Source organism: Bubalus bubalis, chromosome 1 (assembly GCF_019923935.1).
Source record: "Bubalus bubalis isolate 160015118507 breed Murrah chromosome 1, NDDB_SH_1, whole genome shotgun sequence".
In the NCBI taxonomy this organism is placed as follows: domain Eukaryota; kingdom Metazoa; phylum Chordata; class Mammalia; order Artiodactyla; family Bovidae; genus Bubalus; species Bubalus bubalis.
Window position 1 is genome coordinate 12364697 of NC_059157.1, and position 114313 is coordinate 12479009.

The 114313-nt window shown below is 51.3% G+C and overlaps 3 protein-coding genes and 1 non-coding gene across 6 annotated transcripts; 3 read left to right on the forward strand and 1 right to left on the reverse strand.

Annotated features, from left to right (window-relative positions):
- Nucleotides 1-23169: 23169 nt before the first annotated feature.
- Nucleotides 23170-58116, forward strand: RAB11FIP1 (RAB11 family interacting protein 1). 3 transcript variants are annotated; one of them, XM_006050958.4, is made up of 6 exons: nucleotides 23170-23639; nucleotides 40953-41392; nucleotides 42655-43444; nucleotides 44679-46406; nucleotides 46993-47101; nucleotides 54772-58116. In XM_006050958.4, the coding sequence occupies exons 1-6, from the start codon at nucleotides 23263-23265 to the stop codon at nucleotides 54988-54990; spliced, it is 3663 nt and encodes a 1220-aa protein (XP_006051020.4). In that variant the 5' UTR covers nucleotides 23170-23262; the 3' UTR covers nucleotides 54991-58116. The 3 variants fall into 3 exon arrangements, with proteins under 3 accessions (XP_006051020.4, XP_025134467.3, XP_006051021.3); XM_025278682.3 differs by having other exon boundaries at nucleotides 44766-46406; XM_006050959.4 differs by lacking the exon at nucleotides 44679-46406 and having other exon boundaries at nucleotides 23173-23639.
- On the forward strand, nucleotides 53269-53341 carry TRNAE-UUC. Its single transcript has one exon. It is a non-coding gene; the product is annotated as a tRNA-Glu (tRNA).
- Nucleotides 58117-63635: 5519 nt separating the features above from the next.
- Nucleotides 63636-68150, forward strand: BRF2 (BRF2 RNA polymerase III transcription initiation factor subunit). Its single transcript, XM_006050957.4, has 4 exons — nucleotides 63636-63875; nucleotides 64596-64655; nucleotides 65577-65898; nucleotides 66703-68150. The coding sequence occupies exons 1-4, from the start codon at nucleotides 63722-63724 to the stop codon at nucleotides 67430-67432; spliced, it is 1266 nt and encodes a 421-aa protein (XP_006051019.3). The 5' UTR covers nucleotides 63636-63721; the 3' UTR covers nucleotides 67433-68150.
- ADGRA2 (adhesion G protein-coupled receptor A2) lies at nucleotides 67934-105476 on the reverse strand. The gene is made up of 19 exons (XM_025278699.3): nucleotides 104785-105476; nucleotides 92459-92530; nucleotides 80590-80661; nucleotides 80268-80339; nucleotides 80040-80111; nucleotides 79651-79814; nucleotides 79096-79309; nucleotides 78138-78302; nucleotides 77331-77529; nucleotides 76701-76850; nucleotides 76419-76580; nucleotides 75234-75458; nucleotides 74832-75048; nucleotides 74035-74243; nucleotides 72787-72914; nucleotides 72394-72517; nucleotides 71819-71964; nucleotides 71055-71144; nucleotides 67934-70866 (listed from the first exon to the last, which is right to left on the reverse strand). The coding sequence occupies exons 1-19, from the start codon at nucleotides 105048-105050 to the stop codon at nucleotides 69606-69608; spliced, it is 4008 nt and encodes a 1335-aa protein (XP_025134484.3). The 5' UTR covers nucleotides 105051-105476; the 3' UTR covers nucleotides 67934-69605.
- Nucleotides 105477-114313: the final 8837 nt, after the last annotated feature.

A 114313-nucleotide genomic window follows, 5' to 3' on the forward strand; every position in this document is an offset into this window, starting at 1 on the left:
CCCACCAGCCTTTCCCGTCCCTGGGATTCTCCAGGCAAGAACACTGGAGTGGGTTGCCATTTCCTTCTCCAATGCATGAAAGTGAAAAGTGAAAGTGAAGTCGTTCAGTCGTTTCCGACTCTGCAGCCCACCAGGCTCCTCCGTCCATGGGATTTTCCAGGCAAGAGTACTGGAGTGGGGTGCCATTGCCTTCTCCGTGAGATAGGGCAGTTCTGCAGAAACCTGTGCGGTCTGCAGCAGCTCCAATCTACTGGGGTATTGGGTTGGTACCTAAGTGTGGTCTTCATTTCCTGAATCCTCCCTTAGGGACAAAGTCAGCTACCTCTGAGGGGCAGGATTCCTGGGCCCATAGCATCAATTTAAAAAAAAAATGTGGGGACTTCCCTGGTGGTCCAGTGGCTAGTACACTGCCAAAGCGGGGGGCCTGGTTCAATCTCTAATCACAGAACTAGATCCCATGTGCAGCAGCAAAGACCCGGGGCAGCCAAATAAATGAATAAACAATATTTTAAAAATCTGAAGATCATATTTTTTTTTCAGAATCAAGAGGAACTTGAGCTATGAGACAGGGAATAGAGGTTAGACCTAGAAGGAGAATGATATTAAAAATGATACCAGGGTAGAGATGTAAAAGAGTTCTGGAGTCTGGTTGCACAAGAATGTGAATGTCCTTAACACTACTGGACTTGCTTGCTGGTGCTCAGTTGTGCCTGCTTCTTTGTGATCTCATGGACTGTAGCTCGCCAGGTTCTTCTGTCCGTGGAATTTTCCAGGGAAGAATACTGGAATGGGCTGCCATTTCCTCCTCCAGGGAATCTTCCTGATTCAGGGATTGAACTGGAGTCTCCTGCATTGGCAGAAGGATCCTTTACCACTACTCCACTCGGGAAGCCCCTAGGACTCCTGGACCGTACAACTTAAAACATGGGAATTTTATACTGTATATAGCACAGGGAACTCTTCTCCATACTCTGTAATGGCCTATATGGGAAAAGAATCTAAAAACTAGTGGATATATATAGATGTATAGCTGATTCATCTTTCTGTACAGCAGAAACTAACACAGCATTGTAAATCAACTATACTCCAATAAAATTTTTTTTAAAATGTAAATTTAGTATTATGAGTGTTTTACCACTACCGAAAAAAAAAAAAAAAGTTACAGGGCAACAACACATCTTCCATGAGAACTTTTAGGTGGTCTACCCTACGAGTCCCTTCGCTGCTAACCGCCCCTTCCTACCAGGAAGTGCAGAAGTTCAATGACAGAATTTGGGTTTAGGACCTGTCTTATCAACAGTATATCGGGTATCGCTGATGTGGTTGGTGTGGGGATGGGGTGAGCATTCAGTTCAGTTCAGTTCAGTCACTCAGTTGTGTCCAACTCTTTGTGACCCCACAGACTGCAGCATGCCAGGCTTCCCTGTCCATTGCCAACTCCCGGAGTTTACTCAAACTCATGTCCATTGAGTCGATGATGCCATCCAACCATCTCATCCTCTGTCATCCCCTTCTCCTCCTGCCTTCAATCTTTCCCAGCATCAGGGTCTTTTCAGATGAGTCAGCTCTTCACATCAGGTGGCTAAAACTTGGAGTTTCAGCTTCAGCATCAGTCCTTCCAATGAATATTCAGAACTGATCTCCTTTAGGATGGACTGATTGGATCTCCTTGCAGTCCAAGGGATTCTCAAGAGTCTTCTCCAACAGTATAGTTGAAGTGAGCATCAAGCCTTGGGAAATGAGTGGGTTTTGATGGAGGAGGGGTTGGAGTGGAGTAGGCAGGGGACACAGAGCTATCTCCATGGCCTGTCCGGTTGTCCTGCTCAATCTTAGCTTCTCCCAAGAGACTCATGGGTGCAGTGGGAGGGAAACTCATTCCTCTCTAAACGGGACTCTTCCAGGCTCACACACATCGGCTCTCTCCCATTTCCTGACTTTTGAGACAGTAGGTGGTGCTGTTTAGCAAACTTAGGAACCGGGAAGAAGAACCCTGAATTCTCAACTTGAGAAGTGGGGGAGCTCTAGCCTCTCTCCTTCCACCGGCCAGGCAGAGGAGGGTGGGGGAGACAGGAACCTCCTTCCTCCTCAACCTCTAAACAACTCCTTAGCTGGCTCCAGGGAGGGGGAGCACTGGATCTGCTCTCGGGTGTCCATCCCACGTGTGTTGGCATCCCTGATGTCTTTGGAATGCAGTTCAGGTGAAGTCCTGGGTGGTGGCCACCTGCAGCTTGTCTAGGAGGGGTCAGGAAATTGGGAGGTGTTTTCACACTGCCCTCCACCTGCCAGACTGACTCATTCTCCATCCAGCTTGGAGGTGGCCTCAATGATGTTGCCTGCTTCCCCTGGTGTTAGGAGTCTCCCTTTTCACCGAAAGCTCAAACTGCTCTGAGGCATCTTCGATGCCACAGTAAAACACCTGAAAGCCCTCTCCTTAAGCTTATTTTTAAAAATTATTTGTTTGTGTTTGGCTGCACTGGGTCTTTGTTGCTGCATGCAGGCTTTCTCTGTTGCATTGAGCGGGGGCTACTCTTTATTGAGGTGCGTGGTCTTCGCATTGCGATGGCTTCTCTTGTTGCAGAGCACAGGCTCTACGGTGCTGGGACACTCTGTAGTTGCGGCTCAGCAGCTTAGTTGTCCCCTCTGTTGGCAGGCAGATTCTTAACCAGTGGACCACCAGGGAAGTCCCTCTGTAAACGTATTTTTAATTTTTAGGCTTTGGTCCAGTGATTGCAGGTTCCGGAAAGCCTGTGCAGGGACTGGTCGGTGAACTTGGCTGTGCTCTCCCCATGGGTTAGGGCACCGGGTTAGGTAGGAGGTCTGCTTCTGTCCTGGGAATCCGGATTTGATTGTTTCACTGGGCTTTGTCCCCAACAATGACAGGATTCTGGGGAATGAAAACAACACTGGTTTGACAGCTTCAGCAAGTTTTTAAGAGCCCAGAGCCCAGCGTGACTTTGGGACTCCATGGGCTGTCGCTCACTCTTAGCACAGTTTCACGATCCTACTCGTGTTTTCCCTCTGCTTCGCCTTTCTCTAGTACTGATCTAATTTATGTGCTTTAACTTCGTTATGTAGTTTTGTAAGCAGCCTTAAGTCCTTTTTGAAACAGGACAGGATAAATAAATAGACAGAAAAACAGGGCTCTGAAAGGTTAGATGCTCTGATATCAGCTGAACTTTGTGCTAATATAAGAAAATGACTCCATTCCTCAGCAACCATAACATCCAGAATCTTCCATGGCTGATGACAGAGAGAGGATCTGCTCATGGGAAAAGGTGACAGAACAGCACAGCCTTGACTTTGACCTCCACCCTGGCACTTCTGGGGCTTCCCCCAGCATCTTTCTAAGCTTGCTGCTGTTACCACCAAACCTTAGGGTGGGGTGGGGGCCAGGGATGCTGTGTCCCTTTAACTGTTTTGCTGTGGTGGATTGGTGACCTTTCCTTTAAAACTCCCTGCAGAGCTTCTCAAGCTCTAAACCCAGAAGGTCAGAACATGTGAAATGACTTCTAAAGAGATAAGCAAAATGGAGGCAAAACAGGGAACTAGGTCATCCAAGTGACAGTTTAGGAATTTTTATTTCATTTTCCATTAGAGGGGTCCCTCTTCCCTAGTCTTTAGCCTACCTTAAGACAGTGCTACCGTCTTAGGATATAGGCACACATCTCTTCCAAATCTAGAGAGCTGGCAAGCAAGGCCTATACAGAAAGAGGGAACGTCCTTATCTGCCAATCCTTTCCTGGTTTCATTTTCTATCTGTGCACCTGCCTCTCTTTACACTTGGAATGACGCCTTTCAGGGCTTTTCCTGTCAAAACAATGCACTGCACGATGACTTCAACTTTCACACAAAAGTCGATCAGGGCAGTGGTCATTTTCTTAATACTAGTTACAAACAATAACCTCAGATATACAGATGACCCCACCCTTACGGCAGAAAGCGAAGAAGAACTAAAGAGCCTCTTGATGAAAGTGAAAGAGGAGAGTGAAAAAGTTGGCTTAAAACTCAACATTCAGAAAACTAAGATTATGGCATCTGGTCCCATTACTTCATGTCAAATAGATGGGGAACCAATGGAAACTGAGAAACTTTATATTTTTGGGCTCCAAAATCACTGCAGATGGTGACTGCAGCCGTGAAATTAAAAGGCGTTTGCTCTTTGGAAGAACAGCTATGACCAACCTGGACAGCATATTAAAAAGCAGAGATATTCAGTTCAGTTCAGTCGTGTCCAACTCTTTGTGACCCATGAACTGCAGCACGCCAGGCCTCCCTGTCCATCACCAACTCCTGGAGTTTACTCAAACTCATGTCCATTGAGTTGGTGATGCCATCCAACCATCTCATCCTCTGTCATCCCCTTCTCCTCCTGCCTTGAATCTTTCCCAGAGTCAGGGTCTTTTCCAATGAGTCAGTTCTTCGCATCAGGTGGACAAAGTATTGGAGTTTCAGCTTTAGCATCAGTCCTTCCAATGAATATTCAGGACTGATTTCCTTTGGGATTGACTAGTTGGCTTTCCTTGCAGTCCAAGGGACTCTCAAGAGTCTTTTCCAACACCACAGTTCAAAAGCATCAATTCTTCGGTGCTCAGCTTTCTTTATAGTCCAATTTTCACATCCTTACATGACTACTGGAAAAACCATAGCTTTGACTAGATGGACCTTTGTTGGCAAAGTAATGTCTCTGCTTTTTAATGTGCTGTCTAAGTTGGTTATAACTTTTCTTCCAAGGAGCAAGCGCCTTTAAATTTCATGGTTGCAGTCACCATCTGCAGTGATTTTGGAGCCCAAGAAAATAGTCTGTCACTGTTTCCACTATTTCCTCATCTATTTGCCATGAAGTGATGGGACCAGATGCCATAATCTTAGTTTTCTGAATTGTGAGTTTTAAGCCAACTTTTTCACTTTCCTCTTTCACTTTCATCAAGAGGCTCTTTAGTTCTTCTTCACTTTTTGCCATAAGGGTGGTGTCATCTGCATATCTGAGGTTACTGATATTTCTCCCAGCAATCTTGATTCCAGCTTGTGCTTCATCCAGCCCAGCATTTCGCATGATGTACTCTACATATAAGTTAAATAAGCAGGGCGACAATATATAGCCTTGACGTACTCCTTTTCCTATTTGGAACCAGTCTGTTCCATGTCCAGTTCTAACTGTTGCTTCCTGACCTGCATACAGATTTCTCAAGAGGCAAGTCAGGTGGTCTGGTATTCCCATCTTTTTAAAAATTTTCCAGTTTGTTGTGACCCACACAGTCAAAGGCTTTGGCATAGTCAATAAAGCAGAAATAGATGTTTTCTCTGAAACACTCTTGCTTTTTCTATAATTCAGTGGATGTTGGCAATTTGATCTCTGGTTCCTCTGCCTTTTGTAAATTCAGCTTGAACATCAGGAAGTTCACGGTTCACATATTGCTGAAGCCTGGCTTGGAGAATTTTGAACATTCCTTTACTAGCGTGTGAGATGAGTGCAATTGTGCGGTAGTTTGAGCATTCTTTGGCATTGCCTTTCTTTGGGATTGGAATGAAAAGTGACTTTTCCAGTCCTGTGGCCACTGCTGAGTTTTCCAAATTTGCTGGCATATTGAGTGCAGCACTTTCACAGCATCATCTTTCAGGATTTGGAATAGCTCAACTGGAATTCTATCACCTCCACTAACTTTGTTCATCGTGATGCTTCCTAAGGTCCACTTGAATTCCCATTCCAGGATGTCTGGCTCTAGGTCAGTGATCACACCATCATGATTATCTGGGTCATGAAGATGTTTTTTGTATAGTTCTTTTGTGTATTCTTGCCATCTCTTCTTAATATTTTCTGCTTCTGTTAGGTCCCTACCATTTCTGTCTTTTATTGAGTCCATCTTTGCATGAAATGTTCCTTTGGTATCTCTGATTTTCTTGAAGAGATCTCTGCTGCTGCTAAGTCACTTCAGTTGTGTCTGGCTCTGTGCGACCCCAGAGATGGCAGCCCACCAGGTTCCCTCGTCCCTGGGATTCTCCAGGCAAGAATACTGGAGTGGGTTGCCATAGAGATCTCTAGTCATTCCCATTCTATTATTTTCCTCTATTTCCTTGCACTGATCACGAAGAAGTCTTTCTTATCTCTCCTTGCTATTCTTTGGTACTCTTTGGCATCCAAATGGGTATATTTTTCCTTTTCTCCTTTGCTTTTCTCTTCTCTTCTTTTCTCAGCTATTTTTAAGGCCTCCTCAGACAGCCGTTTTGCTTTTTTGCATTTCTTTTTCTTGGGGTTGGTCTTGATCCCTGTCTCTTGTACAATGCCATGAACCTCTGTCTATAGTTCATCAGGCACTCTGTCTATCAGATCTTGTCCCTTAAATCTATTTCTCACTTCCACTGTATAATCATAAGGGATTTGATTTAGGTCATACCTGAATGGTCTAGTGGTTTTCCTTACTTTCCTCAATTTAAGTCTGAATTTGGCAATAAGGAGTTCATGGTCTGAGCCACAGTCAGCTCCCAGCTGACTGTTTGTTTTTGTTTTTGCTGACTGTATAGAGCTTCTCCATCTTTGGAGAAGACTGAATATAATAAATATATATCAGATTGAATATAATCAATCTGATTTCAGTATTGACCATCTGGTGATGTCCATGTGTAGAGTCTTCTCTTGTGTTGTTGGAAGAGGCTGTTTGCTATGACCAGTGTGTTCTCTTGGCAAAACTCTATTAGCCTTTGCCCTGCTTCATTCTGTACTCCAAGGCCAAATTTGTCTGTTACTCCAGGTGTTTCTTGACTTCCTACTTTTGCATTCCAGTCCCCTATAATGAAAAGGACATCTTTTTTGGGGTGTTATTTCTAGAAGGTCTTGTAGTCTTCATGGAACTGTTCAACTTCAGCTTCTTCAGCATTACTGGTCGGGGCATAGACTTGGATTACTGTGGTATTGAATGATTTGCCTTGGAAACGAACAGAGATCATTTTGTCATTTCTGAGATTGCATCCAAATACTGCATTTTGGACTCCTTTGTTGACTATGATGGCTACTCCATTTCTAAGTGATTCTTGCCCACAGTATTAGATATAATGGTCATCTGAGTTAAATTCACCCATTCCAGTCCATTTTAGTTCGCTGATTCCTAGAATGTCAACGTTCACTCTTGCCATCTCCTGTTTGACCACTTCCAATTTTCCTTGATTCATGGACCTAACATTCCAGGTTCCTATGCAATATTGTTCTTTACAGCATTGGACTTTGCTTCTATCACCAGTCACATCCACAACTGGGTGTTGTTTTTGCTTTGGCTCCATCTCTTCATTCTTTCTGGAGTTATTTCTTCACTGATCTCCAGTAGCGTATTGGGCACCTACTGGCCTGGGGAATTCATCTTTCAGTGTTCTATCTTTTTGCCTTTTCATACTGTTCATGGAAAGAAAGCTGAGCACTGAAGAATTGATGCTTTTGAACTGTGGTGTTGGAAAAGACTCTTGAGAGTCCCTTGGACTGCAAGGAGATCCAACAAGTCCATCCTAAAGGAAATCATTTCTGAATATTCATTGGAAGGCCTGATGTTGAAGCTGAAACTCCAATACTTTGGCCAACTGTTGTGAAGAACTGACTCATTGGGAAAGACCTTGATGCTGGGAAAGATTGAAGGCAGGAGGAGAAGGGGACAGCAGAGGATGAGATGGTTGCATCATCGACTCAATGGACATGAGTTTGAGTAAACTCCAGGAGTTGGTGATGGACAGGGAGGTCTGGCATGCTGCAGTCCGTGGGGTCACAAAGAGTCAGACATGACTGAGCGACTGAACTGAACTGAACTGAACAAACCTGCTGCTGCTGCTAAGTCGCTTCAGTTGTGTCCTACTCTGTGTGACCCAGTGGACGGCAGCCCACGAGGCTCCCCTGTCCCTGGGATTCTCCAGGCAAGAATACTCGAGTGGGGTGCCATTTCCTTCTCCAAAGCATGAAAGTGAAGTCGCTCAGTCGTGTCCGACTCTTCAAGACCCCATGGACTGCAGCCTACCAGGCTCCTCTGTCCATGGGATTTTCCAGGCAAGAGTACTGGAGTGGGGTGCCATTGCCTTCTCCGGAACAAACCTGAGCTATTCTCAAACTGTAAGACCACCCATCCCCTTCCCCTACAGGTGGTCTTTCCTTTCCTAGAATCACTTTCAAACCAGATGATGCTTCACAGCCTCCAGCACCAGCCCTGGCTTTCAGTTTTAACTCACAATTTTCCCTTCCAGTCTTTTTTTTTATTCTTCACGAGAGATTTTTCTTCATTCATTCAAGCACCTTCTTTTACATGTGGTCCAAATGGTAGAGGTTACAATCTATTACTACTAGTACAAAACAGATTCAATCAACATTCTTACGATATTGAAAGACTAGGATCATTCCTAATACTACTTTGCTTTACTTCTGACTCCTAAATTTTAAGTCATCCATTCTTTCAATATGCAATATCTCAGCATTATTGAAACAATGTTTTATATCTAGAGATTTTCTATACTTTGTAGGGAACTAGATCTATAAACTGGTTCCAAATAGGAAAAGGAGTACGTCAAGATTGTATATTGTCACCCTGCTTATTTAATTTATATGCAGAGTACATCATGAGAAACACTGGACTGGAAGAAACACAAGCTGGAATCAAGATTGCTGGGAGAAATATCAATAACCTCAGATATGCAGATGACACCACCCTTATGGCAGAAAGTGAAGAGGAACTAAAAAGCCTCTTGATGAAAGTGAAAGTGGAGAGTGAAGAAGTTGGCTTAAAACTCAACATTCAGAAAACGAAGATCATGGCATCCGGTCCTATCACTTCATGGGAAATAGATGGGGAAATAGTGGAAACAGTGTCAGACTTTATTTTTTTGGGCTCCAAAATCACTGCAGATGGTTACTGCAGCCATGAAATTAAAAGACACTTACTCCTTGGAAGGAAAGTTATGACCAACCTAGATAGCATATTCAAAAGCAGAGACATTACTTTGCCAACAAAGGTCTGTCTAGTCAAGGCTATGGTTTTTCCAGTGGTCATGTATGGATGTGAGAGTTGGACTGTGAAGAAGGCTGAGCACCGAAGAACTGATGCTTTTGAACTGTGGTGTTGGAGAAGACTCTTGAGAGTCCCTTGGACTGTAAGGAGATCCAACCAGTCCATTCTGAAGGAGATCAGCCCTGGGATTTCTTTGGAAGGAATGATGCTAAAGCTGAAACTCCAGTACTTTGGCCACCTCATGTGAAGAGTTGACTCATTGGAAAAGACTCTGATGCTGGGAGGGATTGGGGGCAGGAGGAGAAAGGGACGACAAAGGATGAGAGAGCTGGATGGCATCACTGACTCGATGGACGTTGAGTCTGAGTGAACTCCGGGAGTTGGTGATGGACAGGGAGGCCTGGTGTGCTGTGATTCATGGGGTTGCAAAGAGTAGGACACGACTGAGTGACTGAACTGAACTGAACTGAACTGAGATCTATAAACTGGAAGATTTTTTTGTTGTTGTTTATTAATATGAAAAAATGATTATTTATGAGGTTTACAAGTTAATTATTGTCTTCAAAACTGAGTATTCTTCCTCTATACAAAGGTAACCAACTTAACTTCTCATTAGAAAAGAAAATAACCAAACAACAAACACAAAATAAGAAATTAGCCAGAAAGCTATGGCTTGTATCCCACTCAGAAAAAAATTTTAACTGGTAACAAATAAGGTACAATTTCCATAAGTGGATAATTTTTTTAAACTTGTAAGGTTTCCATTTCTAAAACAAGAGTTGAGACACTTTTCTAAGCAGCTTAATCTGTCAGAAGATTTCATATCAATCTTTACACCCTCAGTACTTTCTATTTTGCTTTTCCAGTCTTAAAAGATGAATGTAGCCATATCAAATACTTAGAAGTAATTCCCTGCCTTCAGTGAGGTACTTCAACCAAAGACCTGTGGTCAGAGACATCTCAATGTTGAAAAGTCATTTTTGCCATACAACTGGATTTCAAAGAATTTTTGAGACTAAGATCATAGAGGGGCTTCCCAGGTGGCTTTAGTGGTAAAGAACCTGCCTACCAATGCAGGAGACATAAGAGATGAGGGTTTGATCCCTGGGTCTGGGAAGATCCCCTGAGGGTGGGTATGGCAACCCACTCCAGTATTCTTGCCTGGAGAATCCCATGGACAGAGGAATCTGGCGGGCTGCAGTCTATAGGGTTGTAGGAGTCGGACATGACTGAGCGACTGAGGACACACACACTCAAGATCATAGAGATTTTTGGATACCATCGTTGCAGAATATTGAGGCTGGAAACAATTAAAGGACCTGCTGAAGTTTCCAGAGCTAAAGTGTCTACATTAAGATTGATGGCTGTTGATTCACAGGCCACTCCTTTTCTCACCTCACTGCCCATATTGGTTTCTTTAACATCTAAATAGAAGTGTAACTGCGCCTGGAATTTTCTTTACAGAAGTAGATGATATATATACACAAACACTTAATACATAACATATATATACACACATGCAAGATAATAGAATTAGGAATTAAAGTATTCAAGGAATAGCTCTGTGTTTCGTACACAATTTTAACTGCTTGTCTCAGGTGTCTTAAGATATGCACAGAAGCAAATCTGGACCACTAATAGATGGAATGAATGAATGTGTCTGAGGGAGAAGAAAACTAAATGCAGAATTAGGGAAAACAATGAAATTTAGATGTGGTCCTACCCTTTATTTATCTTTTCTTTAGCCATGCCCGAAGGCTTGTGGGATCTTTGTTCCCCATCCAGGGATCAAACCCTGGCCCCTGGCAGTGAGAGAGCAGCATCCTAACCATTGGACCATCAGAGAATCCTTGGTCCTATCTTTTATAAGTTCATGAAGGATAGACATGCTTAAATAATTCTAACATAAAGCAGATTTTGATGAACATTGTTACTGCTGACAAAGGGGTTCAGGACCCCTGGATGTGAAAGAACAATAGCAACACAAACAGGGAAAGTTATCAGTAAATACAAACAATGACATGTGTATAAGTATGTAGTGGCTGTGTCGTTACATGTGTAGAGATAAGTAGTAGCTGACCATTCATATATATTTAATTTTTTCACTGTATTCCAAGTATCCAGTAGGCAAGGATGGTGTCATCTGAGATGAATTCTTGTGTCACTTTCAGCTTTTATATATATTATATATATATATATATATGTATATACTGCAAACAAATGGAGTTTATTCCAGTGATGTAGGGCTTGATCAATATTTGAAAATTCATTGAAGATAATCTCATATTAACAGAGTAAAAAAAATCACATTGTATTAATTGTATCAATTGTTATGTATTTCAGGTAGAATTTCAAGGAGATATAGAGGGTTCATGACAGTGTTTGTGTGCGTGTGTGGGCGCTCAGTTGCTCAGTGGTGTCTCATTATTTGTGACCTCATGGACTGTAGTCTACCAGGCTCCTCTGTCCATGGAATTTTCCAGGGAAAATTACTGGAGGGGATTGCCATTTCCTCCTCCAGCCATTTCCTCCTTCAGGGGATCTTCCAGACCCAGGGATTGAACCCAAGTCTCCTGCAGCTTCTGCATTGCAGGCAGATTCTTTACTGCTGAGCCCCTGGAGAAACCCTATGACAGTGTTTACAGACAGCAAAGGGTTTGAAGAGTTATAAAGGGCCTGTGCTGTGCTTAGTTGCTCAGTTGTGTCTGACTCTGTGACCCCATGAACTGTAACCTGCCAGGCTCCTCTGTCCACGGGGATTCTCCAGGCCAGAATACTGGAGTGGGTAGCCTTTCCCTTCTCCAGGGAGTCTTCCCAACCCAGGGATCGAACCCAGATCTCCCACATTGCAGGTGGATTCTTCACCATCTGAGCCACTAGGGAAGCCCAGTATAAAGGGCTTGCTACTGCTGCTGCTGCTAAGTCGCTTCAGTCGTGTCCTACTCTGTGTGACCCCATAGACAGCAGCCCACCAGGCTCTGCCGTCCCTGGGATTCTCCAGGCAAGAACCCTGGAGTGGGTTGCCATTTCCTTCTCCAATGCGTGAAAGTGAAGTTACTCAGTCATGTCCGACTCTTCGCGACCCCAAGGACTGCAGCCTACCAGGCCCCTCCATCCATAGGATTTTCCAGGCAAGAGTACTGGAGAAGGGTGCCATTGCCTTCTCTGGTATAAAGGGCTTAGGGGAGAGAAAATCAATTATATGGTGCTGTCATGAAAATGTGGCTTCAGGGTAAAGATGAAGCCAATTTTCACCCTTTCTGCGAAAAAGCCAGGCTTATAAAAACTTTAAAGTCAGTTTTTCCACAGTAACCTCATAAGGAACATTTGGTTTTATTCTATTTACATCTGATGAAGGAAATGCATTTCCAGTCCAGACCTCTCCTCTCCACCAGTCTGTTTACCATCCTCTTGGATGTCTCAAAGGTACCCAAAACTCAACATGTCCAAAATGGAAACTGGTTCCTCTTCCTGTGTTCCCTAGCTTAGTAATGGCACCGTCGCCCACACAGTTATGCAAGCCAGCAGCCTGGAGCCAGATTATAACCTCCTGGAGGGTGGGGACCTGGGCCTGTCTTATTTTCTGCTGTATTTTCAAGACCTACAACAGTGCACGGAACAGAGTGGGTTTTAATTACTGCCTGCAGTCTCTAGATTGCATTCACTTCCCTCCCCCTCCACCATTGCTACTCAATCCACCTCCCATAACTTCTTACTGGACCTGTTGCAGTAGCCTCCTAACTCACCTCCCTTGACCTCTGTCTTCCACTCTAGCCAGTGATCTTTTCAAAACACAAATCTGATCCTAATACAAGTGTTCTTGCCATGGCCTGTGAGCACTCTTCCAGCTTCCTTGCAGGCTACGATTGCTCTTGTTCTTTAGATCCAGTCAATTAGCCCCTTTTTACAATGCCCCCCATCGCTGCTCTCTCCTGCCACAAGGCCTTTGCACATATTGCTTTCTCTTCTTGGACCATTCTTCATCCATTTAACTTCTATTCATCCTCTGGATGTTACTTTCAGAGAAGTTTACAGTATTAAGTACTATAGGTCCTGAGGAGACTATATTTTATGGAGAAGTGCTAGTCAAAACATCTTGAAAAATGCTGACAAGAGATATCTCATAGAACTTATTGTGGTTTCATTTTAACGTTTGTGTGTAAAATATTTTCTGCCTAAAGTTTTTTCAACTTGTAAATTTTTGTTTGTCTTCCTACATGAGACCAAAGATCTAATCAAGGACCACTGATGCTGTAACCATTTCTCCCTTTCTTTATGAAATTTTGGAAAGTATCATCAAATATGCTTCCCTCTGTTTTTTTTTTTTTTCTATTAGATATAAATTCTGAGAAGAATTTACTCTTACTCTGTTTTTGGATTAACCTTTATAAAGATCATTCCCCGTACAATATGAATGTTTAATGATGCTTAATTAAAGTATGTCAAGATGGTAGACTGTGAGGTCCTCCTTCCTTTTTGTTTATTTATTTATTTATTTTTGTCTGTGCTGGGTCTTCGTTGCTGCATGTGGGCTTTTCTCTGGTTGCAGAAAGTGGGGGCTACTCTTAGTTGCATGGGCTTAGTTGCTTCCTGGCATGTTGCTCCGTGGCATGTGGGATCATCCCGGACCAGGGATCGAACCTGTGTTCCCTGCATTGGCAGGTGGATTCTTTACCACCGAGCCACCAGAGAAGCCCTGTCCTCACTTTATAAATGCTCTATAGAATGGTTTAAGTATAGTTCAACCTGTTCATTATTTGGAAAATTCAATATTGTAAACATGTCAAATTTCCCCAAAATGAATCTATCAACTCAATGCAATTTCAATAAAAAATTTTTTCAAAGAATTGAAACATGGATTCCAAAATGTATATGAAAATGCAAAGGGCCAAGAATAACCAAGAAATCTAAACAAAGGAGGGACAAAGCTGGAGATTTTATGTGACTAGATACCTAGATATCTAGGTATCTATACATCTAGATGTATTAAAAAAAGCTATGATAATTAAGACAGTGTGGCATTGGTTCAAGAGTAGACTAATAATGCCCTCCAAGTCCATCCATGTTGCTGCAAATGGCATTATGCTAAGTGAAATAGGTCAGACAGAGAGAGACAAACACCATAAGGTATCATTTATATATGGAATCTAAAATTTTCAACAAATTAGTCAATAAAACAAAAAAGAAGCAGACTCAAAGAGAGTAAACTAGTAGTTACTATTTGGGAGAGGGAAGCACAGAGGGGCCATATAGAGGTAGTGCTTTTGTGCGCTTAGTCGCTCAGTCATGTCCGACTGTTGCGATCCCATAGACGGAAGCCTGCCAGGCTCCTCTGTCCATTGGATTCTCCAGGCAAGAATACCAGCGTGGCTTGCCACTTCCTTCTCCAGGGAATCTTCCCAACCCAGGGATCGAACCCAGGTCTCCTGCATTGCAGTCAGACTCTTTACCGACTGAGCTATGAGGTAGAGGGTTAAAAAAAGGGTTATCATGGGACTATATGAAATCATGTGTGTGAAACTTTAAAAAATTATAAAGCACTATAGAATTTAAATAATCTTTCATTCAATAAAATAAATATATAAAAATACCTCCCCCCACCAATAGACTAATAGACCAATGGAAGATTGACCTCTATCTGATACGATCTGGTAGGGAAAATTTTGTGCTTCAGGGAAAACTGCATTTTCTGTAACATCTTCTCTGGGTTATCTGATTTTGATTTTATGGTGGCTGTTTTAGAACTCTGAGGGAGTTCTTTGGTGATCTAGTGGTTAAGACTGGACAATTCCTCTGCAGGGGAACTGGCTTGATCCTTGGCTGGGGAACTAAGATCCTGCATGCTGTGTTGCTTGGCCAAGTAAAAACCCTCTTCAAACAAACAGAAACTCTGCAACTTGTAGATTACTGATAGAAATAAAAAACTCGTGAAAATGAATTCTGTCTGGTGGAGGGACACACCCTCAATCTTAAAAAAACTGGTTTTGCTTCAGTTTTGCACATTTATTAAAGTATTCCTGATGTGTGCACGTGTCTATTCTTGATTCACCTCGGAACATGTTGAAATACCTTGCCACTTTTCCTTCTTAATTCATTAAGTAAACCTTTAACATTTGTTCATTTTTATATCTGTACGAGTCATTTTTTATTTTGAAAAATTATGTTTACAATAAAGTTAATCTCAGATGGACTGCTAACTTAAAAGTGAAAGTAAAGCAATAAAGCTTCTAGAGGACTATAAAGGAGCTAATATTTCTGACTCTGAGGCAGCAAAGATTTCTTAAATAGGATACAAAAGCACCAACTATAAAAGATTGATAACTCAGATTTCATTAAATGTAAGAATCGCTTTTCACCAAAAACACCATTAAGAGAGTGAAAAGGGAAACCATTGAGTGGGAGGGAATATTTGCATTAGATTTTTTTTTTTTACAAAAGTATAATATACACATATATATTATATATATTCTACAAATCAATAAGACAGACAACTGAAAAGAAAAATGGACGAAAGAAATAAACAGGTAGGGCTTCCTTGGTGGCTCAGTAGTAAAAAATCCGCCTGCCAATGCAGGAGACATGGGTTTGATCCCTGATCTGGGAAGATCCCACATGCCACAGAGTAACCAAGCTCGTGTGCCACAACTATTGAGCCTCTGCTCTAGAGCCTGTGAGCCACAACTACTGAGCCCGCATTCCAGAGCCCCTGCCCTGCAACAAGAGAAGCCACTGCCACGAGAAGCCAGCACACCACATCGAGAGAGTAGCCCCGCTTGCTGCAACTAGAGAAAAGCCCAAGCAGCAACTAAGACTCAGCGCAGCCAAAAATCAATAAAATTAAAAAAATTTACATATATATATAAAGAAATGAACAGGCATATCACAAAAGACCATATCCAAATGGTCAATAAACAAGCTCACAACCCTCTTAGTTATCAGGAAAGTACAAATGAAAACCACTTCACACCCACCAGAATGACAAAGTAGGAAAGACTGACGGTACGAAGGTTGACAAAGAGGCAGGGAAACTGGGTCTCTCAGACATTGTGGCTGGGAGTATAAACTGGTATCACTACTTTGGAAAATGATTTGGCAATCTCTCTTAGTGCTAAACATACATCCACCCTGTGACCCAGCCATTTCATTCTTAGGTGTGTGGGTATGTTTACGCATATGTACCAAAAGACATACGAGAATGTCCAGCGAATTTATTCCTACTAGAGGAGGTGACGCAGTGGTAAAGAATCTACCTGACCATGCAGGAGCTGCAGGTTTGATGCCTGGGTTGGGAAGATCCCCTGGAGAAGGAAATGACAGCTTGCTCCAGTACTCTTGCCTGGAGAATCCCAGGGACAGAAGAGCCTGGCGGGCTATAGCACATGGGTTGCGTATAGTGCTGGACATGACTAACAACAGCAACAAAGCCTGTGTTAGTTTCCAGTGGCTGCACCCTTGGTGGCTTAAAGCGCTAGTAATTTATTCTCTGGCTGTCAGTTCTGGAAGCCAGACGTTCAACTGTGGAATGAAAAACTGTGCTATAGTCGCACCGTGGAATACTACAAAACGATAAAGAGGAACCCATGACAGCTATATGAACACCGTTGGCGAATCTCCTAAACATAGTACTGACTGAAAGAAGCCAGGCCCCAAATAAATACCTAATGTATGACTCATTTACGTCATGTTCAGAAAATAACAAGACTGATCTGTGGGACAGAAGTCTGGGTAATGCTTACATTTGGAAGGAGGACACCAAGTGACTGGGGGTGAGCCAAGAGGACATTCTGCAGGGGCTGACCCTGTTCTGCATCTTGAGCTGGATGGTGAAATTCACCAGGCTGGACACCTTTTTTGTATGTTTCTCCATATAACATTTACAGTACATTTCCCTCTTCACAGTACATTTCTCTCTTCTTTCCTTGATTATAGCTTGGTTGTAATGTTATAATAAAGTTTATTTTCAAAAATCTGTTCCTAGGACTTACCTGGCAGTTCAGTGGTTAAGAGTTTACTTCCAATGCAGGGGGCCCAGGTTCAATCCCTGGGTGAGGAATTAAGATCCCACATGCCATGAGGTGTGGCTAAAATAAAATAAATCTGTTCTTGCCTGGATGGGAGGAGAAGAATGCATTCAGGTATATGTATGGCTGAGTCTCTTTACTGTTCCCCTGAAATTATCACAACATTGTTTGTTAACTAGCTATACCCCAATACAAAATAAAAAGTTAAAAAAAAAATAGAAAACAAGCAAGCAAAAAAAAAAATCTGTTCTTATGTTATATAAGCATCTTTCTTTCATTTTCTGAATATTGTTGTTGAAAGTCGCTCAGTTGTGTCTGACTCTTTGCGACCCCATGGACCGGCCATGGAATTCTCCAGGCCAGAATACTGGAGTGGGTAGCTTTTCCTTTCTCCAGGGGAATCTTTCCAACTCAGGAATCGAACCAGGGTCTCCTGCAATGCAGGCAAATTCTTTACTGACTGAGTTATCAGGGAAGCCCTTCCTGAATATATTAGATTTCAATACATATGTGTATTAAAATTATGAATGATCATGACAATATTTTCATTCTCATTATGGGTTTAGGTGGTACCCTCTCTCAGGAATGTCTGTTTAAGGGACATGTGTATGTATTTCTGGTCCAAAAGGTTTTGAAGAAAACTTGAATTGGTGGACCTGATTGTGCCATGGAACAGACTCTTGTAATTTGTTTCCCCAACTGTTCTCTAAGAGTTTAGTGTCACTATGCTTCCTGGCTAAAGGCATTCCCAAACCTGGAGTGTGGATAGTTGGGATAGGAATGCTACTCCAGAGTGAATGATTCAGACTTAGGAGTGGTGTTACGCATTTTAGGATGGGTAAGGAATAGGATTTGCCAAAGAGGCTCAGAGCTTCGTAAGAGGTATGATGAAGGCCAGGAAGCAGGGGGCTTTTAAGGAGAGAAACTCATTGGAACCTGGTGCTGTACTCAGAGGGAAGCCTGGAAATAAGCTAGAGAGAATTCCCTGGTGATCCAGTAGTTAAGACTCCACACTTCCACTGCAGGGGGCATGGGTTCAATCCCTGGTTGGGAACCAAGATCCTGCGTGCCTTCGTGTGGCCAGAAAAGGCAGGAGGAAAAGCTTTGTGCAGAAAGGGGGAGGGGGAGGGCTGCACATTCCTTGTAGCCTTTCAGCGGTGGGGTTTAGGGGCCTTTTCAGAAGGGACCTGATGAGTTGGGAAGGCTATATGTTTGCTTTATCTGTGAGACAAGCTTTGTTAAACTAAGTACCACTGTTGTGGAGATTGGAGGGAAGTGGTACTTTGGCCATGGTTTCAACCTCCTCCCAGCCCCCTGGGCACAGCAAAAAGAGCCTGAGTGTGGTGCTCACTGACTCCAGGAAGCGTGCTTGCTTCTCTGAAGGAAACTCTGTCCACCGAGTGGGCAGGAGAAGCCAGAGGGCTGTTTGGGCTGCACCCAGTGCATGAGTCATGTGTGTGGACGGTTGTCGCCACACCCCAGAGACTGAGGCAAAGGAGAAAGACACACAGTCCTGCCAGCCCTTGTCTCATCCTCCATGGGGGGCAAGCACCTTGGCGCATCCAGGGTCCCCAGGACGACTTCTGAGGTCATGCTCCTGCTGCTGGGGGATGCCCAGGGGACAGGAGTTGGGGGTGAGGGGGAGGCCGAAGTTAACAGGGCAGTGATGACTGTGGTTCTCAGGCCCTGCCTCCCACCTGGCCTGGACCTGCACAATGTCTTACAAAGGGAGAGCTTTCCAGCCGAGCGGAAGAGCAGATCCGTGCTGGAGACCCATTGCAAAGCCTGGCGCTGCCCAGGGAGAGGCCCCAGGCCTCTCTGCTCTGCTGCTCTGGGAACACAGGCAGCTGACCCGGCCCGTCCAACCTGCCAGGCACCTACCTTGTCTGCTGAACCGCCTTCCTCTCCCCGTCAGAGCGCCCGGCAGGGCGGGGTGAGAGGGAAGAGCAGCCAACCCTTCTCTGCACCCGGGGCGGGCATGGGAGGTGTTTACAAACACTTGGGGAATCCAGTGAGCCGGCCAGGGGTCAGCGGGCCTGGGGATTGGGGGAGCACAGGCCTGACACTGGCCTTGCTCTTGTCACTGGGGCCCTCGCCTCCACACCTGGACTCTGGGTCTATAAAGCTGGAGGAGGACAGGCTCTTGGACTCCTGGCGGCCTTGATCGACAAATGTGCTCAGCCTGGAGGAGGGGAGTAAGTCACCCAGAGGCGTGTGGAGGGCAGGAAGCCAACTCCCAAGCACACCCTGGGCTGGACCTCTTGACATCTCTCCTCTGACAGGTTTCCAACTCCAGCCTCCCTTGAGGCCCCCTTCTCTGAGTTAACCCCTGCCCGTGTCCGGCGTCTAGAGAGAAGGATCTGGAGGGGAGTTTTAGGGGGTGGTGAGGCTGCCCTCTTCTCCCCCAGCCTCCCGCTTCTGTTTAACCACAGAGACTATTTGTGTCTGACAGAAACCCAAACACATGAGGTCACCAGGTTTCTCCTCCCCTCCCCCATCCCCCTCTCTCTGTCCTCGACTCTTTTCCCTGAAGGGAAGTGATGCTTCAGAGTCCTACTCAGCCTGTGGGGCTGTCCTGCTGGGTTTCATTCCGAATCTGTCTCCTGTGGGGGCGGCTGTAACCGCATGAGGGTGGAGGGGGAGGGGAGGCCAGAGATGAAAACCTTGACTCCCAGGGTCAGTTTTGATGTCAAATCTCTTTGTCCAGCTGCGGTGTAGGGGAGCAGGGGATAGGCAGGGCAACCAGAGGGGAGTGTGGTATGAGTTATTTAATCAGTACAACCGGCTTCCCAGGTAGCTCAGTGGTAAAGAATCCATCTGCCAATGCAGGAGACAGGGGTTCGATCCCTGAGTCGGCAAGAGCTCCCGGAGGAGGAAATGGCAGCCCACTCCAATAGTCTTGCCATGGAAAATCCCATGGACAGAGGAGCCTCGTGGGCTGCAGTCCATGGGGTTGCAGAGTAGACACGTCTCTGTGACTGAGCATGCGCCCACAACTTAGAATCGTCACCATGGATGAATCAGAGGTGGGGTGGAACAGAGCCAGAGGCAGGCAGTCCCCAGGTGAAACTGAAGGCAGGTATCTGGCTGTGACCTGCTCTGCTATTGGCTGCTGGGCTGCTTCTGCTCAAATAACTGCCTTACGGGCTGATCACGCCACTGCTCAAAGTCCCCTAGAGGCCAGCTCACCTGGTCCGGCACTCTGTGCACACTCCTTAGCCTGGTGTCCATGGTCTGCACGATCTGGGCTGGTCTACCAGGGCTGTCTTATCTCCCCCACCCACCCCCAGGGTGCTCCTAAAGTATCCCACAGTCCAGCCCCAGTGGGGTACCCTGGCCCCCACACTTTTGTTTTGACTGTGTGTTCTCTCCTGAAAAGCCCTCCTCCACGCTCCCTTCTCTGCCTGTCAAATCTGCCGTCTCCTTTAGGGCCCAGCTCAATGCCACTTCCTTCATAAAAATCCACTGACTATATACATGTTATCTATTATATCTAGAATGGATAAACAACAATGTCCTGCTGTGTAGCATGAGGAACTATGTTCAATATTCTATGATAAACCATAACAGAAAGAATATTTTAGAAAGAATGTGTGTATAACTGAATTACTTCCCAGTACAATAGAAATTAACACAACATTGTAAAAAACTATGATTTTTAAAAAATGCACTAGCTTAGAGAAATCATGATCTTCTCAAAATACCCTAAGCATTTTATGGATACAGGACTCCCTTTACAGCATTTCTCAGGGTGTGCCGAGGGACCAGGACTCATTCAAAGGACTGTGCGCTCTCAAGTCTGTAGCACCCAGTACATGTTGGGCGCCAAGTAAGTTCTCAATAAATCTTTAAAAGTAATGAATGGAGCCACGAGATTGAATGAGGTTAACAGATTGTCAAACAGGGGAAATGGCACTAAAACAACAGAGTTCTGCTACGTTTTCCTGCCTCTTAGATGGCTGGCACCTCCTTTCCTTTCCCCTTCCGATCACCGTTAAACATTTACAATGTACTAAATAGGCCTTTCCCACACTGTAGCACCTCTCAGGAGGAAACCTGAGGCAAAATGTCTGTCTTCTAATTTCTCTCTTTCTTTTTTTTTTTAAATTTTATTTATTTGGCTGCACCAGGTCTTAGTTGCAGCAAGCAGGATCTTTGATCTTTAGTTGTGGCATGCAGGATTTAGTTCCCTGACCGGGGATCAAACCCAGGCCACCAGCATTTGCAGCAAGAGCCTTAGCCCCTGGACCACCAGGGAAGTCCTCATCTTTTAATTTCTTACATGGTAAAAAGCAAGCACAACATGGTTGACTGGCATAACTTGCCAACTCTTCAATTCTGTAGCACTTCCTGAATACCTACTGTGTGTCCAGGTTTCTGCTGGAGGAGACAAGTCACCACCTGGTCCTGCCCTGAAGAGGACTGTTGGAAGCCAAAGCTTGGGGAAATCTGAGTGAAGCCTTGCAGTGGATAGGATGTAGGTTGGCCAGAGAGAGAGGCGGGCCAGGCAGCCGCGGGCCAGCCTAGCGATTAAATGGCTGAAGTGGGAAGTTTATCTGGGCTACAGTTTGTTTGTTCAAGAGATAGAGGAGAGGGAATCAGGGTGGGGCCCACATAGGAATGCCTTGGAATCTCTGTTAAGTCTCAGGTTAATGCAGTTGATGGGGAGGTAATGTTGCAGAATTCCCAGCAGGCAATACGCAGTGTGGCTCAAGAGGAAGGGAACCTACAGACCAGGTGGGAAACTAACAGCAATCCAAGATCCGGGTTCTGAGGATCTGGGAGAAGCAAGGGATGCAGCAGACACACTGGATGAGAGTCAGACACCCTGGGCTCTAGTCCTGGCTCTGTTGTAGGGCCTTGAACAAATCACTTCTCTGCTCCTCTGGGCCTTTCCTTAACTCTAAAATCTAAAAACCTTCCTCAACCTCTGCAATCTGATGCTCAATAGATACTTGAGTCCCCAGGATATTGGAAATGAAGGGAATCGCCAGTCTAAAGGAAACTGCGAACCAGGAAGTGCTTGATGGATGGCCCAGAGTTAAAGAGCGAGGAGAGACTGCAGAGGGTCCAGCGAGGAGAAATGGGGAACTGCGAGGGTGGGGGTAGGGGGAGGGCCTCTGCTCCCGAGGAGGTCCGTTTGGCAATCCCATTTCCAGTTCCTCCTTTAGTCCCCTTCCCTGACTTAGCCTCTCAGCCTCACCTTATTTGGTGAGGGTGGGGCAAAGCAGAACGCTCCCAAGCCACTACAGGTGCCCTCTGGTTGTACCTTCACCTTTTCTGGCCTTCAAAACATCCTCATCAATTGCCACCCACCTGGCACCTTCCCCGAACCGACTTTCCTCCGGAGTAACGGCCCCAGCGGCCAAAGTAGGAAGAGCAACGAATTTGGGATCGCCTTCGCAGTCACTCGCATTGTTTTTGTCCTTTAGTCGCAAAGTCGTGTCCGACTCTTTTGCGACCCCTTGGACTGTAGCCCACCAGTCTCCTCTGTCCATAGGATTTCCCAGGCAGGAATACCGAGTGGGTTGCCATTTCCTTCTCCAGGGGATCTTCCCCACCCAGGGATCGAACCTGCGTCTCCTGCATTGCACGCGGATACTTAACCACTCATCCTCATAGCTACCATTTATTGAGAACTCACCCTGTGCCAGGTAACATGACATTTTTTTTTTTAACAGCAGTCTCTGAGGTGGTTGCTCTCTCATTTTACAGATAAAGAAACTGAGACCCAAAGGTAACTAAGGAATCTGTACAAAGCCAAACACCTGCCAGAGGGCAAGACCAGACTGGAAATGAGGTCTGACTCCCCTAATCGCTGCTCCGGCCAGATCCGGTTGGGCTGGGCGACCTTTGGCCGTTGGGGACATCTTCCACCTCTTAGCATCACCTCTTGGCATCACCGACTGCATGGACATGAGTTGAGCAAGCTCCAGGAGTTGGTGATAGACAGGGAAGCCCGGGCTGCTGCAGTCCATGGGGTCGCAGAATCGGACACGACTGAGAGAGTGAATTGAACAGAACTGACCACCCCTTAGGGTAAAAGTCTCCAAGGTCCGCCCCCGCCGGCGCGGCCCAACCCGGGCCCTAAGGGGCGGAGTCGGACAGGTCCTGCAGGTGGGGGCGGTGGGCGGGGACTGTCTGGGGGCGGGGCACATAGGGGCGTGGCCGGAAGCATTAAAGAGGCTGCGGAGACTGGGGCGGCGGTAGAGGCCGCCGGTCGCGGCGATCACCTCTTAACTTTTCTGTTGGGTCGCAGAACCGCCACCATGTCCCTGGCAGCCTCGGCGGGCCGGGGCCCCGGGGCCGTGTGGTCCCCGACGCATGTGCAGGTGACGGTACTGCAGGCGCGGGGCTTGAGGGCCAAGGGTCCCGGGGGCACGAGCGACGCGTACGCGGTGATCCAGGTGGGCAAGGAGAAGTACGCCACTTCGGTGTCGGAGCGCAGCCTGGGCGCGCCCGTTTGGCGCGAAGAGGCCACCTTCGAGCTGCCGCCGCTGCTGTCGGCCGAGGCCGCGCCCGCCGCCGCCGTCACCCTGCAGCTCACCGTGCTGCACCGCGCCCTGCTCGGCCTCGACAAGTTCCTGGGCCGCGCCGAGGTGGACCTGCGGGGGCTGCACCAGAATCAGGGCCGCCGGAGGACCCAGTGAGTGTGCGGGCGGGTGGCGAGCGCGGGGAGACGGGCGGTGCGAGCATGAAGCCTGGCCGGAGCGCCAGAGAATGTGTCTCTCCAAGGGGACGGCCGGGGCCACGCCTTTGCGGAGGGGGACCCTCCCCCCCAATCCCCCCACCCGCTCGGCCGGTTCTAGGATTCTCGCCTAGCTTCTCCTTGGGCTGTCCCGCCCCGGCTCTCCCAGTAGGTGGGTTCCGGTACCTGGGGATTTTTTTTTTTTTTTTTGAATCTGCGGGACGGCGCTCAGCGCCTGGCATTTAGTAATCATTTCATGAGTTTTTGATGAATTGAAACTATGTGTGGGCTGACGAATTCCTCTTATTAGCTGAGTAGCTGTGTATATTTGATGTAGGGTTCAGCTTACGTGTAAAGCCTCCTGGGTATTTCATTGTACTGGACAACGAGCTGTGAATGGCTGGGGCGGAGCGCTGGGAAGACCAACTGGAGCAGTTAGATCCACCGACACCAAAGCCCTAGAGGCTCGCTCAGGGGCCGAGCTAGGGGCGTTACTGTGCGGGGTGGGTGTGGGTGTGGGGTGGGGAAAGGGGAACGCGGGCTGCTCAGCGAGGGCTATCCCCTATTCCCATCTCACCAACGCCTTAGGGGTCGATCGGGAGAATTTGCCCCTCCCTCCTTCCTTTCCTCCTCTAGGAATGCTGTAACAGTTTGGTCTTAACTTTCAGACCAAAATACCCTAACCATGTTTGCCCTCGGCCCCAAATTACTAAGGATTTCCCAGTGACGGCTGGAACCAGGGCCTGCGGTTGGCCAGGCTGAATTGAAAAGTAGGCCCTGTTTCGCTCTGGAGTTTGCGAAGTTCTCTCTGGTCCTACTGAGTGGGGGGTTGGGAGGGGCAGGATGGCTGCCCACCTGTAGCTCCCCTCCCTCCTTAAGATATTTCTCTTAGGGTAATACACTCCTGCAGGGAAAGCAAAGCAACCCCCTGTGCATTCTGAAGTGTTACCGGTTTGTTTTCTCTCAGTGTTTGGAATGGAACATTTGATTATGCTCATCTGTTATACCCAGAGCTAGCCTCCCTTAGGGCTTCCTCACTGGTTCAGCAGTAAAGAATTCACCTGCCAATGCAGGAGCTAGAGGATCCATCACTGGGTGGGGAAGATCCCTAGAGAAGGAAATGGTAACCCACTCCAGTATTCTTGCCCAGAAATCCCATGGACAGAGGAGCCTGGTGGGCTACAGTCTGTGGGGTTCCACAAGAGTTGGACATGACTGAACATGTACACACACACAGCCTCGCTTAGCTTAATTGGTTACTTTGCTGGACCTTAAATATGCTAGTCATGTTATCACCTAACTCCTGTGGTTTATGAAGCACTCTGATTAATGCTGTATGTTTTAGATATACATGGTATTTTAACTTTCCCTTGGAAAGGAAGCAGGAAGAGCCAGAGGATTTGATGTTACCAGACTCTCTTTTCTGTAGGTTCTTGCAAATGTTATAACTGCTTCCTTTATCCAGCCAAAGATGAACAGGCATTTCTGAGCTTGAATCAGATAAAAAGGGAGAGCCTAGAGGTGAGGATGGATGGGGTATCTTTGTGGTATCAGCTTACAAGCTGTAAGGTGAGCAGCAGCATCTTGGCTGACCAGGGGCTGGAGCAGTCCTAACTTTCTGCTTGATTAAATGGCATTTGGGGCCTTGGATGTACTGTCCTTTGCCTTGTCCCATCCAAGATGTGTGGATATCATGTCTGTCTCTACCATCTGTTTCTTCTTATTCCCTTGAAAAGTAGATTGGATCTCCCTGCTAGAGATAGGGATTCCAGATCTCTGGGTCTGGTGCCCACTCTGGCCCTGACTCATTGTTGGGCTTCAGGATGCTCCGTCTCTAAATACCCAAGTCTCCCCATGTACAGATGGAGCTTGTGGCCAGACTTAGCTGATATTTATAAGATGTTTCCGGGTTCCTGGATTAATGGAGCCCCATGTATTGATTCAAAAGGTCCTGTTACTGGTTTGGGAGGAACAAAAACCTCCTCAAGTTCCCCAATTTCAGGAAAGGTTCAGTCTCTGCACCTTCATTTTTCCCATCCTTTCTGATGTAATTCTAAACCTTGGTGATTACTCCTGTCCCTATTATATAAGCTTGTGACCACTTAGTTACAATATCAGCTTGTAGGAAAACCATGCTTAGTTGATTTTTTTAATAACTACAAAGGAAGCCTTCTTCACTCCTCCAGCAGTAGGCAAAATCTCAAGCTTTCCATCTGCCACTTCCTGGGACTTTCCAAGATGCTGGAGGAACTCAGTTGAACCAGGCCTGTCTGATGTCCTGGTACTTCACTTGGGTGCCCAAGATAGCTGCGATTTGCAGTATGAGATATACACTTTTAGGTGGAAGTTTAACAGAAAGAAACTGGTTGGGCTAGGAGGATCATTTGAACTGGTTATTAAGGGTTTGACTCCACCTTAGACATTAAAACCAAAATCAAAAGAAAAGCTCACATCTTGGCCTATAGTTTTATGTGTGTGTGTGTGTGCATGTGTGCATGTATGTTAATCTTTACAGAAAATAGTTGTGGTCCAGAAGTTAAAACTCAAAGTGTTAAGAGCTAACTTTGCTGATATTTTCATTTGTTCTCTTAATAAGACCCCACATATCACACATTTGGAATCAAGAAAATATGCTTTTTGTAATGACTCAGATTTTGCCGACCTCAGATTAGGGTGATGATCAGTTCAGTTCAGTTCAGTCTCTCAGTTGTGTCTGACTCTTTGCGACCCCATGGACTGCAGCACCCCAGGCCTCCCTGTCTACCATCAACTCCCGGAGTTTGCTCAGATGCATCTCCATTCAGTTGGTGATGCCATCCAACCATCTCATCCTCTGTCTCCCCCTTCTCCTCCCGCCTTCAATCTTTCCCAGCATCAGGGTCTTTTCCAATGAGTCAGCTCTTCACATCAGATGGCCAAAGTATTGGAGTTTCACCTTTAGCATCAATCCTTTCAATGAATATTCAGGGTTGATTTCCTTTAGGATTGACAAGTTTGATCTCCTTGCAGTTCAAAGGGACTCTCAAGAGTCTTCTCCAACACCAAAGTTTAAAAACATCAATTCTTTGGCGCTCAGCTTTTTTTATAGTCCAGCTCTCACATCCATACATGACTACTGGAAAAACCATAGCTTTGACTAGACGGATCTTTGTTGGCAAAGTGATATCTCTGCTTTTTAATATGCTGTCTAGGTTGGTCATAGCTTTTCTTCCAAGGAGCAAGTGTCTTTTAATTTCATGGCTGCAGTGTGATGATACATATCTTTAAAACACTAAACAGAGACGGACATATAGATAGGATCCATTTAATAGGGAAGAGTGTGTGGCCCCTTTAGGTAAGAAGAAATCGAAATGAACTGATTTTGCACTGATATTAATGCAGTTGTCCCTCATATCCAAGGGTGATTGGTTCTAGCTCCCCTCCCACCTCAATGCCACAATCTGCGGATGCTGAAGCCCCTTATGTAAAATGGCTTCATATTTGTGTATAACCTTTGCACATCCTTGGAGAAGGAAATGGCAACCCACTCCAGTATCCTTGCCTGGAAAATCTCATGGACAGAGGAGCCTGGTGGGCTGCAGTCCATGGGGTCGCAAAGAGTCAGGCACGACTGAGTGACTAACACTTTTTGTACATCCTCCTGTATACTTTAAATCATCTCTAGATTACTTATAATATCTAATATGATATACATGCCATGTTGTTGTTCAGTGGCTCAGTTGTGTCTAACTCTTTACGAACCCATGGACTGCAGCGTACCAGGCTTCTTGTAAGTAGTTGTAAATACCATGGAAATGCTATATAAATAATTGCCAGTGCATGAATCCAAGTTTTGCTTTTTGGAGTTTTCTGGAGGTTTTTGTTTTTTTTTTTCTTGAATATTTTTGAGATATTTATATTTTGGTTGAATCTGAGGACCTGTGGATACAGAGGGCAGACTCATCCATACTTCTCTGTGGTCTCAGCTGAGCTTTAGTTAAATGGAAATCAGTTAAGTCCCGTGATCATGAAATAGACGTGAATCTGAGAGGCAGAGTAAGGGGACCAACATGTGGGCTCCTCTGCTGTCTGATCTTGAGTAGCTAGGGGTCCTAAATTGGACCAAAAAACCCAAACTCAAAACCAAGCATCTTTTAAGAATACCAATAGCAATAAAAATGGCGGCAGTAATCGCTTAAAGACAGATTAAAATAAATATTCAGGCTGGTGACTGGAAGGCCATTGTGTAACCAGATAGGATGAAATTTGATACAATAGCCTTTCAGATATGGAGAGAGAGTGAATGATGGAGGGTCATTTTATCATCTTTCTTGAAGATTCAAGAGAGAATCTGGCTGCATAGAAAGGATTTGGATGCTGATAAAGGTTAGACATTTTGAAGAACTGTAAGTGTAGTAAGATGGTGTAATATGTTGCCAAAGGAAATTCAGGTGATTAAGAAGAAGGGTGAGACCATTGTTTTTCTGGGAGAGTGGGAGGCAGAGAAGTCACAGATGAGCACAGAGATCTCAACTTCACAAATCTGAGCCGTCAGCGTTTGCGCTTGTAGAACACCTCTGGGTTTCCTAAGCACTTTTCGGCTTTTTGTAACGGACTGGAAAATTTGAGCAATGCTGTTACTGGTTCAGTATTTGAGTTTTTTTGAGATTTCTCTTAAAGATGACATTGAGGCTTTACTGGAAACCCTCCCATCTCCAAACTGGCAGAGGCCCCCCCACCCAGTATAGGAAACTGATGGCTCAGTGTCCAGGATTGGTGCTATATGGGCTCTGGAAGAAGTAACCCCAGCCTGTTCACAGCGGAGGAATGGAGTGACTCAGAGGGGAGGGTGCATCAAAGTCATGGTTCCTGTGATGTGAAAGGTGTGCTTTTTGTGATATGATTTGATGGTGATTTCATTTACAAGGCATTCAGTTAGCAATGCGGAAAGTTCTCACTGCCTTTCCCCCCGCTTGTTTTTAAAGTTCATCCATACTTTTAGTAATTATTTTTTAACACCTACTATTTTTGAGGCACTGGGTAGACAGCATAAACAATGATCCCTGCTTTCAGGAAGCCCAGAGCCTTCTGGGGGGAGATAGACAGTAAACACCATGAATATTCATTGGAAGGACTGATGCTGAAGCTGAAGCTTTAATACTTTGGCCACCTGATGTGACAAGCTGACTCATTGGAAAAGACCCTGATGCTGGGAAAGATTGAGAGCAAGAAGGTAGGGGGTGACAGAGGATGAGATGGTTGGATGGCATCACCGACTCAATGGACATGAATCGGAGCAAACTCGGGGAGATAGTGAAAGACAGAGGAGTCTGGTGTGCTGCAGTCCACAGGGTCTCAAAGAGTTGGACACAACTTAGCGACTGAACACAGATGAACACAAAGATGAATAATCTTGTGCTGCGATGAGTGTGGTAGAGGAAGAGAACAGGGTATCATAAGAGAAAAGAGCAAAGATTGCAGATGGCCTCTCTGAGGCAGAGGCCTGGAAGATAAAGAGGAATTTTTCCAGTGAAAAGTAGAGGACGGGGAGCAGCCTGTGCAAGGCCCTGAGGCAGGAAGATCTGGGAAGCTGGAGAGGTTGCCTAGATTGAGGCTGAAGAGGAAGGCCGGGCTTCCTTCAAGAGCAATGGAAACTGCGGAGTGTTGAAAGCAGAGGGGTGACGTGATCCAGTTTGTGAAAGTCTGGCTGTCTGATGGAGAGCAGATTTGGAGCAGGTTTAGCCTGGAACCCGACAGGTGGGCTGGGAGGCTCTGGCAGGAGTAGGGTGACAGGCGTGGGCATGGACGGTGGTGGGTGGGTTTCAGAAATATTTCCGAGGTTCAGTTGGCCTTACTGGTGGTGGATTGGATGTGGGTGGGGGAGAGTGAGAGGAAGTGATAAGAACGAACAAATAAAATAAGGAGAACTTGCTGTTGAATGTGAACCAGGAAACGGTGATGGCTTGCTTTCCCCAGCAGTCACTGTGATACAAGAGTGAGGTCAACATGTCTTGGCAAAGACAACATGGGCCATGATGCCTGTGTGTCGAGTCTTCCGTTGAAGCAAATGAGTAGGAAACACCATCGAAACCAGGGCGTGTACATGTGCGTCCCCAGGTGTTTGCACTTTTAGCACAGGCCAAGTCTTTGTTCTGTAATAGCGTAACTGATGTGACCTCACCGGTTGCGCCAACACGGCAGGTGGAGTCACTGCCACAAGAAACACAGGACCAAGAAAAGGAAAAATGATACACAACACGAGGGGAAGTAAACCCGTCAGTGAAAAACACAACTCTGGAGGCAAGTAAGTCAACCATTCCAACCATGTAAAGGTTTTTCACATCAGGGGAAGGTGAACATACAAAAGAGCCTTGTTTGGCTCAACTTCCCTTTGGTTACAAAGACCTGTGTTGTATTTCTACAACCACCATCAGAGGAAGGTTTTTATAAATAGTATCTCTGTCATTTTAATTGTAGTTGTTAATTTAAAAATGTTATGATTACATTAAAAACAATACATGTGCTTATTAAACTGTCATCAGCTCCAACCGTATTTGCTGACATCATCCTTCCGTCCCCCTGGACAATAATCCTTGGTTTCCTTTTCGCTGCTCTGGTTTTTAATTGCTCTATGTCTGAGAAAGCTGCTTCTCACCCTGTACATTGGGAAGGATGCTGGCCGTGGCTTAGCTCTAGAGGGTTCGGATGTCCTCCGTGAACGGAGGGAGTGATTTGAAGGCATTTAAGGCCTTATTTCATCTCACAGCCAGGCCCTGGGTGGCCTTTGGTTCAGAGCCTACATGGATCTCTAAGCCTCAGGGCCTTTGAATTCCAACAGAATTAACAACCAGAACCTTGATCAGCCTTTGAAGAAAACCGGCATAGGTGTGGAAAGACTCGGTGAGCGGGTTGTGCTTCCTTGAAGGTGTCCTAGGTCGGACCTCGTGCTGCAGCTGGAGACCAGGCCAGCTGACCCTCTTTCCCCTTGTCCAGGGCCCACTTCTGTCTCTTCATTTGCTGTGTGACCTAGCCCAGGTGTTCTAACATCTCTGAATGGGCAAGTAAGTGGTTACAGTCCCTGGAGACATAGGGCAGGTGGTCATTTGCCAGTGGGACGTGGAGAAGTGTTTAATCTTTGTTAAACACTTCTACCCCACAGACTGGGGCCCCGCCAGGCTCCTCCGTCCATGGGATTCTCCAGGCAAGAATACTGGAGTGGGTTGCCATTCCCGTCTCCAGGGGATCTTCCCGACCCAGGGATTGAACCTGGGTCTCCCACATTGCAGGCAGAATCTTTACTGTCTGAGCCACCAGGGAAGACTCTGCTTCTTGGTGGGGAAGCAGAGCATCTGACTCATCTGGTTATCAAGGTGAGTCCCAAGGAAGAGGGAAAAAAAAAACCCATATACCGAGAGCATTTCAAAATTCTATTCTAACAACAAACTTCAGTAAGAATGAAGAGTTCTTTTCGTGTAAGAGGAAACCCCACAGCCTGATGCTGTGGGAGGTGGCACCCTTGAAGAAACAGCCTGTCCCTCACACAGAACACGGTACTCCGGATCACAAGAGGCCTTTTCAGACCAGGCCTTCTGGAGGCTGTGGTGGTTCTCCCTGGGGTAGCCACGTCTCTTTTCATAAACAAGAAGTTTAAAATTAGTGTTCTAATTTCAAAAATTTGTTTTTGTTGTTCAGTCGCTCAGTCGTGCCTGACTCGTTGCAACCCCATGGACTGCAGCACCCCAGGCCTCCCTGTCCATCGTCAACTCCCGGACTTTGCTCAGTTGCATGTCCATTCAGTTGGTGATGCCATCCAACCATCTCATCCTCTGTCTCCCCCTTCTCCTCCCGCCTTCAATCTTTCCCAGCATCAGGGTCTTTTCCAATGAGTCAGCTCTTCACATCAGATGGCCAAAGTATTGGAGTTTCACCTTTAGCATCAATCCTTTCAATGAATATTCAGGGTTGATTTCCTTTAGGATTGACAAGTTTGATCTCCTTGCAGTTCAAAGGGACTCTCAAGAGTCTTCTCCAACACCACAGTTTGAAAGCATCAATTCTTTGGCCCTCATCCTTCTTTATGGTCCAACTCTCACGTCCATCCATACATGACTACTGGAAAATCCATAGCTTTAGCTATTTGGACCTTTGTTGGCAAAGTGATATCTCTGCTTTGTAATATGCTGTCTGGGTTTCTCATAACTTTTCTTCCAGGGAGCAAGCGTCTTTTAATTTCATGGCTGCAGTCACCATCTGCAGTGATTCTGGAACCCAAGAAAATAAAATCTGTCACTGTTTCCACTTTTCCCCCTTCTGTTTTGCCATGAAGTGATGGAACTAGATGCCATGATCTTAGGTTTTTGAAAGTTGAGTTTTAAGCCATCTTACATTTAGCCGAGTGGATTAAAGATGAAGGGTGGCCTCGGTGTGAACTTGGGGTCTGGCTTGCCCATCAGCACCACTGCTCAGCACCGGAGAAGCAGGTCACCCGGGAGAAGCAGGTCACCTGCCGCTTGGGGGCTCGCTGTTGCCTTTGGCAAAGGAGCCGCTTTTAGGCACTAATGAGATGAGAAATTCCTTTCCTGCAGAGAGAGGCGTGTAGATAATCTGTTAGAGAGAAATCAAGGGCTTTCGTCTCCAGGGTGTCCCTGAGGGACACATTTAGGAATGTGCCCATGGGGAGAAAAAAGGCAGCTGGAATTAAGTGTCTTTTCCTGAACGCTGCCCTCCCTAGTGGAGCCAAAGGAAAACGTTTTATAAGAAATGCCAGAAAAACTTTATAGAGGTGTGACGGCTGCACGCTTCATTTGTAAACTTCTTGTTTATGAAAAGAGATGTGGCTAGCCCAGGGAGAGTCACCACAGCTTCCAGAAGGCCTGGCCTGAAAAGGCCTCTTGTGATCCGGAGTACCATGTCCTGTGTGAGGGACAGGCGGGCCCCAGGGCTGTTTCTTCAAGGGTGCCGCCTCCCACAGCACTGGGCTGTGGGGTCTCTTCTTATACCAAAGGAGCTCTTCATTCTTATTAAAGTTTGTTGTTAGAACAGGATTTTGAAATGCTCTCGGTATGTGTTTTTTTTTTCCCTCTTCCTTGGGACTCACCTTGATAACCAGATGAGTCAGATGCTCTGCTTCCCCACCAGGAAGCAGAATCTTCCCTGGTGGCTCAGACGGTAAAGATTCTGCCTGCAATGTGGGAGACCCAGGTTCAATCCCTGGGTCGGGAAGATCCCCTGGAGAAGGGAATGGCAACCCACTCCAGTATTCTTGCCTGGAGAATCCCGTGGACGGAGGGGCCTAGCAAGGCCCCAGTCCGTGGGATCACAAAGAGTGGTTGGACACAACTGAGTGACTAACACACACCCCCCACCAGGGGTTCCCAAAGAAAGAAGTGTGGGTCTGTCTGGGGGGCTGAGAGAGGACTGAAAGCGCTTTGATGTCTACCGGGCTAAAGTTTGTTTCCTTTGTCCTGGCCAGGAGGTGGTGAACCAGACCATCTCATTTCCTTTCTCCATCCTTAAGGTCTCTGTGCCTGAGTGACAAAGGACCCCACAGAGATCCTTCTTCGGCAGATCACATAAAATACATTACCTTGAGGCAAAAGGCAAGATACCGGATCTGGTGTTAGAATATTAATTTTTGTGGCTTTTTGAGATGGTCAAGTAAAACATTGGTAACTAGATGATAGGAAGAGTGGCAGACTTCCATGTTTATAAATGTGTTAATTTTTCTAATTTTTAGCAAATCTTAAAATACTGATGCTTGGTTATTTCCTGTAGTCTTTACCTACACAGAGTTGAGTATTGCTTTCAACTTAGAAAATATGCCTTGATCCTTACACTTCAGCCAGTTATGTCATCTTGGCGTGTGCCTGAAATCATTTGGGGACCCTCTGTTTCTTGTCTCTCCCACCTCCGTAGAAGTTCTGAAGAGTTCTGAGGGTCATTACATCTCATGATAAATTATAGAATTACATACTGATCACTTCACTTCACTTCACAAAGGACAGGGAAGCCTGGCATGCTGCAGAGTCCATGGGCTTGCAAAGAGTCGAACCCGACTGAGCGACTGAATAACATGATATTTTAAAATATCGTATCTGCTTTTTAATTTTGGAAATTGTATCATACAAACTAATTTTATAATTGAGTTTTTTCCCCACTCCCTTCAAATGCAAATCATTGTTATTTGTGTTTGATGGTGTCAGTTTGGATCCCTAGGAATACCGTCAGTCTGAACTGTTGGTATCTTAAATTCCCTTCTGAGAACGACATGCATGGCTGAACAATGGTATAAATGCACTCACCGAATATCATGCAGCCATTAAAAATAGTGGATATGGGGACTGTACGACAGCTATATTTAACACACTACAAATAGAATTGCCTGTGTTCTCTGGTTATTACCAAGTCATGATCATAGCTAACACCAAGTGTTTATTAAGTGCCAGGCACTGTTCTAAGCTCTTTACATGTATTAAGCCATTTAAGCTCAGGTGGTAAAGAATCCGCTTGCAATGTGGGAGACCTGGGTTCGATCCCTGGGTTGGGAAGATCCCCTGGAGGAGGGCATGGCAACCCACTCCAGTATTATTCCCTGGAGAATCCCCATGCCCCGAGGAGCCTGGTGGGCTACAATCCCTGCAGTTGCAAAGAGTCGGGCAGTTCTGAGCGACTAAGCATGCACAATCTTTGTAACATCCTTCGTAAGCTCCTTATCGTAGGTGCTTTTAACCTTGTTTCAGAGGAGGAGCCAGAGAAGTCAAATAACTTGTCTGAAGTCTCTCAGTTAAAACATGCAGGAAAAAGACTTCAAGAAAATACATCAAAAGGGAATGGTGGAATTAGCATTAGAGAGAGTCAGTTAAAACTTTTTTCCTATAACCTGCTTTAATTACTTTCTAAGGGACTTTCTATAGAGCAAATAGTATGGGAAGATCAAAAGCATTTTCAACCTGCTTTTTATACGATGTTTCCTTTCCCGTATCATTTTCTAACTTTTTAGGATTGAATTTGGTGGCTACAGACAGCCTTTCAGTGGTGCAGAATGGCTGTTTCAGGGATTAGGGTCAAAAAGGAACCATTTGCAACCTTCATAATTTACCACCAAGTAGCTGGTGATGGGCAGATGGGAAAGTCCACCTGGGGAGGAGAGTGGGGCGGCAAGAATGGCTGATCAGTGATTCTGTATTCAGAGTTAGGTAACGAGGACCAGTTACCTTGGTCAGTAACAAAACCTGTTAAACCACTTAGCTTCTGCCGGTTATACCCCACAAGCGTTTTATAGGTCTTAAACGTCTTTGTCCCTGTTTGCTATGCATTGCCTCTATGCTGCCAAGAGAAGAGTCTAGACACTTCACCCACGTGGAGTCACTCCTTCTCACAACCCCTTTTAGATATCCTCCTCTGCTTGACCCTGTGAGATTCTCAGCCTTATTTTTCTTCCCCAGGGAAGACAGTGAAGGAACTGATTTAAAAAATTTTTCCATCAAGTGCATCCTTCATCTCAAACACATGAAACTCAGGTGCTGTTCTGTTCTTCCTGCTTCTCCCCTCACCGGAGGCCACGATCCCCTGTGTCTTGAAGTTCAGTTACCATGGGGATAACTCACGCTATAAGTCGGGGTGGAGATTTTGCACGGGAAGGGAACTAGGCGGTCCGTCTTTGACCCTGGAGCCCATATAGACAGGATCCCTTGAAATGAACACTAACACATTAAAACAAGGAGCTAGTGGTCGTCTTTGCCTTTGTGTTTCCTGGAGCTTCCTGTGTCTGATGGGAGGGTAGAGCCTTAATTCATTTTGCTGGGTCCCCAAGTAGGTGGTTCTTATAGCCCCTTGGGATTTCACTTAGCTGAGAAACTTTTTTGTGTATAAGTAAGTGTAAGTGATAGTCGCCCAGCCATGCCCGACTCTTTGCGATCCCATGGACTGCAGCCCACCAGGCTCTTCTATCCATGAGATTTTCCAGGCAAGGATACTGGAGTGGATTACCATTTCCTTCTCTTTGTGTATGACAGTCCTTATTTGTGGGGTTCCCTGGTAGTTCAAAGGGTCAAGAGTCTGCCGGCAATGCAGGAGACCCGGGTTCAAACCCTGGGTCAGGAAGATTCCCTGGAGAAGGAAATGGCACCCCACTCCAGTATTCTTGCCTGGAAAATCCCATGGACAGAGGAGTCTGGCAGGCTACAGTCCATGGGGTCACAAAGAGTCAGACACAACTGAGTGACTTCACACATGTCCTTATCTGTGATGAAATTGTATACGCTAGCAGGAATTTCTTTTTGTGTTAAATTATTTTTTCACGCTTCATAATCAGAAAGAAAAAACAGCCGTTGATTCAGTGTAACAGACACTCCGTGACCGTCGGGTGAGCCGGTCCCCTCTCCCACTGTCTGGCCTCTTGGTTCTGTGTTTCCAGTGCCCGCTGTGCCAGAGCGGGCATGGACCACATCTTTGTAGCCATTATTTCCCTGTCTCCGCCTTGAATCTCTGAAGCTGTCATTTTTTTTTTTTTCTTCGTCTACCCTGTGGAATGTTTTAAAGGAAAAAACATGTCTGCTTCAGCTACAGACAGATTATTTTGGAGGCATACCGGCCTGTCCTTTACACAACCGTAAGCCCGCACGTCGGCTGGGATGCACTGCGAGACCTTTCATTTCCCCAGAGAAGGAACCACACTGCCCACATTCCGATGGAGGGCCCCTGGGATCAGCTTTCCTTGTCCTGAGAAACCTACATGCTGAGGGAAACCAGCCCTGAGAATTGCGCATGGTTGGGTTGTTTTAGCTGTTTCAAAACTTGAGTGTTTAAAAAAAAAAAAAAAAAAAAAACTTGAGTGTTTAAAAACCCAGGAGATTTGACAATGCGTATCTGGACTCTAGTCCCCCAGTCAGGCCCCTCGGGAGGCAGACCCTGTGTCCTGCATTCTGTACCCTGTTCATTCTCTTTTTTCATATTCCCTTGTTGCTTTCTTCATAAGACATCTTTTTGAAAGGGTAAAAGCCTGAAATGAACTTTTCTGTATTTTTAGCTGTTTAGCCTTGTCGTATGTTTGACCAAGAAGACCCCAAACCAAAAAATCCCCAAACAGTTGGGCAGCCTATTTGGATAATAGGCATTTTTTGCTTGAATGTTTATTCCCAAGACCCTCGCCTGACTGAGGGACATGGAGATTAAAGTTTTCATTTTAGACCATTTTCTATGATTGGAATTTTTACCCTATGCCTGTTATTATTTTTTCATTTGTTTGTTTACAGAGGTATACTTTTTTGATTTGTTGTAGGTCATAGCATAGGGGAAAAGGTTTTTCTGCGAAACAAAGATTAAAGTTAGTATAGTTTCCACAAAGTCATAAAGTTGTAAACCACACTCATCAGTTCATTCAGTTCCATGTAATTGATTCCTGTTGATCTGGATGAAGTAAACAGGTTTTTCAGTCGAGTTTTGTCATTTATTGGGCTTCCCAGGTGGTGCAGTGATAAAAAATCTCCCTGCCAATGTAGGAGACGAGAATTTGATCCCTAGGTCAGGAAGATCCCCTGGAGTAGGAAATGGCAACCCATTCCAGTATTCTTGCCTGGAAAATTCCAGGGACAGAGGAGCCTGGAGGGCTATGGTCCGTGGTGTCGCAAAGAGTCAGACATGACTGAGCACAGCACAGCAAAATTTTTGTCATTTGTTATTTGGTTTAGTGGTATTATCTAAAGGCTATCAGAAACTTACATTTGTTAAGAAAAGTTCTTTTTATGAGCCTTCTTGAAAATCTTCATTTTGTAAAAGCATCATTGTAAAATAACAGTTGCTGTTATTACTTTACAATATAGTTTATGTACGTGTCCTGTCTCTTGCTGTATATTCAAAGATCCTCTTAACTTTGGAAGAACTAAATTTTAATTATAAGTAAAGATGACTGCTTATAGAGGGGATCCTTTTACTTTTCACTTTTTTGATAGGTTGCAGGATTTTTTTAAGAATAAAGGCTTAAAAATAAACCTTCTGCATTAGAATTATGGCTTTCTGTCTGTACTCTGCCCTTTGTACTGGGAAAACCCAGCCCTAATTTCTGAGATAACTCAAACTTTCTGGGCTGACGTGAAGGGCGGTGCTGGGTCCTACCCAGACTGACATCACATGCTGTGTGGCCATGCTGGGACCTGATTATTTATGAACTACTTCTGTGACATGCTGGAATTAAGTACACTGGACATCAAACTCACAGAAACACTGAAAAACTGAACCGATGCTTCAATGTTGAAACCCACAAATATGTCCTGGTTTGAAATTTTTTAGGGTGAGACATTTCTGGATCATGGTTTTCATGAACTATCAAATTATGCTTGTGTCAAAGCTCCCTTGCTTCAGCTGTGTGGATTTAATGATCAGGGTAATGTTGCTGAAACAGTTCCTGTCTTCCCTTCCAGCTTTGATAAATCCAGCACAGATTGAGAGGGGGCTGCCTCCCTGCCTGGGATTCAGCCTGCCTTTCCCATCCTTAAATAGCCCAGTGGTTGTTCTTGGCTACCTGGCCTTTGGTTTGGGGTTTGCTGGTGAAAATAAGCGACAGGAACAGTCGGAGTGCATGTTCACACCTCCTGGTGGCGTTGGAAATTTGCAAAACAAATCCCACTCTTGTGCCCAGGGACTGAACCCATGCATCAGGTGGTAATAGGCCCCCGGGGAGGATCCTGGGGTTGGCTGCAGCTTCACTCAGAATAAACAGGCTTTGATGTTGATACTTTGGGGAAGGCAGCCCCATCCGGGGGAAAGGGCAAGTGGTGTTCTTTGAAGGTCAGGAGTCTTTGCATCCCCTGGGAGGGTGAGCAGAGAGGCTGTGAAAGAGCTGGGAGGAGGCCCTGGTGGAGAGGTGAGGTCTCCCTTTGTGGTCTGTGTTGTCATTTGAGCCTCCGAGTTCAGCTCTCAGCAACTTCCCCTTTTCAGGTGCCTACCCTTGGTATTTACTAAGGCTAGCCACTCCTCATCACCAAGGCTACCATGTCAGCACATGACTGTCAGGAGAGAAGGATACAAATAATCCTCTCAACATCTAAATGACAGATATGCAAACTGTTCTCCATGAGGCCCTGGACGTGTAATGGAAAGACACCAGGCTGGCAGGCGAGGCTGTCTGTAAAGACCGTGCATCTCCCTTCTCCTCCAGCTGTGAACTATAGTTTTGAAAATCCTAAATGCTTTCTTCTAAAGATCCAAAACTGCAGCTCCCACCATGTTCTCAGGTCTTGGTTGTATTTTGCCAACCCAGTGTAAGTCTGGACTTTCCGTACAGCCTTGAGACTTAGGGCTGAGGTCAGCGATAGGGGCTTTCCCCCTTCTTGTCTTTTGACTTAGAACATTTAAATTGGAAGCTTAAGCCTCCTTCATAAAGAATGTTAATTCCAGCCCTTTTTTTCCTGTATATCATAAGAGATGGCCCAGCCAGTTCAGAGAGTTCAGAGAGAGAGTGCTAAGTTGGAATCTTAGTGTAGAGAAAGGAGCTTTGGGGAAACTGCAAAGCTGGTTCAGGGTCCTGGCTGTGCCTTTTAACAATTGCAAGACCTTGTACAAGTTACCTAACTTGTGAGCCTTAATTTTCCTTATCTGTAAAGTGGGTATACTGTCTACTTCATGCCATTCTCATGAGACTTAGAGGACATTTCTCAGTATGTTTCTGCTTCCCTCTGCCCCTTTAAGTGCAGAATGAGCTAAGACAGTGGGGGCAGCAATATGCCGGGTGAGTAAGACAAGCTGAAGGTGAAAGAGGAAATTGTGTTTATTTGGGCAAAACCATCATTTCCTTAAAGTCCATAGCCCTCAGCTCTTAAATAGGTCACCGAGAAGAACATCAGTGTGTGGTTCTCAGTGTGTGAACGTGACCCCGGGGGTGGCTGTGGGGAAGCCCTGTATTTGGAGTTGTTTGTTCAGTGGAAGTCGTGCCACTCACCGGGCTCACATTTTTGCAATTCACCCGATGGAACATGCCAGGGAGAGGTTTCCTTTCTCTGCAGTTTGTCTTTCCTGGGCTGATAGAATGTCATTTGCCGTATCATGAGGTTGTTTGCAAAGGACCAAGTGAAATACTTGAGTCATGCTTGAAACATTCCTTTTTCTGATCATTAAGCTGGAGATGAGCGTCTCCTCTCAGTTTCTTGTTTTTTCCCCTTGTGGTAAAATACATGTAACAGAAGTGACCATTTTAACCGTGTTTCTTGTTCTGTGGCATTACTTACTTTTACACTGTTGTGCAACTGTCCCCACCACCCAGGTCCCAAACTTTTTATCCCCCAGCTGATGCTCTGTACCCGTTAAACGCTAACTCTTCATTCACCCCCACCCCCAGCGCCTGGCACCCACCATTCTCTTTCCTGTCTCTGAATTTGACTCATCTAGGGGCCTTAAGCTACCCTGGTGGCTCAGACGGTAAAGAATCTGCTTGTAATGCAGGAGACCCGGATTTGATCCCTGGGTTGGGAAGATCCCCTGGAGAAGGGAATGGCAACCCACTCCAGTATTCTTGCCTGGAGAATCCCATGGACAGAGGAGCCTGACAGGGTGTAGACCACGGGATCGCAAAGAGTCAGACACAAATGAGCGAGGAACACTTTCACGCAGGGAAGGCCTCACATCCCTGGAATCATACAGTATTTGTCACTTTGTTTCTGGCTTATTTCACTCTTTTTTTTTTTTTTTTAATAGATATTTTTTACTCTGTTTTGCAGTTTCCATTACTCCCTGGAAGGGACTGTTCTACAAACCCTTGCTTTTCTCTGAGATACTCTTGTAAATTTGCACTTTATCTTTGTAGCTGTTTTACCCCTTTGAAGGAAAAAACCAGTCAGAGCCAGTCATAGGAAATGATTTGATGGAATGTGTATATTATTCTTAAAAATAACTCTTTACTGAATCAGGATTTTAGGTGACCATACCCTAAGTACCACTGGAAAAGGAAATGGCAGCCCCCTCCAGTATTCTTGCCTGGAGAATTCCATGGATAAAGGAGCCTGGTGGGCTACAGTCTGTGGGGTTGTAAAGAGTCAGACATGACTGAGTGACTATCACTCATACACTAAGTACAGAATCAGATCCTGTACTGCCTAGTGGATGCCTTCCCAGAAATAAAACTACGAGTTCTGCCCTCCCCTCCCCTCCCCGCCCCTCTCCCCACGTTCCCCAAAGAAGGGAGCACAGATGTGTTTCTATATGAGGCTGGCAGTAGCACAGAGGAGACACCAGATAAAGGACTGTGAGCATTGTTTTAGGCTCTTAAATTCAAAGGTAACCTCTCAGCCTTTCTCCTCCTAGGTGGTACACCTTGAAATCCAAACCGGGGAAGAAGGATAAAGAGCGAGGAGAAATTGAGGTTGACATCCAGTTTATGAGAAACAACATGACTGCGAGCATGTTTGACCTTTCCATGAAAGACAAGTCTCGGAACCCGTTTGGGAAACTGAAGGACAAGATCAAGGGCAAGAATAAGGACAGCGCGTCCGATACGGTGTCAGCCATCGTCCCCCACGTGACGCCCTCGGCTGACAGCGATGACGAGTCTCCTTCCAAAGACAAGAAGAAGAAGTCAAAGATCAAGACCTTGTTTTCCAAGTCCAACCTGCAGAGAACGCCTCTTTCCCAGTCCATGTCCGTCCTGCCGACCTCAAAGTCAGACAAAGTGATGCTTCGTCCTGGAGACTTCGAGTCCCGGTGGGAGGACGATGACGAGGATGAGTCCTCCTCTGCCTCGGATGGTGAGTCTCCTCCTCCTCCTTCTCACTTGGCTTCTCCCCCTCCTTTGCTTTGGGAGAGAAGAAACGAGCAAATCTTGGTGTGGGGGATGGGGTATGGTGTACATGGCAGTGGTTATAGTAATGGTGATGGGGATGGTGTTGATGGCAGCGGTTGCTGTAGTGGTGATGGTGGTGGGGATGGTGTAGATGGTGGTGGTGCTTTTACTGATGGTGCTGGAGATGCTGCTGCCAGTGGTCATCGTAGTGGTGATGACGGTGGGCACTTAAGAGTACTAACTAAGGTTAGGAAGCCTTCTGGTACCTAAGAGTACTAACTAAGGTTAGGAAGCCTTCTGGTACCTAAGAGTACTAACTAAGGTTAGGAAGCCTTCTGGTACCTAAGAGTACTAACTAAGGTTAGGAAGCCTTCTCTATTTCTAAGTCCTCTAGTTTCTGCTGCTGCTGCTGCTAAGTCACTTCAGTCGTGTCCGACTCTGTGCGACCCCATAGACGGCAGCCCACCAGGCTCCCCCGTCCCTGGGATTCTCCAGGCAAGAACACTGGAGTGGGTTGCCATTTCCTTCAGTGCATGAAAGTGAAAAGTGAAAGTGAAGTCACTCAGTCGTGTCCGACTCTTAGCGACCCTATGGACTGCAGCCTACCAGGCTCCTTCATCTATGGGATTCTCCAGGCAAGAGTACTGGCGTGGGTTGCCATTGCCTTCTTCCCTCTAGTTTCTAGGAATGTGTAAATTCCTTTCTCATAATGTCTGGCTCTAAAACTGATGAGCATTCGTACAAGCTTTTGGGGCTAGCATGCAAGGTTTTTGTTTGCTTTTTTGTTTTTAGATTAAGGATAAAACCATAGAACCTTACAATAATTCTGATAGTTCATTAATTCATCAGGTATTATATTGAGCTCCCATGAAATATGTTCCTAATGAAAGCTGAGGAATCCAATTCCCTTAACTCTGAATTAACTGGGTATTTTGAAATTCAGTGACCAGTTCCCTACTACTGGCCAGATTCTGCAACCCAGCCAAGAGCACTGCTCTTGTCCCTGGTCCTTGCAGTTTCTTGACCTCGGCACCATTGACATTTGGGGTGGGTAGCTCTTTGTTACGGGAGCCTTCCTATATTCTGTGGCATCTCTAGCAGCATCCTGGCCTCCGCCTGCTGGATGCCAGTAAACACCCCGCTCAGCTGTGACAACCAAAATAAGGACTCAGATGCTGCTTTCTCTTAATTTCTAACCCCCTTGGTTCTTGGGTCTTCTCCCCGCAGTCTTGTCTCACAAGAGGACAGCAAGCGCAGATCCTAAGCAGCTGAACCAGGTCAACTTCAGTCTCCCCAAGAAGGAAGGCCTCTCCTTCCTGGGCGGCCTCCGGTCTAAGAACGATGTCCTCTCCCGCTCGAACGTCTGTATCAATGGGAACCACGTCTACGTGGAGCCACCCGAGGCCAAGACCGAGACCAAGGACAGCTCCCCGTCCCCCTCTCCATCCCCACAAGACCTCAGGAAGAAGCGCTGGTTCTCATCTACAGAAAACCTGGCCTCTCGGCCTTGGAGGGAGCCTGGGGAAGCAGGCGCAGTGCCTTCCGAGTCTTCCACAAAGGACACCCTCAAGTCTATGTCCCTGCCGTCCTACCAGCCGCAGGTCAGCAGGGACCTTCGGGAGAACACGGCCCCGGCGACCTTGGAGGCTGCAAAGGAAACCAAAGAGAGCAAGAAACAGGAGAACAAGAAGCCAGCTCTGCCCTTCCTGGTGCCGGGAAAGAAGGACACGGCCAAGGGCAGCGAGGGCGAAAGCCCTCCTGCTGCCGCCTGGGGGAAGGAGAGGGAGGAAGCGCCTGCTGCCCTCAGGGCCGGGGAGCACCAGCCGGGGCCTGTCGACGACCTTGTGAAGAAATCGAACAAAGAGGTTGCGCCTGTTGTCGCTGGACTGGGCCGAGCACTGAACCCCTTTGAAGACGAGCAACTCCCAGAACCAGAAGCTGACCCAGAGCCCAAGGCTGCGCCTGTCCCACCTGTTTTCTCGCCCAGGGCTCCCCAGACCAGAGCCGTGAAACCCCGGTGAGTCTCGGCCCTCCCTGCGGGGACCCTGGCAGTCAGGCCTACTGTAGAGCAGGCCTTGCTTGTTGGTCTGTGGTGGTCCCTGTAGCAGCTGGGGGTTTACTAGTCTAAGTCGCTCTTAGCCAGCCCCTCCGTGTCCCAGCCCAGGGCCTCTGCCAGCAGGCGTGGCCTGTCCCTTGTCCGGCATATCCCCCGTAAGTATCTTTGCCCCAGATATCTTAGCCACAAATGTTTCCCCTGCAAATATTTTTTGCTTCTGGCAAAAGTACACAGGACTGGTCTGTTCATCTCAATGAGATAAGCAGAGCGTAGTGGAGCGCCCAGGTTTTGTAGCAGATTCTGAGTGTCAGGGTCTGGGAAAAACAACAGGTTTGCATGGTGGTGGTGCGTGCAGAACTGGGGATCAGTCCATTCTTCCTGCATATTTCATTGGAGGCAGATGTATTCTCTCCTCCTTGCACTTTGGTGTGGGTTTGCTGACACAAGAGCCCCTTGGTCCCCTGTCGAGTGTGCCTGGGCGGTTCTCTGTGTGTTCACTCTGCACCTTGTTGCAAGAGCCTCGGGGGTTCTGCTTTTCAGCATGACTCATATTCACCGTCATGGTATTCCTACTGGCTGGGGTGGGAGAGACTTTTTTTTGAGATTCTGCCTATTTTGATTTCACAGACACAGACACACACAGACAGAGACACACACACACCCACAGAGTTCCCCTTCAAAATCTGCCTCTTGCCCTGTGGTGTGCCTCGAATGGCTTTGAGTTTTTTCAGATGGTTTTTTTATCACCAGAAGAGACTGCAGGCTGTTGCTTTCCCGGGACCTTTCTGTTTCTATTGCAACAGACCTTTCTGTAGCAGATGTGCTTGATGATAAAAGCATGCCTTTTATGGGTTAAGTATTGGTGTTCCTTCTTTAACTTCTGAAGGTACGGCCCCCAATATATATTAAAAAAAATATATTGGTGTTTCTTAACTTCTGAAGGTACTGCCCCCAATTTATATTAAAAAAAAAAAATACTGGTGTTCCTTCTTTAACTTTTGAAGGTACTGCCCCCAATATATATTTTAAAAAAATATATTGGTGTTCCTTCTTTAACTTCTGAAGGTACTGCCCCCAATATATATTAAAAAAAAAAAAAGTTCTCGTCTTTGGAAAGACTATAGTTTTACATATCTCTTGCCTCTCATGTTGCATCTGCAACTGACCTGCAGGTTTTATTTTGTCCTTTTTGCAGGCCGGAAGTGTCTCCAGAGGCTCGGCCCGCACCCAGGCCCCCTCCTTCCACTAACTCTCCCCTCTTTCTTTCCACTCTCGCTTCCAGCTCTGGGCAGATACCTGTCTCTTCTAAAACGGGGCATGACTCAGAGACACCATCCTCTGAGTCCCCTTCAGGCTCCTCCTCTATCTCCTCTCCCATAGCGGCCCCCATCTCCACATCCACCCCAATTAAGAACTGGCCCTCTGCAGACCCGGGCCAAGCCAGCTCTGAAGAACCACCTTCGCTCCTGGAACTAGAGTTGGAAAAGGAGACTCAGACCCGAGTTCCAAATATTGATCTCCACGCTGTGGGCTTGCTTTCCAAGCAGACACCCGTTCCGGTGACTGGAGGGAGGGAAGACTATTCACCAGAGAAGACCAGTACTAACGACCTGGCACAGTCTCTTCAGACACAGCCTGAAGAGGGACAAGAAGGAGGGCTTCTGGGGTCTCCCTGGCAAGAACAACAAAGTGATATCGCTTCAAAGGACGAGGCCCGAGAAGTAGCATCTGCCCTTGCGCCCGGGAGAGGCAGGAGGGGCAGCCCCGCTGGAAAGCCCCCAAGCAGGGAGGACCCAGACTCTGCGAAGGACGCGGGTGGGGGTGGCAGGCTGAGTCCTGCAGTTAAAGAAATGGCGCCCCGCCTCCACACGGGGGAGTCGGCCCCCACACCCGACTCCGTGACGACGCAGGGACATGAAGAGATGGGTCCGGATGCCCGTGATGGCGGAAAGGATACCAAGAAGCAGGCGCTGTTTTCCAAGAAGCTCTCCACAGAAGAGGCTGGGGAGGTGGCCCCCAGGCTGGTTCATGGGGACAGAGGGGTCCCACAGGAGCCAATGCCACCAGGGGCCGCTCCCAGAAACGCGATGGCCACGGGAGACTCCCAGGAGGGGGCGGCTGTGACCAGACCGCGGCCCGCGGCCCTGGCGACTCACACTCCCTGCCCCTCCTCCAAGGGGAGCTTCTCAGGGGGTCCCCAGCCGACGATCGGCTCAGGGAGGGCTGGTCCCCTCTTCAGGAGTCAGGGAGACGACACCCGGATGGCATGGAACCAGAGCAAAGCCAGTGACCATGAAGGTCTGCTGTCCGACCCGCTGCGGGGCCTCCAGGCCCCCTGCGAGGCCAAGCCCCCAGGCGTGGCCCATCTGGACCTGACCCTGCCCTCCATCCCTGAGGTCGAGTCGGAGGACGAGAGAGGCGATCAGCCTGAAGGTGGCGGAGGGGCGGCCCTGGTGGCAGGCTGGGGAAGAGGGGCTCTGTCCTCCAGCACGGGGCCTGTCCAGCTTGAGGGGGAGAGGGTGCCCAGTGAGGAGGCTGGCGGGTCAGCAGCAGGAAGCTTGCATGACCCCACGCCCGGAGCAACCGCCCCGGCTTCTGCAGAACACACCCCAGGACCTGGCAGCGATGGCGGGAAGGCAGGACCAGCCGGAGATGGGAGCCCGCCTCGGCCTCTAGCCGCTGCCCTGGGGTCCCCTGTGTCCAGCTCCCCCACCCCTCCCCCGCTTCCTGCCACACGCTCCTTTCCCCCCTCTGCACACTCTGACACCCCCCACACCAATACAGCAGAATCTCAAAAAAAAGTAACAGCCGAGGGCTCCGCGGGTAACGTGGAAAATCCCGGCAAGAGGAAGCCGCTTCTTCAGGCCCGGGTCTCCCCCTCAGAGACACAGCCGAGCGCTGGAAGCAGGCCGGCCAAGCACAGGTGAGAGCCGGTGTGGACCGGGGGGGGGGACTGTCCTCGGGAGTGTAAGCCAGCCCCCCTGCCCCGACTCCCCACCCCTGCTTCTGTCTCCAGGCGTGAGGGCTTGCTCATGCACAGCTGTCCTGGCAGTGCGCGTCCCCCCTGGTGTTGACAGCAGGCCGTCTTTGGCAAGGCCGTCCCCTGGGCTGGGAGCCCCCCAGAGACAACACCCCTGTGTCTTGGAGCAAGAACGTCACAGCAGCGGCCATCCTGAGACAGAGTGGGGATTGTCCTGCCCTGTCTGATATGGAGCTCTCCTTGCAGAGAAGCATCAGGAGCCGAGTTTTCTTTCCTGGTCTCAGAGGCCAGCTGAGACTTGAGTGGGAAAAACCAGCTGGGCGGACAGCTTACTCTATAAAAACCCCGCCCGGTGGGAAGCTGGCTTGTCTGTTGGAGCTCTGCAGGGCTCCAGGGCTCTGCGCGTGTCTCCAGGCTCCCCTGCTGCCTGCCTAGCTGGTTGCCACTCACCGCCCCGCCCCCGAGAGGGGTGGTCCCTCGGTGTTGCGGTTCCCGCAGGTCTAAGGGTCCTTTCCCCCTTCTCTTCCAGACTTCATCCCGTGAAGCCGATGAACACGACAGCCCCCAAGGTTGCTAACTCCACCTCGGGAACTACCACGATCGTGAGTGAGAACTTGATCAACGAAGCCGGGATGAAGGTATGTCTTTTCGGGGAGCAGGCAGGTTAGTCTGAGTCTCCACGGCAGACAGCTCCCGGGGGCGGTGGGGAACCCCGGTTTGACTCAACCACACGTCTCTGTCTTTGGACGATCTTTGGAAGCCCCTACACCTCCCATGGCATACTCAACTTTTCCCCTCATAGTCATTTGGCTGTTGTTGGATTTGTGTGTGTGTGTGTGTGTGCGTGTGCGTGTGTCAAGCAACACGATTGGCAACCAGTACTTCTTTTTAATGAGAAGAAAATGTCACCCCCCATCCCCCCACCCCCGGTCATGCCAACAGACATTCTCCTTTTCCCCATGCGTCCTTGCGTATCTTTTGGCAAGAAGGTAAAATTCCTGTAGCTGTAACTGCGGCACAGATCGCCTTTTCTTGTAACTTTATTCTGAAGTGATTTCAAACTCGAGAAAAGTTGCAAGCGTAGCACAAAGAACTCCTGTACGCCTTTCACCCCAATCCACCAGCTTATTGGCATTTCACCAGATTTGCTTTATCACGCTCACCCTCTCCTTCTCCATTCTCTTTGTATGTACATACATTTTTTCCCCCTGAATTATTGGAGAGTAACTTGCCCACGTCATGCTCCTTTTACCCCTAAATACTTAAGTGTGTAATTCCTAAGAATAAGGATACTTATCAAAATGAAGAAATTTAACAGGCGTATCACACTGTTTTCTCATCCGTCGTCCGTATTTCAACGTCACCAGTTTGTCCCAGCGGTGGCCTTTCTTCTTTGTTTCCCAGTCCAGGGTCACCAAGAGACCCTGATATCTTGTCTTGAGGATCTCCTTTACTCTGGAACGGCTCCTCGGCTTTTTTTGTCTTTGGAGACGTTGACCTTTTTCAAGAGTTTAGAATAGTTGTTAGGTAGAATTTTCCCATTTGGCTTTGCCTGACGTCTACTCGTGGTTAGGTGGAGGCTGGGTCTTCTCGGCAGGTATTAACTATAGGAAAAACACGCCCTTCCCAGTGCATCGTGTAAAGGGCCCACGGCACCCTGTCCTCTTAGTGGGGTGTTAACTTGGTGACTTAGGTTAGGTGGTGTCCACTGGGTTCTTCAGTGCAGAGTAGCTATTTTTTCCCCTTCACAGTTAGTAGGAAATATGTGAGGAATTCATTTCAGGCCATGCAACCTCCTGCTCTTTATCAACCTCTGGTTCATAGGCCTCAATGTCCACTGATGAATGTAAGATAGTAGCAGAAGGATGGGTCTCCAGCCCCATCGCCTGCGTGGAAACCCTCTGAAATCGTCTTGTTCGCTTAGTTTTTATCATACACACTTCTGCACGTTGCTACTTAATTATTCTTTGAAATGGTTATGCTAGTCTGTACTTATCCACTCCCCAGTTGGGTAATTGGCTATTTAGCTTGTTCTCTGTTTTCGATATGAATAACACTGTAGTCCGTAGTTTCTTGCATAGGACTTTCCCCTTCTTGTAGTTGACTTCCTTAAGCTGAATTTCCAGGAAGACTATTGCTTGATGAGAGGATCTCTGCTCTGTAAAAAGCTTGAGTGGCTACCACTGAAAAAAGCAGCTCCTCCCCCCAAAACCAAAACCACCCCCCACCTCCCACCCCCATGAGTTCTGCTGGGGAGAGTGTCTCCATTCTGCCCTTTCCGGTTCTAGAACCAGAGGGATTGAGTCCTGCCTTGCTACCAACCTCTTTGTCTTTGGCTCATTGTCACAGGGACGGAGGAGAATGATCTACCGAGTGACAGGGGACTGTTAATGAGAGGAGATGTGTTGTATTTTAGGCACATGGAAACATGTTGTGTTTCCTAACCGACCCTGCAGACTACAGTTGGGAGACATAAACTTCATTTCTGTTTTACTGCAGGTGTCTAGAAGTTTCACTCAATCATAGATTGTACAGTCCCACGGACTCCAGGATGTCAAATAGTTTTTGTGGTTTTTTTTTTTTCTGTTTTTGGGGGCAATTCGGGGGCACACCACTTAGCATACAGGATCTAAGTTCCCTGAACAGAGATTGAACCTGTGCCCCTTGCATTGGAAGCGCGGACTCTAAACAACTGGACCACCAGGGAAGTCCCAGTTTTTGTGTTTTTTAAAAATAAAACTTTTGCTCACATCTCCTTCACTCCTGCAGGTATTTTTAAGTGCGGGGTGATGGCTGATGCCTCTGGCTTTGTTGCACCTTTGCCTCTAGGAACTGGGCTGAAAGTCGTCCACTGAAATCCAGAGATCCGAGTTCCGGGTCAAGAGGCAGAGTGGTGATAAGGAACTGTTGCTGAAAACCACTTAGCATTTTCCAGCCGTCTTGCCGTCTCCTCCCTGTAGTCTGTGCTAACAGGGCGTCAGCCTGAAAATGATCAGCTGTATTCAGAATTGTGTACCTATGGTCTTTTAGCCTGAGCCGAAAATGGACTGGCTGTAACTTCACCAGCCCAGCGTGGCTGGCTTTGGTTGTGTTAGGAGAAGCAGCACTTGTCTTCCTGGCATGCATAATATTTACCAGGAAATTGGGCAAAAGAACAGCACGAAAGGGATGATAACGAAAACCAGGGTCATTTCGCAGCTCCCCACCCCTCTTCCTTTAACAGTGGAATGCAGCTTGGCTCCAAAGAGAAACAAACACCTAGCTTTCGGGAAGTCAGCAAGACCCTTGGTCCCCTGCTCTGTTTACTCGTCCAAGCTCACTTAATCAGGGGCTTATCTCCAGGCCCCGACTGACAGTAACTTGCCTTAAAACCAAGGCAACCGTTACTTATGTTGCTCATGATCTGTAAGCCCCACTGCTGCCCCTCTGCCTGGCTGTAACAGAGCTGTTGGTCCCGGACCAGACCTAGTAACTCTTTTGAGTACATATGGAAAGGTTCCTGGGGACTGCCATTGGCCGGCCATAGAATAGGCGCTTTGTACTAAGGCATAAACAGTACTTATGAAAATAACTACTCTTTGGAATGTTGCAAAGTGAGAGAGAGGTTAGGGAAAGAAACTGCCTGGCTAAAGTTATGAAAACCTAGCTGAATCGTTACTATAATGGCTTTTTTCTTTTCTTTTTTGGTTATTGTGTTAGGGCCACCATCTTTTATAGATGATTAATAACTAGGAATGTATTATTTATTCAGGTGGCTTCCACACTTCCATTTAAAAATAACACAGCCAACTAGAGCCAAAAAGTCTTCTGTCAAATTATATGGGGAGAGTGGGAGACCAGCGTGAATATACGTCATTATTGGTAAAACAATGGGGGAAAAGTCCAATGTGAAAGTCCTGGAAGGAAACATGTGACGATGGGCACTATTGTTTCCTGAGTTAATGGGTGTTTTCTTTGCACCTCTTCCTCTCCATGGCCCTTGCTCACTTTCTGTGACTGCTGGATTGCTTTTTAATTTTTTTAGCCGTCACATAAATAGGAATTTCTGATGATTTCAAAGTCCTGCATCATTTCTTCTTCAGATTACAGAATCCAAATGGAAGAGCTGTTTGACATTTTGTAGGAGGTCCCGCTAGTCTTCCCTGGCGGCTTAGATGGAAAAGAGTCTGCATGCAGTGGAGGAGACCTGGGTTTGATCCTTGGGTCAGGAAGATCCCTTGGAGAAGGGAATGGCAACCCACTCCAATATTCTTGCCTCGAAAATCCCATGGACAGAAGAGCCTGGTGGGCTATAGTCCATGGGGTCACAAAGAGTCGGACACAACTAAGCGACTAACACTCAGGAGGTACCTTAAGTGTGCATGCCATTTCAGTTCTGTGCTTTGGTCTTAGGGAAATGTGTAGGGATATGACCAAAGATTTATGTTCACGCCTTTAAATGTGTTCTTATATAATTGTGAAAACTGAAACCAACTTAAATGACCAGCAACAGAGAGATGGTTAAAATACAATTAAGTTTAAAACATCCATTTAAAAAGCAATTTTTCTAAAATTTAATGATGGGAAAATGCTCACAAAATACCCAATTTTCAAAAGCCATAGAACTTGATTCTGTATGAGGCTAAAGTTATTACAAAGAACACCCATTACCAATAAGAGACCCAAGTGTTAAGTGTTGGAGTTATGGGTAGTAATTTTTTCCCTTCTTCTGGATTTGAGATTTTCTATAATAAATAAATATATATTTTTTCACAGTTAAAAACACGATTATGTTATTGCGGGCAAAATTAATTTTTTAAGAAATTAATTTTTAATTGAAGGATAATTGCCTCACAGAACTTTGTTGTTTTCTGTCAAACATGAACAGAAAACTAATGTTAATTCATCTTCAGAGTCTGGGTCAGAGGAGGTTACTTATTTATTTTCGGCTGCCCTGGCTTTTCGTTGCTGCCCGAGGGCTCTCTCTAGTTGCAGCGAGCAGGGGCTGCTCTTCCTCGTGGCTTCTCACTGCGGCGGCTTCTCTAGTGGGAGCACAGGCTCTGGGGCGTGTGGGCTCCAGTGGTCGTGCCTGGAGGGGCCTAGGCCACGGGCTCAGCAGTTGTGGTGTGCAGGTTCAGTCGCTCCACGGCACGTGGGATCTTCCCCAACCAGGGGTGGGACCCGTGTCTCTACATTGCCTTCCTATCCACCACGCCACCCAGGAAGTCCTGTAAAATATTGTTGAACAGATAAAATCCTTCTGTGACAGAGGTATAATCTAAAACTCCTTGAGGATATATTCTTGGCTATTGTTTTTACAAAGACTACTTGTTTTCTTGGTAGGATATGTAAACAGACATGCCACTTTGAAAAAAAAATTGTGATAAACATAAAATTTACCCCCTCAACTGTTTTTAAAGTGTCCATTTTCAGCAGTGTTAAGGACATTCCTATTGTTGCACAACCAATCTCCAGAGTTCTTTCCCAGAAATGCAACTTTTTTGAAAGGGTTGTTTTGAAAGTCACAAATAGGATGATGGAGGTCCAGAGAGGGGGACCCTGTGAGTGTCTGCCTTCAACAAGCTAAAAAAAAAAAAAAAAGATTAAAAGTGAGACACAGTTTTTGACAAGTATCTCAGGGGCTTCCCTAGTGGCTCAGTGGTGGAGAACCCACCTGCAATGCAGAAGACATGGGTTCGATCCCTGGGTCAGAAAGATCCCCTGGAGGAAGAAATGGCAACCCACTCCAGTATTCTTGCCTGGGAAATTCCATGGACAGAAGAGCCTGACGGGCTATAATCCATGGGGTCGCAAAAGAGTAGGACGCGACTTAGCAACTAAACCATAACCACCGTCTCACCTATTTCTAGGCCTCCTGCTGCGTGTGTGGAAGCGTTAGGAGTTTCTAAGTTAGTAGCCATCATTGTGCTGTTCCTTGTCGCCAGGACAAGAGGGACAGAATTTCTCTGGGACTCTGGCTGGCGTGCAGGCAGTTTGCATCACTGGACAGAACAGGGGCTTCTCTCATGCTGTGTCAAGGTTCGCCTGCTCCTGCCGGGACTCCTTCTTGGAGCAGGTAGTTCTAGGCCTTTCTCAGTGAAACTGTTCGACCCGCATCGTGGTGAAACTGTGATTACCTCAGAGCTCCGCAGGCAAAACTGTCTTGAGGTTGCCCCACGACCTCGTCTCTTTCAACTTTCGAACCAGAGTCACAGACTTCAGGAAAAGTTAGTCTTTTTTTTAATTTCCCCCAGCTCTCTGGAGACTTGGTACAACATGTTAGTTTACATAACGCTCATCTTGTGTCTCCTCGTGGTTGGGGCCTGAGCAGTTTGCAGTCAGACTCCAGGCCTCCCAGGTGATGATCACAATCCCTGGGGCTCCTACCCTGGTCAGAATGGGGGCGGTTGTTCAGCCCCAGCCACGGCCACTGGACCCTGAGGGGGCACCACCAAGGGCTGTGTGGTGCGCCTTGGCTTTGACTCTGCATAGGTTTTGAGAGTGAGATGACTTAGACTGGGGTCTCCCAGGCCATCCTCCTAATCGCCAGGTCTCCTGAGCGTAGTGGAGGCAGTAGCAGACTGTCTGGGATAAACATTCACGTATTGTACTGGGAGGAGAGTGTTTCCTACTGCGTCGTCTGCCGCTAGCGTTTCTTCATGGGTCCCCTCAGCCTGGGGCTCAGGTCCGCTTGGATACCTGGTTGTGCCAGTTCTGGTGGTCACAGACCTCCAGTCGTGACATCTCTAAACACCAGGCCTAGAGGCTAGTCCAGGGGTCTGCAGCCTGTGACTCAAATATGATTTTCACACTTTGAATCGGTCGTTCCCCAGCGGTCCAGTGGTTAGGACTCTGCACTTTCACTGCTGAGGGCCCGGGTTCAATCCCTGGGTGGGGAAATAAGATCCCACCAACCCCAGTTCAGTTCAGTTCAGTTGCTCCGTCATGTCCAACTCTTTGCGATGCCATGGACTGCAGCATGCCAGGCCTCCATGTCCATCACCAACTCCTGGAGTTTACCCAAACTCATGTCCATTGAGTCAGTGATGCCATCCAACTATCTCATCCTCTGTCATCCCCTTCTGCCTTCAATCTTTCCCAGCATTGGGGTCTTTTCCAATGAATCAGTTCTTCATATCAGGTAGCCAAAGTATTGGAGCTTCAGCTTCAGCATCAGTCCTTCCAATGAATTTTCAGGACTGATTTCCTTTAGGATGGACTGGTTGGATCTTGCAGTCCAAGGGACTCTCAAGAGTCTTCTCCAACACCACAGTTCAAAGGCATCAATTCTTCTGTGCTCAGCTTTCTTTATAGTCCAACTCTCACACCCATACATGACTACTGGAAAAACCATAGCTTTGACTAGGCGGACTTTGTTGGCAAAATAATGTCTCTGCTTTTTAATATGCTATCTAGGTTGGTCATAACTTTTCTTCCAGGGAGCAAGCGTCTTTTAATTTCATGGTTGCAGTCACCATCTGCAGTGATTTTGGAGCCCAAGAAAATAAAGTCTGTCACTGTTTCCACTGTTTCCTCATCTATTTGTCATGAAGTGATGGGACTGGATGCCATGATCTTAGTTTTCTGAATGTTGAGTTTTAAGCCAACTTTTTCACTCTCCTCTTTCACTTTCATCAGGAGGCTCTTTAGTTCTTCTTCACTTTCTGCCATAAGAGTGGTGTCATCTGCATATCTGAGGTTATTGATATTTCTCCTGGCAATCTTGATTCCAGCTTGTGCTTCATCCAGCCCAGCATTTCTCATGATGTACTTTGCGTATAAGTGAAATATAAGTTAAATATACCAACCTCATGGTAGGGCCAAAAGGAAAAAAAAGAAAGAAAAAGTAATGAAACAAAAAACCAAACCAAAAGACGAACGTGCAGCAAAGGCCATCTGTGGCCTGGGCAGCCTGAGATACTGACTCTCTGGCCCTTTACAGAAAGCTTCATTGGTCATGGGTTTCCACAGAAATTGAAAATGAATTCTCAGGAGACTCAGATCACAGACTCAATCACTAAAAGCTGCCTCTTCTGTATTTCTTTTATTTACTTATAAGTAGTTATTTGTTCATAAATATCTATTTATTGGGCTATGCCAGGTTTTAGCTGTGCCACTCAGGATCTTAGTTGTGGCATGCGAACTCTTAGTTGCAGGATGTGGGATCTAGTTCCCTGGCTGGGGACCGAACCTGGGTCCCCTTCATTGGGAATGTGGAGTCTTAGCTACTGGACCACCAAGGGAGTCCCGGTATTTCTCTGAGATGTTTGACCTCTTGGCTGACTTTGTCAATTTTCTTGTTGTCCCCTCTTCCCGCCCCCCACCAAAGAAATACAAGCCCTCGGACCCCGCATTTGCCTACGCGCAGCTGACCCACGACGAGCTCATTCAGCTGGTCCTCAAACAGAAGGAAACGATCAGCAAGAAGGAATGTCAGGTGCGCCAACTGGAAGACTACATCGACAACCTGCTGGTCAGGGTCATGGAGGAGACGCCAAACATCCTCCGGGTTCCCTCCCAGGTCGGCAAAAAAGCAGGAAAGATGTGATCCGCCGGCCTCCAGCATCGAGACTCTGCCGTGGGTCTGTCTCCACCAGCTCCTGAGGCCGAGGACTCGCTGTGCCCAAGAGCCGGGCACAGTTTGCCATCTTCCTTCCAGGTTATCTGGCAGGAGTCCCTCCCACCCATGGAAGCCAGGTCAATGACTACAACGGATCTTTTCACTGTCCATTCCCAGGGTTTTATTTTTAAATGCCACTGTGCCTTTAACCACATTGTAAATATTTTATGGCCTGACCGGAGACATGGTCATAAGATCTGATCCTGGCCTGGAGGTTCAGATGGCACTGGGGGGTATTAATTAATGTATTTTAAACATTGGGGTTTTCTTTCTTTGAATTTGAGATTTTTAAAGTACGTCTCCCCCTGGTCTTTAAAGCTTCAGGTGAGATAACAAGGACCAGGCGATCGGGGCTGTGTTGCACATACCTTCTTGGCATTTGAATAACTCAGGCGTGGCATTTTGGCTGCAGATGCTAAATTTTTGATACCATGTAAACCTACTTGACTCCTCGGACTTGGTCTTTTGTTTCGACTGGAGCAGAGGAGTGTCGAGTGTGCCTTTGAGATTTATGACAAGCCGCCTTTTCCAGACATCGGCCTCTACACCGCAGTAGCCTTTAAAAGATGCTCTTTCTCAATGGAGAGGGCCTGTCTATGGAGGGAAGCAGACCAGGGGACTTAGAGTCACTTTGCACTCAAGGGAATTGGTCAAAACCCTTCCTCTGGTGATCGCAGGATCCCTGTGACTGGAGTGGCCAAGGCAGCGCCTTGATTAGCATCAAGTGCCCCAGGCGCTTGCTAAAATGGTTCTACCAGGCTTGGAGCCATGGCAGGGGGTCCCTTGGCCCTCTCCTCCCATGCCTTCGCTTGGCTCCCTGGTTTCCTTGGCAGCTCTTCCTGGCATTTTCCCCCCTTTGTATAACATTGTGAAGAGCAAGATGATATCTATTTTTAGATGGCTGTGTTTTTAAAACTAGATTAACACACTTTTTTTTTTTTTTTAAACTAGGACCCCTTTTTAACTAATATCACCAGTTCAGATTCTTTGGGGCTTCCCTGGTGGTTCAGCAGTAAAGAATCCTGCCAATGCAGGAGATGGGGGTTCAATCCCTGGGTTGGGAAGATCCCCTGGAGAAGGAAATGGCAGCCCACTCCAGTGTTCTTGCCTAGAGAATCCCATGTACAGAGGAGCCTGATGAGCTACAGTCCATGGGGTCGCAAAGAGTCGGACATGACTTAGCAACTAAACAACTCAGACTCTTCAGGTAATTTCATTGTTAGTAACCCGATATGAGAATGTTTTCTATATTACTCATTTTTTGTTGTTGTTCCAGTTGAGACAGAATCTCATCAAATCCCGACATCTCTCCTAGGGAGAGAATGTCATAGGCCAAGGGTGTGGGTAGGGCTTGAGGAGAGAGCAGTTATAAACACAGATCTCTCTGTGTTCATTCTTGTTGTGTTGAAGTTAAGAGGCAAGATGACTGGCAGTGGGATTCCTCCTCAGGATCACGTCTGCTGCCACATTAGTTAATATCAGAGCACTTTAATCTGAAGGATGATACTGTAACTTGATTGAACTAATTCACTTTTAATTATCGATAGCTGTTTTATTTAATATCCTCCTACATACTGGGGACCACTGTAAACCTCTCAGACGACTCGTATTTTTGTAGCGCTACGAGATTTATTTACATCCCTATAAAGAGAACTGGATGTTCGCTTGAACTCTGGAGATACATGTGTATATATTTGATATGCAATGTTTTGTACTTGATGTCAGTGTACTTGGACTGTGATTACCCCTGTGTACTGGGTGGCAGGGGCACTGAGTGGTTTCTCCTGAGAAGAGCTCACGTGGAGACCCGAGTTCTTCCCGAAAGCTTTTCGTTGTGGGAGATCTGCTGCTAGGACCTCGGGGATGGGTCCCGGTCCGTGTTTAAGAGAGCGAATTCCTCTGCTCTGAGATGCCACTCAAGAACTCTGGAGAATGAAGGACAATCAACTTCAAGAGTGTCTGGTTTCTACCAACTGCTGGAACAAAATTCCATGGGTAGCATTCCTGCGCCTCTCAAGGATGCCGGTTAACACCTGTCCTTGAGGGCTCTACTGTGAGGGAGAACTCAGTTGGGAAAGCTGGAGTCAGCTCTGAGCTGTTCACAGGGGCAGGTGGACTGGAGGGCTGGAGCTCCTGCAGCCAGTATGGGTCTGAGGGCTTACACCCAGCTGTCTGCACCAGGAGAGTCTGGTTTAGCCTCTGGCTGCTGAGAATGCTCACTGAACTGATGGGTCCTTGGAGGAGGCCATGCCCTGCAGAAGCAGGAGCAGCTCTTTCTTGGCCGTGCCTGGCTGCCCACCCCCTACCCCCAGAAGACCAGTCAGTACTTCAGGGAAGCATCTAGTGAAATACCAAACACCTTGTGATGAACTTCCACTGGAGGTCAGCATCTGGGAAAAAAAAGTCAATCCTTTGCCCAGTTGTTTCATATCATCTCTGTCGTTGGGCTTTGACAGATGTCCTGCCCACCCCTTTTATTTCCTGTGGGTCAGCTTCCCCAGGTAGCGGGATGGAAGAACAAGAAAGTCTGCCCTTCGCCACACTAACAGCCATTGACCCAGAGTGGAGGGTGTGTGGGCAGTGACTGGCACACGTGTGTGGTTTCCAGCTCAGCTGACAGTGGGGGCTCAGAAGGGCACGGAGTGGGGAGGGTCCATGACCCTTAGCCACCTGCCAGACTGAAGGCCAGAGGCAACTTGTAAAATTAGGCGCGATCTTCACTCCTCATGCCCTTTCTCTTTTAGACCCATTCACTGGTGAATGGTCCCTCAAGGCTGAAGGATCTGTTGCCGTTGGGGGGCGGGCAGAGAGCTTACCCTCTAGTTTCTACACCAATCTCAACCCTGTGGTTTTCTCAGTATCTATTGTGTGAGCTACTGACATGACCTCTTCCTCCCTCTGATTGAAAGCTCACCCAGCATTTCTGGATTATAGAATTCTTATCTCCTGCCTTGTTATTTTGGGAATTTTGAATTTCTTTGCTTTTGTTTTTGAGAAGTAACCTAAAAACTTCCTACAACACTAAATAAAATGGTACTGGTACTACCTTTCAAAGTTTTGTGTCTGTGGTTTTGTATGGGTGTGATAAGAATTTCTGGCTTCCTGCAGAATCTCTCTTAGGGGGTGACCAGTGTTTCTCAGCCCATGAGGGTCTCTCGCCTGGGTTCCTGCTGCTGCCTCTCTATCTGGTGCCCAGGGGACCCAGTGCCCTTTCTCCTGTGGGGGTTGGGACATCTCTGATGACCTCCCTATGACACAACCCATATTTTGGGCTAAAAGGGACTCTGGCGTTTATCAGCTGAACATCGTTTGAATTTCCTGTCCCTAGTGATACAAGCTGCCAACTTTTCCTTAAGCTGAGCAGAGGAACAAGACACTTTCTTGATTTGCTTCCACCCTGCACCACCTCCCCCACGCCCCACCACACACACACACCTCTTCACCCCTGCCCCACTGATTTCCCAGAGAGTGAAAGCCTGACTTTTGGAGCTTCATTTGAATTCACCCTGCATTCAGGACTGCCCAGATCTAGGAGCCAGGTCTCTGGTTCCACAAATGTAGCTCACTCATTTCTGAGTAGAGGGGATTATGGCTGTAAAATACTCCTCCTGAGCTCATTCTACTAATCTCCAACACTTCCCCAAAGAAGTGAGAGGTCTGCCTGCCTCAACCAAGGGTCCCAAGCTCTCCGAATGGCGGAGGTGCTCTTAGGGATGAAAGTCACACTGTAGAGGGACAGACGCAGGTGGACCTGGGTCACTTCCAGGTGGGGTGGGGGAAGCTTCCCGAGGGCCTCCCCGGTTTGGGTGGAGGGGTCTGGTTACCCAACCGGATGTAGATGGTGGAACCACCGTGTAAAGTGATACAAAGGTGGTTTCTCTTAAAACATACAACCTTCCAGGTTTGGTGCAAACAGCCAAAAAGCTCTCTGGAAAGGGTCTCCAAGGAAGGAATGTTTGTACAAATGACCCCCAACTCTCCCCTGAGATTCATCTCCCTTGCCTTTTTTGTGGGGGGCACCCTGCCCACCTCCCCATGGAAAACATCACAGGGTACCGTTCCCACTCTGACCACAGCCAAAGCATCAGCACCATGCACATTCCCAGCCCTCAGACCCTGCCTCTAAGCTGATCGGGGGTGCCATCTTTTGGATTCTGCAGTCTCTCCATCCTGAGAAGGTGGGAGCAATCTCTTTGCATTCAAGTTCAAAGCTCTAAGCTGAGCTCTGTGGGGCCAGCGGTTCCCAAAGCCACAGAACCTTCGAGGGAAGATGTCCTCATGTGGCCTTGTGATGTCTGACTATCTTACACACACCTGTATCCTGAGCCCTAGAAACAGTCACCCTGGTGACACCGGCAGGCCCTGAGAACTGAGAGGAAGCTGCTCCGTCCTTGCACATCAAGTGCTCACTTCAGGCTGAAACTTGACCACAAAAGGAAGGCCTGTTTATTGAGTTCCTGCATTTCACTCAGCACTGCTGAGTGCTGTTTCCAGTTCTCATCAAGGTAGATAATATCTCCATTATGCAGATGAGGAAACGGAGACTTTCAGAGGCATCAGAACTGGAGTTTGCCTGGGGTCCCACAGCAGGTAGTTAAGAAAGAATTTGAACTCACCTATCCAACCTGGGGTTCTAGAACAGGTGTCAAACTATGGCCTCACTCTTGTTCAGGTGGCCCTCAAACCAAGGGTGATTTTTCCTGGTGGTGCTCCAGTAGTCCAGGGGAAGGACACTGCACTTTCACTCCTACGGTCCTGGATTTAATCCCTCATCAAGGAACTAAGATCCCATAAGCCATGCAGTGCGGCAAACAAACAAACAAACAAAAAAAACCCAACAACAACAAAAATGATTTCTCCTCTTTTTTTTTTTCTTAATGTGGGACGAACAAGTCTAGAGATCAAATGGCCAGAATGACCGTAGTCAACAGCATTGCACTGAATACTAGAGATTTTTACATTTTTTTAAACAATCAAAATAACAATAATTCATGACATTCAAATTTCAGTGTCTACACAATTTTATTGGGATACAGCTGAGTTCATTGTCTATGAGTAATTGTCTATGGCTGTGTCCATGCTGCAAAAGCAGACTTGAGCGGTTAAAACAAAAACTTTCACATCCACCAAACCTAAATATTTACTTTCAGGCCCTTTTCGGAAAACGTCTGTGGACACCCAGTCTAGGATTACTTTGGAGGGGGCAAAGGGATAATATTCTGAGTGACCTGGAATACTGGAGGATGGGAGCAGGCAGGGAAAGTGGAGCCCACGTGACTCAGCCCCACTCAAGACAAGGCCCTATAAGCCACGGCTCCCAAGGAGGGACGTTCCGGCTATGATTGAGCTCTAGGCCTGTGGCCACCTGCTCAGAGTTGCCAGGTGACTTTGATTCTGGGAGATCAAGAAACCCAACACAGTGATCCTCAGCCAGGGGGAGGGAGAGAATAAACAACAGGAAAGGGGAAAGTGAATACGAGCGAGGGCCCTGGTCTTGCCCTGGACTGAGGCCCTCACCACAGTTGTCAGGAGAGAATCAGCATCTGCTGAAAGCTGAGATGAAGGGGACCCAGGCAGAAAAGCTCCAAGGCCCAGGGTGGCGAGGAGAGTGGGTCCTCCAGGCTCAGAATGAAACTGGGTTAGAGAGTCATCTGAGCTGGAGGAAGCCTGGGGTGAGGCCTTGAGAGAAGCCCAACCCCACCTCCCCCCAGTTACTCACTCCAGATTAGAAATGATCCTGCCACTGAGGAATTCCATCTATGTGTGGCCTCTGACAGGCCTACCCAGGACGGGTGTCCACAGGGGCTAACAGCCTTGTGGTGTAACAGGCGCTCCTGGGGCACAGGGATGAGACAGCCAGGTCATTCCCAGGGAGATTTGCAACAAAGTCAGACAGGCAGACCACTAACAAATACACACATGTAACCAGAGGTGACTGGCCAGGGGCCTTCCATCGGGACATCTTCCATCGGCCTTTCTCTCTGGCCTCCTCTCGAGAAAGAACTCTGGCCTCGAGGTCAGAATTTCACATCTGGACCACGTCTGAGGCATCTTTTCTAATGGCCTTCCTTCCTCAGTAGTTTTCTGCTCTAATCCAGCCCATCAGGGCACTCAGCATTCCAAAAGCCGATGTGCCAAGTACCCTGTGGGCTCTGGCCTTAGGGACAAGAAACATGGCTCCAGCTTCACAGGCTTGGGGAGGAGCTGGGGAGAGGGCTTTGAGAAGCATCTGTTAAACAGATCGTCACTGTCACTGAAGGACACTTAATTCTTAACCCGGGTCGCCTGCATTGCAGGCAGAGTCTTCACTGTCTGAGCCACCAGGGAAGCCCTAAATCTTCGTAGAGTTTGTATCGGAAGGAAAGGCACCAAGGATGATGTGTATGTCCTGATTTCCCAGAGGAAGGCAAATGAATTTCCTAAATAAATGGGTTTCTTCGTGAGAACGTGAGCCTTAGTCTTGCATGTCTTAGGAGAGTGCGCCATCTTCTGGCCTGGGTCCTGACTACTTCCCTGCCTGTTTGTGTCTGAGGGTGAGGCTCTCTGAGACCATCACACACTTGTGGCTGGAAGAGAATTACCTCTCCACCCCTGGAGTTGCTAGCTGTGTGTGTGCTCAATCATGACTGACTCTTTAAGACCCCATGGACTATAAACCCACCAGGCGCCTCTGTCCATGGGATTTTCCAGGCAAGAATACTGGAGTGGGTTGCCATTTCCTCCTCCAGGGGCTCTTCCTACCCAGGGATTGAACTCAAGTCTCCTGTGTCTCCTGCATTACAGGCAGATTCTTTACCACTGTGCCACCTTGGGAAGCCCCAGAGTTGCTGGATCATAAAATTGCTCTTCCACTTTACTATGAGAAATGTCAGGGAAAGCAGAATTTCAAGGCTTCTGTCATGGGTAGATGACTCTGAAGTGAAATCCCACTTAAAAAAATAATGCTGTTAGGTTCATGATCTGCACAAAACTGGGATGACTGGCGTCGGATACTGTTCTTTTTGGGAATGTAAAGACATGCTCCCAGGGCCAGTTATGTTCCTTTTGCTGCTGCTGCTAAGTCACTTCAGTCGTGTCCGATCCTGTGCGACCCCATAGACGGCAGCCCACCAGGCTCTCCCGTCCCTGGGATTCTCCAGGCAAGAACGCTGGAGTGGGTTGCCATTTCCTTCTCCAATGCGTGAAAGTGAAAAGTGAAAGTGAAGTCACTTAGTCGTGTCTGACCCTTAGCGACCCCATGGACTGCAGCCTACCAGGCTCCTCCATCCATGGGATTTTCCAGTACAAGAGTACTGGAGTGGGGTGCCATTGCCGTCTCCATGTTCCTTTTAGGGACCTGTTTACCCTCCCAGTGAGGATGTTGATTGCACAGTCTGAAACTAACATCTTCTAAAATCAGCTAATGCCAGAGACTGCCTGAAATTCTCCAAGAGCAAACTGAGAAGCAGAAATTCCCCACATACTTTCAGCACTGGCTGTGATAACTCCCGTCTGTTTTCTTGGAGTCAGAGGGACTGGCCACGGTTCTTTGTAACTTTAACTCAATTGTCTTATTTTTCAAACACAATTGATTCTAAAACTTTCAAGTGTTAAAAAACATTTATTTATTTATGTATTTATGCCACACCGAATGGCTTGTGGAATCTTAGTTCCCTGACCAGGGATTGAACCTGGGCCCTCAGCAGTGAAGGCACAAAGTCCTAACTACTGGGCTACCAGGGAATTCCTAAAAACCTTTATTCTTGATGAGTGCAATTGGGATTTACTTATGAGAAAACACATCCTCTTTGCTGACGCTTAAGTTATATTCAAACATGACAAACAAAATCTCTCATTTGTGAGCTTGTTTTCTGGAACATTACTAGAGGCACACTTTGGCTTGCTTTTTTCATCTATACCATACCACGCCAGGACCTTCGGAGCTAGAATCTTGGAGCATCTTAAAGCTTAAGGTTTTAAAACATCCCAATCTGCTTAAATTCTTCAGACTGCCAAGGGCCTCACTAACTTCCGTAGTCTTTCTCTCCAACTCCCTTAGACATTTCTTGGCTAGTCTCTGGAAGCCTCCCAGGTTGTCACTCTGGATTTTAATTCAACTCCCTCATTCTACAGGGGAGAAAAACAGACTGCAAAGAGAGGAAACAACGTGCTTATAGGGAAGCTGCTCTGGAAAGAACACAATTTCCTGCTCTCTCAATACACTACCCTCCCTTTGTAGGCCACAAATTTTATACTATGGCCAGAATCAACATTTATTACCAAAGAGAAAAAGGGGAGTCTGAGATACCCTTGGCGCTTTAGAAAGAAGAATTGTTTGTGGCTGGCAACAATTTTTTGTTTGTTACGCGCGTCCACGGCTGTAGACTCACTCAAGAGTAACCCCGAGTCTAGACAGCCAACCTCAAACTAAGTACAGATCGCGGGAAATTCGAAGATACAGTCCAGATCAGGAACCTCCTTTCCTCGATCATGTTTCTACCCGAGTCCGCAGAGGAACGGACCGGAAGCCGCGGAGGCGGTACTAACAGTACGGCTGTTACGCTAGCCGGAAGAGGAAGGTGCAACCCTACAAGACTCCGCTCCTACTTCCTGTTTCGGCATAGTTGCTGTTGTGGGAGATAGGGGCGGTTAGCTGCTTGGGCTCTGGACCGCTTGTGCGATGTCGGGTAGAGGCCGCTGTCCCGATTGCGGCTCCGCTGAGCTCGTGGAAGACTCGCACTATTCCCAGAACCAGCTGGTGTGCTCCGACTGCGGCTGCGTGGTCACCGAGGGCGTTCTTACGACCACCTTCAGTGACGAGGGCAACCTCCGAGGTACCTGTGAGGGCTTTTCCAGGGCCATGGATACAGCCTGGGGCGATGGAGGGATTGACGTCAGATGCTTCTTATCTCTTGCCCTCTTCCTGTCTAGAGCACACTTAGATATGGGAGAAAACATGAAAGTGAACTAGTGAACTTTCGATCGGGGGCTGCCATTTTCAGTTTTTTTTTTTAGCACTATATCTGTTACATGTAGGTGTTAACGAATAAATTCAGTTTAGTTGAATAAATGAAACAGAAACAAAGTTCCACGCAATTTACCTAGTCTGCCTGTTTGGAAGCATTATATCAATAGGTCAATGTTGTGCGAATGCGGGAACTACTACTACCCCGAAGCAGTTTTGAAAACTAATTGGCAAAAACTTTTTTTTTTTTTTTTTTTTCATTTGTGTTCCAAGTCCCTGACCAGTGCAGCCCTCAAAATCTACAGGCAGGAAAATTGCCTGAATTGAATGTACAGGAGGGGTGGCTGGAAATTTGTAACACTTGGAACTGCTTTAGTGCTAGTCCTAATCTTCTAAAGCCTTCTGTGTATTTGGTACTGCCTGTGGTCATAGAAAACCAGATGGACCTTTTACCTGCAAAGATGAGCACCTTCTGTGAGACGGGTAGTGGGTACCTGATGATTTGGATTCTGCTCCCTGGTTTTGTGTGGTAGGAGGGCAGGGGTCTGTGAATAGAGACTAAACAAGCTATTTGTTCATTATCTTACAGAAGTAACATATTCTCGAAGCACCGGGGAAAACGAACAAGTTAGTCGAAGCCAGCAACGAGGTGAGAATCAACCTTTTATGACACAGTGGCTTTAAAGAAAATTCTCCTTATGGTTCAGCTCGTCTCTTGTCTTTTCTGTTTTCAGCATTACTAAGTAAAGGTAGAGAAGAAGAGAATGGTTATTAGAAATAAAAGATGGAGGTGGTTCTAAGAGAGGAATAAATTAGGTGGAAGGTTTACGTCTGCTTGGGTATGTTTGAGGTAGATTCAAGGAACCCAGGTCAAAGCTTGGTCACAAATCAAACCAACCTCCAAAAGATGAGGCACTGAAGTGTTGACTTCTTTCCACAAATGTCTTTGTGCTTTTCAAATGGCCTTACCAAGTGTCACTCTTATCATTGTAGAAAGGTCCATTATTTGTGCATGTGGTATCTGAGGCGAGTTTAACAGAACTCGCTGGGAGCTCCTTTGACTCCTTCACATATAATATCACATCATCTGCAAACAGTGACATTTTTACTTCCTTTATAATTTAGATTCCTTTTAGTTTTCCTGTCTGTTTGCTATGGCTAGACCTTCCAAAGCTATGTTGAATAAAAGTGACAAGCGTGGGCATCTTTGTCTTGTTCTTAATCTTATAGGAAATGCTTTCAGTTTTCACCATTGAGTATAATGCTAGTGTGAGTTTGTCATATATGACCTTTATTATACGTTGTTCCCTCTAGACCCACATTCTGGAGAGTTTTTTTTATTATTATTATCTTAAATGGATGTTGCATTTTATCAAAAGCTTTTCCTGCATCTATTGAAATGATCATATGGTTTTTATTCTCAGTTTATTCATGTGGTGTATCACACTGATTGAGTTATGGATATTGAAAAATCTTTGCATCCCTGGGATAAATCCCACTCAATCAAGTTGTCTGATCCTGTTAACGTATTGTTGGGAACCCCTCCAACTCCTGCCATGGGTTTTCCTAGGTCTTCGTCGAGTGAGAGACCTCTGTCGAGTGCTGCAGCTGCCGCCAACATTTGAGGACACGGCACTTGCCTACTACCAACAGGCGCACCAGCTCGCTGGCATCCGCACGGCCAGGCTGCAGAAGAAGGAGGTGCTGGCTGGTTGCTGCGTCCTAGTCACCTGCCGGCAGCGTAACTGGCCCCTGACCATGGGGACCATCTGCACCCTGCTGTATGCAGATTTGGATGTGTTTTCTGGAACCTACATGCAGATAGTGAAGCTCCTGGGGCTGGATGTGCCATCTCTGTGCTTGGTGGACCTGGTGAAGACCTACTGTAGCAGGTACCTGCCTCGTGGGAGACACGGGGGTGGAATGGCTTTAGACCCGAATCCTTTTACTTCCAGCTGTCTCTTTTTGACCAAGCCCATTCTATGAGGATGGACTTCTTCTCCTATGCCTGGCGCTGGTTGGGTGAATCCGTTTACGTTTCTAGAATGTTGTATCATTTTCAGACCCCTTCGCTGTCACAGCATTGATGCTGTAGGAAGGTTAAGTATCAGCTTTGGCACGGGGCTTCTGGGTTCTGCCACTCAGGCCTGCTTGACTAAATGCCACAGCCCTGCCTCAGCAGGATCACGTTGTGTGTGACTAGAGCTGAAAGAGTACGAGCAAACTGACAGAGCTGGAGTTAGAAGCTAATTTCTCTCTTTAATAAGTAGCTGTGTTCTTTTCTTTTTTTTCTGACAAATACGGTAGAAAGCAAAGGCTGTCAGTGTCGAATGACCTTGAGTTTGAAGCTTGGTCACTTCTAAGCTGGATGACTGTGGGCAAGTTTTTCGACTCTTAAATGCACATAACAGGGTGTTGAGTAGATTAAAGAACATTTTGTAAAGCACTCACTCAGAATGATGGCTGATGGTGGGGGCGGCAGGATTGTCAATAGACGTTAGCGCCCTTCTGCACTCTCTTGCCCTTCACCTCTCCTGCAGGAGACTCGCCCTGATTTCTCTTGGTACCTGAATAAAGTTGCTACCCAGCAGGCTTGTGTGTTCCTGAAAGGATAGCATAGCTTGCCTATCTTCTGTGCTTTGGAAGAGCTGTCTCCTGGAGGTACCGAGACCAGACCCTCATTTTGGTTATTTCAGCTTCAAGCTGTTTGAAGCCTCCCCATCTGTGCCAGCCAAGTACGTGGAAGACAAGGAGAAGATGCTGTCGCGAACACTGCAGTTGGTGGAGCTGGCCGATGAGACGTGGCTGGTGACCGGGCGGCACCCCTTACCCGTCATCACCGCCGCCACTTTCCTGGCGTGGCAGTCCCTGCGGCCTTCAGATCGGCTGACCTGTTCCCTTGCCCGATTTTGTAAATTGGCGAACGTGGACCTGCCCTACCCCGCTTCCTCCCGCCTGCAGGAGCTGCTGGCTGTGCTGCTGCGGATGGCTGAGCAGCTGGCCTGGTTGCAGGTTCTGAAGCTTGACAAACGGTCTGTGGTCAAGCACATCGGCGACCTCCTCCAGCACCGCCACATGCTGGTCCGCAAGGCCTTTCGGGATGGAACAGCCGAGATGGATGCTGTGGAGAAGGAACTGCAGGGCCAGGGGCAGGGGCAAGGACTGGGAGACGAGGATGTGGGGAGTAGCTCTTTAGAGCTGCCTGCGGGCAAGCGGCCCTCCAGCCCCGCTCTCCTCCTCCCACCCTGCATGTTGAAGCCCCCAAAACGAGTCTGTCCCACCCCCCCTGTCTCCACGGTCACTGGAGACGAGGACATTTCTGATAGTGAAATCGAGCAGTATTTGCGTACCCCTCAGGAAGTTAGGGACTTCCAGAAGGCCCAGGCAGCTACACAAGCCGCCCAGAGTGTTCCGAACCCTCCCTGATGCACATTGGGCATTGAGGGCGCTTCCCCTCATCTGATGACTTGCTAACTGGCCTGACACAGCCAGAGGAATCACTGTCCACAAGCCCTCAGGTGTTTCCATTCTCGTTTAAGGGACCCAAGAGGGGTTGTGCAGTCCCAGAGGTGAAGTCAGAAGGAGTGTGGGGACGCCCAGGTTGGAGAGAGTCCCATCCCTTGGTCCAAGAGAGCGGCTTGCCTCCCTCCGGATTCTGTGGGCTTGCTTTCTCTTGGGCTGCTGGGGCAGTGTCAGGGGCTCTCCGGCTCCCGGATTGGATTGGATACACAGCTGCCACGGGCTGGTGGGGCCTCTCCTGGTGTGGATCATGGGTATTCTCAGCGTTACCAGCCCTCAAAGGATGGGAACTGAGCAACCCTCGGCCCTGTGTTTGTTCACAGACCCTGTGGGCTCGTGTGTACAGTGTTAGAGATCCTCTTTCATCACAAAAGGACTGTGGGTGGAGGAGTAAGGTCATAGCTCAAAGGGCTTTGCAAAATTTTAATATATTAAAACAAGAGGCATCTGCTAGAAAACATTCTATTGTATAAAACCCGAGCTTTTAAAAACATGTTTTCTTTGGCACTTTTCATCCCCTCCCTCCCCTTTCCCCAGCGTATTGCAAAAAGCTCTCCAGTGCTAAGGCATTGGCGGGGTATGTAAACAGCAGCCAGCATACGTGGAAGAATAATATGAAGCTTTTTTTTTGCCTTTTTTTTTTCTGTCTAATATTGTCTGTGCAGCAAGCATAAATAACAGGATCCATCTCAGGGCGTGTGGGTTTTCTCCCTTTCCCTTGTCTGTCTGCTCTCGCCTTGGCGATCAGGCTGGAGTGATATGGAGACTGGGCTGAGTTTCCCTGTTGCTTTTCATGAGGCCCAAGGTTCCCTCCACTTTGATCGTGTGCTGTAATCAAAGGCTGGTGGTTGCTCTTTAGGTTGGGGAAAATATGAGTGCTGGTGTTTAAAAGTAGTGAAGGCACAGGTCCCAGGTGATTCGCAGGGCCCCTACCCTTTGCCTTGGGGATTTGGTTTGGGCTTTTGTGGGGCAGGAAGCTGGTTTCATTTTTTTTGGAGGTTTCTAATATGGACCTAGACATAAGATCATCGATAAGATTCTCCTGTCTGGCCTCATGGAGGTGGGGAGGCCTCTTAGTTCCTGGGAGGCGGAAGGTTGAGACTGGGGATATGGGCTGTGCCATTAACAGTAAGTGTTTTTCCAGCACCACGTGAAGCCTGGCAGTGGCGCCCCTCTTCAGAGCGTGTTTTTCAGTAGGACTAGGTTTGAGGCAGGACTACCTTCAGCCCCAAATCGAAGTACTAGCTCTGCTATCTTCCCATCCTCCCCAGGTACCTGGCAGTCAGCGTCTTAGGTGTAGGACCTTAGTTTTGTCCTGAAGTGCCCCCTCTGAGCCCTGCCATGTGGGTCTTGTCCCAGTCCCGTGGGAATGGGCTCCAGCCCTAATCCTGCACCCCTCCTTCCACCTCCCTCCCTTCCAGAGAGCTGGTTGATCCCAGCTGCCTTTCACGCGGCCCCCATTCTCCTCTTGCATAGTTAATTTCAAAAAGCAACACCTTGTTTCCTCCGGCTTGTCCTGGTAACCTGGCTCATCTGCTAGGCTCCCTAGTTAGCCAGAATCGGGTGAGAGAGAGGCTCTGGGGTGTGGGCACAGAGGGGAGACTAAAGAGGGCGGCTAGGCGAGAACGCCTCACTCAGACTCCATCACCAGTGTTCCCAGTAACGCGGATGCCGCCAGTGAGGCGGGTGTACCTTAGAAGGGGCCCGCCCGAGCTGTCCCCGCCACTCTCGGTCGCACCACAGACCCGCAGGACTTTAGGCCGCAAGCCTGGAAGGCAGGTGCTGCCGAAAACCGGCCTGGGCCGGGACGGAAACCTACCCCTCCCGCGGTCCAGGGATTGTCTGTCGCTACCCCGGGGAGTACCCCGGGGAGACGGCTCGCTCCGCAGGGGCGGGCCTGCGCCTTTCCCTCTCCCGGCCTCCAGGACTACAGCTGGAGAGCCCAGGTGCAGCGAGGCACCTCCACTCCAACCTGGGTGCGTACCGATGGACGTCTCTGAGGCGCCCCCCGCCCCTCCGCGAGAAGCGGGGTCAGGACCCTGCACGGCCAGCTCGTGCCGAAGCGGCGCCCGCGCCCACCCTAGACGGTGGTCTCGCTTTTCCAGAGGCCGGTCTTCATGCAGCCGCCGCCGGCCGCCTCGGCGCCGCTCGAGGGAACGTCATCGTACTTGCCGCCCTTGGGGGCGCCGTTGAGGCTGGCCGAGTTGAGCGGGTACGAGCGGCGCTTGCTCTCCTTCTCCAGCGCGCCGCCCCGGAGGTTGTCGCGGCTGGCGCTGCGGCGCTGGCTCGGCCGGCCGGCCTCGGGGAGCGGTGCGGCGCTCGTGTCGCTGCCCTCGGACGGCGTGAGAGCGGCCTCGCCCTCGAGCCGGGGCCCGGCGCCCGGGCTGTGGCCGCTGCTGCCCAGGTAGCTCTCGGAAGGGCTGTGGTGCGGGCTGCCACTCTCGCTTGACTGCAGCTCGGCCGTCCCGGCCGCCCCCCCTCGCAGCGCCCGGAGCCGGTTCTTGCCGCCGGCCTCCCCCGCGCGGTGCCCCTTGGCGCGGCTCTTGTGGCCCCGACGGCCGTGGTGCAGGTTGTTGGGATGGCGCGGGCCGAGGCCGGCCCGGGGACCCGGGAGCTCGGGCTCCCCGTCCCCGCGGGCGGCCGCCCCCGCCTCGCACGCCTGGCTCTGCGCCAGCTGCAGGTTGGTGAGCTTGCAGGGCCCCGGGGGCGGCGCGTGGCCGCTGCTGCCGCTCGGGGACGACTTGAGAGACGGGGGTCCCTCTCCGAACACCGGGGACCCGTCTTCGGGGCCGGCAGGCGCGGCCCGCGGGGAGGCGCGGGATCCCGAGGCCGGGGGCCGGCAGGCGCGCCAGGAGGCCCTGACGTCCCTGCGCCTGGCACAGTGGTGGGTGAAGACGAAGAGACCCAGGGCAGAGGCCGCCACCCCGTACAGACAGCTGCACACCACTCGGGGCAGCCAGCGCTGCGACACCGTCAGCGCCCCGCAGGCCCACGTGGCCAGGTAGAGGAAATGCGTGGTCACCAGCGCCCCCAACTGGACTCCCGGAGAATAGAGGCCATCGCCGTCCTCCGGGGGCCCGGGCGTCACTACCCCTGTGCTTCCAGCCGCCAGGAGGGAACCCGAGTCACTCAGGAGGGGGCCGCTGCTCCTGAGCCTGGTGGAACCCCTCAGCTCCTCCCCCGGCTCCAGGGAGACCCGGCCGGTGCCCCGCTTTGGGCTCTGTGCCAGGGGACCCCGTAAGCGCAGCCCTGCGCACAGGAAATAGATCCAGGTGATGAGTAGAATCAAAGCCACGGGGATGTAGAAGGCGCCTAGGCTCGGGCGCCACACCAGCCAGCAGCTGCGGGGAGATACGGGCGGCGTGTATGAGGTGGGGCCCCGAGGCCAGGTGGGTGGGGAGGTGGCTCGGGCCACATGCAGGGGTTGGGGCTGGGTGACTGGCTGGGCGGGTGGGTGGTGACCCCCGTGGTGAGGAGTAGGAGGCACCCCGCCAAGCAGGGAGGTCAGGGGCGGGGGCAAGGCGCTCACTAGGGGCTGTGGTCCAGGTAGTTGTGGATGTTGACAGCGGCCGTGATGCCACAGATAATGAGTGGGATCCCTCCCGCGATCAGATAGAACCTGGAGAGAGGGGGTTTGGGGGGTCAGAGAGATGGGGAGCAAGGAGGGGACCTGGTGCTCGGAACCCTCACCTAGGGGTCTCTGCCCCATCCTCCTTCCCCGGGAAATTGTGTGCGAGTTTTGTTTTTTTTTTTCCCCAGGGATGTAAGGCCCCTCTAGGGCAGGTCATAGGTCCCTAGGGGATTTGGCCAAGACTGCTCTAAGGGACAGAGGCCAGAATTGCTTTCTGTCCCCCTAAACAGCGCAGAACTCAGTGCTGCTCTGGTTCCCAGGATCCCTGCCCAGTGCCCTGCAAAGTTGCTTACTTCCTTGCCGAGGTATGCCTGAAAACCCCAAGGAGGCACCCCCTCCATGGCACTGGGCAAACTTGGTGCCACCTAGGCCCTTGCCTCTCCTGCCTTTTTTTTTTAATGGCCACAAGGTCTTAGTTCCCCGATCAGCAACCTCAGGGCACGGTAGTCAAAGCACCAAGTCTTAACTACTGGACCACCAAGGAAGCACCGCCCCCCCCCCCCCCCCCCACCTCCGCCCCGGCCTCCTCTTGTGTCTTGGGAGTGTGATCTCCCAGGACCCTGGACCCACCCTGCATCCACCCTGGGAGAACAGCCTTTGATGTCTTTCCCCCACCCCAGGTGCCCTTCCCTACCGCAAAGCTGACAGATGGAAGTGCCTACCGCAGCATGGGTCGGGGGGCAGGCGGGGCAGCGTCCCCTTCTGGTGGAGGGGGCGCCCTCCAGGTGAGCTCCTTGTGGAGGACGCGGGCCTTCACGCCCATCCAGAGGAGTGTAGACAGTGAAGAGTAGTGCAGGGTGATGCCCACCTGTCGGGTCAAGGGGTGAGGGCTGGGGGGCTGGCCACCCTGAAGCCTCAGCCCCCACAGTATTCTCCCCTGCCTCCCACGTGCCCCGCCCCCAGCTCCACCCAGACCCTCCCCAGGGTTGTGTCCCTGCTGATACCCTCTCTACTTCCCGCCCAGGGCTCTCCTCCACACGCCAGGGTGGCTCCATGACCCTGTCGTTGCTGCTGGCCTCGTCCCCGACTGTTCTTCCATTGCAGGCCCCCCACCCTCCACTTTACCCTGGCTCCTAGTGTCTCTGCTTCTCACCAACCCCCATCCCCAATAAGGCTGGGCCCAGAACCATGGAGCTGGAGCCCATGACCCGCTCCCACTTCTGGCCTGTGTGCCTCCCTCCTCTGTGCCCAGGCTGCTGGTACCCATCCTGGAGACCCCAGCCCTTCCCCTGCTTACCGCCTGACAGACCATCTGGTAGTTGGTGAGCGTGATGCCTCCCGCAAATACAGCCGAGGTCATGGCCATGTGGAAACACAGGTTCAGCAGCATGTGCCAGCCCTTCCGGGACACGTGGATGGAGCTGCCATAGAAACAGTGTCTAGTTAGTGGACGGTGCAACCCAAGGTCAGGCCCGTGGGCTCTCAAGACCACTGGGAGAGTCGAAGAGAAGAAGGCAGACATCGGTGTGCGTGCGTGAAATGGGACAGGCACCTTAAGCCCCAGACATGTTTTTCAATTTCAGAACGCTCGCAGGAAATGCTGGACAGGAGCCTGGGGAAGGGACACTCGCCAGGGCTGAGCGATCTCCTTGGCCTTTCCTGCACACCCGCTCCCCCTGCAGGAGCTCACCTGTGGTTGAGGATGTAGGTGATGATGGTGGAGAAGAGGCAGAGCAGCAGCAGGGCCGTGCAGGGGTACACGACGGGGTGCAGCCCTGCCCCAGAGCCCCCCGCCTCCCTGGGGAAGGCGCTCAGCTCCTGGAAAGACAGGACAGGGAGTGAGCAACAGGAAGCCAGGGGCCACGAGGACCCCCTATGGGGTCCGGGTACACGATGGGGTGCAGCCCCACCCCAGAGCTCCCTGCCTCCCTGGGGAAGGAGTTCAGCTCTTGGAAAGACAGGACAGGGAGTGAGCAACAGGAAGCCAGGGGCTGCGAGGACCCCCTGCGGGGTCCGGGCTGGTCTCCCACGCCGGTTCTCCCCTCCCAAGCCCAGTCAGCCTTGGGCCCCAACTTTGGCCCTTTGCTGTCCAGGTAGCAAAGATGGAAGCACCACCACATTTACGCTTAGAAAGTTGGTCTAGGTGGCATTTCTGACCTGGCTTTCTGGGAACTTTACAGGTTCTCAGCCTGAAAATCAGAGATGAGGAAAGAGGAAGAAGGTACTATCTATAGTAGAGCCGCACACCTGCTCAGGATCTGGGAGTGTGGGCTATGATGTGTGGTGCAGGAGGCAAGGGGCTGGACAGGCCTGGGTGGGGAGGGGGACAGAGGGCAGACATGCCCAGGTTCATTTTTCACTTTAACAACCCGGGTGTCAGAGCGAAGGATGTAGAGACCCGGCCCGGTGGTTCCTTAGCCATCTCTCTCGACATGGGAATAGAGGACCTCTGTGTCTGTCTTTTTTTCCTTTTTTTCCCCAGAAGGCTGTGGGGCTTTTTTCCTTTTTTTTCCCCCCCAAAAGGGTCTGGGGCTTCCCTGGTGGCTCAGACAATAAAGAATCCACCCACAATGCAGGAGACCCTGGGTTTGATCCCTGGGTCGGGAAGATCCCCTGGAGAAGGGAATGATGACCCATTCCAGTATTCTTGCCTGGAGAATCCCCATGGACAGGGGAGTCTGGCAGGCTACAATCCACAGGGTCGCAAAGAATCAAACACGAATTATCAATTAACACGTTCACTTTCCTGATAGAGGGCCTGAGGACCTCCCTGTCTCCTGCAAGATGGAGAGGTGTGGGGCAGACCAGAGGGACAGGTCCCTGTGAGTGCTCCCCATTGTGAGGCCCGATCAGGCCACCATTCTTTCTGTATTTCCCTGTGGCCCCAGGTGGTCAGGGTGCTCTGCCGCCCTCCACCCCCGGCGCCCACTCAGCTCACCATGAGCACGGCCACGTTGCCCAGGTGCTGGCAGTGCAGGGAGCTGACATTGGGCTGGCTGGAGCGCAGCTGGCAGCCCTCGGAGCGCCAGCCCCCGGGCCCTCCCGGCCCCTCCTGGCTCCACCAGGCCGCCATGGGCTCGGCCCCCTCAGCCCAGTGCCGCAGTGAGACGGCCACCGGCTCGGTCAGGTTCCCCACGCCGCAGCCACCTAGGGTGGGAAAGGGAGGGGGGTCCACTCAGGCCCGGGCGGGTGTGTGGGGGCTTGGGGGGCCTGGGGGATAGAGTTAGATGCCACATGCAGGCCCGCCCCCCACCCCAGAGCCTCAGCCTAACTGGGGAGCTGCAAGGATGAATCAAAACAAAGGCACGGCCAGCTGGTGGCCCTCCTTAGTGCCCAAGGGGTCGCAGTGACGTGGCCAGCAAGGGAGGACTTGGGGGTTGAGGAAAGAAGGTGGAAGGTGACACCAAGGGAGCAAAAGCTGGAGTGAAGGGAGGATACAGGAGGGCAGGCACCCCGGGCGGGGAGTTGGCACACCCCGGGGAGGAGAGGCAGGCCCACGTGGGTCTGTGCTTGGAGCCCTTCGGAAATGTGACGAGTCTGGGATGTGAAACCCCAGGTCCGTGGAGCCTTTTCTCCACCCGTCCCTTCCTTCACCGGATGCCCCTGTCCAGCATCGTCCTCGGAAACAGTGTGGGGGCCACCGTCCCCTGCCTCCAGGGGTGAGGGCAGGGCGGGGCAGAGGGCGGGGTCCCGGGCCACCCCCAGAGTGGGGTAGGGCAGGGCGCAGGCCCTTACTGGTCCCCGCAAAGATGACAGGCGTGGCCACACCGCGCCTCCTGCCAGGTCCTGTGGCTCCGGGGCGGGAGGTGTTGCCGAGAGTGCGGAAGAGGCGCCCGTTGCGGAAGACGAGCAGCTGTAGGGTGCAGTCTGGGGGCGCCGGGGGGGCCAGGGCCGCCGGGGGCATCGAGAATAGACTGGGCGGCAGCTGGATGGAGGCCAGGGCCACGCTGTTCTGGGGGGGACACGGGAGTTCCTCAGAGACGCCCGTGGTCCCTGGGACTCTGCTGGCCCCCAGGGCCACCTCCACATGTCTCCTCCCCTGCCTGCGTCCCCTTACACCGCCCCCCCGCCCCACCTAGGCACCTTGTCTCCCACCCGCCCCCCACCTGCTCAGCACCCTGCCTCCCCGGCGCCCACCTTGATGTGGAAGGCGGACAGAGACACGTTGGGCCTGCCGGTGGTGCAGCGGAAGCGGAGCTGTTGGTCGGCCAGGGGCTCCGGCTCGGGTGACGGGCTCTGGCCAGGGCCCGCGTGCCGCGTGCCAGGCATGCCCGCCTCCCGCCTCTGGAAGGCCGTGCAGGTCAGGCCCACGTAGCTGTGTGGCTTGATGAGGTAGGCCTCCAAGGCCACGTTCCTCGAGTTCTAGGGACAGGGACCCCGTCACCCTCTCCTGGCCTGCTCCTGCTCTAGACCACAGACCTGCTCCGACTGATCCCCAGTCCCTTGCCCGTCGCCCAGGGCCTGGGAGCCCCGAGTCGGCCGTGGAGTCCCCCCAGTGCTGTTCCGCCCTCCCTCCCGCTCACTCACCCCCCACCTTGCAGCCAGCTTAGCTCCCCACACGCCCTGGTCCTCCTGCCCCGGCTAAGCCAGAGAGCAGGCTCCATGTGCCCCCTCCTCGTATCTCCACCGGTGCCCAGAGGAGATGCGGTGGTCTCCTTGTTGACTGTTAATATTTCACCACCCTTCACTGGAAACGTCCCCTCTTATTGGGGATATGAAGTCTCCATCAGCCCCCACTCCATCCCAGTGCTGCCCTCACTTCCAAACCCTCCTCCTGTCCTTCTCCTCCTCCCTGCCCCTTCTTGTATTTCCATCTGCCTAGCCCTTCAACTCAGGGCTTTCCCAGGTGGCTCAGTGGTAAAGAATCCTCCTGCCATACAGGAGAGGTGGGTTCAACCCCTGGGCAGGGAAGAGCCCCTGGAGAAGGAAATGGCAACCCCTCCAGTATTCTTGCCTGGAGAATCCCATGGACAGAGGAGCCCGGCGGGCTACGGTCCATGTGGTTGCAAAGAGTCGGACACACCTTAGTGACTAAACAATGACACAGCCTTTCAACTCGGTTCCCCGCACGAAGCCTTGGTTAACTTCTGTGGTGTCACTGGCCTCCCTCTCCTCTGCACTGCCCCTGACAAGCTGGAATTTGATGCCACATGACCGGGATGGGACCCTAGTCATGTTCGGGTTCTTGATAAATCGGGCACACGGCTGGCCCACACTTGGACTTGCTCTTGGATGATGAGGGCTGGGGCTGACCCCTGTCATCTCTAAGGCCCCTCCCTGTGCCTCCCTGGTTGGGGCAGCCTCCCAGCTGGCCCATGGTACCACAGAGATGTGCTGGGCGTGGGGGCTCAGGGCAGCTCCCCCGATGCGCTCCAGGGCGCCCACGATGCCACTGCAGGCCTTGTCCTCGCGCTGGGCCAGCCACAGAAGGTGCTCGTCCACCAGCATCAGGTTGCTGGCCATGTCCACCATCACCTCCACCAGCTGGGGGCAGGAGGGGAGAGAGTCACAGCGGGCAGGAGCAGGGCTGGGGTGAGAGAGGCTTGAGTGGTTGAGGGGGAGCAGGTGATTTCCAAGGGACCCAGAGGCCTGACTGAACCTCACCTCTTTGATCTGGTCGACATAACCCAGAAACTTCTGGATCATCTGAGCCACATAGACGACGTCCATCATGTCGGAGAAGCTGGCGGCCTCGGCCGTGTAGACTCGAAGCTGGTGGGCCAGGGTCAGTGCGTTGGAGGCGTTGATGGGCATCTAGGTTGGAGATGGGAGGAAAGGGCACCATCCAATCTGGCTCCTTCTCCCTCAAAATGCCCCCCAGGAGCCCCCTTCTCTGTGCTGATGCTCGGCGATGGGGCCTGGGGAGCAGGGTCCTGCCCATGTTTGAGTCTGATCCCGATGGGAGAGGCAGATGTAAAGAGCGAGGTCTGCACAACTCGGGCGTCCTCCGGCTGCGCCACCCCTAAGGACAACGGGACGACCTCACACTTTCCTCTTAAGACTGACCTTGCTGTACTGGGGGACAAAGATGATCGGGGTGGCCCTCCCGTCCCAAGTGTGGCCCTGGGGAGTCTGAAACCCCTGGAAGAGGAGACGAGCACGAGACATGGCGCTGGCCCCGTGCTCCTCGCCGTGCCTCCCAAGGACACAGGGGCCCCCAGCCCCGTGGGACCAGCCAGCTTCTCCCCTTCCCCTTCCCCTTCCCCATGGCCTCCACCCCCGCCCCGGCCTCACCAGCACGAAGGTGTAGAGCACCCGGGTGATGTCGTTGGTATACAGGCAGTGGGAGTAGTCCCCCGGCTCCCAGCGGCCAGCGCGGTCGCACCGGCGGGAGGCTCGGGTGCCAGGGGCTCCCCCGCTCAGGGGCACCGAGGTGAAGGGGTACTGCAGGCAGGACTGGTAGGCTGTGATGCCAGCCAGAGTTCGTGGCCACCTGGGGGCAGAAGTAGAGAGTTACCCATGACCCAGGCTCCTCAGGGCCAGGGTCCGTCCCTTCCCTGCCCTGAGAACTGTGAGGCCAGACCCCTTGGGAGCTGGAGGCAGGGTCCAGAAGAGGCCGTGTGGACTGGACTTCAAGGGCTTCCCAAGCTCCCCTGAGTTCTTAAGCTGTGTTTGTTGGGACAATGCTGTCATTGCTGCGGGGCTGGCCTTGGAGTCCTGAGTTCAGGTCACTTATACTTTCTGGGCCTCAGTCTTCTCAGCTGTAGGATGGGAGAATAACACCTGCCCTGACTAAGGGAGAGGCCCCTGGGATATTAAAATGTGACATCTGTCATGGGAGAGTTTTGTCAACTATGCATGTAGGGAAGCGACTGCCCCCCCCCCAAGAAAAACCCCAAACCCCTGTTTGTTCTGCACAGCACATCTTGAAGGGTGATTTTATACAAAAGGATATATGGTCTCTCTAAACACACCAACAAAACTTGGAGCTGAATGACAAGAGAAAGTGTTTTCTCCATCTTAGAGCAGGTCAGGGGACTGTTCACCTGCGTCTCAGAGGCTGGCTACGGGGGCAGGGGACGGCCAGGGGTGGTCCCAAACCTGAAGTCCCCGCGGTTGTTGGCGACGCGCTCAGCGGGGCAGTAGGAAGCCGAGGTCTCCAGCACCACGATCTCCACCTTCTTGCTGGCGTTTCCCTGGACCGTGGACACGGAGCACTCCCATTCGCCTGAGGCCCACACGCCGATGTGAGACAGGGTCAGCTCGCTGCGGGCGGGCGAGGGCTGGCTGGAGGCGCTCCTGGCGGCCACGCCACCCTCCCCGAGCGCCCGGATGCCGGCTTCAGGCTCTTTTCTTTCTTTTTTTTTTTTTTGGTTGAGTCATGCAAGATCTTAGTTTCCCCACCAGAGATGGAACCTGGGCCCCCAGCAGTGGACCACCAAGGAAGTCCCCCAGGCTCTGAGGCAAGGGTACAGGCTGATACTCCTTTAACGCTGGCCTTACGGTAGTGTTTTTCTGAGCTTCAATCTCCCCACCCTCATCATGGAGGTAATAAAACCTCTCTTGCAAGACGTTTGCAGAGAGCAAGTCCAATAATACAGGTGAGACCCTCTGTATCCTTGTAAAGGTACTGAATAAATGTCAGATTTAATCAGTTTTTTTCCTATCAGGCAATCTGTAGGGCTTCCCAGGTGGCTCAGTGGTAAAGAATCCACTTGCCAATGTAGGAGACTCTGATTTGATCCCTGGGTCAGGAAGATCCCCTGGAGAAGAAAATGGTAACCCACTCCAGTATTCTTGTCTGGGAAATCCCATGGACAGAGGAGCCTGGCAGCTACAGTCCGTGGGGTTGCAGAAGAGTCGGACATGACTTAGTGACTCAAACAACAATTCAATTTGTATCCCTCACGCAGACCATTTCTGACTTAGGTCTGGATCTGCATAAACATGCCCACAGATATTCCCAGGAGCAGACCAGCTCCTGTCGGGGGTGGGTGGGTGAGGGCTCTGGCTCCCCCCGCCCGTGCTCTGGGCTGAGAAGGGCCCGCGGGGCCTGTACCTGGTGATGAAGGTGCAGTCGTGGACCAGGCTGTCGGCCAGCAGGACGCCCGCCTGCTCGTCGCCCTCCACGGGGGCCCGGTTGTGGTACCAGCGGATGCGGGTGTCGTTGCCCAGGTAGCTGGCTGAGCACTGGAAGGGCAGCCGGTCGCCCTGGAAGACCACTTGGCGGAGGGATGGGATGAGGTGGTGTGTGTGGAGCTCCAGGGCCCCCTCTGTGGGCGGGGACACGGGGAGTGAGCCTGAGTGTCAGGCGAGGACCAGGCCCCTCTGTCTGGAGCCCACTCTAGTTCAGAAGGAGGGGGGTGGAGTGTCTCCAGAGATTAAAGCAGAGGAAAGGAGCAGGCGGGTTTTGAACAGTAAAAGTGCTTCTTTCCACAGCACGCTTTGTCACCCCAAGAGGTGGGACCAGATGAAAAACATAAACCAAGCAGCGCTCCCCAAGGAAGTTTAGAAAATCAGATGGAGGATGGGTCCCCAGTGGGGTCTAAGGGAGAGGACGCCCTGGAGACCAAGCCCACCGCCTCGGGAGCCTTGAGGGCTCGGGTCTGCTCACCGCAGCGCAGCTGGGCCTCTTGGAGGCCGGCCAGGGCCTGGGCGTGCAGGGCGCTGGGGTAAGCACAGAGCGTGCGCTCCGACAGCTGCAGGGAGCGGTTGCGGGCCCAGGGAAACAGCCAGCGCAGGCGGCAATCGCAGGTCAGGAACTCGGTGCCGAAGTCCCTGCAGAGGGTGGAGGGACCCAGGGTAGAGCAGAGGGGTTCCCTGGTCTCCCGGGGTGGGGATGGAGCCCCAGGGAGAGACTGAGGCTGGAGAGGGCAAACTCCGGTGTGCGCACAGCTCCTCGTCCGCCCTGCCTCCTCAGAAGGCTGGCCACGTGGTTGCAGTGTTTATGTGTCCCCCTCCTGGCCGAGGAAGGAAGCAGGGGCCTGGGGAAAGGATACTCACACCACCTTAAGGGCTGGCAGCTCATCAAAGACCCCAGGTTGCAGACTGGAGAAGATGTTTCCAGATATGTTTCTGCAGGGGAACAGGGAGATGGGATCTTAGGTTCTCCCTGGGCTGGGGGTAAGCCGTGAGAATGCAGAGCCCATGAGTGACTGGGGAGCCTTCCCTCGAACCGCTCCCCGCCCCCCACACCCCACACCCCCCCAACCTTCCCCGCCCCGCACTCACAGTCGGAGGAGCCTGGGGAGGCCCTGGAAGGTTCCGGAGGTGAGACAGCCGATCCGGTTGTTGGAGAGGTCCCTGGAGAGACACGCAGACCCTCAGCATGTCGGCCACGTGGCCACACACGGGTCCACGCGTGAGGGACACACGTGTGAGGCTGGGGCTTGTGTGGGGAGCGGAGAAAAAGGGGATGGGGTTGGGGCTTTGAAGTGTTTGCCCCCCCGATCCCGTCTGTGTGGTGAGGAGGGACGGTGGGTGACTGGGATCCACGGGACCTCTTCCAGGGATGTGGGGTCTGGGCGGGGGGTGGTCAGGACATGCCACTCACAAGCGCTTCAGCTCCCCCAGACCCAGGAAGGCGCCGGGCTGCACCGTGCTGATGACGTTGTTTCTCAGGTCCCTGCGGGAGACAAGCGGGGGCCCTGATACCTCATCCACTCGGAGGGCACACGGCCCACCTGGGTGGGCAGCTCCTGCCCTAGTCGGGGCTGGGGTCTCTGTTGCCCTCTAAATCTCTGCTTTTTTCAGTGCCAGCCGGGAGGCCTCATGAAGGACCTGGCCCCTCAGACGGGTGCCCGCGGCCTCCCCGGCTCCCTGGTTAGACCTGCGCAGGGAGGGTGCAGAAGGGCCTCGGACGGACAGACGGACAGACGAATGAGGCGGCAAACCCGGTGGAAATGGGAGGGGAGGGCCCTGACCCTGGTGTCAGGAGGCTCCAGCTGCCATGAGCTGCCCCGAGTTTCTCCATCTCTCAGGGCTGCCATGGCGTCGTTTGAAAATGGGTGTGATGGTCCTCTGTGGACTGCCGTGCCGCGCTCAGTCCCCCAGTCGTGTCCGACTCTCTGTGACCCCACGGACCGTAGCCTGCCGGGCTCCTCCTCTGACCACGGGGATTTGCCACACACAGGTACAGTCTCCTCGAGCCTGGCTGTGGGGAGGTATCCTGTGGCCCTCTCCTCCTGGCAGGTGAGGAAGAGTCCCCGGCTGGCTGGCTGTTGCGGGATGCTGCCTGCTATCCATCACCTGGCCGCACCCCTCAGCCCTCAGATGGGGAAGCTGAGGCCATGGGGGCCACCGGCCACCTTCCGCCAGGTCTCCTCGGAGCCCCCAGTGCAGACGGAGGGCGGCAGGGGAAGTGTCACCTCAAGTTGGCCTCCAGCAGGTCACAGATTGGACCCAAGGAAAGATGGTGACCACCCCCTGGGCTCCCCAGGGCCAAGGAGCACCCCCCAGGAGTGACCTGCAGGGTGGCCGAGTCTGTGGCTCAGATTCAACCGCACAGCCAGAGTGTCACCCTCCCTCCCCCTGTCACGTCCCAGAGGGGCGGCAGAGACTGAAGAGACTATCCCTGGGGACCAACCAGTGCCCACCTGGCCCCAGCACCCCCACCAGACCCGGCAGCCCTCTGGGACCACCAAGGTGAGGGCCGGACCCCGGCTTGCATCAGCGCCCCATCCTCTGTGTGGTCACAGCAGCAGGAGAGGGGCCGGCAGGACCAGCCTCTCGCCCACACTCCCCGAGGCTCACCTGGGTCTTGCCTGAACCAAACCAAACAGGCTCAGCACTCACAGAGACCCCACCAGGAGGCCTCACTGCCCACTGGGAGGGGGCTGCAGGCTCTCCACTCTGCTTCCTGCTTTCCAGCATCCTCTCAGGCCCCCCGGAGCGCCCAGGAGAGAGGCGAGCGTGGCTGGGGGTGGGGGGTACGGTGGTGTTCCTGGAGTAACCCACCTAGCTCGCTGGTGGGGCCCACCTGCTTTCCAAGGCCTGGCCATCCCCAGCCCTAGCTCCAGAAAGGGGCTCTTGGCTTTGCAGGCCAAAGCCTCGGGGGCACCTCTGGATTCTGGGCAGGAGGGGGTTAACTGAGCCAGCTCCCTGCTGGGGGAGAGGAAATGGGTGTCCAGGATGGGGAGGCGCCTTCCCACCAAGGGGCCTGTTTTCACACGGGCCAGCCCAGCTGGGGACAAAAACACCCAGAGAGACACAGAGAGACAGAGAGAGAGACAGAGACAGACAATAACAGAGAGATAGAGAGACAGAGAGATGGAGAGATGGAGTCAGACAGAGAGATGGAGAGATGGAGGGAGAGATGGAGTCAGAGACAGAGAGACAGAGACAGGCAATAACAGAGACATAGAGAGACAGAAAGAGACTGAGAGACAGAGACAGGCAATAACAGAGGGACAGAGAGATGGAGAGATGGAGTCAGACAGACACAGAAAGAGACAGAGAGATGGAGACAGACAATAACAGAGAGATCGAGAGACGGAGAGACAAAGACATAAACAGAAAGAGACAGAGAGACAGACAAACATAGAGAAATGGAACATGTCCCCTGCCCAGCCCTGCCACTGGTCCGGGGTCCTCACACCTCAGAGCCCTCTCCCACCGAGGAGCTGGCCTCCATAACCCTGCGCCCCTTGAGAAAGAAGAGGAAGCCACCAGGGTGTGTCCCACGGGGTGACTTCCACCCCCAGGGTGCAGGCAGGGAATGTGCGAGAACGCAGCGCCCAGAAGGCTCCTTCAGGGTGGAGTCTGGAGATGGGGACGGCCCCCACCCCGAGCTGCCCTTCCTGCCCGCTCCCTGCCCCCACTTGCTGCCCAGAGCCCCACCCGCGCAGCCCCCGCCTCCTATGCCTCTCTGGCCTGTGCCCCCTGGCCCCTCTGGGGGTCTGGCCGTTCTCAGGGCTCTGCCTCCCACCCCGCGCGGGGGGAAACACATTCCTCATTGTGTCACTTCCCTTCATGGGCTGCCAAGGGGCCCGGACCACAGCCCCCCGCCCCTTCCCTCTCTGCTCACTGTATATTCTCATTTCCTCCCTGCCCCCCGCCCCGCAAGAACCCCCACCCAGCTGCCCCACTGATGCTCCACAGATGGGAGTAAGGCAGGCGGCTTGGGCCCAGCCCCTTCCTGCCCCGGATTTCCTGCAGCCCCCGCCACCCACCGGGGCCTTCGGAGAGGGGAGCTTCCAGCTAGTGTCTGCAGTCCTGACCCCCTAGTCTCACACCCGCAGAGCAGCTTCCGGGGTGGGCAAGGCAGCCCTTGGACAGAGTGCCCTCAGAGTTGGCCCAGATCTACCAGTCCCTGGTCCTCTCCAGGGGAGAGGGGCACAGGCCAGGGGCAGCTCCCTGCGCTGAACTGATAGCCTGATGGGGGCTGCCCCCCACCACCACCCCCAGCAGCTCAGGCCTCCTGGTCCCCAAGGTGGGGGCGCAGCTCTGGGGCTGTACCCTCCCTTGTGGTAGGAGGAGATGCTCACACAGAACCATGGGCCTCTGAGGCCCCTACCGGTTGGTTGGTGGTTCAGCACCTTCCTGGCTGAGCGGAATCCTTTTTTGAGTATCTGCTGCGGGCTATGGAGTCCCGCCCCCGAAGAATGCACTACCCCCCAGTACTATGCACCTGATTTCAGAGGCCCGTGGAACCCAGGTTACAAACCCCTGCTCTGGTCTTTCTCATCCGATCCCTTCATCTCTTAGGTGAGGTGACAAGGACGCACGGATGCGTCCATGATGTGCGTCCTTCTGTAATCTCCCGCCCCCTGTCTGCTTCCATAGGGCCCTCCCTGGTCCTGGAACCTGGTGAAAAGGCAGCTTATGCGCAGAACCTCCCTCCCCACCTCCACCACGCCTAATCCAGACCAGGCTCCCCGACTCCAGACATATCCCTCTCCCCGTATCTGTGCCCACACGGAGGAGTAGGATCCCCCGATGGCAGAAGTTGGGGGGCAGGGGACTCCTGGGAGCAAATCTCACCCTATACCCATCTTGGGAAAAAGGAGCTCAAGGAGCTGAGTGTGTAAGACTGAGTGTGTGAGTGCAAGGAGCTGAGTGTGTAAGACTGTGTGAGCACAAGCAATAAAACAGCAGATTGATTAATAGGTTGGACTTAAAAATTTTAAACCTTTGCTCTTGAAAGAATATCACCCAAGAAAGGGCAACCCATGGGATGAGAGAAAATATTTGCAAATCATATATCTGATAAGGGACTTTTATCTAGATTATATAAAGAACTTACAACTCAATGATATAAAGACAAATCGTCCAGCTGAAAAAATGAGCAGGGGATGTGAACAGACATTTCTCCAAAGAGAATATACCAATGACCAATGAATGCATGAAGAGGTGCTCAACACCATTAGGGAAATACTTGTCCACTAAGATGGTTATAATTTAAAAAACAGAGACTGGAATCCTTATATGTTATTGATGGGAGCGTAAAATGGTGCAGCCACTTTGGAAAACAGCTTGGCAGTTAAAGCTACCATTGTTTGTTGTTGTTTTGTTGTTTAGATACTAAGTTGTGTCTGACTCTTGTGTGACCCCATGGACTGGAAACTGCCAGAGTCCTCTCTGTCCATGGATTTCCCAGGCAAGAATACTGGAGTGGGTTGTACTTCCTTCTCCAGGGGATCTTCCCGACCCAGGGATTGAACCTGTGTCTCTTGCATTAACGGGCGAATTCTTGACCACTGAGCCACCAGGGAAGCCCTACATGACCTAGCAATTCCACTCCTTGGTACACATCCAAGAGAAGTGAACACACACGCACACAAGAACATACACAGGAATATTCATAGCAGCACTGTTCATAAGCCCCAAGTGGAAACACCCCAAATGTCTATCAACTTATGAATGAAGAAATAAAATATGCTCTCTTCATAAGATGGAACAGTATTTGGCCATAAAAAAAGAATAATGTAGAGACTTCCCTAGTGGTCCAGTGGTTAAGAACCTGCCTGCCAATGCATGGGACACAGGTTCAATCCTTGGTCAGGGAACTAAAATCCCACATGCCGTGGGTTAACTAAGCCCATGCACCACAACAAAGATCCCGTGTGCCACAACTAAGACACAATGCAGCCAAAAATAATAATTAAAGAAATAAACAGGAAATGACGTGCTAATACATAGTATATGGATGAACTTGGAAAACACTGTGCTTCATGAAAGAATGCAGTTACCAAAGATCACATACAGTGTGGTCCTCTGTGTATCTGTCTCTATAGATTGGCCAGGCAAATCTACAGAGACAGAAAGTAGCTTAGTGGTTACTTGTGGTTGTTGTTTGAGTCACTAAGTTGTGTTAGACTCTTATGGGACCCCATGGACTGTAGCCCTCCAGGCTCCTCTGTCCATGGGATTTCCCAGGCAAGAATACTGGAATGGGTTGCCATTTCCTTCTCCGGGAGATCTTCCTGACCCAGAGATCGAACCAGAGACTCTCCTGCATTAGCAGGCGGATTCTTTACCACTGAGCCACCTGGGAAGCCCAGCATTTGCTCAGGGCTTGGAAATACAGAGGGTGGAGGATGGGGGTAGTGATTGGTAACGATTCAAGGTTGCTTTAGGGGATGATGAAAATGTTCTAAAATTAGATTATGATGATGAATGCACAGCTGTTAAGTGTACTCAAAAACCACTGGATCCTATCCTTTAAACGGGTGAACTTTATGGTATGTAAATTAGGTCTCACTAAACTATTGAGTGTGTGAGCTTGTATGACAGTGCGTATTTGAGTGTGTGTGTGTGTGTGTATGTGTGTGAGTGTGTACCCACACTCGGACAGGGTGGGGCAGCACGAAGCTGGCTCCCTCTGGCCCCCACAGACCTCCCTGCTTGTGGGTTTGAAAACCAAATTATAGGTTTGGAGGCCGCAGAGCAGCTCCCTTGGGCCCTCCGGACTTTCAGGGTTCCTTAGAAAGTGGGGGGGGGGAGGGCTGGCTGCGGAGTGGGCACGACACCCCCGCAGGTACAGAGGTTGTCTAGGGGAGGCGGGAAAGGGAGAGGTCTTGGGGGCCAGGAGGAAAACCCAGACGGTCCGAGGCTCCCTCCCACCCGCATGCCCAGGGCCCCTCTTGTCTCTGACCTCATCCAATAGGTATTTATGGAGCACATACCCCGTGCCAGGCCTTGGGCCTACAGCAGCGAGCAGGAGGGCTGTCCCCGGACCCATTAGCCTCCCTGCCCGGGCCTTCGGGCACCCTCTGCTCCGCGTTCCTCTCCGGCGGCGCGGGCCGGGAGGGCAGTGGGGGCGGGGGTGGGGTACGCCAGAGCCCGGCCCCCGGCCCCCGACCCCGCCCACAGATTAATGGAAGCCACCTGGCTGGGGAGCCTCAGTCCCCCGCCCGCCCCCCACCGTTCCCGTGAGCATCCGCGTCTAATGAGAGCCCCAGCGCCGCCGCATACCAGCCCCCGGGGCTCATTAATCTCATTAGGCAACGACAAATCATCCCGAGCCTCGGCTCCAGGCTCCCACCCCGGGCCCTCGGCTCCAGGCGTGCTCAGGCCACTGGGGGCGTGCGCGCGTCCATGCGGACCCACAAGCAGGCCCGCAGGCCCAGTCCGGGGCTCCCTCGGCCTTCACCCCACCCCCCGAGGGGGCTGTCTGCGCCGTGGCCCGCTCGGGTCTGCGGGTCTGCGGGGAAAGTCCGGTGGCCGGGTCCCTGCTGAACGCACGGAGATGTGCGGGACCCGAGAGACGATCCCATCGCCGGCGAGACCTTTCCGCGCAGACACTTCGTCTCCACCACCGCATGCCCGGGACTGGGGCCTGCGGATGAATCAAGCGATCAGGGGTGGCTGGCGTGACATCTTGCCACTTAGAACTCTTCTGAGGAGCAGGGGACCGCCTGTACTGAGAGCCCGAAGTGTCCCCCTGCTGTCGTCCTGGGTGAGAGCCTCTTACCCCGGTGATCGCCCATCAGGGAGCCGCGCCTTGCCCTTTGATCCAGGCGAGAAGCCTGCGGCTTGCACAGGCACCCGGAAGGTGAAGGATGGAGGGGCAATTACATCCCAGTCTCTTTTCACTCCAGGGTGAAGTCCCGTGCCTTTTCATCACCAGTCCCTTCACCCAAAGGTCCTTCCCCTGGACAACAGGCTAGTCTATGCTGAGGGGCGGTAGGCCACGGGGCTCAGAGGCAGGGGGTCACAAGTCTGGGCTCTTCAGACACAGGCCTGGACTATCCTTGAACCTTGCCAGGCTATTTCAGTTTTTCCTGTCCAGCCTGCCTAGCTGATAAAGGTGTGTCTCCCCACCCCACCCCACCCTACCCCTCCCTGGGCCACGGGTCCACCCATGGGATTGTCTCAGGCACGTTCCCTCGGGGTGCCCTTTTTGTGTCCCCTCCCCTACCTCGGGGCTCTGCACTGCAAAACAGGGGCCCCTTACACCCCACCCAACTGCAGAGGCCAGAGGGGCACTCGGCATGGGCAGGCAATTCTGGCAGTTTCTGGAGCAGCCCAGACTGAGTTACAGGCAGGCTGATAACTCCCACGGGACTTGCTGCCCGGCCGTGGGATGTGAAGCTGCCACTGGGTCCACCGAGGCAGCCTGGACGGCCCAGTCCAAGAGGACAGAGAGATCAGTGTTTCCTGGCACCAACTGCACACCAGGCCATGGCATCTCATTCGCGATGAATAGGCCCACAGTGTAGGGGTCATCTGGTCCACTGGTTCCCAACCCCGACGGGCATGAGGATCGCCTGCCTACCTTGTCAGCGATTCCCAGGCCCTTGCTGACCTGATCATTAGCATCTCCAGGACCAGAGCCCAGGGCCTCTCTCCACCTCTGGGGAGTGACTGTGTTGATCACTTTATGTGTCAGACTATAGCCGAGGTCCCTAACCCCGGGGCCACAGACTGGTACCGATCCATGGCCCATAGGAACCAGGCTGCACAGGAGGAGGTGAGCGGCAGGTGAGCAACTGAGGCTCCATCTGTGTTTACGGCCGCTCTCCATCACCTGCATTACTGCCTGAGCTCCGCTTCCTCTCCGATCAGTGGTGGCAGCGTTAGATTCTCATAGGAGCACAAACCCTCACCCTAGAATCAAGGCGGAATATCATGAGATTGCCACTACATAGAAATAAAGTGCGCAATAAAGGTAATGCACTAGAATCATACAGAAACCACCCCCCACCCTGTCCGTGGAAAATCTGTCTTCCACAAAACTGGTACCCAAAAAAGTTGGGGACTGCTGGACTATAGCACCCAGTGACTTAATCAGTCACTAATCTGGGTGCTGCTGTGGAGGTATTTTGAAGATGTGGTTTTAACATCTACCGATGAATCTATCAGTTGACTTTAAATAAAGGAGATGACTTTGCTAACATGGGTGGGCCTTGTCTAACCATTTGAAGGGCCTGAGAGTAAAAACCGAGGTTTTCCAGAGAAGTTCTGCCTTCAGACTGCAGCATCCATTCCTGCCTGACTCTCCAACCTGCTGACCGGTCCTACAGATTTTGGATTTGCCAGCCCCCACAATTCACACTACAGTCCATGGGATCACAAAGAGTCAGACACAGCTGAGCACATGCGCACACACACACACACACACACACAATTACACGAGCCATTTTCTTAAAATAAATTTATGTTGTTGTTTAGTCACTAAGTTGCGTCCAACTCTGAGACCCCATGGACTGTAGCCCGCCAGGATTCTCTGTCCCTGGGATTTTCCAGGCAAGAATACTAGAGTGAGTTGCCATTTCCTTCTCCAGGGGCTCTTCCTGACCAAGGGATCAAATCCACTTTGACAGAAGTCTCCCGCATTAGCAGGTGAATAAAGAAATAATTTCTTAGAATTCCCCTCCAGTCCAGTGGTTAGGACTTCGCACTTTTATTACCATGGGGCTGAGTTCAATCCCTGGTCAGGGAGCTAAGATCTAGAAAGCTTTGCTGTGCAGCTAAAAAATGTAACTACTAACTAAATGTATGTGTGCAGGCTCAGACATATCTGACTCCTTGCAACCTCATGGACTGCAGCCCGCCAGGCTCCTCTGTCCATGGAATTTTTCAGGCAAGAATACTGGAGTGGGTTGCAATTTCTTTCTCCAGGGAGTCTTCACAATCCATGAATTGAGCCTGTGCTCCTGCATCTCCTACACTGGCAGGTGAATTCTTTACCACTAGTGCCACCTGGGAAGACCAACTAACCGACTAACTAATTTCTTTGCCTATTTATATAAGGACACACACATTCATCTCCTTTCAGTGCTGTCTCTCTCTGCAGAAGGCTGACTGATGCAGCGGTGCTCAGCCAGGCTCAAGGCCCTGGGCTCCTCCAGCCCTGCACTGCCTCTCCATCCCGGGGAAGTGCGGGCGCCTGCTGAACCCAGCACCCCCTTCTGCTTCCCCTCCTCTGAAAGCCCAGATGGCCGTGTCACTGGGCTCTTTGATATTTTTTCCTTCTCCTGAAACACCATGGGTATCGCCCACACCCAAGGATCATAGAGTTTAAAGTCCAGAAGGCACTTTACAAACCACCCTGTCTCTCCACTTTTAACCAACGAGCAAACCTAAGGCTCCATCTGACCCCACCTCGCACCACTCCCCAGTCATGCTGCCCTCTTTGGGCACCTCAAACTTACCAGCCAGACTGGACCCCAGGGCTTACCAACCTGCTGCTGCCTCTGCCTCCAGAAGGCTACCTGCTGGTCAGCTTCCTCCCTCCCGAGGGCTCGGGCTCCATCAACTCCAGCAAGGCCTTAACCTCACTACATCAAATAGCATCTTCACTCCAGTGCTTTCTGTCCCCCTTCCCCTGCTGGCTTTTCTTCTCTGCAGCATTCAGGGTCTCCTGATCTATTGTTCAGTTCTTGGCTATTGTCTGGGTCCTGTCCGTGGCAGGTGAGTTCCATGGGGCAGACGCCTGGCCTGCTGTGTTCACTCTTAATGCCCAGTGTGCAGCCTGGCACACAGAGGGGGGCTCAAGAAACATCTTGAGAGCGGACAACTAGGTGATTCCTAACATGGCAGGGGCATTTAGTCATTACCCCAACTCCCGTCCCACTGTTTTCTGCCTGCCTCCATGGTTTGACAGGCGCCCCTGGTGGCTCAAACGGTAAAGATTCTTCCTGCAGTACGGGAGACCTGCGTTTGATCCCTGTGTCAGGAAGATCCCCTGGAGAAGGAAATGGCAACCCACTCCCAGTATTCTTGCCTGGAGAATCCCACGGACAGAGGAGCCTGGCGGGCTACAGTCCATGGGGTCGCCAAGAGTCGGACACGACTGAGCGACTTCACTTTCACCTTCAGCGTGGTTTGAATGCACCTGCAGTGCAGTGATTCAGGCCCCCGTGGGTGCTGTAGGTGTGCATGGGCTGGTGGGGAGAGGGCCACCTTCTCACCTTCATCAGAACATCTACCCTCCTGGGACTGAAGGATGGCCCAGCAGACCCAGCAAGCGGGCAGACCCAGCATGTCTGCGGCTGATGAGGCAAGACGGAAAAGCTGGAAGCATGTCCTAGAGGCTTCCAGAGGCTTCTGTGGTTAGTCTTTCTCCAAAAGATCCCTGGAGGGAGCATCTGGTTTCTGGCAATTCAGCCCTCTAAGACCTGGGCTGAGTGCAGGAATTATAGCTCCCGAGTGCTTAGCTGCTCCTGGGAGAGAAAATCTTTCCCTTTTTGTTGGTACCTAACAAGTGTTTTTTTTTTTTTTTTTTGCTTTTATACAAAGGTTTTTTTTTTTAATTAATAAAACATTTTGTTTAAAAAAATACTCCGTGAGAAAAAATAACTATAAAACGCAAACTTGTTGTTATCTTTTAGTTGTTAAGTCATATCCAACTCTTTGAGACCCCCATGGACTCTACCCTGCCAGGCTCTTCTGTCCATGAGATTTCCCAGGCAAGAACAGGGGAGTGGCTTTCCATTTTCATCTCCACGAGTGTTTTTTTAAACTTATTTTTAATTTTTGGCTGTGTCACTTGGCATTCGGGATCTTACTTCCCTGATCAGGGATCATATCCGTGCCCCCTGCAGTGGACACTCAGAGTCTCAACCACTTGGACTGCTAGGGAAGTCCCTAATAAGTCTTTTAAAAAGGAATTTTGTGGCAGCCCTTCCTCCTTGTTGGAGCAGACTGGTCATGGCTGTGTGTGTTCACGGCCAGCATCCCGGGACCCCTCCCAACTCCAGGATGCCCAGATCACATGGAACACGCTCTGCCTTGCCACCCCCACGAACCCAGCCAGGCCACCAAGCTTTCCCCGAGCCCCAAGGGAACTGGGAGAGGGGCTTGCCCTTCTCTTGGGAAGTGGGCATCATAGAGACAACCTCATGAGATTATTGTCCCGGTTAAAGATCTCACATAGATACTGCTTCTCTACTACCCTTGAACTTTCTAGCCTTCCCTGAGCCCTCCTTTGGACTTCACAGAAACCCCGACCTGCTTCATTTTTCTATATATGGCATGGTCTGTGGGCTCACGAGACGGTAATCTCTTTGGCTCTTTGAAAGGAGGCGTCCGCCTTATCCTTGAGTAGCCTCCATAGCTCTGATCTAAGCTTTTTAGGCAAAATGGTACTGGAGGGGACAGGGCCCTGCTGGAGGCCTTGGGAATGCCCAGGGGGTGGAAGCAGAGATGGGAGACGGTGGCGGGGGGCTTGGAGGTGGGGGAGCTAGAGAGGGTCCGGCTCCAGCAGGGACAGGAGGCCCAGGTGTCCCGTGGAGAAGACAGGACCCAAAGCTATTGTACAGGCTGTGGATCAGAAGCTGCCAACTGAACAGGGAACTGAGAGAGGGCTCGATTCAATCCTCTCCTTTGGTACGGACTTTGCCCATGATGGAGGCAGGTCCCCAACTCGGGGAAGGAACTTCTCTCGGGCTAGCAGGACCCTTGCCAAGTGAAGGCCCCACCACCACCTCCAGCCCCACAGGGCAGCTGATGCAACAGTAATCAGGGTGGTGGGGGAACAGGGAGCGGGAGAATTGGACATGACCCTCTGTCCACACCCTTGGCCAGGACTCTGGACCCTGGGAGCTTTGTTTATTGCTTGTGTTTAGGGAAGCAGGAAAGAGGCCCCAGTCACACTAAACCCTCCCTTTGCCCGGTCTGCTGGGCCCCCAGCTGGGAGGGGGCGGTGGCTTCTGGCCAGTTAAGGGGCTCGGCCCTTGGAGCTAATTGCTCATTAAAGAGCGTTAATGAGCTTCCCACAGCCCCACCCCTGCCTGGGCCAGCGAGGTGTCCCCAGGCCTCTCTGCTGTCCCCGGGGAGGGAGCGGGTCTCTCTTTCCCAGACCAGCCCCTCCGCCCTCCGCTTGGTGGTCAAGTCCAACTGTGGGCCCTGCTCCACTGGACTGGAGGGGAATTCTAAGAAATTATTTCTTTATTCACCTGCTAATGCGGGAGGGTCGCGTTGCCCCTTGGCAGTTAGCACCCCTCATCCTCCCCGGCCCACCCTGCCCGAGCACTTACAGTTTCTCCAGCAGGGACAGTCCCAGGAAGGCTCCGCTCCGGAGGCCGGTGATCTTGTTGTTGCTCAAGAGCCTGGAGAACCGGGGAGAACACAGATGGGAGAAGAACACTTGTCTTCTGTGTAAGTGGCGCCCCCTGAGGTTGTGCAAGGAGCAGCCCCACCCTGGGCTCCAGAAGACCACGGGGAGGAGCCAGCCAATAGCTCGGTCAGAATATAGTCAGCCCACTGAGCCCCAGCTCGGCCATGTCAACCTGCCCAGGATCCCACAGCCTGGATCTGACTTGGGCTCCATATAAGCAGGCACGCTACCCTGTTTCCACCTGGGAATCACAGGGCCAAGCCCACAGCCCCCCCTTTCTCCCCCACCCTGATAGCTCTGTCTTGCTCAAGCCGTCAGCCTTGACCTGAGGACAGTGATGGGGAGAAAGGTCTAGCAAGTAGAACAAGAAGCCCAGTAGGTGTGGGGGCAAGTGGAAGGGATTGACCTTCCTTGGGGTCTCCATCACTCTGGGAGCTCAGGGCCTCACCAGAAGGGGACCCCTCCCTCCCTGCCCTCAAAGGCCCCCAACTCAGAGGAACAGAGTGCCTGTGCATCCCTAAGCCTGTCTACAACCTTGACAAGAAACTGATGGAGTCCTGGCCGCCCCCCACCCCCCGCAGGGAGCCCAAGCCTCAGGCTCTGCCTCTGAGTCTTTGTTTATTTATTTGTTTGTACTGGCGGGAGGCGGAAAGGGGGCCCCAAGCTCCTGACGGAACCCACTCTGCCCACCCACTCAGTCTTTCTCTGCCAGGCTCCCCGCTGGGAGGAGAGAGATCCAGACCAGTCAAAGGGCTCATCCCTTGAGTTAATTGCTTATTAAAAAGCTTTAATGAGGGACTTCCCTGGTGGCCCAGAGTTTAAGACTTATGCTTCCACTATAGGGGGCATGGGTTCGATCCCTGGTTGGGGAACTAAGATCCTACATGCCATGTGAGACCAAAAAAAAAGGCTTTAATGAGCCTCTCAGCCCAAGCTCTTGCAAAGGGTTTCCCATCTTTGCTCTGAGCAGTGGAGAGCAGACCTGGGAAGGCCAGAGGGGCAGGCCTCCGGCCTCCTCTCCAGTGGGCAGCCTCGGGGCTGGACAGTAAGAGAGAGGGCAGGGGGCAGGGACCGGGCATGACAGGGGCTCTCCGAGCTCTGTGCAAAGCCTCCTGGAAGTGGGTGGGTGCACACACCAGCCCAACAGTGAGAGGACCCCAGACATCTGCGCTACTCCAAGTTCAAGGGGCATGTGGAGGGCAGACCGTGGCCGGATGGAGGCACGGGCGGGAAGGGCTTTGTGGGTCAAGGGAAAGAGGTGCAGCTCATCTCCTTCCCTGCTTTCTCCGCTCTGCAGAGAGGCCCCTCCTCCCCTCCTGGACCCTGCCTCACTGTCTCTCCACCTCGTCATCCACAGTGACCGTGTGGACGGGTTCCAGGGAAGTGCTGTGTTTCCAAAGTGCTTCACACACACACAAACACCTTGATATTTCAAAAAGCACATCACAGTAGTCATTATATGAATACTTAGAACTTTCTTGAACCCCTTTATTCTCATTTTATGCGTTTTGTTCTTGTTCCATTTAGTCGCCAAGTCGTGTCCGACTCTTAGCGACCCATGGACTGCAGCCTACCAGGCTCCTCTGTCCATGGGATTTCCCAGGCAAGAATACTGGAGTGGGTTGCCATTTCCTCCTCCAGGCGATCCTCCCGAGGACGGTTTTGTTTCCCATTACCTATGGTGGCTGATTGTAAATAATATTGTCAGTTCTTACAGCTCTAAGGGTCTGGTGGGGCTGGGGTCGCCCCCTTGGTGGTGACAGGCGCCTGATGGTGTGAGTTTTAAATCCAAACCTGCTCCTCGTCATCTGCACCTCATTTCTTCACATAGCCTCAGGGCCTGAGGCTCAGAGGCTGCATTAACTGTCAAAAAAGGCGAGAGGACCCCTCAGTATCCTTATGTGGGGGAGAGATCCTGAAATACCAGGAGGAAGGGTGAGAAAGGGCATCTGTTTCAGCCTCCCCCACCCCAAGGTCTCTCCAGGGATGATTCCTGCCTGGGTCTTGGGAGGAAGACAGATTAGGATGCTGATGGGGGTGGGGGGCACAGGGAGGGGTCAGGGGTATGGAAGGACAGAGGAATGGGGGAGCCAGGTTATCACAGCCCAGAGCACCAAGGGGGAAGCCTGAGAACACTGCCAAACTTGAGTGGTGTACAGACCTGTTAAAGGGAGCGGAAAGCTGTTTTATTTCCTGCAAATATATCTGTGGATCCCAGTTTGAGAAACATTGACCTTAGGAATGAAAATAAATACCTTCTAAGAAAAAATTATCTCAAAATTATCAGCAAAAGATTTTTGTTTACAGATTGCTGAATTAAAAACAGAAAATTACAAAAGTCTCCAATTCCCAAATCCCTAATATTAAAACTCAGGATTGTAACTGGAGAACCCCATCCAGACACGTCTAGAGGTAGTGTTGGGGAGTAGGTACCCCACATTCCCCAGACTCTTCAGCCTTTAACCCTTGAACACCTTTCACATACCCCAAATTTAACCCAGAGTCAGTCAACAGAGGTAAAACGCCAGCCGCATATGTAATTCAGAACGTTCTAGCAGCCACACTTTTTAAAAGTTAAAAATTAAGTTAATCTTAATAATAGACTTTATCCCAGTGCATCCAAAATGTTATCATTTTAACATGTAATACATATGTTATTATGTATTATAAATATATAATTATATTATAAATAGAAAACATTACATATATATTATATATACTTATATATTATACATACACAATATAAATTATATACATAACAAAAATTATGAATGAGCTATTTTCCTTCTTTTTGTACTGTCTTGGAATCTGGTGTTTTGCAGTGTCCTCTTCCAGCACAACTTAATTTAGACCAGCCACATTGCAAGTACTCAGAGGCCACATGGGGCTGGTGACCTTAACCCTCATCCCTGATCTAGTCTGCTTGTAGCCAGCACCGCCCCCTACGAGGAAGTCTGGGCTGCCGGGGAGATCTCGAGGCAGCCGGGGTGCTGTGTGCGTGTGTGTGTGTGTGTCTGTGTGTGTCTGTGTGTGTGTGGCCTGGGAGCAGAGCAAAGGATGGGGCCCAGCACCCGAGGCAGGGGAGGCTGAGCCTCTGGTCCAGAAGAGCTCCCTCCTGGCTCCCGCCCCCTCTGAAGTGGGCTCTGTGGGCCGGGGAGGAGAGGGCACAGCAGCGTGGGAGCAGGGTTGGCTGCAGCCCACGCAGCTGGCTGGGCCAGCCCAGTGCAAACTCCCAGCCCGGAGAGTCTTGAAATGAGATTTTTTTTTTTTTTTCTTGTGTTCGAGAACATGCTCTCCCAATCCCCTACCCTCTAAGCCACTCACAGAAGTGGGGACCCCAGGCCAGCATCACTGCATCTTCCCCCTCCAATGGACCCCCTCTTGCCACATCTCCAGTTCTTGGAAAGACATCACCGATACCATTATGGTTTAGCCCCCAAGTAGCCAAAATTGGATCTTTTGGTCTAACAACCTAGATCAGGCTGAGGAGATTTTATTTTCGTCCCAGAGTGTGGGGACTGAAATAATGGTGTCTGTGGGTTCAGTTCTTTGGAGGTGCCCCTTGTGTGTCTGGCCAGAAATTTGGGACCGCGTTTGGGGGAGGTAGGAAGGTGGCAGTCACAAGGCTGCTCATGGGGGTAAATGAAACACACACACACACACACACACACACACACACAGCCTCATCCATTAGGAAGCAAAATGTTCCCACCACACACGGCTCCCATGGGAGGCAAACAGGCAGGGCGGCCCCAAGCTTCTGTCCAGAGTGGCAGACATGGTGCAGTCTTGACCCCTTCTTCCTAATACCCTCAGCCACCTCTCTCTCCGAACAACCTCAGCAGCAGCAGCCTTCCCAGCCCAAGTACAGTGTGCCCACCAGGAGGGTTTTCTTCCCAACCACGCCACTTGCCTCTCCGGCTGGCCCAGTCCAGCATCCTCAACATCTTCCTCCCTCCCCCCGCCCCCGACTACCACCCAGGGTCACATTTTCACAGGAAGGGGGCCCAGTCCCTGGAGGCCCCTGTTCACTACCCCAGAATCTGAAACCCGGCCAAGGAGAGGGGACACACGGCGTCCATTCCAGAACTCTGTCCGAGCCCGGGTCCTATTTTAGGGAAGAGGAGCAAGCAGCGTTACTGCTAACGACGAGGCTGGAGGCCACAGGAGCCAGTGGCTGGCGTCAGCTGGGGCCCTGTGGCCTCCAGGCAGCTGCAAGAACTCGCCAGATCCCGGCCTGACATCCAAGATGACCCTTGTAGGGGTCCCGCAGGCCCCACTCAGTGGGGCGTGGGGCCAGCACATGCCTGCACCGAAGGGGTCTCACACGTGTTGGAAGAGTCACACGTGTCACCCTCCCAGCCCCCACCTGACCCAGCACACACACACATGCCAGGGCCCCACGCTCTCCAGGAATTCTGAGCCTGGAATGCAGGCTGCTGCCAGGGTCCTCTGGGCTGGGAGGGCCCCGTCGCCAACACCTGCTGCTGGCACCTTGGCCGTGTCTTTGGGAGACTGTCAGTGCGGGGAGCAGGGTGGTCTGCTTGCTGACACAAGAAGAGCCCCAGGCTCATAACCATCAATGTGAGACCGTTCTCCCCTAACCCACCTCCCATGGGCACAGTACCCAGGGCCTTGGAGCATTTCCAGGCCCATTAGGGCATCTGAAACCTAAAAAAAAAAAAAAAGTCACTACTGAATATAGATGATGCAAGTGTAAATTAATGAAGGTTTAACTACAGAACTACTAAATGTCATATTATTGCCAATTAGCAATCATCGTTCAGTTTCATGAAGGATGGGGGTGCAGTTTAGCATGACTGATGGGACAATGGGGCCTCCAAATGTGAGACTGCCTCTGGTCCACGGGCCTGGCTCTGACACACACCTTTGCCTAAAGGCTGTGCTCATTCCACTGAGCCTGACTGCGGGGCACAGAAATGCTGGAGAGGACACACAGCACTCCCAGACCTCCTGCCATCCTTCCCTTGGCTGGAAGACTGTCTGGTCAGCCCTGAACACCTACTGGTTAGGAGGTCACCCTGGTGGGGCCTCTTCTCCCCAGGCTTTAGAGGGCCATGTCCTGCGACATGGAGAAGGAGAAGGCAATGGCACCGCACTCCAGTACTCTTGCCTGGAGAATCCCATGGATGGAGGAGCCTGGTAGGCTGTGGTCCATGGGGTCGCAAAGAGTCTGACACGACTGAGCGACTTCGCTTTCACTTTTCACTTTCACGCATTGGAGAAGGAAATGGCAACCCACTCCAGTGTTCTTGCCTGGAGAATCCCAGGGGTGGGAGAGCCTGGTGGGCTGCCGTCTCTGGGGTCACACAGAGTCGGACACGACTGAAGCGACTTAGCAGTAGCAGCAGTCCTGCAACAGCCTCTGACCTGAGCCTTGAAGCTGAGCTGTCCAGGCAGGGCCTGAAGTCAAGGTAAAGACGAAAATTGTCTTGCAGTGGCTCCTACACACAGGACCTTCCCGCGGTCCTCTTCTCTAACCTGCTCTCTCTGCAGGGGCACTGCATCTGGGCGATCAGCAGACAGAAACCAAGAAACTGGAGAAGGCGAACCTACAGCTGTTCATGGTGGGTAGTTGATATGCCTTGACTGGGATGTGGGAGACCCCGGCACTGGAATTGAGTCTGTTGTGAGCATTCACCCCTGGGCGTCCACTCACTCATTATTCAATCCTACAAGAACACTTACTGTGTGCTTGGCCCTGGGGAACACACCAATCCTACCTGAACACCTGCTGTGTGCTGGGCCCTGGGGAACGCACCAATCCTACCTGAACACCTGCTGTGTGCTGGGCCCTGGGGAACACACCAGCACTGCAAACACAAATGAGACCTGGCGTCTACCATTTCCCACTCAGGGAAGGTGGAAGAACGTGTGTCGGATAGGGTGGACTATTTGTATAGCTGTGTCCACCCGGTTTCAGGAAGCTGGGAACTTACTCTCAATCACACTTCCTGCAGATGCGGCCTAAAATCTCACCACTGGGGACTCAGACTTTTAGGCAAAGAAAGTGGGTTTTTTAAAAAAATACAAATAAACCTGAAAGGATCTGTTATCAATCTTTTACACCTAAGCGTAAATTAGCCCTCTACTCCTTCCACTCGAGAGATTTTCCTTGGGAACTTGGAGGCTCCACTTCTGTCCTTTGTGAGCCTGTATCCAGCCTCCACCTTGAGCCTGCAAGGCCCCTGAGGGCAGAGACCAGCTCTCTAGGGCCTCCTGGCAGTGGGGGCCAGACACACAGCACAGGCAACTAGAGGACTGGGTGGGTGGGCGGGAGTCTGGTGGGGTACAGCTCCAGGGGAAGTGGGGGTGGTCCATGAACCCCCAGTTTTCCCAAGTCAGGAGGCAGTTTCCTCTTTGCCTCCACTTCCCCACCAAGTCTTCTGTGCAGTACTGCTGCACAGTGGTCCCCTAAGCACACGTGTATCAGTGCGGGTGGACGCCTCTCCTCCTCCACTTGGAGGAAGCAGATTGGTTATCTCCCTGCCCGGTCCCCAGGGAGGACGGCTCTGATTGGTCAGTGTGGGAACAGGGTTGACCAGGAGCGGGAGTCAAGGGATCTGGCTGGGAGTTGGGTGACCTTGGGCAGGTCAGCCGCAATCGGGGTGCCTTCTTAGGAAAAGAAGGGTCTGGACTGGAAACGCCCACTCCTTAGTGTGATGGCTTTTCCCACCCTGAGTCTCCTGAAATCTAGAGTTTCTGCTCCAACTCACAGCTCCCAGCAGGCGAAGCGCCCTGGGGGCGGGGGGCGGAGCGGGAGGGAGAGAAGCGGGAGGTGGGGGCTCTCGACCTCTTCTTTGCTTTCCAGCTGGGAGACGTCTGGGCCCTCGAGCTCAGGCTGGAACTCCCTCCCGGGCTGTTCCCTCCAGCCGGTTCCCTGCTCCTCCGTGACAGACTGTCCCCTGCCCCTCACCTGGCCCCATCCATCTTGCACACCCGTCTCCCCCAGCCGGCCTCTCCCCACTCCCAGGGCTGGGAAAGCGGGGTCCTGGGAGGCCGCCGGGCGTTAGCTACACTCCGTAGCGTCTCTGCTCCCCCACCCCCATCACCCAGTCCTAAAAGCAAAGGAATGTTCTGGAGTTTGGGAAGGATGGGGGCCCCCGGAGGAGGAGGAGGGAGGAAGGAGGAAGGGGAGGAGGCAGCTTTGTCCTGTCAGTGTCTAAGCTCTAAATAGAACAGAGCGGCTGGGCTGGGGGAATGAAAATAAACAGCCCCTCTGAACAGCCCCGTCTTAGCCGTCAACCGGATTTTCCTTCTGGTTCCCCAGCCCAGGGCCATTTCCCTGCCCTCCCCTCCCCTGCTCTCCGTCTGGGCCCCTGGAGGCCAAGGCTCTACCTCGGGGGCGGGTGGAATGGCGGAGTGAAGGGGGGTCTCAGTCCAGGCTGTGTGGCCTTGGGGAACTTGCCTCCCCTCTCTGGGCTTTGGGGATGACATGCTTGCCGGAATGGAAGGATGGAGATCAACTCAGAGGTGGCTGGAACTTTTTCTCCTTCAGAAAAGAGTTCTTACCCCAATGACTCCCATGTGGCATAAACTTAGGAACACTCGCTCCCTTTAAACACATGACCCCAAATTTAAGGGTCAATTTATGGTGAGGTTCAAATTACACTGGTTTGCCTGTGCCTTTGGGGGAAATTCTCAGACTCACCAGGACTAAGGATTGCATCCCAACCCACCTCCCCACCCCCCACCCCCACCCCCACCCCCAAAGCCCAGCCCAGAGGGGTGAGCTGTAGTAGCAAAAACAGACTTCCTTGGGGGGTCAGGAGTGGCTGGGTTCTTGCATGGGTTCTGAATAATTCTGCAAATAACCCATTCTGGGTCCTGGCCCCACTCGGGATGAATGGGGGTTGAATTTTAGGTCCACTGTCTCGGGTGCAAGAAGGACTCAACCCAGGGAAGCATGGAGGGCTCTGCTGTCTGCCTGGTGCTTCTGAGATGAGACCCTGGGCCCTGCACCTATCGGCAGGGTTCTTAACACCTCCAGGAAGGGCTGATGAGTCCTGGAACCTGGGCTCTGGTGGCCTCCAGCAACTCCAGGAGGTGGTCGGGGGAGAGTCAGGGAGGCATGTGGATTTCTTCAGGGCTCCTCACTTCAGACAAGTGGGGGGTCCCAGAGCCCCCCTAAAGGGAGAGTGTGCTGGAGTCCTGGGCCTCTTCCCTCCTTTCCTTCCTTCCCTCTTTTCTACTCGCTCCCTCCCCCTCCCCCTCCTCTCCCGCACAAAAGCTCTCTGTACACAGCCACTTCCTCTGGCTGCTGTCTCTGAGCCCAGACCTTATGAGAACCATATGGGGGAAAGAGGGTGGAAGGGAAGGGGGTGGGGAGGCCGCGTGGGCCCGCCCCTTCAGTCAGCATCTCTCCCCTCCCCTCGGGGCTCCTTGCAGGCCATTGGCACACTTTGCCCCCAGCTCCCCCAACTGGACCCCATGGCTGGGATGAGGGGTGCTTAAGGGAGGGCACAAGGGGGCTGTGGGGAGGGCTGGGAAGGGGCCTCCCTCCCCCATGGTGCTCTGAAGACCACCAAACTCACAGCAAAGGGGCCTAGTCACCGTCAGGCACATCTGCAGGGCCCAAGCTCCTTCTCTCCTGTGGGATCAACCTATGTGGTGGGCAACCCCCCAGACTGAGTGGATGAGGATTCGTCCACTGTCCCATGCCTGCCTCTCATCCCCACCCAGCCTTGGAATGTTCCCAGGTCAAAGGGGCCTGGGTCCTGCTGGGAAGGAACCGGGTTTTCTAAATCAGCCTTTGTGTCCATTGGCTTCCAAGTCCAGCCAGGTGAACACTGACTCTCTTACCTGAAAGGAACACAAGGGGAACCCCACCAGCTAATCCTGACACTGGCATCAGCCAGCTAAGCTGTGCGGCTCTGGGGCAAGACGTGGCCTTCTCCCCACCTGGCCTCAGTTTGCTCAGCTGTCAGATGTTCATGTAGGGGCTGGACCTGCTGGTCTCTAAGGCCTTTTTCGGCCCAGGGTGCCCAGAAACTTATGACACTGCCCAGTATCCTCTGAGGGCCTGCTCAGAGGTCCTGGGAGGTCCTCAGGGGAGATTTCCTTCTAGAGTTACCCATTATCAGTCTCTTCGTGGAATCCCTGAATATCCCCTCTCCACTTTCCCCATCTCCGTAACTCCCAGAGCCCAGAATCAGAGGACAGGCCCATCAGCTGCTGCCTAGGGGTGAGCAGGGGGCTCACAGTGGTCTGTGTTTCCATCCCCTGCCTGTGATAAGCCACTCTCCCCCATGAGAACTTGCCCCTCAAGGGAGGCCCGTAAAGGCTCCTGCTCTGGGCTGGGGGTGGGGGTGGCGGGGACATGCCCACAGCTGCCCCCTGGACCAGCTGTGAGACTAGGGGGTGGGGTGGGCAGACGAATCAGGAAGAAAGCCAAGAGTTCTACTTTCCTGGAAAAACTGCGAATGAAAATCCATTAGAGGAAAGAAAAAAAAAAAAAAGCCAAGGGTGGAGAGAGGGGCCTGCAAAACAGAAGGCAGGACGCAGATAACAGGGTGGGGGCGGAAGGGTTTTCCCTGAGGTGAGCGGCTCTGTTGACAGGGTTGCCCCTGATCAGCCTGGAGGCTGGCTGCAGGCGGGCACCTTATCTAGCACTTTCTCTGCCTGGAGAGCCTGCCAGGCTTCCCAAAGTGGAGGCCCGACTTTCCCCTGCCTACCCAGGACCCACATGGGCAGGGCGGTGCGTGGAGGGGACTGAGAGCTGGCGGCCCATTCCGGAGGAAAATGGGAGGAGAGAGGGGAAAGCTATAATGCAAAGGTTACTGGCCCGAGTCCATTGTTTGCCCTAGGTCATGGGCAGAAAGGGAAAAGGAGAAATTTGGGGGAAAAAAATAATAAAGGAGGGAAGCGTTTGGGAGGGTGTGAAGGTTTCTGCGCTTTCTACCTCCATTTGCAGCCAGACTGGAGTGGCCGAAGCCCCTTCCCAGCCCTTCTTCCCTTGAGATGCATGCTGGCTAGGGATGGGTTTACTGGGGGCACTGAGCCCCCAGAAGAGTATCCTTGCCCAACTTCTGCTGAGGGAGAATGTGGGCTCTTTTCCTTTAGAAGCCAGCTTGGAGGACAGGTTGCAGTCTAGATCCGGATTAGGTGGAGCCCGTGGGGTGGTCTCTGAAGCAAATGTCTGTGGCGGGTCCCAGTCTCACCCCGGGGCAGGCTGATGGGCCAGCGGGCTCTCATGGGACTGCTCCAGCTTGGCCTGCCCTGTCCAGTTGTCCCTGCGGAGATGTCTAGCCAGGCTGAGGGGTGGGGGCTGTTCTTTGGAAGGTATCTTGGCCCAGGTAGGTCAGTGGCCTGGGACAAAAGGGGGGCGGCCCTTCCTCTGGGGATGGTTAAGGATGGGAAGGTGAGCTAGGGGTCCTGTTGGCTGCCACCCTGTCCCCATATCTTTTCACCCAGCGTCTCTCTTGCTGAGAATGTATCTTCTCACCCCACGCTGTCTCCTTTGAGTGGCATCCATGGGAATTAGCCGTGGCTGGAAAGCATTAGTTGCCAAATCATTCTAAGATGTGCTGCAAAACCACCTTTAATGTTTTTCCCCTTCTTTCTGCCGTCAGTACGTTAGGATGCCCTAATGGCAGCACATGTGTGTGAGTAGGGCTGAAAGATCCAGGGCACACATACACACACACCCCTCTCAGAGCTCAATTCTCATCGCCCAGCAGGGACTCACACAGACACACTGGCCCAATCATTCCACACAGCAAGCATATTTCTCCTCCAGAACTGAGTGGGCTGGGGAATGCCCAGGCCTGTCTGGACACTTCCACACCAGTGGACTCTCAGGGGGACGGGAATCAGCTGCCACAGCTGTCTTCCCAGGCCATGGCCCTATCCCCTGAGCGGCAGGAACCCGGGAGAGAGCAGAGGGACACGGCTTCCACCCCGCGAATACACACAGGCACACACCCACCCCGAGCTGGGGAGAATGCAGGCCAGGCGGCCAACGTCAGAGGCTGACCAGTCGTGTCCTGTCAGGAAGCGCATAGCCTCTGAACTCACCCAACCAGAGTCGTTACTGTATTGTTCTGGACACAATCGGATAGACCCTGAGCCAGCTCCAACTCCGGGGCAAGGGGTGGTGGGGAAACGGTCGCCACCGGGGTCAGGAGGACAGGGAAGGGGAAGCGGCTTGGAGGCTGGGTCTAGGACAGGACGGGAAGGGGCCGCTGCCAGGGCCGGACCCCCCACTCCACGGCATGCGTGGAGCTCCGAGCACGTGGTCCGCGCAGGAAATCGCTGAGGTGGGGAGCGGTCGCTAATTCTCCTGCGGGCTGGCAGGATCTCGGACCCTCGTTGGGGAGGCTGGGGGTCGGGTTGTGGCGCAGCGGGCAGAGCCGGTTGCCAATGAGGGCTTAATAAGGCCCGGGCTGAGAAGGGAACGACGGGATGACGGAGGGAGTTTGGGAGGCAGCCTCCTTCCCCTCCGCCAGGTTTCTTTCTCTGCAATCTGCGCGAAGTCAATCGAGAAACGGCCAAAGTTCGTCTTCACATCCGAGGAGGGAGGGAGGAGGAAGGGATGCAGGACTAGGAGCACAGGTCAATTCACAGATGCGCGCGGCGGGACAGGGGCCCAAGAGGAATCGGGACGCCGGGGTTCTCGTTCACATCAGAAGCGCCTGCACCCCAAGGATAGACATTTTCCCGAACCTACCCTCTTGCCTGAGCTAGAGAGACGGGCTGCAAGCCGGGCTGGCAGGCCCCGGGGTCGGATGGGGCGCCCCCATCTGGAGGATCCAGGCCCGCGGGCTGAACCCGGGAAACTCCCCCAGTGCGGCCAGGACGCGTCCGCGGTGGTGACGACCACAGGCACCTACTGGGCCGCAGGCGTCGATCTCCGCTGAGCCTTCCTCCCATCCCACCCACCTCAGGTCCCCGAAGTCCGCAACACCAGCCCCGGCTAGAAAGCCAAGGGGTCTGGGCGTCCCGCCAGCGCGCGTTCCCCTTCACCTGTACAGGTGAGTGGGCGCCCCGCGGTGCTTCTCTTTGGGGCGCATCCGTCCCCAGTGCTCCTTCCTCCCTCCTTCCACGCCTGGAGCCCTAATCTTTCCCTTGCTTCTCCCAAGCCTCCCTTCTCGGCTTCTGGACTCAGGCCCGAAGTCTCTGAAGTGGTGGAATCGTCTCTGTCCCCCATTCCCCAGCCCTCCCGTCTAGTCTCCTGTCGTGCCTTCGTCGGGACTGGGGCCCGGCCGGGCCAAGTAGGGTACTCACAGGGTAACGGTGCTGTTCGGCAGAAGGCCGGGATCGGGAGGCTCCGGGAGGTCCCCGCCGCCGCACACCACCCTTCTGCGCGCCGGGTTGGGGGCGCCGCCGCTGAGCCCCTTCGGCCGCTCCCCCGAGCACTTGCAGCTGCGGATGGGGACCGGGCAGCCGGGCGCGCCCCTAGTCTCGGGCGTCAAAAGCAGCAGCCAAGGCAGCAGCAGCGGCAGCAGCAGGCGCGCGGGCGCCCCCCGCATCCTGCGTCCTGCGGCGCCCATCAGCCCATCGCCCCGCGGGGACCCACAGCGCCAGGGCCAGTCTGCGCGCCGGCCGGAGGGATCCGGGCGGGCGGGAGGCGTGCTCAGCGGGGGCCCGGGGCGCCCGAGGGCGGGGCGGGGGGCCCTGGGCGGAGGCGAGCCCCGGGGTCCCCGCCGCCGCGCCCCGGAGGCATGTCCGACGAGCGCCCCGGCGGGAAGGACGCGGGCGCGGCTGTCAGCGCGGCGCTGACGGCCCCCGGCGGCGCGGCCCGACTCTCGGCGCCGTGCGCCCGGGCCGGATGAGGCCGGGCCCCTCCGCGTCTCCTGCTCGCTCTGCGCGGGGCTGGGACCTAGCGGATCGCGCCGGGCTCCTGCTGCCGCCGCCGCCGCCGCCGCCGCCGCTCCGTGCCATGGATGGAGGCAGCTCGGCGCGGCGCCGCTGCCGCCGCCTCCAGCCCCCGCCCGCCCTCCGGAGAGGGCGCCCTCCCCTCGCCAGCTCGTCCGTCCGCGAGGCCCTAGCGCCTCCCGATGCGCGGTCAGGCCGCTGCCTTCCTCCGAGTCCCAGCCGGCCCGCCAGCGAGAGGCCCCACGCGTCCCCCACGCTCGCCCTGACCCTGAATGTCTCCCGGCCGCCCCTCTCCCCGGAGCTGAGGTTCTTCCTCTCCACAACCCCAGCCAACCGCTAGCACTTCCCGAGGAATCCTGCCTCACTCTTGCCCGTCCAGCCTGCACCCCGCTGCTTCTGGGGCTTTCATCGACCCGCGGGCTTGAACAGAGATGTCCCTGGGTGGGAATGAACTTTGTACCCCGCTCCGGGGTTGCTGAGGCTCGGCTTCCCCTGACCCCTGACCTGGTGGGCCAGGCTGGAAGCCAGGCGCTCACTCTCGCAGCCCTGCTCGTCAGCGCAGGATATATACGAGCTGGAGACGAAGGAGGCTCTCGGATCCTCCGGGTGACCTCGCCCAGCGAGGGTTGCATGTCATTGGGCCAGGAGGGGTCAAAGGCCGAGACAGGTCAGATCTAGGGGCCTATCTTTTCCACATCCCTGTGCGTGCGCAGGCGCGCGCGTGTGTGGAGGGCGTGGGGGCGTGGGTGGGTGGGAATGAGCAGAACTGAGAAGGCAAAAGCAAGGATTCCCCCTGGCTGTGGGAAGAGCACTGCAGTGAGTCAGGAGGGCCCGGTCTGGGCGGCTCTGACTAAGGACACAGTCCCTAACATCGTGGGGTGTCAAATCTCCGCAGTCCAAAGGGGCCCTTCCGCCCCTTAGTTTGTGACTGCAAGTTTTGGCCTGAGAATGAGTGAGTGGGCGGGGGCCACTCAGGTGGCTATGAAAACTCTCAGTGGGTCTTAGAGGGGCTGGAATGCAGGCTGGGAACCCGGCTGGGGACAGAGGGTAGCGTGAGGTGTGGCCCAGTGAGCCTACATCCTCAGTTGCCCCACGAAGGCGGCCTTTTCTGCCACTTAATAGCACCTTTGCGGTGGAGATGCAGGCTGCTGGGGTTTGGGGGACCCCTGAGGCGAGCCCCCTTTCCCCCTCCTTCGTTGGGCCACCAAAGTGGTCTCTCTGATGACTGCCGCCTTCTCGGGTGCCGTGGGTGTGTGTGGCACCTTTTCCAGCACGGTGGCCTTTCAGCGGGGTTCCCCCCACCCACCCCCTTTCCTGGGAAGGGTTTCTTTCCCTTGTGTGGGCAGCAGACGCTGAGCCCAGACACGGACTTCTTCTGGCTCCACAAGCCTCTCCCAGTTGCAGGCTCTGGTTCCTTCAACTTCCAAAGATAAATAAATAGTGATTGCAAATGGAGCAAGGGAGAAGGGGACGGCCCCCCTCCCCCCAGCAGGAGCCCTCCTCAGGGCGGGCAGGAGCCAGGCCTGCATTCCTAGGAAGGGTCGTCACAGAGCCACAGCCCACTGGCAGGTCTGCCACCAGCCCTCCTGTTCCCAGGCCAGGGAACTTCTCAGAGAAGAGCAGGGGATGCCTCGGTCCAGGGTCACACAGCTCTCCTGTCATTTCTTCTTTTTTTTTTTTTTTGCTCTGTGGAGCCACTCTAAGTCCGGAAAGGAATTCCACTGCAACAGCCACTCTCTGAGGCTGAATCGAGGCCAAATGACATTTAATGAGGCAGTGATTCCTCACAGGTGGGAATGAGGCGCGGGATGGAAACAGTTGCAAAATGCTGTCCTGTCCTGCTAGTCATCCCTTTTGATCTCTCTTCCCATCCAGAAAGGTGATGGATGAGCGGTAGAGACAGGGTTGGGGACTTATCCTCCGCTTCCTTTTTTTGCATGTTGTTTTCTCTGAGCCACTCAAAGCTTTCCCCATGAAAAACCTTCCTGGTTATCTGTTCTCAGAGATACAGGCTGGAATGAATGAGTTGCCTGCATGTGTTGAAGTTTGTTTGGGATAGAAAGATGACTCAAGCTGAGCTCCCACCCTCATGACATCTGGTTAGGAAGCTGGGCCCTGGCCCTGATTGTGTAGGATAACCTCTTCATTGAACTCGGGATAAGGTAGCGTGATACAGGGAGAAGGCTGAATTAATCCTGCCTGAAACAAAATGGGGGGTGAGGAGGCCTGATCAAAAATGTTAGTCCAATCTAGGGCAGAAATGTAACTCACCACAACTTACTAGACCATTGTTGTCCCCTTAAGGGCCCTGGGGCTCGCACCCTCTAAGCCCTCTCTAAAGAAGCTTTCCTTGGGACTTTCTGGCTTGATCCCTGGTAGGGGAACTAGAATCCAACATGCTTCGGAGCAACTAAATCTGAGGGCTGCAAATAGAGAGTCCGTGAGGCACCACAAAGATTCTGCGTGCTGCCACGAAGACCCAACTCAACCAAATAAACAAATAGAGGAAAAAATGTCCAAAAAAAAAAAAAGACAAAGTTTGCCTTTGCTGGGTGCTAGCTGCTGGCTAGCCTCTCTCTTGCCTCCACCCGCAATGCTGATCCATTCCCCTTCATCAGGCAGTGGCTGGGGGCTCTTCTCCCATGATTGACCAGACCCTCCACTGGGGGCAGCTGAGAGTGGAAGATGGGGGGTCACAATCCGTGTCCCTTTCCTCCAAGCCCAGAGCAGACCAGAGTTAGCACAGGGCAGCCAGCGTTTACTGAGGGCTTGTTATGTGCCGGGCACTTGCAACTACATTTTAGGAGAATTAGCTCATTTTGTCCTCATACCAGGGTGAGGATGGCTGTTTTAGTGGACAAAAGGGGAAGAGGCACCCTGAATAGTAAACTTGCCCAAGGATACACAGCCTGGAAGTGATGGAAATCAGGATTTTTAAATATAAATGTATTTATCTATTTGTTTTGGCTGTGCCGGGTCTTCATTGCCACGTGGGCTTTTCTCTAGTCACAGCAGGTGGGGACCACTCTCTAGTTGAGGTGCTCGGGCTTCTCACTGCGGTGGCTTCTCTTGTTGTGGAGGACGGGCTTTTGGCGCTTCAGTAGTTATGCTTCCAAGGCTCTAGAGCATGGGCTCAGTAGTTGTGGCACAGGGGTTTAGTTGCTCCGTGGCATGTGGAATCGTCCCAGACCAGGGATCAAATCCATGCCCCCAGCATTGGCAGGTGGATTCTTTTTTTTTTTTTTAACTTTTAAATTAAAACAATTTTTAAAATTTTATTTATTTGGCTGCACCAGGTCTTAGTTGTAGCTTGTTCCCTGACCAGGGATTGAACTTGGGTCCCCTGCATTGGGAGCTCAGAGTCTTAGCCACTAGACCATGAGAGAAGTCCCGGCAGGTGGATTCTTAACCGCTGGACCACCAGGGAAGTCCCAGAGTCCAGTTTTAACCACTGAGCTTTATAATTTCTGGGGTAGGAAGGCGCCCTCAGTAATCAGTCCAAGAAATCCCCTCACTTCTGCTTAAGGTTGTCTCATTTTGATTTTCTGGCCCTCTCTGAGCTGAACCTTTACAGACATCCACCCCCCAAACCATAGCTAGTGGTGGGACGGGGATCCCCAGTCCTTATTCTTCTAGCAGAGTCAAGGGAGACAGAAACTTTCCCGAGGAGCTCCACACCTCGGCTATAAGAGAATAGTCTCTAAAGACTATGAGAGAGACTTCCCTGGTAGTCCAGTGGTTAAGACTCTGAGTTGCCCATGCAGGGGGGCTTGGGTTTGATCTCTGATCAGGGAACCAAGATCCCACATGCCTCACAGCCTGTCCAAAAGATAAAAATATATACATTTTAAAAAATAAAATAAAGGCTATGAGAGATCATAAACACATATAGAATCAGAGCTCACAATATCCAGCACCTCCCAGTTCCAGGCCCTGGTCTCTTCTCCTGGCCATCAGAGGCCCCACTCAGGATGTCTGAATTTAATTGTTAGTTTTTCCAGTTCCCTCTGTGCCTTCTCATGCCAGAGGCAGGATCCTAACAGAGACCCAGGGTAACAGTGGATAAGGTCATGGCCCATAATTGGATCGATAATGCCAGCATGACTTTTCTCCAGGGCGCCATTAATTTAGAAAGACATGGAGGCTCAGAACCTGTGAACACCACCCCTTTATCCCACCTCCCCACCAGGAAGGCTCTCTGGGGTGGTCTTCTGAGCTCTGTCCTCTCTTCCCTGTCCTGAACTTCCCCGTGGGGACTCTGCTAAGCCGCCCGTCCTGTTGAACTCTGACACTGAGGGTTCATGGCAGAGTGCTCATGCCTCAACCAGAAGGGATGAACAGGAACTGTGGGAAGCTACCCGGATAAGTATTGGGACCTCTAAGGACTTCCCTTCAGAGATTGGACATCGCCCCCTACGAGGTGCCTGTGTATACTTTAGACCCTCCCACAGAGGGACTCATAATCTCTGTCTCCATGAAAATCTGACTCACCCTTTAAGTGAAATGATGGATGACTTTCTGCACCATGACTGTCATGCTTAAACGCATGAGACTGAAGCTAGATGCAAATCCCAGGCTCTTCATTTTATTGGTCTTGTGACTTTGGGCAACTCACTTAATCTGCCTTGGCCTCAGTTTTCTCATCTGTGCAATGGGGTGAAAAAATATTTACTTCAGAGGGCTGTGTTGATGATGTCAGGTACTTGTCAAAGGTGCCTGTGTGATATACTATAACAATAGGTTTGGTCTTTTAAACAATGAATGAATGGATTTTCTTTTCTTGCCTGTGCGGGGTCTTTGTTGCCGAGTGAGGGCTTTCTCTAGGTGTGGGGGTGTACTCTCCAGTTGTGGTTCATGGGCTTCTCACGGCAGTGGCTTCTCTTGATGCAGAGCACAGGCTCTAGAGCGTGGACTCAGTTGCTGTGGCTCACGGGCCCGCTCCACGGCATGTGGGATCTTTCCAGGCCAGCGATGGAACCCGTGTCCCCTGCGTTGGCAGGTGGATTCTTAACCACTGGACCACCAGTGAAGTACTGTATTTGGTCTTCATGCCCACCCATTCCTGACCCCCAGCTCCTAAAACCCTTGGCATTTCCTGAGGGACAGGAGTATCTTCTGTTACTCGTCTGGGCACAGCTGAGTTTATGCTAATGAGGGTTGTACTCTTAGCCTCAGGATGGGGGCTGGTCAAGACGTCTTGAACAATAAGATTCAGAGAGCGTCTGGGTTGGTGAACAGTCACGGTGGCGGGAGGGAGCCCACCCAGGATGGGCATGGAAGCTCCATGCCCCACCCCCCTGCCCACACCCTGCCCTATGAATTGCTTCCACCTGGCTGGAAGTGGAAGCGATGAGTTGTATCCTTTTTTTATATATAATTAAATTTATTTATTTTTAATTGAGGGATAATTGCTCTATAATATTGTGTTGGTTTCTGCCATACATAAACATGAATCAGCCATAGGTATACTTATGAGTGATATCCTTTATAATAGACCAGCAAATGTGAATAAAGTGTTTTCTTGAGTTCCATGAGCTGTTCTAGCAAACTATAGACTTGAAGAGGGGGTCACGAGAATCTCTGATTTATAGTCAGTCGGTCGGAAGTATGGGCGCCCCAGGACATCTGAAGTAGAGGCAGTCTTGGGGAACTGAGCCCTTAGCTTGTGTGGTCTGTGTAAGGTAGTCAGTGTCAAAGTTGAATGAAATTATAGGACTCCCAGTAGGGGCTGAAGAATTGGAGAGTTGACTGGAGTCAGAAAACACCCCAGGGACTTCCCTGGTGGTCCAGTGGCTAAGACTCCGTACTCCCAGTGCAGGGGACCTGGGTTCAATCCCTAGTCAGGGAACCAGATCCACAGGCCACAATTAGGAGTTTGCACGCTGTAACTAAAGATTCCACGTGCCACAAGGAAGGTTGAGGATCTCATGTGCCAAAACTAAGACCCAGTGCAGCCAAATAAATAAAAGTAAATTAAAAATAAAACAAAACACCCCAGCCTGACACATTCACATGCTCAGTCAATGTCAGTAGGGCCGGCGGCTGTGTTTCTTATTGGAAACTGCTTGGTTTTGTCCTGTTATAGTTCACTGTTTACCTATCTCACTCTTCCACTAGAACAGAAGGTCCAAGAGGAGGCTATTATTTTCTTTATTTCTATGACTTCCAGCCTGTTTTAGTGACCAACGAATAGAAGAGACATTTAATTAACTTGCTCAGCAAAGTGTTCCTGAGTTTTTAGTTATTTAAAAAACAGTTACTGGGCATTTACTATGTGCCAGACACTGTTTCGAGCACTGAATATACAGCAGTCAGTGCATAGACAATAAAGTCCATGGTTTTGTGGAGGTAATGTTATAGCAGAGGGAGCCAGATAATATGTAAGTAAACCAATGAATATGTTAATCTAGTGGGTGAGGAGAAGATCAATGAAGCAAAATTAAACAGGGTAAGGAAATGGGGGAATGGAAGCAACCTAAAGTGTCCATCAAACTATGAGTATATAAAGAAGATGTATATATACAATGGAATACTACTCAGTCGTAAAAAAGAAGAAAGTTTTGCCACTTGTAACCGCATAGTGAACTTGGAGAGAAGTACACTAAGCAAAATAAATCAGACTGAGAAAGACAGATACTGTACAAAGCACACTTATATGTGGAATCTAAAAAATGTAACAGACTAGTGAATGTAACAGAAAAGGTGCAGACTCACAGCGAGAACAAACCAGGGGTTATCAGTAGTAGGGAGAGGGAAGGGAGGAGGGTCAATATAGGGGTAAAAGAGTAAGAGGTACAAACAGTTACATATAAAAGAAACTCTGAGGATATATTATGCAGTGTAGGGAATATAGCTAATATTTGGTAATAACTATAAATGGAATATGGGCTTCCCTGGTGGCTCAGCAGTAAAGAATCTACATACAATGCAGAAGACGCAGGAGACCCAGGTTCGATCCCTGGATCAGGAAGATCCCCACCCCCCGTGAAGGAGGGCATGGCAACCCACTCCAGTATCCTCGCCTGGAGAATCCCACGGACAGAGGAGGTGGGCCACTGTCCATAGGGTGGCAAAGAGTCAGACATGACTGAAGTGACTGAGCATGCGTGCGTAAATGGAATATAACCTTTAAAATTGTGAATCACTATATTGTACACCTGTAACATATACTATTGTACATTAATTATACTTCAATTAAAAAAAAAAAAGAGTGGTGAGGAAGACCTCTCTGACAAGGTGATCTTAGAGCAGAATTCTGAAGGAATGAGGGAAGAGGTCCAGGGATTTGGGGGGACAGGGCAGCATGGTGGGAGGTCCCCAGCTGTGACCCATCAAGGAAGAGCCAGCGACAAGCATGGCTGCCCTGCTGGCAGTGAGAGGGAGGGAAAGAGGGTGGTGGACACGGTATCCTTGACCTCAGGTCTAGATCATGTAGGGCGTTGAAGGTCACGGGAAAAATGTTGGATTTTATTCTGAACGAGAAGAGAAGTCTAGAGAGTTTGAAAAGAGGAATGACCTGATCCGAGCTGGACTTTCACATCTCCTCTCTGCCTCCTGTGTGGAGGATGACTCTGGTGGGAGGACCACGGGGTCCTGAGACAGGCTCGGAGGTTGGGGTGACAGTTCGGTGGGTGAAGGAGGTGGTGAGGGAGGTGGGGTGTGGGTGGAAAGTGCGTCCAGTGGGATCCCTGACACAGTGAGCGGAGTGAGAAAAATCTGTCCAGGAGAGCCCCTAGGTGTCTGGCTTAGGCTGTGAGAATGGAATCCCGTTTATGAAGCTGGAGAAGACTCAGGAAGGGTCAGATTTAGGGAGAAAATCAAGTGTTGGGTCCATCACTCTTTGGACCTGGGGGAGTCCAGCTTGGTGCCCTCATGGAGTCGATGGGCCAGTTAGGAGAGGCCGGGATGGACACGAATGGGTGCCAATCACACACCGTGATGAGTGCTGGGAAGGGAAAGGGACCTTCGGGAGCCCCACGGGGGCAGAGGACCCTGAGGAGGTCAGGACAGGCCTCTGAGGAGGTGACAGCTCAGCGGCCTGGAGGATGATCAGGCCTGGGGCAGGGAGGAGCTTGGCGCCATGGGCTCAGGACAGACGCCTGTCCCTGTGGGGAGCGGGGGCAGGGAGGGTGGATGAGGGCCCCCTCCTGCTCCTGCCTCTCTCCGGCCAGCCGTCGAGCCCCCCGTGAGCTCCTGGGCGCCCCAGAGCTCGGGGACACTGCGTCTCTCTTGCCCGGGATCTCCCAGGGGGCCTCTCGTCAGGTCAAGGTTCGGGGGGCTTTCCTGGTGCCCATCACGCCTTACTTCCCACCTGGTGCTGGGGCTCCTTGGGGCCCGTGATGGTTGTTTAGATCCTTCTCCCCCACCCCCCAGCCAGGGGCTGCTCCAGCCACAGCCTTTCTCCTCAGAGGCGCCAAGAGGATGGGGCCGGGGCCCAGGCCCAGGCCGGCACCCCCTCCCGGAGCCCTACCAGGGTCAGAGTATTCAGGGCCTAGAGGGGTGGAAGAAGCTCTGGCCAGAAGAGTGTGTGTGAGTGTGTATGTGTGTGAGTGTAGAGTGTATTGTGTGTGTGAATGTGAATGTGTATGTGTGTATGTGTGTGTGAGTGTATGTGTGTGTGTGTGAGTATATGTGTGTGTGTGAGTGTATGTGTGTATGAATGTATTGTGTGTGTGAATGTGTATGTGTGTGTGTATGTGAGTGCGTATGTGTGTGTGTATGTCTGTGTGTGAGTTGTGTGTGTGCGCACGAGTGTGCGTGCGCGAGTGTGTATGTGAGTGTCTGTGTGTGTCTGAATGTGTGTGTGTGTCCGAGTGTGTATATGTGTGTGAGTGTATGTGTGAGTGTGTGTGTGAGTGTATGTGTGTGTGTGTGTGTGTATGAGTGTATTGTGTGTGTGAATGTGTATGTGAGTGTGTCTGTGTGAGTGTGTGTAAGT

Excerpts from the sequence above, each read along its gene's own strand:
- RAB11FIP1 (XM_006050958.4), top strand. The coding sequence starts at position 23,263 with ATGTCCCTGGCAGCCTCGGCGGGCCGGGGCCCCGGGGCCGTGTGGTCC. Across the intron at positions 23,640-40,952 it reads CAGGGCCGCCGGAGGACCCA|GTGGTACACCTTGAAATCCA; the intron begins GTGAGTGTGCGG and ends TTCTCCTCCTAG. Across the intron at positions 41,393-42,654 it reads GTCCTCCTCTGCCTCGGATG|TCTTGTCTCACAAGAGGACA; the intron begins GTGAGTCTCCTC and ends TTCTCCCCGCAG.
- BRF2 (XM_006050957.4), top strand. The coding sequence starts at position 63,722 with ATGTCGGGTAGAGGCCGCTGTCCCGATTGCGGCTCCGCTGAGCTCGTG. Across the intron at positions 64,656-65,576 it reads TAGTCGAAGCCAGCAACGAG|GTCTTCGTCGAGTGAGAGAC; the intron begins GTGAGAATCAAC and ends GGGTTTTCCTAG. Across the intron at positions 65,899-66,702 it reads GTGAAGACCTACTGTAGCAG|CTTCAAGCTGTTTGAAGCCT; the intron begins GTACCTGCCTCG and ends TGGTTATTTCAG.
- ADGRA2 (XM_025278699.3), bottom strand. The coding sequence starts at position 105,050 with ATGGGCGCCGCAGGACGCAGGATGCGGGGGGCGCCCGCGCGCCTGCTG. Across the intron at positions 92,531-104,784 it reads CCGAACAGCACCGTTACCCT|GCTCTTGAGCAACAACAAGA; the intron begins GTGAGTACCCTA and ends CCGGTTCTCCAG. Across the intron at positions 79,815-80,039 it reads CTGCCAGCCCTTAAGGTGGT|GGACTTCGGCACCGAGTTCC; the intron begins GTGAGTATCCTT and ends CACCCTCTGCAG.